Source organism: Balaenoptera ricei, chromosome 3, assembly GCF_028023285.1.
Source record: "Balaenoptera ricei isolate mBalRic1 chromosome 3, mBalRic1.hap2, whole genome shotgun sequence".
Classification (NCBI taxonomy): Eukaryota; Metazoa; Chordata; class Mammalia; order Artiodactyla; family Balaenopteridae; genus Balaenoptera; species Balaenoptera ricei.
In genome coordinates, this window is record NC_082641.1 from 107736968 (window position 1) to 107881146 (window position 144179).

Here is a 144179-nt window from a genome sequence, read left to right on the forward strand (position 1 = left end):
GGTTCATAGTTTCCGTTGTTTTTGGTGTCTATCCCCAGTGACTAAGGTTGGTTCAGTGAGTTGTTCAGGCTTCCTGGTGGAGGTGACTAGTGCCTGTGTTCTGGTTGATGAGGCTGGATCTTGTCTTTTTTGTGGGCAGGTCCATTTCTGGTGGTGTGTTTTGGGGTGTCTGTGGCCTTATTATGATTTTAGGCAGCCTCTGTGCTAATGGATGGGGTTGTGTTCCTGTCTTGCTAGTTGTTTGGCATAGGGTGTCCTGCACTGTAGCTTGCTGGTCGTTTAGTGGATCTGGGTCTTGGCGTTGAGATGGAGATCTCTGGGAGATTTTTGCTGTTTGATATTATGTGGAGCTGGGAGGTCTCTTGTGGACCAGTGTCCTGAACTTGGCTCTCCCACCTCAGTGGCACAGCCATGATGCCTGGCTGGAGCACCAAGATCCTGTCCTCCACACTAGCCCCATATATTGTTTTCTTCACTCCTAAAGGTTACAAATCCAGTAGCACAATATCTGGGGGTTTCAGAATAGGATTGGAGAGGTTGTTCCTGAAAAGGAAAGTAATAGGAGATAGTCCAATCTTGTAGTAAGCTTAAAATGGGGGAAAGGGACTTCCCTGGTGGCGCAGTGGTTAAGAATCCACCTGCCAATGCAGGGGACACAGGTTGGAGCCCTGGTCTGGGAAGAAGAGCCCACGTGCCATGGGGCAACTAAGCCCGTGCACCACAGCTACTGAGCCGGTGTGCCTAGAGCCCATGCTCTGCAACAAGAGAAGCCACAACAATGAGAAGCCCACGCACCACAACGAAGAGTAGCCCCTGCTCGCAGCAACTAGAGAAAACCCACGCGCAGCAACGAAGACACAATGCAGCTAAAATATAAATAAATAAATAAATAAATTTTTTAAAAAATTTGGGGAAAATCCTGCCTATGAAAGTAGATGCTGGCTTCAAAGCAATATTAATTATGGAAATTCTATTTTTGCCAAGTTTTAGCTCCAGAAAGGAAGTTATGAGAAATCACTTTAACTCTTCATAGCTTGATTTTAAAATTTAAGGAGATGACAGAATCGACAATTTAAAGTGGCCACAGAGCCCACATGTATTACCACAGTGGAGAAAGCACAAGGCCTCCCTGTCTGCTTCAATCACAGTGCTCATGCGTTGAAAACATTGCAGGTTTGCAATGCAAACTACTGCATTGCAGTAGAGTAATGGAGTGGAACCTGGGGCAGTTGCCATTTGCCGCCTTTGCTAAGCAAAGCCAAAAAGGGAAGACTGAAATCTGGCTAAAGTTGTGATAGTTTATAGCCCTTATTCTTTATTGTCTGCCAGAAGCCATTCCCTCCTTCCTCCTTAGTACCAAAATACCTACTTTTATTTCTACAGGTGGGTATGTGCCCCACTTCTGACCAATGGCATGCCAGCAGAAGTTTGCTCAGGGGTTTCTGGAAAAGATTTTTTCTTTCAGTAGTGGCAAGGGAATGACAGAAAACTGTCTCTCCCTTGAGTTGCGCTTGCTTCCAGGCACTGAATATAATTGTGTGATGCTTGGAACTGCAGCGCCTACCATGGGACCAGGAGGGGAAAGGTGAGAGAATTAGATGCCAACCTTAAACTAGACATCACTGCAGCCACAAGCCTCCTCTGGACTTCTAGTTACATGCAAAATGTAAACTCTTTGCCAGGAATTCTATTTCTTGCAAGTAAAAGTATTTCTAATGGATACAATACATATAAATAAATTTAGATTGTCAATAATTTAGGTTCAGAGACGTTGGAGCACACTATGATGTAACTATGTTACAACATCTTTGGGGAGAGAATGGGAAATGACTTTGAATTACTCAACCAGAGAATAGAAAAGAATGTTAAGGAGAATAGAAAAGAGTGTTAAGGAGAAAGACTAATCAGTTAAATTTAGTTATTCATTGGTTTGTTCGAGTATTTATTGAGTTGTATTTGACTGGTACTGTGCTACTGAGAATAATTTGTTGAAAGAGGTGAACAAAGTATCTGCCTTTGTGTAGTGTGTACACTTCATAAATAGACTTATGGAAAAGATGAATACTGGATGGCAAGTGCTTAAAAGAAAAACAAAGATAATAATATGATGAGCGAGGGGGTTCCACTGCCGGAATCTCCTCTAGATAGAATTGAAGGATGAGAAGGAGCCCAGCATGGGAAAATCTTGGGAAACAACCTTGCAAGCAGAGTAAGTGCAAAGCTTTGAAGCAGGAAAATTCCTAGAGAATTCAATGTGGCTGGGGCAGTGTGATATAAGCACAGACATGAGGTGAGCACAGAGAGGCAGCTCTGAAGTCAGACTTTGTGAGCCATAGCAGACCAAGGTGAGGAAGTGGATTTCATCTCACTTTAAATTGGAAGCTAATGAGGGTTTTTAAGGAGAGAAGTAAGATGTTCTCATTTATGTTTTCAACAGTTCACTTTGTCTGGAGCATGGGCTAGGGGGCAAGAGTCGAATCAGGGAAACCACTTGGCAGTAATCCAATAAGAGCTGATGTGCTTCAACTAGGAGTGTTGCAACCTGAGAGTCAATAGTTGGTAGAAGCAATGGACTTTGCTCGTGAAATGAATGTTGTCTTGCTGGAGGGGGATAAGTCAAGAAGGACTCACATGTTTCTAGCTTGATCAGTGTGAGGCAGTCTCACTTTCTGAGATAGTGCCACTTTCTAAGATGGGGAAGACTTTGAAAAAAACTATTTACAGAATGAAAATTAAAAGTTCTGCTTTGACCATGGTATTTTTGAGAAGTCCTGGAGACATGGGTGGAGAGGTCAAGCCAGCAGTTTGACACATGAGTCTGAAGGTCAAGGAGGAGTCAGCACTGGAGAAATAAATTTGGTTTTTGTAACATCTGGATGGCATGAAAATGATGGGAATAGATCATAATCATTTGAGGAAAGTGTGCAGAGAAGAAAAGAGGATCCAGGACTGAGGCCTGCTGTGTGCTGACATTTAAAAGTCAGATAATGAAAGAACAACATTAAAAAAAAAAAAAGCTGGTGAAAGCAGTCAGTAAGAAGGAAAAATAGGGGAATATAAAGTAATGGCAGCTACAACCTAAAAAGGTTTCAAAAAGCAGAGAGTGATCTGAGATGTGTTGAATATATTTGAAAAGTCTGGTAAGTTCAGGGCACAGATACGGTCCTTAGCCATAGGCATGGTCACAGGATTTGGCAAAAAGATCACTGGTGACCTTGACAAGAGCAGGGGACTGAGGAAGGCAGAAGCCATAGTGGGGTGAGTTAAGGAGTAAATGCAAAGAGAATCGGAATTACCTCTTCCAAGAAGTTTTTCTATGGAGAGCAGAGAAATGGGTTCATATTTATAGGAGAAGAGGAAAAGAGTTAATTCATTATCACCTCACTTCATGTCTAATGAGAGAGATCAGTAGAGAGGGAGAAATTTTTCATGTAGAACAGCAGTGGGGATAATTGCAGAACAGAAGTCTCTGAGAGATGGAAGATCCAGAGCCCAAGTGGAGCGCTTGGTAGGAGCAAGGGTGCTTCCTTCAGCTTGTGAGGAGGGAAGATGTGGATGGTAAACGCTGTGCTGACCTGAAAAGCTCTGCGTACTAAGCTGTCTTACATAAGGGACTTCAGCATCCACAGATTTTGGTATCTGAGGTGCGGGGTGTCTTGGAACTATTCCCCCATGGATACCAAGGGACAACTGTACTAACTTTTGTCAAAGAATGGCAAATCACAAAATTCCATTTGCCAAGCATGACACGGCCATCGGCAGCAGAGCAGTGAAGACAAGCAACAATGTGATTAAGGATTCCAAACCAGCCATAACCGAACTTGAGGAAATTAAAGCCATGCAAATTGTGATTAAAATTAATTGGGATTAGTGAGATATTGCTAAACTGTCTTAGGTTGATGATTTCAAGATCTTAAGATAAATTTTGGACACTATAGGAGTTCTGGATTTAGGAAAGAGTTTATAATTCTGCTTTTTCCTTTCTACTCTAGGAACCCCTTTATTGAAAAATGAGCCAGACTCAGCAATGCACAGAAACTTCCTGATGAGATATGTGGAAATTCTAAAATACAAAATAGAATAAATTATAAACACCTTTCTGTCTTCAAAATATGATCATGGTAAGGTGAATGTTTTAAAATAGAAATGTGACTCTGAAAGTATGTTCTTTGAAAAGAAAATAAGGAAAGACAGAGTTAGGAATACCTTATCAGGCCAAAATTATGACTGCCTTTAATATAGTAATATATATCTAAATTATACCAAGAAATAAGGATAATAGACATTTAAGACCTTGTTGTAAATAATACAAAAGAAAATATAATTAGGCAACTCCCTCATTTTCTTATTCTAAAATTATTAACCTGCTTGTATGTTTAACCAAATTTCATTCTCAATAGAACAACTGTCTCTGATCCTACAAGAAGCCCGAACTCCCTTCAATCTTATTCACTGATTGAATAAATTGATGAATTGATGAAAAATTCAAACAATTCAATTTTATATTAATGTGAGTTTGAATAAGATTATGAGTGACACTCACAGCTGGATGCACCAGCAATTAACTGTAAGATCTTTGGTGATGTTGTAATCAAATAATAATAATAAATCCTAGCAATAATGTTCTGCTAGATGTCTCTACTAAGTGATCTCTAAGGTCTCCTCTGGTCATAAAATTTATCCGGTAGCGCTTCAAATCATTTGACTGTACCATAATCTATTTATGTATAAAATGACATCTTGACACGCTTCCCATTCCTTTGCAAAAATTGTCAGAATTCTCCGGAGAGGAGAGTATAAAAGCTGTTTTGATACTTGACTTTCTTTGCTTTCCTTACCACAAACTTTCCAGAAAACACAAATGGAGTCAGATAAGCTTGTTTGGAGCCTGCTGAGAAATCCAGTAATCCAATAATAGTTGTCTCAGGATTCATTTACAATGCAGACAGAGCAGTCACCTAGAAACAAATCCCCTCTGACTAAATATACCTTGGATTTGAAGTATGGTAAGCTTGAAGACAAATTCAGTGTAACAACCCTTCACCAAATATTTGTAGAGAGCCTACTGTGTGCTGGGTTGTGATACAGCATGGAACAACACAAGCAAGTCTCTGCTCTCACAAATGCAAATGGTGATAAGTGTTAAGAAAGAGAAGAAAAAAATGAAGTAGGAAATGGGTATAGATTGTGATCACAGTAAGTGCTCTGTTTTATATAAGATAGCAAGGGTAGATGGCTTTGATTTGAGGTCCTTATTTGAACACAGATCTAAATTAAATGAGGGAGCAAAAACTCATATAGACTCATATAAAGCTCAGCGAGTGTGGCTGTCTGGGAGAATAGTTTTCAGGCAGAAAGAGCAGCAAGTACAAAGATTGAGACCGACAGGGGGTCAATGGGGCTGGAGAAGAGGGTGAGTGACAGAAATTAGGATCAGAGAAATAAGACATTGAATTGTACTTTTTATTTTTAATTATTTTAAGATAAAAATTCCTATACAGTAAAATGCACAGATCTTAAGTACACAGATAAAATACAGAATATTTCCATTATCCCAGAAAATACTGTCACCCCTTCCAATCATTCCACTTCTTCCCACAGGGAATCGTTGTTCTGACTTCTATCACCAGAGATTAATTTTATCTCTTTTTGAACTTCATTTGAATGGAATCACACAATACACACTTTTTGGTGTCTGGCTTCCTGGTTTTGTTTTTTGTTTTTGTTTTTAGATTCAACCACATTCTAAGGGTATCAGATATTCATTCTTTTTTATTTCTATGTAGTATTCCATTGTATAAATATATCACCATCTGTTTCTCAGATCTCACTGATATCTGGGTTATTTCCAGTTTGGGAAAATTGTGCATGGAGCTTCCATGAATGTTGATGTATAAGCCCTTTTGTGGATATATGTTGTCATGTCTCTTGCATAAATAGTGAGGATTGAGATTTTGTGGTTAAAGGCCAGGTACATATTTACCTGTGTAAAAAGCTTCCTTATCAATTTTTCCAAAATGGCTGTGCCATTTACATACCCACTACAGTGTATAAAAATTTTAGCTCTATATTGTTGTCATTGTCTTTTAAATTTTAGCTATTTTAGTGGGGTGAAGTAGTATTTTTTGTTGTTGTTGATTTAATGTTTACTTGCCTTACAACTTGTGACATTAAGCACTTTTTCATGTACTTTTTGGACATTTATCTTTCTTTTATGAAGCCTCTGTTCCAGTCTTTTTCTCCCATTTTAATTGGGCTGTCTTTTTATCATTGATTAATAGGAATCCTTTATATATTCTGGTTGTCTACCTGGTGGGATAGTATCTCTCTTCTAGCGGCTCCTCTTAGTGAGCATTACCATACAATATGAAAATTGTCATACTTGGTGCTTATTCCCATATGAACACATTCATGTGTCTATCCCAGATCTCTTTGTTCCTGATTTTCCAGTCTTTCTTCTTCCAGGTTCCTGACTAGCTTGCCGAGCCATTTGCACTGCCCATGATTCTCTGTTTCTTCTAAGCTCAGCTCAGGCAACTTCTCTGTCCATGCAAAGTAGATGACCAGCTTGCTGCTCAAAGTTTTGCCCACTGGGAGGACTTCCCCTCATTCCTGACTTCCAAGGCTTATACCAACATACTAAGCCAATCCATCTGTGAACCAACCTCAAACTTTTTATACCCCATCAGCTAGTGATAATGAATTCCCTATCTGACCTGAGGGACAGGCACTGGTGAAACAGTGGTGGATGACGTGGGTGTCTAGACTAGCTGCTCATGTAGTTCAGTTGTTCTGTCCATTCTTGCTTATTATTGATCCCATAAAAATCACTTCCAGCTTTCTATGGGTTTCCTCTTGGCTTCCTTAACCTTAGGTTTTGATGGATCTGACAGAAATCAGCTCAGGATGGGCGGTTCCATCTGCATGGTTACTTTATGTCCTATCAGAATATAAATTTCTGCTGCAGGTGGCATGGCTTTGTTCCAAAACTTATGGTGTCTGCATTGTGATTCTTGCACTGGGGTTTACCATAAATCTAACAGCATCCTTTTGTACCATTAGTATGTCCAGTAACATAGGATTTGTCAGGTTGTATGGTCTGAGAGGCAGGGCTGCTTGCACCACTGCTGGGACCTACTGCAAAGGCATTTCTACTACTCTCGGCCCCACTCAAAGCTGGCAGCATTTCATGTTGTGCAGCATGAGTCTTGGCTTCTGCTCAGTTGTGGAATATGCTGTCTCTATGATATACTAAAGAGGTCTCCTAGGCTGTGTGCTTCCTTCTTCACGGTGGGAATAGCAGGTGCAAGGAGCAGTAATTTGTCCTGTACTTTGATGGGGGTGTCTTAGAATGCCCTAGATACTGGACCCTAAAATTTTACGAATGTGATGGGTCCTTGAAACTTCTGAGAGTTTCTCTCTCCCCTCTGGAGCTCTTTGGTCTTACCAAACCCTTCCACGAATAATTACTTTTTCCTTATCTTCTCCAGTGAGCGTGATGTTATCAATATAGTGGATGAGTGTGATGTTCTGCAGGATGTCCAGCCACTTTATATCTCTTCAGAGGGAAAGACAGCTACCATGGTTTTGGACTGAGAAATGTAAATGTGTGGTCCACGTAGGAGCTGCCCTAGAAGCACTGTGTCTGGTCTATCTCCCAAAAGCTTTACGAGGGTGTTAAGTTCTGTATGCTGGAAGTTTCTGGATTGATAAACTTATGCTCCACCTCCTTGATCATGCACCCTCATACTCCAGGGCCATGCATGGTCTCAGCTTCTGCTGGTTAGATTCTGCAATTCCTTTGAGATACCATTCCTTTCCTTCCTTATCAGGCCCGGTGCATCTATGGCCTGGTTTTGCTGTTGCTTAAGCCTATATATGGGCCTAGGTACCAGGAGGGAAGGTGGAGGGAAAATCCTGGGAGAGTTCATGTCTTGCTGAGGAAAAGCTTCTGCACTGTCTTCAAAATATTGGGGAATGCTAGTCATTAAGGAATCTGAGAACTCATGATTTTTGGTGTTATCCATCCCATCCCGTGTGTCATGGTTCCATTTCCCAACCAGGGCCCTGACCTTGGCATAGAAAATATGTATTGTTTAAGAGTTTAATGTTCTTTGGAGCTCTGCTACTCTTGATATTAAGTCCTAGTCCTTGTCCTCAGCATTCTCTATCTTCTCACTGTAGGAACTGAGAGCCTCTTTCAATGCTACCAAAAAAGGCATTCTGGATTTCACACTTATCTTTTAATTGGCAATTATCTTTCTATCATCTTTTTCTAGAGCATCAATAAAGACTTGTAATTGTCACAAGTTTTCTTTATCTCTATAATTATTATTCCTTTATCTCTATAATTATTATTTCCCCCATATTTTTCAAATGGTTGATAAAGCTAAGGCATTTCTTTCCACTGGAATATGATCCAAGTTCACTCTTGGTGAAGTTTTAACAGTTGCCAAGAACTATCTGTGTTCCACTCTCTGGAAATGGTAAGGTATTCATTACTAGCTTGACAGCTTTCAAATCCCATTCACAGTGACTTCCTTGGATCATTCCTCGCACCAAATGTCACATGTGGGTTTCCTTGATACCAAACTCTGAGATAAATGTTAGCATGCTGAGGACTTAATAAGAAGTGCTATTCGGGGCCAATATTTCATCAGATATTCTTTCTGTCCCACTATGTCTTGATTCTCCTTCTTGGACTCCAATTACACATATATTAGACCACTTGATAGTGTCCTACAGATCTCTAAGGCTATCTTCATATTTTTAAAATCTCCTTGTGTTCTTCATCTTGGATAAATTCTATAAATCTTTTTTGCAATTTCACTAATCATTTCTTCTGTAACTTATAATCCGATGTTTAGACTATCCAGTGAATTTTTTTCCCAAATATTGTACTTTTCAGTGCTAAAACGTACATTTGTTTATTTTTTGTCATTTTCATTTCTCTGCTGATATGCAGCAATATCTGCTGATATTCTCTGTTCATTCTTATAAACATCCTTTACATTCTTAAATATAGTTATATAATAACTACCTTAAAGCTTTTCTCTTAATTCCAACATCTGGATTTTCTTGAGGTCTGTTTCCAAGTACTGGAGAATTTTGAACAGAGGAGTGATGTACTGTGAAATCACGATTTTAAAGTACTATTCTGATTGCCATGTGGTAAGTGGCCTTTTGGGGTATAAAAATCAACAAATAGGCACAGTTCAAGAGGATAGTGTTTTAGTCAGATGAGGGATGATGGTGGTTTGGCCTTGGGTGGTAGCACTGGTATGGATGAGAAGTTTTGGATTTTGATGATCAGGTCTTGTTGATAGATTAGAGGGAGAGAGAAAGAGGAATAAAGAATAAGCTCATGGTTATTGTACTTAGTGACTAAAATGAGGTTGACATTTGCTTACATGCTAACACAGGCAGGAGAATGTTTGGAGAGGGTGCAAAACCAAATTAGATGTGAGAAATCTGTTAGAGATCCAAGTGGGCATATTGAATAGGCACTTATGTATATGAGTCTGGCATTCAGGAATGAGGTCTTGCATGACATAAATTTGGCAGTCAAAGGTCTATGAGTGGTATTTAAAGCCATGGGTCTTAAAGAAGGGGTGTGAGGACTAAGCCCTGGTGTACTCAGATGTTTAGAGGTCTGGGAAATGAGGAGAACCTGGGGAAAAAACTTAAAAATGAAGTAGAAGGAGAAATAAAAGAGAATGGTATCCAGGAGATGAAGTAAAGAATATGATTCAAAATGGAAGGAGTAATCAGCTTGTCAAATGTTACTGCTAATTAGGGGGAGTAAGAAATAAGCCTTTGTTGTATTAAACCACTGAGATTTTGAAGTTTGTTTCTGCAGTGCATTAACATATTAATCAATACTGTATAAACTAACTTCTTGAATTGCTTGGAATTTAAATTCTGAAAGTAAGTGCTTAAATTCAACTAATAAATGTCCTTAGAGTCCTATATGAGATCATTTTGGGCATTTTACCTATAATGATTTTGTCAATTAGGATAGTTATTTTCTTCTTGTCATTAGAATATCTGTTTATGGATTCTTATTCATTGACTCTTACCGACAACATTTATAAAACTTAATACTCTAATAATTATATTCCTGAGAATAGTAAATTATCAGTGAAAGGTGCACTCATGGTGCTTTTCTAGCATAGTGATGCACTGCTTGACACAGTTGGTACTCAATAAATGTGAATATGTCCATCAAATACCTGTTTTATTAGTGTTACTTGATGTGTTATTACCACAGAGACTGCACTATTAAATGGCCAAAGGCCAATCTCAGGTAGTACAATGGATATGGAAATTAGGTTTCTGACTTTCAGTAAAGAAACCATTTAAAAAATCTGAGAGTGGAATAAGTATGTTGACTCGGGGCCATCAGAAGAGACCACGCAGATGCAGAGGTGCTTGTTGAGGGGGACTGAGGTCCAGACCAATTTCCAATCTCCAATCTGCTCTGTCCCAGAAGGCATTAGTGAGTAGAAGGAACACTTTTATAATTAGTCCGCCTAGAATAGGCACCTTTTTGTAATTAGTCTAGAGAAAGTACCTTTCTCTTAGCACAAATTTGCACATCTGCATACAGAAGACTTTCAGTGGAATGATATCTGCAAAAATATCATTTTGGTTTGATGGGTTCAGACAACAGTTTTAAATGGAATCTCAAAGTTTGATGAGAAGACAGAAAACAGACTATTTTCAGTAGGTTGGGTACAAGGGAGCAGTAAAGGCCAAAGGATGGTATTGGCATTATTTTAAAGCAGTGGTTCTCAAATGGGGGCAAATTTGCCCCCTGGGGGATATTTGGCAATGTCTGGAAATATTTTTGATTGTCAAAATTAGGGAGGTGCATGGTGATACTGGCATCTAGTGGGTAGAGGCCAGGGATACTGCTAAACATCCTACAAGTACACAAGATAGCCACTTCATTTAGAATGAAATAGTATCCATTCTAAATGTCAGCAATGCCAATTGAGAAACCCTGGCATTTCTTTCTTTCTAAAAGAAGAAACCCCTAATATCTAAAATCTAACTGTATGTTTAGAGTCATCAGCCTATCTTCCCAGGACCTTCTGTTTAAGGAAACTTTGTTCATAATGTATACTTTTCTAATTCCAGCTAATTATAGTGCCTTACAGTGTTCATTAAGTCAAAAGTTATTTGAGGGTGATTGCTTTTACTCGCTCAAAAACAGAATCCTCAGTTTGAATATAAAGTCCTGATTTTTACTCTTAAACCCCTTTATATTTTTTGCAATTCCCAATCCAAGTTCTCCTGGAAATTGGGTTGAGATAAAGGGAGGGCAAGACCTCAAATCCACGACTAGAGAGATACTGTGTTTCACGGGGTGGAAAAACATGAAATTCTGAGTCTCGGATGGCCCTCTTAAGGAAGCATCGACTCCCACCGCTCTTTTTAGGGCATCGATCAGCCTGCCCGATTGGTTTTTAAGATTACTGCCGCCGTCCTCAAGGACTGCCTGCCTCTGGACAAGACCGACAGGTAACGCGTCCCAGCAGTTTTAGCCGGGCAGCCCCGTGTTCCCAAGCACAGGCCCAAACTTCCGGAGCACACGGCTCGACGGTGGGCGGAGCGGGGTGGAAGGCGGGCCACAGATCTCCTCCGAGGACTAGAGCACCGGGCAGCCTAGGCAGGTCGAGGGTCTGCGAGGCGACCGGCCCCTCGCGGCCCGCCAGAGGGGCCGCGCGCCGCCGGAAGTTGGAGGGGGCGCTCGCCGGAGCGCCGGCCCCACAGCCCGGCCCTCCGCAGGGTCGGCCCTCCGCAGAGTCCGCCCTCCGCCGGGCAGGGAGGAGGGCGCGGGAGCCGCGGCCGCCAGGACCCGCCCCCTCGCCTTCCAGAGCAGGCGACAGGCGGCGCGGGGAGGCGGGGCCGCGGTTGCCGGCGGTGTCTGCGCCTCGCGGTTTCGGAACCAGCAGACGCTCGGGGAACATGGCGGCGGCGGAGCCCGCGGTCCCGGCGCTCCCCAGCGGCGGTGGCGCGGGGGCGCCGTCGGGCACGGTCCCCGTGCTCTTCTGCTTCTCGGTCTTCGCGCGGCCCGCAGCCGTGCCGCACGGTGCGGGCTACGAGCTGCTCATCCAGAAGTTCCTCAGTCTGTACGGCGACCAGATCGACATGCACCGCAAATTCGTGGTGCAGCTCTTCGCGGAGGAGTGGGGCCAGTATGTGGACCTGCCCAAGGGCTTCGCGGTGAGCGAGCGCTGCAAGGTGCGCCTCGTGCCGCTGCAGATCCAGGTGGGTCCCGCGGGAGGGCCGCGCGCCGAGCCGCAGCTCCCGGTCCCCGTGCGTCCCCGTCCCCGCGGCGCTCCTCAGGTGCCCCGCGGCGGCGGGCCGTGCGCGCCTCGCCCGCTGGGAAGGGCCGTGCCGCTGTCGAAAGCCTCCGGGATGGCCCAGCGAAGGCGCCTGTCCGAAGGTGACGGTCACCGCCTGTCCTCGGCCGAGGACGGGGCGTGGGCCTCCCGGCTATCGGCGGCGCGCGCGAACGCCCCCACGTGTGTGGTCCTCAGCCGCCGGCATCCGCTTTGTGTGCCGGGAGCGAGTCCCAGCCTCCTGCGTAACCGAAGGGCTGTGCAGAGTAGCTGTGTTTTTATTTGGGGTGATGCAGAACCGGGGAAAAGAGATTGTGGGGAGTATTGCCCTTAGGGTTTGTTCCCGGAGTTGTGTTTACCACTTGCGGAAACACAAACTTCAGGAGTCATACCCTTTCACCCATCCTCTTCCCCAGTTTTCAGCTCCTTTGATCTTAAGTCTTTCCTAACCTTAAGTGAAATAACCTTGTTTAGCCTCTTCCTAGTAACTGTCAACTGAATCTGTTGATTACATATATACGTTGCCTACCTTGAAAAAGTCGTTTGATTCAGCACTGCAGCACCTTCTTAAATACCCAACTTTAACTAGACCATTCTTTCCTGGTCGTGCTGGCTGAAAAAGTTGTCATACCTGAGGATTATTTTATGCCTTTTTAATATTTTTAAAAAGCCGTGCTCTAATACTACGCAGATCTGCCTCCTGTGTTCTTTTTATGCTCAGCTCAGAGGATTCACCGGAAGATTTATCCTGTTGAAAAGCAAGAACAAAAGGTGTATTTTAGGTACTACACCACCACCATTTTTTTAGGTTGAGAAACCGGTAAGCCATTTGTTTGGAAGACCAAACTGAAATGTGGGATTCAGGATTAGAAGGCATTTTAATATTCAAGTGTCATTTTCTGAGGACTATTCTGTAGTTTTTGGTGCTTTTGTTTGTTTGTTTGTTTGTTTTTCACTTGTAGTTGTCTGTGGAATTGGTCTTGTTTGCTATTACTCCAGCAAGTGATAGCAAAGGAAGGCCAGAAGCTTCCAAAGCAGATACTTTAACCAGAGGGCAAAGGCTATGAGATTCTGTGGTGAACCCTTGGAGAGCCAAAAGGGAGGCAGCTGGTGTCTGATACCCTAGAATTTGCCCTGCTCTTGGGAGAGTTGTGGTTGGTAGGTGTTTACTACCACCCATTTTTATGCCTTCAAGAGTTTTCACGGCTGACACCTCTCTGCAGCCTTCCTTGTCAGTCTGTTTAGATTACTGCTGCCAAAATATGGAAGAAGCTGGATGCACCTTTGACAAATCCATTAATAAAGGGGAGAATCCAAATACTAGCTGAAGAGATCTGGAGCTTTACTGAAGATGCAGACTTCTTTGTGATACATTTCCTGTAGTGGTTGGGAGGGAGAGTGAGCTGTTACCTAATAAGATGTTATGCCAAACTAGCACCCTCCCCAAGTCTTTAAGACTTCCCCCTCCCCCAACAATGGGATTTCTTATGTTGAAAAATTTAAAGCCTGGATCTGAGAACTCTTTTTAACTTATCAGTTTAGAAGTTAATAAAATATATGTATATATCTGAAATGTCTTGTACATTCTCAAAAGGCATTATATAATTCAGGTCACATGTGGCTTTTGAAGTCTTTTGCTTGGTATTGGAGATAAAATATAGTTAATTTTTTGTGGTGATGTTTAAAATAATAATTATAATAGCATTACTCTGTCCCATGCTTTTAAAAATGTTATTTTTTTTCCCACTAAATAGTCCAGTAATTCTTAAGCATCTGTTATAGGATACTTTATATATTTTAAAGTATTTAAAAATATTTTTATATTCTTTCATTTTAGTAATCACAATAGCTTGACTTCTTCAGCCAGGTGCCTCCCCCAGCTTAAAAATAGATAATGTGGAGGGATATACACACATACCATATATATCCATATACTTATTCTGATACCTATTTATATGAAGAGAGATATATATGTGTTTGTGTGTATGTGTATGGATATTCTCAGAAGAAAAAGGGAAGATACTTCTTTTCATGACCATTTTACTATATTTTTTTGGAACCTGGCTGTGTAATCCTAGAGACATGGACATTTTATGGCTGGATGAGAACTTAGAGTTCACTCCACATTTGAGTGGCAGCTGTAAGTGCCTGGCCCAGTGAATGTAAACATGGGTAAGACCCAATTCTTGTTCCGTTCCTAGTAATCTAACTCCATTTTACCAAAGAGCAGAACATGTAGGAAATGGCCTGAGGTTCCATGGCAAAGCGTGTGAAGGTCCTACAGCTGGCCATAGCATTTATGTTCTCTTTTCATGCTTAATGAAAATATCAAGCAGAATGGAAAACAAGCCGCAAACTTGAGCTTGTAACATCATTTGTTTTGATGCTATTCATTGTTTCCGTGGAACAGATGCCTGTCACTCAGCAAGACTCAAGGTGGCCTGTCAGTGAGGCCATGCTCTGGGGATGATAGGCCCCTTCTCCCAGAGGCAGAGATGAAGAGCATGTTTGGCCACATGTAATCCACAGCTTAAATAATGCCATTTATTATTTCTCCAAGAATAGGCCTTGTAGCCTCTGTGGCCCTGGCTAACATACAATATATTCTAGAATGTATTCTTAATTTACACAGGGGTCCGAGTTTGCTTTCACGCTTGTTCTGACTGACGTTGCTAGTGACCTTGTAAAACACAGTGGTTGCTTGTGCCACACTGCACTGGTGGTTGGTTCTGTGGGGATTGATCTTTAAGACCCCCACTGCCAGTGTTAGGCTGTGGTAACTTTTTAGTGTCTTCTTTTCTGAAATATTCTGTCCAAGTGACCGAGTGTCTGCTGACAGCTCAGGTAGCTGAAGACAGCTCATGTTTCAAGCACGGTTTATATGTCTTCAGCCTTGTCAAAATGCTTGAAGTCTAAGGAATTTTGAGACGCAGGGGAAGAAATGTAAATGAGAGGATTATACAGTGGGAATTTAGGTCATTTTTATGACTTATAAGTGTTAATTTTTCACAAGGTATATCCCAAGTTTTAACTAATGGAGAATTCAACCCTGGAAACTCATGTAAATTTGATATCTTACCACTACCAGTGTATTTTTCCAGCTTGTCACCAGGGGAGGGCAGAGCCCAAGTAGAAGAGAGGAAGAAAAGGACATAGTAAGAATGACACCAGCGAGACGGTATGTAGGAGGGAAGGCTCTGGCAGCTTTGGGCAGAAGATAAGGGCTTCCCTGGGAAGGTTATTTCGACTTTTTCCTGAGGTAGTTAATTGGGAAGGGATTCTGTTCCAGGTTTTACTTCTTGGAGGTTTATTAGTACTATGATTATTTTAAATAGAGGTGTAGACATTTTATAGCTAGAAGAGACCCCAGAGTACATGGTGGGAAGGGAGAGAAGGCAGGGTTTGGAAAGAAAGGGGAAAGGACTTGGGTCTCCCTTGGGCTTGCTAGTTGGAAGGTGGTGATTTTTGATTTCAGAACCTTTACTATGGAGCATGTAGGAGGAGCAGGTAGATAAGCTAATGCTCGGAACTCTTTGAGTTAGAGAAGCAGGCAGGAACTATCTTGGGAGGCACACAGTGTCAGGGGCACTGGAGAAAACAGCTGGATCCTGAGGGTATGATATTGTCTGCCTGCCCAGTTTTTAAAAATTTAACATTGCAGATTACTGCCCAAAGCATTGTACACATTTTGCCTCTTGTGGATACATTAGAGGCTACCTATAAATAAACTGTGTTTGAGTGGGAGCTAAACACAATTTCCAAACTGTGTTTGGAAATTTTTTCTTTCATTTAGTTTGCCAAGGGGAATCCAAAGTAGATTCAGATATCACTGTGTTCCTGGGATCTGGCCAGCTTCACCTTCACTCCAACCTCAGGTACAATCTAAAGAAATCCATCGTCCTTAACACTGAAATTGATGTAGTTGTCTGGCTTCCCTTAGGCAGTTAGAAAGCTCGCTGGAGTTGTAACCTCAGTGTAAGTGACATTAGTGTTTACAGCAGGTGAGTAGGTTGTAAAATAAGAGTGAAATAAATATTCTCTTGCAGTCTAAATTAAAAAGCCCCAAACCGTTTTGCCAGGAGCAGATCATGTAATTGTCAGTCTTTTGGTGACGTTTAGAAATCCACTTTATGAATCATTTCTTAATTCTGTAGACTATGTTAACATAAGTTAGGCAATATCAGTATTTCTTTCTCTATATTTATTGTTTTCATAAGGGATTTTAGTAGTAAGTGGTATTTTAATCTCATTCCAGAAGAACTATTTTTAACATGTGCTGACCTTCAGAGCATATGTTTCCTATAGGAGGGATACACAATAACCTAATACGTTTATTGATTGATTTACATGAAGCTGATTTAATCCTTGAAATAGCCCTATGAGGTAGATACTATTTTTATTACTTTGTTACAGATTAAGAAGCAGCTGTTTGGAGATGTTAATGATTTGCTGCATTTCATGTAATTGAAAATAGTGAAATTGACATTTGGAGTCAGATTCTAATGCCCCTGGAGTGTCCTGTGTAGGCACTCTTGTAACCTGGGAGAGTCATGTCACAGACCTCTGTTTTGAGTCAGTATTGGAACAAAGCCTTACTATACCTGTGGTAATCAGGTTTCCTTGGAAACACTTCTCAGTGAAATAATACCTCACGTCCCCTTCTAGACCCCTCTCCCAAGCACATCATGCCTATATTGTGACTATAATAGACTACCAAAATTTTGAAAACATCACATTTACAATTCCAAACTTTAATCATTCCTAAAGATATACAGTTTACTCACTGTAGTCGTTCGCTAGGTTGCTGCTGTAACAAAGTATAATACTACAGACTGAGTGTCTTATACAACAGAAATTTATTTTCTCATAATTCTGGAGGCTTTAGATCAGGTTTGGTTCCTTCTGAGGGCTGTGAAGAAGAAGCCGTTACATGCCTCCCTCCTGGCTTTTGGTGGTTTGTTGGGAGTCTTTGGCATTGCGTGGCTTGTAGACACGTCACCTTGATCTCTCCCTTCATGTTCACATGGCCTTCTCTGTGCCCAGATTTCCCCTTTTAATAAGGATGCCACTCATGTTAGATTAGGCACCCGCTCTACTCCAGTATGACCTCATCTTAACTAATTATGTTTTCAGTGACTATTTCCAAATAAGGCCACTTTCTGAGGTACAGTACTGGTGGTTAGGAATTCAACATATGAATTTTGGAGCACACGCTTCAACATACAACACTCACCGTGCATTACGTTTATGGAGAGAACAGAAGTGGGGCACCATGTATCACTAAGCAAGGCCAGCCACTGTGTATGTGCCTGTCCTGAGTAACCGAGCAAGGGAGGAGCAGATTCCTTGCAGATGTAGCAGCCATTGTTGGAAAATGGTCAGAGCACATGTGGAAGTGAAGGAGGGTAAATACTGTTATGATCGTGGTAATAATGAGACTTGGGGATGGAGTCTTTTGAATATGAAATCTAAGGTTGAATGCCAGCGAAGACAGTTAAGAAAGTGGACAAAAAATTTATACTTGAAATTTATCTCTTAAACTGTTGCTTGAGGAGGCCATTGGTTGTGATCAACTTTTTGTATTGAAATATGTATATTGAAATATGTATGTATTATGTATATGTATATGTGTAGGGATTTATGTATATAAATATATGAAGGTGTATGTATATACACATATTTATATGTGATTTCTTCTTACTTCTTGAATATGTGTTGATCTGTAATTGCTTCGCTTTTACTCGTGATGGCACTTGGTCAAGGTCACTTTTAATTTGCTATCTTGCAGTTGCAACATGTTTGACAATGAGCAGCACTTTTAGTTATGTACAAGGTTTTGGTTTAAGAGGAATTTCTGAGTCAAGTTACGAAGTCCCTGAATTATAGAGTCAGTGTGTAATTTAACAACAGTTACTGAAATTCATGTGGATTTGGGGTGGATAGGGGGTTTGGTTAGAGTTTTTCAGTAGTTTTTTATTTGTTTATTTTTTGTTTTGGTAGCCTCAAATCCTCCTTTTTTTGTCTTGTAAGATACGGAGTTTATTCATAAAGTAGCATCTTTACCCTCTACTACTATGGCATAGGGAGACCTTTTTTTTTTTTTCATAAACTTTTAATTTTAGAATAGAGTTGATTTACAACAAAGTTGCAAAGGATAGTACAGAGAGCTCCTGTATACCTGACCTAGTTTCCCTTCTTGCTAATATCTTACATTACTGTGGCATATTTGTCACAGCTAAGGAACCAACATTGGTACGTTACTATAAGCTGAGCGCCACTTTAGTCAGATTTCACTAGCTTTTCCCTAATGTCCTTTTTCTGTCCCAGGATCCAATCCAGGATACCGATTACGTTTAATTGTCATGTCTTCTTGGACTCCTCTGGGTTATGGCAGTTTCTCAGAGTTCCATTGTTTTTAATGACCTTGACAGTTTTAAGGAGTACTGATTAGATATTTTTGTAGAATGACCTCATTTTGGGTTTATCTGATGTTTTCCTCATGCTTCAACCAGGGTTGTGAGATTTTGAGAGGAAGATCATGAAGGTCATTCTCATCACATATCAAAGCTGAATACTGTCACCATGGATTACCTCAATCTTGATCACCTGGCTGAGGCCGTGTTCACCATTACCCTCCCTCTATACTCTGAAGAAGCAAATTACTAAGTGCAGCTCATATTCAAGAGGATGTCAACTCCTGGAGAGGAGAATACCTAAGGCATTTTTGTTTCATGAAATTATAACCAGTCATCTCTGCATAAAAATATGCCTCGCCCACTTATCTCTATGGTTTCTTTCTTTAACTGAAGGTTTATAGATGATGAATTTCTCTACTAGAAAGGATTTGCAGGGTGCTAAGGATTGCAGGGCTGCATTTTCTGACCTCCTTAATCTGTGTCTAATATGACGTACGTCTGATGTGGTCCCCTGCCTGGAACAGGTACCTCACAGCTGAAATGAGGTATAGGGAAGCACCAGGTAACAGGAACCCTAGGAGACCACAAGTCTGAATATTCTAGGATATCTGAGTAGGTAAGGTTTTATTCCTTTAAATATCCCAATTTTCAATATGTTGACCATTTATATGGTAGTCCTGAAATACTATGTAACTTATTTTCTTAATGAGTGTGATAAAATGATTTTGTCCCAATTTATAACTTACATACAGCTTGTTACTCCTTCATTGGAGTCTAGACTGAGAACTAGTTGAGTTTTGATCTGCTTTTATTGTATTTTGAATCTTTTCTTCCTCAGCTGTCATTTCTTGCTGCTATCAGTTTGCCTGTCGTCAGCAGTTTCCTTTCAGATTTGCAGTTTCCAATCCTGTGTTAATTTATAATCCAGACAACCAAACTTGTTAGGAATGTATACAGAGGTAGTCAGTACAGTCTGAGGTAAGATCTGAAAGCTGGAGATCCAAGCAAGTGTAGGCTGTGTGTTAGTGCATGGCCATCCAGCATACTTAGGCAAGTGCCTGGGAGTTTTATTTTGCCTGCTTGCTGGTATTCCCAGTGGTAGAATCGCAAGATTGCTAAATTGCATTACAGTTACTTGAAACAAGGCAGTTACAGCTAAACTGCTTTTCATAGTGTCCCCTCAACACATTATGGATGACTAGGGACCCCTGGTTCAAATTTCTAAAAGAATATATATATATGGATTTTAAGCCTTTTGAGCCAAGATTTAATGTTTACTGAGAATTTAAGATACATGGTCATAGTGACTGGTTTTCAACAAAGTACCCTAAGTACTTACATATACATCAGACTCATTGCTTTTGATAATGACCAAAATGGAAGCATGGTACTTGCATTAAAAATTTAAGTAAGGAAGCAGCCAAAGACGACATATATAATTTAAGATGCTTGAATATTTATTGAAACATACTTTATTGGCAGAGTAGGAAAACCCTCCACGTAGTGTTAGAATTAAAGATGGCACTCCCATTCTGACATGAACTTGGTGTTGGACTGCACATGGTTAATCAGTGCACACCTATAGAGTTAATACCAGAGGGAGATTAAGGTGCCGGAGTCCTTCAGACCAGGACACAGATAAATAAAAGTGCAAACTGACTAGAACAGTCATACTGTTAAGGATAAAAGATTCCTTTTGGGGCTTCCCTGGTGGCGCAGTGGTTGAGAATCTGCCTGCCAATGCAGGGGACACGGGTTCGAGCCCTGGTCTGGGAAGATCCCACATGCCGCGGAGCAACTAAGCCCGTGTGCCACAGCTACTGAGCCTGTGCATCTGGAGCCTGTGCTCCGCAACAAGAGAGGCCGCGATAGTGAGAGACCCACGCACCGCGATGAAGAGTGGCCCCCGCTTGCCACAACTAGAGAAAGCCCACGCACAGAAACGAAGACCCAACACAGCCAAAAATAAATAAATAAATAAATTTTTTTTTTAAGTGAAATTCTTTAAAAAAAAAAAAAAAGATTCCTTTTGATGATTCATTTAATTCTTGTAGTAATTGTTTCTTGGGAGTATGCCATGTGCACAGATACTAAGGCAGAGTGTAGGGCCAGGCTGGTGGTGAAGCCACCACCATGTAATCAGGACTCAGGTTCCTCTATAGAATTATGAGTAATTATTGTCTGTGGGTGGTTTAGGTTAATTAGAGGGGAGACTTACGGGGTGCCTAGTAAGAGTAGTGGCATGGGTTCATTCATGATCAGACTGCATCCTTTCCAGAGCTTTCTCTAATTTGAGAAGGTAGAAAGAAAAGTACCATGGACTTTTAAGAATTAAATTCTTGTATTCAGCAGTGATTTTTCACTTTTTGGTAGATCCGTATTGGGCCCAAGTTGTTATAATAGACCAACTACAGCGATTAATGTAAAGCATGGTAATCTAATACCCAGTTTTCATCTTAATTCATTGACTTTCCCGATTGTGATAAATATGTGTAAGAATTCAGATGTCAAATTTATGTCTTTCCATTTGACAGTGGTGATGTGCTTGGCATCATTTCATTGCATTTTTTTTGAAGTCTAAGAAGTTATTCTTGAGAATACCAACTTAATATTTCTGTGTTGATGATAGCAGTATATCTAGATTTGTTTCTTTTTTTTTAGGTTTTTGTTCCATAATCTTTGCTACAGATTATTTTAAATTTTATTCTTTGTTCTTGTAAGCAATGCCATCATCAGATTTAAGTTTTTTACTGTTTTTTTATTATAAAAGTAATACATATTTTTAAATAACATTTAGCAAATGTTTTAAAATAGCATTTGAAAAATAAAAGAAAGGTATTAAGAAAAAATGTTATCAACATCCCTAACTATATAACCACGTGTTCATATTTTCATATATTTGCTTCTACTTTTTATTCATATTTTTACATTATTGAAATACTATTGAACTGTGCTCTGTTTTTAAAATTAACATTAGATTATGGCATTTCTTCTTAGATGGTGCACATTTTTTGAAAACATACACATATGTTATTTTAATAGGCTAAAAAATGTTTGTCATGTGAATGTGTTAAAATTTGTGAAATCATTTTTGTATTGTTGGTTCTTGGTTTATTTCTAATTTTCACTATAAAAGCAATTCAGTGGACATCTTTGGGGATAATTTTTTTTTCCTGTTATTCATAACATTTCTCTTAGACAATAGTTGTAGAAATGGATTTAATGGGTCAAACAGTAGGAATGTTTTTCTCTCTTTACTGACCTCCAGCTGAAAATAAATGTCATTGTAGAACAAATGCTAAATCATTCTTTTTTTCTTTTTTCCTCAGCTCACTACCCTGGGAAATCTTACACCTTCAAGCACTGTGTTTTTCTGCTGTGATATGCAGGAAAGGTTCAGACCAGCCATCAAGTATTTTGGAGATATTATTAGTGTGGGACAGAGATTGGTATGCTTGCTTGTTCATTTTTTCCAATTTGCTAAAGCATGATTCATACACAAACCTATGTATATTGCTACTTATCTTTGTGTTTTTTTTTTTTCCTCCAGTTACAAGGGGCCCGGATTTTAGGAATTCCAGTTATTGTAACAGAACAGTACCCTAAAGGTCTTGGAAGCACTGTTCAAGAAATTGATTTAACGGGTGTAAAACTGGTACTTCCAAAGACCAAGTTTTCAATGGTATTACCAGAAGTAGAAGCAGCATTAGCAGAGATTCCTGGAGTCAGGAGTGTTGTGTTATTTGGAGTAGAAGTGAGTACCTCTTGTTCTGTTTTGGACACAATATCATTTGTAGAAAACTTGTTATTTCCAGAATGTAATTTTGTATATAGAATACCATGTAGGTAACTGATAGAAAATAGCTACCGTTTTTTAAGTGTTGACTACTTGCATGGCACTGATCTAAACACTTTATATATATTAATTTGTTGAACTCTCACAGCAATCCTCTGAGCTAAGTACTTTTGGTCTCATATTGTAGGTGAGAAAACTCAAACACAGGTGCTATGTGTCTTGCCCAAGGTCATAGAGTTAGTTAAAGTTAGATGAAGCTGCATTTGAATCTAGGTTGATTGATTCTTGGGCCTTTACTTTGAATCCCAACTTTTGGAACACATTTTCACCAAAGACAGTATGTTTATTTATGTGTTATAGGAGCTCACCTTGGTCATGTTTTTGTTCTCGAAAAACCTTAGAAGTCATGTAGTTCATTGTCCTTCACATTTGAATCATGTGTACCTATTTTTTTAAAGGAAAAAAAATACTCATGGATTCCTAATGCTGATTAAAATGATTTTTTGTTTGGTTTGTTTTTTTGTCATGTAGAAACAGAATATAAGTATTTATTCATCGCTTTTAAACACCTCTTGAACTGAAATTTTAAAATTATGAAAAGCATAAAAACAGTGAAATCCAAATAATATTAACTTAAGACATCCATGATGTTTTGATAGTAGGTTTCAGAGTAGTAGGTTTTAATAGTAGAAGATGTAGCCTCAGGTTTAGATATATATTAAATATTTCTGTATTTTGACTTAAAGAATGATAAAATAAAGGAAGCCTATTTGTATAAATATGTCACACCAAATGCTGACTTTTGCACTTTTCTTGCTTGTTCATGATTAGACCTCATGTCTAATCAAAATCATCTTTGAGCAGTCTTCCAGTGCTAATTTTAATGAGTTGTCAGTTGATAATTCTTCACAGCCCTCTTGTCATATGAAGATAAGGTTGGTTGGCATTATTAAAATTTGCTTTCATTGGTTATATAATCCACTTATCGTTGGAGCATGTTTTTACTCTTTATTCTCTGCTGATGAATTGTTAAAAGTTCATACTTACAAAGATGGAATCTGTATAATTCATTTTCTGGTGATGTATACTGGGTATTTTTTGCCTGTGCTACAAGTTATTTTTAACTTGGCCTACCTTTACTACTGGGTGCCTTATAACAACTCAGTTTTCCCACCATTATCTCAATTGGCAGTACTGCAAACGCGTTCTTTGTGTTAGGCACTTGGTGTGAATACAGAAATAAACCCAACTGCGAGTGGCATCAAAACTGAGTGGTAGTAGTCAGCCGTATGAAGGTCGTCCAGATGACATAGATGAAAGTCTTTTAAAAAAAGTGCTCACAGAGCTCTAAGAATATGTTCAAGGTTCCCAGTACAAAGAACATTGATGTAATGCAGTCCCTGACTTAACAAAGAGGCAGCCAAAGCCAGAAATGCTGTTAATGCTCAAGATCACTACTGAGTTGGAGGCAAAACTAGATGTGGACAAGGCCATTAGACCTGTAGTGCTCTTTCTGCTCTACCGTGTTGCTGCACATCTGTAAAATACTTGTAGTTTGCCACGTTATTACATATGGTTTTTACTTTCCTACTAGACCCACGTGTGCATCCAACAGACAGCTCTGGAGCTCGTTGGCAGAGGTATCGAGGTTCATATTGTCGCTGATGCCACGTCGTCGAGAAGCATGATGGACAGGATGTTTGCTCTTGAGGTAATTGTCCTGCTTTAAAATAAATCATTAGCCAAGGCTTCCAAGTAAATTTGGAGAGTATTAAATATGTAACAGCAGTGAAAGATCTACCTCTTAAATTTGAGCTTGGTCTGACAACAATCAGACTGATTTCCGGGGTCTACGCACGACAAACCTCTGAGGTCTCATCATCATATCCTGTTTTACATCTTCTGTCTTTATTTCTAGATGTCTAGTGATGCCAAACGCTCCTTTACATCTTCTGTCATAACTTTGCTAGTTTTGCACATGAACTAAGAGGTATTCCAGTAAGCTTACTCTGAACTACTGAAAGATTTGCAAATTAAAAACAGTTCACCTAGGCTTAACTCGGCCAGGGTCTAGCCAACACCTAGGGTATGGTGGGCCGAAGCTTGGTTCAGCCATGTGTTAGATTTCCTCAGACTTGAATTTCTGGGAATAGGAGGTGTGTCACTGACTGTGGGCACCACTCACACACAGTGTTTAATGGCTCTCTGCGTGGAGTGTCAAGATGTACTTCAGAGTCGGGAGTTGATGACTTTCATCAGTGTTGCATAACAGTAGCCTTACGTAAGCATTGCCTATTCCGAGACTGTTGAAAAACAAACTCCCACAATTAATCCTTTGAAGCCTTCACTCCGCATTGTCATCTCTCTCTCTTTCATGTTTAATTCTAATTCTATAATAGCTTTAAAGTAATGTCAATCTGGATTGAATTGCTGAGTTTTTAACTGATTATTTTTATTGAGAATGGGAGATGTAGATTTTTTTTTTGAAACCCTCCAGTGTTCCATGCATAAGCTGACCTGTGAGCCACTTTCTCTGTAGGATTGCTCAATCATCTCTCTAGCCTAAAATGTTCCCTAGGGTGGTGAGTTGGGCAAATAAGAAAGAGAGGAAAGAAAGGAGACTCAAGTCAGTGGGGAGGGCTGATGCAGAAGCAGGCAGGTAGCTGGCAGCAGCAGTGGTTTTAAGGCCCTGGTTGGCCATCCCTTCTCTTATTCCTGAGCAGTGAGTCCTATTTTGCGATTATAGGTGGAAATGGTTTTATTTATTTTATTCAACTATTTTCAAGTCCACTTGGACTACTGGGTTCTCTGGTTAGTTAGATACTAAGTGTTGCTTCTTCCCCTCTCAGCAGAGATCTTTAAGCTGTTCTTACAGTCATAGTTAGTTTCCACTTTTCAAATTTCCTTAGTAATCTGAGTTTAGACACTTCCACTGTCAGATCCGTACTACCTCGGCAGGCAGCTCTTTTCTTCTTTGAATACCTTTATGGTAACGCTGAGGTTCAGAACTTGAAGTGTGTCCAAGGAAGCGAAAAACTAAGAACATAAAAAACCAAAAATTTTCCTTGCTTGTAAAGAGATTTCAAGAACTTTTGTCCTACATTCAAGTTTTTTAGACGTCTTTATTATACCATTTATTACAGAAAATTTTGATTGTTGGCAGTTCTGTGTTCTACCAAGACTCAGAATAAGAACAGCCGTTTACCATCTGAGCCTCATTCTTTTAGAGGTGGTCTGTAATCTCACTGATTAGGAGGAGTCTAAACAGTGGGGGGATAATATGGGTTTGAATTCAGGTTCTGGCATTTTGTAAATTTGTGTCCTTGGACAAATTACCTAATATATTTGCCTCAGATTTCTCATTGGTGATGTGAAATAAAATTCATATTTTTATGGCAAGACAAGAAAAATTTAAACACGAAAAAATTTTCTTTGCCCTTTGGCCTCCTCTCTCCTCCCTACTGTGCATTGTGTATCTAAAGTATGCATCGACCAAACCTCCCATCAGCAGAAATACCTGCTCAACCATAAAGAGCAGACAACCCCTTAAAAGATAACATTCCTTCTTGATCTTCTAAGGGGTCACATGACCCACCACAGTGGCACTTAGATCTGGATTATGTAAACTGGCAATAATAGGTCATTTAATGTACAGCCCTCTGTCTCAACTTATGTAACTGTGCTTTGACTTCTGATGGGTGGACCAGTTCTCAGAGCTTTCTGAGGGGCTGTTCCCAGGTTATAATCCTCACTTTGGCTTGAATAAAATTTTCCATTTCTTCCTTTTTTTTTTATTGGAGTATAATTGCTTTACAATGTTGTGTTAGTTTCTGCTGTACAATGAAGTGAGTCAGCTATATGTATACCTATGTCCCCTCCCTCTTGGACCTCCCTCCCACCCATCTAGGTCGTCACAAAGCACCGAGCTGAGCTTCCTGTGCTTTATAGCATGTTCCTGCTAGCTGTCTATTTTATGCATGGTAGTGTATATATATCAATCCTAATCTCCCAATTCATCCCACCCTCACCTTCCCCCCGTGTCCACATGTCCGTTCTCTAAGTCTGTGTCTCTGTTCCTGCCTTGCAAATAGGTTCATCTGTTTCTTTCTTAGATTGACGGATTAATTTTTTGTCGACTGTGAAATAGAAATAACAGTCATTACATGGGAGGATTTTTGTGAAGATTAAATGAAGTAATGTATTGATAGCACTTAGTACAGTGTCTGATATGGCAAACACTCAAATGTTAGCTGTTGCTTTTATTTTTACTGTAGCTATTATTTGTTTTTGTTGTCTTCATGAGGTTCATCCAATCAGAAATGTATAAGCATATATCAGCTTCCAAGACCCAGAAGGGCCTAGTCCTGAGAAGTTCTGAGGAGGGAAGGAAGGAGTATGGTCTGGGGTGGATTTGGAAGAGCCTGGAGCAGCCAGCATTGCCTTGGCTTACAGTGAGGTTGAAAGGGAGAGAAGAAGCAGGTCAGGTGGTGATGGGGGAAGATGTGTGCCACATTTCAGATTTCTCCTCCTAGTCTTAATTTGCTATGGAGGTGTTTTAGTCCCTCAGTCCTTGGGAGAAATGTTAAGTTTCCTTTTTTCTTCTGTGACTATGAAAGTGAAATAGGGATCTGGTCCGCTCCCCTTCTTCTTTTTCCCTTGAGAACACAACTACTTAAGGTCATTCCTGAGACTCCCCATATTGCCTGTTAAGACCATTGAACTAATAAGATTTATAGTTACCGTTATTAAAACTTCTCTGCCAGGATCTGTGGTGTGTGCTTTATTCCACAAAATTTTTTGAGCACCTACCGTCTGTCAGGCATTTTTCTTTCAACTTACAATTGTAGAGTAAATGTGAGACAAAATAGAATAAAGCCATCTCTTGAACTTGATGTCCTTGTACTTCTGGGGAGTTGTTAGTGTTGCTTGGGAATTTAGTGGGTTTAGTCTTTTTTTTTCCCCACCCTCTCTGAGGCTGTCTTGGCTTTGTGTTATTGCATTTTTAGGTTTGTGGGTCAGAGCAACCTTTCCTTTCCTTCGGCCTAGTTGGACTGGTTTTGCAAGTGTAAGGGAAGAACTCAGGAAGCCTATTAAGCCATGTACCCATTTGCATTAAACAGCTGGAGTTTTAATTGCCGCTTCTAAAGCCAGGAGATAAAGTGAGTGTGGGACCAGTATTGTAGGTGTCCTCATAGCTCAAGGTGGTGGGCAGGAACCTGCCGGTGTCTGGAAAAAGTGCCGCTGTTCTCCTTCTGCTCAGGTACCCTTCTAGGTTGGGGCTGGGAAGGCACCGTGGGAAGATCTGTTAGTCTGATCTAAAGACTTTGCATTCGTAGCAAAGGCGTGAGCCATGCCTTCCCCTAACACAGGTTCTTGGCTTGATTACTTTCGAATGCAATCAATATTGGGCATATCTCAGTCTTGAAGTTAAATAATTTTATGTAAGTTTCTGTTTACTAAAGTGTTTTTTTGTGTGCCTCTAGTGTCCCAGCTTGCCCCTGCCACGGTGTACGGACTCGTAGCATCCCTGAGGGTTGTTGGCTTAGGGTGGATCCGGTGCTGCTCTAGTCTGGTCAGGAGAGCACTGTGGAAAAAAGCTGCCTTCTTCCTGGGTCATCACATTTCTTCCTCAGACCTGGAAACAGTTTTCTGTCCTTCCTGCCTCATGAAGGAACTAGAAAGATTACTGAGAACTGACCTTTGTTTGCACTTTGGAATATAGAAGGCACTTTCACAGACATTGAAAGTACGATTCAGATTCAGACTGATTGAAAGTCCCTTGATTCAACAGGGAGCAGTAAGGAAGGCAGGGAAGCCAGGGGGAGAGCTGCGTTTGGATGGCTGGACATTCACGGCACCGAGCTGCAGCTAGTCTTATTCCCCACCCTGCTGTCTGAAGCCAGCACACAGTCCTTTGAGATTTCTGAGGGTTTGATATGATAGTCAGGAGTTGACTGAAAAGCAAGCAGGAGGAAATTAGTCTCCAGAAGTCTTTAAAGAACTCAGTGATGACTCAGCCTCTGGGATTTGTCCCAACGTAAAGGACACTAGCAGCCTCACTTATTTCTTCCTCTTTCCTGTGTAACCCTCTGCTGTTTTTTCATTTCTCCAGAGCTGTGGTCAGCCTGCTCTGCACACTCCTGTGCTGGTGTTTGAGGTCCAAGCTTGCTATCTGATAAGTAGGCTATGGCTTACACTCCCTTCCGCATCCTTGGGGATAAAAAGGAAGAGTCTGCCAGTGGGAAGGTTGGGTCTGTGGATCTGCAGCCATTTGAAGGGTTTCCATTGGGATGTCCTGTTTATTCAGGTGACTCCCTTTATGACGAGACACTGATCCACGTCTTTTCCTCTAACTTGCATAGGAATCGTGTCTAACCACCTCATCTTCTAAGGCTCTTACAGTGAATGTTGCTTGGGGTAACAAACAGTTGGTCTGTTTTTTTCCCTAAGGTTTCTGATAAATACATCCAGAAAATGGATCTCTGCTCTAGAATTCTCCTCCCATTCCCCTCTCCCACCCTTTTCTCCACTTTCTCTTCTTTGCCCTCCTCCTTCCCTTTCCCTCCTCCCCCTCCTTGAGATTTCTGTCCTTAGATCTTTATTATGATTCCACTGGAACAGTTTGGCAAGGATCTTCTTTCACCTGTCAGTGAAACTCTATACAACCTTAAATTTTATACTCCTGTTTATGATTCTAAAAAGCTTACAATGGTGGCAATGGTAGTGGTTCTCTTGTCATCCAGGGGCACATTCTTAAACCTCACATGAGGCTCTTCTACCACCACCAGCATTTCTTACTTATGGGAAGGGCATGCAGTTTGATGTCAGATATTTGGAGAGAGGAAAAAAAGAAATTAAGAATCATTGTTTTACAGTCCTTAGCCTTGATTTCCCTCTGTCCCTGGTGCATATAAGTGAGAATATTGGCTGCCTATTCTCTTTTACTTGTTTCTAGTCCTTATTACTAATATTGAGAACCATCATAAAGGGTTTGTGGTGTGGCTAGTTTGAAATCTTTCCTCATCTCTGAATTTGATGGTATGGCTAAGGGCCATGGTTTTGATAGAGGACACTAATCATTGTGTCCCGGCGTGCTTTTTGCTGTTTTAACATAGTGTTCATTCTCATGCTTAATTTCTTGATTTGTCTTTTTTTTTTTTTAAAGCGTCTTGCTCGAACTGGGATCATAGTGACTACAAGTGAAGCTGTTCTGCTACAGCTGGTGGCTGATAAAGACCATCCAAAATTCAAGGAAATTCAGAATCTAATTAAGGCGAGTGCTCCAGAGTCCGGTCTGCTTTCCAAAGTATAAGACATGTGAAGAACTGGTATGCTACCCACCATCAGGTGGACAGGACTGTAAGCCCAGACAAGCTCATGTCTCTAGTAGAATTAAAATGTTAAGTCAAAAATTGGCTCCTTTTTTGCGCCTCTTAGTAAAACTTAACCAATTAGACCGTTTGGGTACCAGCATTTAGTTAGAAATGTCAAAGGCTTCAGGTGCTGCTTACCTTCTTTTTATGTTAATGTGCTTTTATTTATTAAAAAATTATAATGGAGGTTCCTGTTTTCTCTATACCATATACACTGATCATACTTTCAAAAGTGCACACTCTTGTGAAGTTTTCTTAAATTGTGCACAGTTAAAGACAAAGATGTACCAATAATAGTTTGACTTTTGTATTATTGTAAGATGTATGTTATAATGTTAATGTGGATTCAGTGCTTTTACTTTAAGGGTTGATTGAAATAGGATTATTAAACGAGAATTTAAAAACAGGATTCTGGATCGTGTTACCCCTTTCGCTCACAATGCAGTCAAGTTATTTATTATGTTGCACTGGTTTAACCAGACAAAGTTATGTTGAATAATTACATATCTTTCTTAATTATGCTAATTTTCTTATTCTGCTCACCATCACTAATTCTCTGTTAATGTTCTCTTTTTTAACTGAATCTTTTACCCAGAAAGACTCATTCGCTCATTGCTTGTTTTAATTTTGTAAACAGATGAGAGGATTTGCAACACCGTATCATTAGTGGAGGGCTGTTTTAAGATCTTTGAAATATTACTTTAGCTGAATAGCTTTATAACCATCTTGAATACATCTTCTAATACGCACAAGATTTAGCAAAAAGATAAAGGCTGGAAAAAATGTAGTTTTAAAACATCCATATTCTTGTTTGAAATTTTTTCCACCTACCTTCCAATTACTGTTAATGCAAAAGGCCTCAGTAATGATTTGGTAGTATTACTTTTGCAGTCATTACTACCATTCAATAAATTTATTTTCATTGAATACTTACTATAGGGTATTAAAACTTTTTAAAAAATATTATGTGAAATATGAAACATTGGTGTCTTTTATATTAAAGTAATTAGAGAAAACGTATTATGTGAACGAAGTGCTTTTGTTCGCCACAGCATGGCTCTTTGAGTACTCTTCCAGGGATTCGAATATTTATTTAAAGGTATAAAATTTTTGACATTTGTAATCTTTCAACTCATGGAAATTTTTGAAGAAGGAAAATGTTTTGTCCATGGGGGTAAATGGATTTTATTGAAGGGCCTTCTTGTTTAAGAGCAGTAGAAATTTTTTTTTTTTCTGGTCAGTGTAACGAACAGCAATGTAGCATTCTTCTTAGGGTTATGTTTAAATTTTTTTTCCAGCAAACTTGTGTGTCCAAAAAGAAGAATCAAAGATTTCTACACATTTTAAGATAGTTTTTAATAAATTTAACCTAGTGCTTCTCAAAGTCTAATATGAATACAAGTCATCCGGGGATCTTGTTAAAATGCTGACTGGTTCAATAGGTCTGGCTTCTGTGCCTGACATTTTGCATTTCCAAAAAAAAAAAAAAAAAAGCCAGTTTCTACCAGCCCTGCTCAGAAGAGACCAGCCATACTTTATGAGTAGCAAGGATTTAACTAACATCACCTGTTTTCCTCCACTGAGTCCTGGCCCTTCCTCTCATGAAACACCACCCCAATGAAGCCTTTTCACAGCTGAAACAATTCTGTGAACTTGAGTCAGTTTCCTGTGGCTACCATATTAAATTACCACAAACTTTAAGGTTTAAAACAATGCAAATTTATTATCTTCCAGTTCAGTAGGTTAGAAACCTGAAATGGGTTTCACTGGGCCAAAATCTGTCTTTCCCACTAGATTCTAAGCTCCTTGAAAGCAGGACCTGTGCATTTATTCTATACTCATTCTGGAAACTCATTTTGAGAACCTACTGAGTTCTAAACATGTGCTGAGGATAGAAAGATGCCCCGAGGTAGCTTAGGGTCTGGTACAAAATCAGATATATCATAACCTTTCAGTAAAAGTGAATTGAATTATGTCAAAGGTTCAGGAATGTCAGTACAACAAAGTTTAGAGTAATATACCTGTGAATTCTGCGTTCTCCCTTCTTTTTTGCAGATCATGCAAGCAAGGTGACAAGGCCTTATTATAGGAAACCTGAATTGATTTTAATACATTATTCTTTGAATTGGAAGTGTCTACAATTTTGTAGGGTAACAAAATTCTTTTAACTGATGTAAATAAAGACCTTGAGAACATAAGCAAAAGAATAGTCCAGTGTCTTGAATTGCAAGGGGGTTAGAAACAGGATCAAGACATATCATTTATTGAAATGCTAAAACATATGCAGAAACTTTATCTAAAATTAAAAGTAATAAAAGTGATAACTTATTCTAACCAGGAAACCAAATACCCTATAACATCCATTTAGTTACCACATTTATCTAATTAGGAAGAATATTTTCTCTTTTTAAAAGTTGATATTTGGGTAAATATGACTTTAGATCTGGGTGGAACTTTAAAGATCATGATCTCAGAGGTCCATTTCAGCTGTAAAATTCTAGAACAGTTTTATTTCACAAGTGTGGCTAGTGAGACCCAGAGATAGATGTTTCTAGTTGCAGAGGTGAGGAAAGGCTCAGCAAGATGACAACCACATTACTTAACACATTGCCCTGGACGTCCTTACATTAGTTGATAATGCTAGAGATTATCAGAAGGAAAGGGAGGAGAACAATAAAAAGGATCCATTTTTGAATCTATAAAACAGCACACTGTTTACATTCGCAAAGCTAAAGGGCTGCTTCCAGCGCCGAGAACTTTCCCTTTGCCCCATCTTCAGTCTAGCCTTACTTCTTTCCAGATGGTTTTGAACTAATTCGGGAGAATGGCTGATAATATGAAAATTACCGTTATTTTCATCCTCAGATAACTACAAAACAATATTCTAACATCACTAATGCTTCCTTGATCCTCCATGGAGCATTATTTAACCCATGATTAAAAAATTTAAAAATCACTAGGCTACCATAATGAGATACATCGATTACTTTGATATGGTTATGAAATAATTGCAACTGGCTTTTAGAATTCTTACTACCATGTTGCTTTTCTTTATCTTTTAAGCCTGAATAGCAGACATCTTATTGAAAATTTATTTTTAGAAGAGATTAAAGTCCAAAATGGTGGTCAAGTAAAATAACCTATTAATTCCGGTTAAAGAGATTGTAATCTTGATTTCCCCGTTGTAGGAAACAGAATTTTGAACTGGGCCCCAAGGTTCCCACTCAGGTGTACACACACTTTCCCCCTGACAGGCAAATACTAATCTCTGTTCAGCTGTAAAAGGTTTGCTCAAGTAATTAAGGCTTCAAATCAGTTCACCCTAAGATAGGGAGACTGCCTTTGTGTTCTTGATTGAATCATGTGAGCTCTTAAAAGGAACTGGGCTGTTCCTGGCAAAAGAGATTCAGTCTGTGGGAGGGATTCCATGGGAGGGAGATTGCCTGTTGCTGACTTAGAAGAGTCTCTGTTGCTTACAAGGCTGAGGATTTGGGAGGCCAGCAAGGGAACAGGCACCTAAGTTGTACAAGCACAAGGAACTCAATTTAGCAAAGAACCTCAGTGAGTTTGGAAGCAAGTTTTCCCCCAGAGCCCCCAGGTAAGAATGCGGGCGGGACCCCCAATGCCTTGATTTCTGCCTTGTGAGACCCTGAGCCGAGATGGCCCCCATGCTGTGCCGGGACTTCTGACCTGCAGAACTATGAGGTAGTAAAATTCTCTTAAGCTGCTAAATTAGTGATAATTCATTACACAGCAATAGAAAATTAATGTACTTGCTTTTTTTGTTTGTTGTGGTTTTTTTGATTTGCAATCATGTTTATATGAAGAAAAAGAGGAAGGAAATAAGTGGGATGCCATCAAGACAATAAATCTAGCTTCTATTAATTTGTTTCCAGAAAAGTGGGATGGGAGGGAAAGTGTATGTCCGTTGTGTTAATTATATAGCATTTTTCATTGTAAGGTTAGCTTTTTGTCATTTTCATTGCAGAAAATAGTCAGCTTAGAGCATACCTGTCATAGATGAGGCTTCATTTCTTGATCTAATTGTTAGTTGCACAGTATATTTCACTACTCAGCTGTAAAAGTCCCTTGGCTTCAGATTTGTTCATTGTTCTCACAGCTGTTTCCTTGCTGAATTGTTCCTCCCACTTGAGACAGTAAACGCAAGAAATGAAAGGGGATGTGTCTCAGAACCTATGGTTAATACACAAATACTCACTGTTAACGTATCTTGAATACATGCAGCTTTGAATTGGACTTCTGGAAAATGCATATTGTGCTTTCACAAAATAGCCTGTTTGGCAGCCCCAACTAAAAACGTGGAATGCTTTGTAAATGTTGGAAATGTGGGGATTTTTCCAAGAAATTAAGACCCTAGAAATAATACATGAAACATACAAAGAAGACAGGTGTAAATTGTTAGCCGTTACCCAAATGTTAGCATCTTTTTGGTTGTATTGTTTGTATGCCAATAAGTAAGTGCTTTTTTCTTTTGGAGAATTTGGCAAAGCTTAAATACTGTGTCCTATGATGTCCATATTGGATTTCAGCAATTTATTCCTGCAGGTAGACAGCATGGTGTAGATGTAACATTGTGTGTGTTTATCTATCACATACCTTTCTTTTCATATTAAAAAAAAAAATGGTTGGAGTTGTTGGTGGAGGGAATTGGCAGGAAAGAGAAGAATGGGGGATTGCCTTTAAATACTGGAGAAAGAGCCACTGGTTATGTGATGCATTGTGTAATGGAAAGCTTTGAAATGGTAGACCCGGCTTCATTCTTATTAGCTTTAACACCGGGGGCAAATGTCTCATTTGTACAATGAAGAGATTGGACTGAACTGCACCATGTGTAAGGTTCATTGCAGTTCTAAATTGTATACTTCAGATTTTTAAAGTGAATCAAATTTAACATTTGAGCATCTTATCATATTAAGTAACTCAATCCTCATAACAACCATATGATGTAACTGAAGAACTAAGTGAATAAGTAACTTGCCCAAGGTCATCCATCTGGTTGGAAGTGAGAAGGCTGAGATTTTAACTGCAGATTTTAACCTAGAATTTAGAAACTGCTGTAACTGCCATAACTACTATGCTGTACTCCCTCTTGCCATCACGAGAGCCAGTCATTGTGCGAGGGAAGCCTCTGTGAGCAAGTAGTGATGCGTGATGCATGGATGGCAAGTGGGGATTCTCTACTTCCAAGTTTTTTTTAAATTTCTATATAGACAACTTTCTCTATGCTCTGTTTGCTATAAATAGCTTTTTTTGAAGCCTAAACATTTAAAAATACTTATTTCTTTAGAGAGCTCATTGGGAAAGATGAGTTCCATTATATGCCAACCATCTTGCTCTCTTTAGTCTTCCTTTAAATATTAACTAAATTGATTTAGCTATGCATCCAAAAAAGTAATTAGTCAGAAATTTTGTCAACTTGCCCAACCTCTGTATTCAAATCTTCTAGAGATAAATAGAAGCTTAATTTGCCTATGGCGAGTATTGACTTTGACAAATTACTTTCTGCATATTTTAATTACAAAATAACTATACATAGCTAAGACTAAATCTGTCTCTTTTAAATACCTGAATATTTTAGTTAGCTTTGAGTAAAAAGTCTTCAGTGACATGATTAGAACCAAGATTAGCATAGAAGCTTTTTAGAATTAAGAGGAATGGGAACACACCTATACGGTCGCTTGTTTTCTTTCCATATTGACCAGTCTCATATGTTCTGAATAAATCTAGTTAAATCATTTGCTGTAATAACCTGTAGACATGAATTTTCAAGCTAAAATCAGTGTCAGGCTTGGCATTTGATTGTACACTTCTTACAAGATAATGACCATGCTACTGTTTCATGGATACTAGCAGAAGACATGACATTCCTGGATCAGAGACAAAGGACTTAATTATGCAAGCAGTGTGAGCAGTAGCATATGTGCATTGGTCCCCTCTGCACCGAAGTCCCACAGGGGCGATGCAGTATGTGCCAGACGGATGCCATATGCACTCAGTGGGTTTACACTGAACTTTTACAGCAAACAGTAAGCAAGCCGGATCTTTGTCCATAAAAAGCTGTTACCTCATTACTCAAGGTTACTGGCTGCATAAACAAGACTGAGAAGTGGCCTGGGTAGAAGTGTTCAGGGCCTTGAAGACATGGCACACCCAACAAGACCTGGAGGGGTACAGGAGCTCTAAGGGGACTTAGCTCCCAGCAGACAGGTGTGGTGAACTTTAGTGGAAAGGGTAGTGGGACAGGGCTCTGGTTCTTGTCCTAGCTCTCTGCAGCTGCCTTCAACAAGCCTTTCTGAGACATCTCTAGGTTCTCTTGTATAGGAAATGGAGTTGGATGAGATGACAAAAAATATCTACTCTTTCATCTAGATATTAGGGTTATACTTTTCTGAAAACCTTCATTTAAAATAAGTCTGGGGCTTCCCTGGTGGCGCAGTGGTTGAGAGTCTGCGTGCCGATGCACGGGACACGGGTTCGAGCCCTGGTCTGGGAGGATCCCACATGCCACGGAGCGGCTGGGCCCGTGAGCCACAATTACTGAGCCTGCGCGTCTGGAGCCTGTGCTCCGCAACAAGAGAGGCCGCGATAGTGAGAGGCCCGCGCACCGCGATGAAGAGTGGCCCCCGCTCTCCGCAACTGGAGAAAGCCCTCGCACAGAAACGAAGACCCAACACAGCCAAAAATAAATAAATAAAACAAAATAAGACTGTACAGGTTGCCTAAGGCTAAAAATCGAGCCTCAGAATTTTTACAAAATCAAGCAACACAAGCACAGAATGGCTGATTCCCCTCAAGTGTTAAATGGATTCTTAGGAGAGGAGATGAATCATTGTATTGGTTCAAACAAGGATGCCCTTTATAATTTTAAGAGACATACCTTAACGCAAACACAATTATAAAGGCATAACCAAGAAATGTTACCTCATTTTCTTTTTCTTTGATAAACATAAAAAAAAAATCCAATGATTATGTAAGGCATAAGGGCATTCATTAAAAAAATTATCATCTTTATGGAATGTCTGGACCAGCTTAGAGATTTTAGATTGAATGCATTGTTTGAGATTTTTTTTTTCAAGAACAAATGAATGAGAGCTCATTACTTAATCTTGTGAAACACATTTTATAGATTTTTTATTTTAGATTTTGGAATAAATTCTGTGAATTCACAAATTTTGCTGTAGAGTACTACATTAAGATCAGCTTTGTTGGTCGAAACTTCTCAAAAATAGGTTAAGCATCTACTTTTTACCCCTTGAAAAATTCTACTCAATTGAAAGAACTACTAAATTTATAAATGAAAGATACTTGGGAAGATGTTAAATGATTTGAGTCCACATTAACTTGCAAAATAGCAAAAATAGTTCTGGAAAATCCAATCATGCTATCACTGTTAAAATTTAGGTTGTACACAAAACTCTGTTTTGGCTACTTAGAATGTGGAAAGATGTTCCAGTGCATGGGGTTTATTTATATTAACATCATCCAGCAAACATGGTTCTGTCACTGATAGACGAGCAGCACAGGTTTTGAAGTATTTTAACACATAAGAAATAGACTGCAAGCAAACCTTGGCTACCAAGAGTTTTCTGGAGTGAGTATATATGGGTTTGTCTGTTCTTTCAGTACTGCTTTATTGAATACCTACCCAGTGAAAGCCTCCCTGCCGGGGAATGTCTCCAGAAGAGAGAGCTGTTGTTCTGAAGAAGTTCAGTCTAGTGAGAGACAAAACAGGTCACACAGGCTGGTTAGTACAAAGATGAGGTCCTGGACACAACTGGGGAATGCTGGAAAACAAATTCTCCCCAGATGGGTTAGGGCTTTTTAAATCCAGGGCCTGGAGCCTTTTCATTTTAATTCCTTCTGGCAGGATTTGTTTCTTTGGCTTTTGGCTGGTTAGTTTGGTTTAATAGATACAATTATCTTGTAATATATCATAATACATATTATGGTTTGTTTTAATATTTGTAACATTTCCTGCCTTAACAGGTTAGGACATTTTACTCCTTGAAGGAGCTTACAATCTAGTTGTCTAAAAAGAGCTGCACAACCTGCACGGGGCATGCGCAACACAAGTGAAGGGCTTCATACAAAATGGGCAGTAATAGGAGCTTGATACCACTTACTATGAGCCAGGTACTTAGATGCTGTGACTTCCCTAATACTCATAACCTTGTCAGGTTGTTTCTATTATCCTTACACGGAGAGGTTAAGAACCTGCAGCTAGGAGTTGGTATGAATGAACCCTGTTTTATGGGCTCTCCCACTAACTGCGTAGCCTTGAATATTCCTAAACATCAGCTATGGGGAAGGACAGCTCACGATACATACACCAGGGCAATGTCTAAAAAAATTCTGTTGAGTAGGCCAGTTATTCGTGGTATGTATTGATTAAAGACAGCTCTGCTGGGCTGTTGCTAGTCGTGCCGGGCTAGTCGAGGTAAGCAATACAAATAAATGAAATGGAACAGGTAGGCCTGATAGATGTGCAGCCAAGTTTGAGAACCAGTGCTCTGAGACTTTGCTACTCAACGAGCCCCTCAAATCATCACCATCATACCTGTGGGAAATAGAGAAATCTCAAGCCCCATTGCTAGTACTACCAGGACATAATCTGTGGTTTACCAAAATTCCCAGGTGATTCTATGCAGGCTAAAGTTGAAGAAGCATTGCCTAATAATCAAGTGACAGGTTGAACCTCACTCTAAAGCCTTAGAACAGTGGTTTTTAAATCACAGCTACACATAAAAATCAGCAGGGAGTTTCAAAAAGGTACTAATATTCACGTCTGTCATTGGAAATTCTGATTTAATTGATCTCTGGTTAAAATCCTGGAATCAGTATTTTTAAAAATTGCCCCAAAGTGAATCTAATATGCCAGGGTTAGAAAAAAAAAAAACACCTGTAATTCAGTTTTTTGGTTTTTTTTTTTTTCCACTTTGAAATTCTATGAAACTGTCTTCACCCAATACATCTTTCTTGTATGGAGTCATCTGATAATTACTTCATATTGAAAAAGGCACTGGGAGAATTTTGCCTGCTTCCAAAACTGTTAGCTGAATGTTAGCTGTTAGCTGAACTAGGTCTGAATGTTTTCTGATCATTGATATTAAGTAACTCTTCATCTGCCACTCTTGAAGATGGACTTAAGAATTAGTCTGCCTTCGTTGGTAAACAGGCAGCCCTTCACTTTGGTTTTCAGTCTATCTATACAGCAAAATCATCTGGGGCCCTTGCATCCACATTTAATGTACTTTCACAGAGCTCAGAATTCTGATGGGGTGAAGGGCACACACTTTTAGTCACCCAAACACAGGCCCACAGTAAGCTACTGGAATGGCTCAACCAACCAGGTTGTCTTATCTGTTAGGACTTAGAGATCACCTGGAATAAATCGAATTTTATCATCACTCCTGTGAACTCCAGATTTTTCAGCTGTTAAAAAAGAAGATCTTGTTACTTATGAGAACTTCATATAATGTTTATAAAGCACTTAACAAGTCTCAACTCTGAATACTTCTGAAAGTCTAATCTGACAGGGCAGGTCTTCTCCTGATGGAAGATATTCACCTCAAGTGGTGTATATCAAAGACCTTGGCTCCAATTTCTTTAACTTCTACCCAAATTAAGGCATTTTTCCCCCCTTAATGAACTAGTTGCATGCCTTCCAATCACAAAATAGAAAAATAGCTACCTTTTCTTATGCAGATGGCATGGCTTATCATAAAGAGCTAGAAGTACCCCAATAAGCCAAATGATCGTCTGAGAAAAATTAGGTGCCCACCCCCACCCCCACCCCCGGCCCAAGTAAGCAGTTGAATTGAGCGATTCAGTTTATTCAGCCTTGTGGGGCAGTCTGGCAAGCAAATTCAGGTGGGTGGGCCTGCAATCCCAATCACACGTACTTTAAGATCCATACTAAGGTTCTTCTGTCAGTGGCAACAGGTCACACCTGTTAACTCAAGTTTAACTGGCTAATTTATCTATCGTGCTACAGTGGTTTTCAATCTTTCTATCACAGTGCAAGTAAAAAAAACTAACATTTCTAGAGTACTTTAGGGTAAACTGATAAAGCTTGATCAGGAGAGGCAACATACTGAAATGCTTTGGCTGCTCGGCGGGCTGGAAACATCCATATCTCAGTACAAGCACGCTTGAATCCTAGTCCGGGAACGCCTGCACTAGAAGCTCTATGGCGCCCCTTTGGGGCATGATATGGGAATAGGGCTTTCAACACTGCTTCATCCAGAGCAGCTCATTTCTCATGTTTTATTATTTATCTTCCATGTAAATCTTCATTTACAGAAAAGTGAAGTCCCTGCCTTTGTGGGGTGTAACTTATGATGGTATCTCGGCTTTCATTTTATAAAGATGGATCATGTAATCTAGATATCATTTGAAGAAAGTGGTAATAGCTCAGTGAAAGGAGATCCAGTGTTTTCAAACATTCCTTTGGGAGTCTGTTTTGATAACAAGTTTCTAAGTATTTCCTCCCTGGCTTTCTGTTCTTTTCTTGTTTGTGGAAAGGCATGTATCTTGTATGTGATTTCTTATAAACCTAGATGGTGAAATACACTGAGAAATAGTGAATGCTTAATTAGAAATTAAGAATTTTTCAGTAAATGCAGCCTTAGAAATGAACTCATCCAATTTCCTTTACGGATGAGATACTGAAATGCAGACTCATCTCCTCCACCAGTGATTTGTTCAGTGGGTTTTCACGTCTTCCTAACCAGGCCACATCAAGGCTGTTCACATTTCCTCAGAGCTTTGAGGGGATATTGTTTATTTGCTAACCAAAGCTCAAAGACCTGGTGACTTCACATAAAGAAAAGCTGATCCAAGGTATGAAAAATGAGGACTCACTACTTACTGTTTAGTAAAATACAAATTTATAAATCAGAAAATCATTTTTTAGTCGGTGTGCCTACTGTCTTTAGCTATAAGAAGTATACAGTATTTGATACAAATTCCTGAGAGGATTTTAAACTACTTAGTTATGTTCTGTATAAATGCATACATTTGAATATTTGGATTTAGTGCTTCCCTCTGCACTGTGAAAGCAGTGAGGCCTGAATAAGGCAGTTGTGTAGGGGAGAGGACATGAGTGACTTGAGTAAAACTCCACAGCTTTGCTGAGAGTTTTGCAGACCTAATTGTTGGTATTTGGTGGTGCTTTCCAATCTGTTTACTTCCCTTAATTATAAATAGTCAAAAATCTGACTAAAACAAGTCTGGCAGAGCTAATTTTTCTTTCTCCTGGTTGCGTTCTGTCTCCAACCATCCTTCTCTCTGCAGATTTAATTTTTCAACAATGATTTGTATGTGTGTGTATGTTCTACATGTCAGATGAATTCTGAGGATACAAAGACATAATATGAAACTGCCCCATCTTAAGGCACTTATCTACTCGTGAGGGAATTTCTAATTCATCAAAGAATTCAAAAGTGAGATTTACCCATAATTCCTGCTAGTAATCAATTTTTAGGTTTAGGTGTTCAGAAATGTTGCTTTTTAAAAAAAATTGAGTTAGACACTGTGTCAGTTTAGGGAATGCTAGGAAACATAATAAATTTAATCAGATAAAAACTTTTGGCAAAGTCATAATACAACAGTGCATTTTTCCCCTGTGATTTCTAGTGATTTCTGTGATCTCAGATTATTAAAAACAAACTTTATATGAAATTTAGGAGTAATATTGAGAGAATTATTTAAAGTTTATAACAAATCATTAGTTTGTATGCATTATTTCACCTAAATATTAAAACCAAAGTGAATTTTCACTATCCTGAATTGGACCTACTTTCTAGGTCATTTTCAAAGCAACACAGAGATAATTCTTTTTGTACTTTAAAAATAAAATTTAACTGAATTCATTTGCATTCTCATAGCCTATTTTACTGTCAGTCCTAAAATGAGGACAGACAAGGGTAAGCTGGTAAGTTCAGGGAAATATAAGGTTATACCTATAGCCTCTAAATATACTGTTTGTATTCTCTCAAGGAAGCACACTCAGAAGCTAATTGACAGAGTAGCCTGGGCTTACATGGAAAGGTCATCCATAATGTCAGAAAGACAGAAGTCAGAGACTGAGAATATCCATTAACAAGGGAGATTCGAAAAGATGCCCACTAAGGCCAGAGTATCAATGCTCACTTTCTAAGATTACCTCATTCAATCTTAAGGAAGAGAGAATGATAATAAGCTTATTTAAGTACCACATTGTAAAAAGTATTCCAAATATGCATGCTTATAACTTGTATTTCTTTCATCAATTATCAACTCACTACACGACCAAATCTTCACAAATTTCTCATAATTTTGAAGTTGCAGCATACTTTACTCATTTATTCATAGTTTGATACCATAAGTCAGGTCCCATTTCCCAAAATAAAGACAGCTTCACCAAATTGAACTCTAAACTAATGATCCCCCATACATAATGAGCAGATAGGCACATTTGATTACTTTAAGCTTATCTCAGCATTGAAAAAAGTAATTACATACTAAGAAATGTAACCACAAAATAAGCAAAATCTTATAACTCTGTAATATTAAAAAGCAAACATCAACTTCGGAAAATTCTGTAACATATAATTAAAAAGAACTTACACTTTTTAACGTAAAGAATTGTTAGCAATTTTTTAAACTGGCAGCTCTTTTTTTTTTTTTTTTTAGCTCTTTTTTTCATATTAGAAATATGGGCAAATAGGAAATTGCCAGGTGTTTACCAAAAAAGAATGCAGATGACCACAGCATGAAAAATTATCATCAGAAATGTAAGTGAAAATAGGAAATTATTACTGTCCACAGTACTTGGAAAAGCAAGCAAACAAACAGAAAGACAATCTGGTACAGTTTTGTGTGTAATTAATAAAAACTTTCCAGGGCTTCCCTGGTGGCGCAGTGGTTGAGAATCTGCCTGCCAATGCAGGGCACACGGGTTCGCGCCCTGGTCTGGGAAGATCCCACATGCCGCGGAGCAACTAGGCCCGTGAGCCACAACTACTGAGCCTGCGCGTCTGGAGCCTGTGCTCCGCAACAAGAGAGGCCACGAGAGTGAGAGGCCCGCGCACCGCGATGAAGAGTGGTCCCCGCTTGCCGCAACTAGAGAAAGCCCTAGCACAGAAACGAAGACCCAACATAGCAATCAAGCAATCAATCAATCAATAAATTAAAAAAACTTAAAAAAAAAAAAAAGAAAGAAAAAAAACTTTCCAGAGGGAAGGTGGTAAATTTAAAAATATATGTATAGACATGTTCTTTAAATTCTAGTAAGTTCTAGGGAGTGAAACATTATGGGATACATAAATAGATGAATGTTTGCTTATGAGAGAAGGGACATGGATGGATATTTGTCAAACTATCAATAGTTATTCTCTTTTCAACCATATTAAATACTGAATAGTCAATTTGAGTGCCAGGACCTAGTCAAAGTACTGTATATACAGCAATGCCTGAAACAAAAATTTCTGCTTATAGAACTTATATTAAATATCAGCCTCAACTAGAATGTATTTTGATTTGGTTTTTTATGCTTTTCAGTGTTCTCCAAATTTCTCCAGTGAATGTACTTAATCAGAAATACATGTTACTTAATTCATTCTAGTTAAAAGATGAACATCTGTTCTTTTTAAATATCAGGTTCAAATATTTTGGCTAAACAATTTTATGCTGTCTTAAGTGTTTTGAGATGTTATATATTGAATTGGGCCACAGAGGCCTTAGCTGTATACAAGAATGTATGACTGTATATTAACTTTATTTACAACCGTCATTGTCAAGCTAATATTAGACTTTCTAAATATCATTTTTCCAAACTTCTTCTGACAATAAAGCATTTTGAGAATTTCAAGAATGAGAAAACTAATGAAGAAGCTACGGAGACATTTCTCTCATCACTGATGCCCCTGGATCATGACATAATCCTGAGTTGTATCTGACATTGTTGCCATTTTCAATATATTCTCTGTCTTAGCCATAGTGGGAAGGAAGAAATGGGATTATGCAGGGGTACGTGGTATTTCCTAAGTACCTTTTAAAACTGAGTGGTAGTTCTTAATCTCTTTGTGCATCCGAATGACTTGGGGAGCTTAATATAAATCAGGTTTTCAGTCCCCTGCCCAAGAAATTGTGATTCAGTAGGTCTGGGACTGGGCCAAGCATCTGTTTTTTTTATCAAGTTGTCTCAAGTGGTTCTGATGGCAGTAGCCACATACTGGAAAACACTGAGAGTAAGTGCCATAGGGCTTGAAGCATGTATCCCAGTAAGTTTTAGGATGTTTAATTATTGTCTCCAAAAAAGCTTTTCCCCTTAGCTTAACTCTCTGATATCCCATTACTGTAGTGGCTTTCTAAGTCCTCTGCACAATTTTATGCTGAGCATTTCTTGAAGGTCTACTTGCAGAGGGTTGTTTTTTTTTTGTTTTGTTTTGTTTTCCCTGAATCTATTTCAGACTGAATAGAAATGGCAAGGTCACCTTCAGCATCAACTGTTGTTCTTTGTAGGTCTCCCTATTTAGTCTTTGTCAAGTCAGACTTGAGCTCTCCATGCTCAAGGGGAAAAATCTTTCAGACTTAATAGGCTTCCAAATACCTCTGTTTGACAAATAACTAACCTGAGGAACTGTTACATTATTCTCTGAAAATGTCTTCCAATTGGAAGTATTATTGCAAAAGAGAATTTTTGGCTTTTCAATAGCAAAACAAATTTTCCTTCTATTTAGCATCAAAATGAATACATGAAAATTAAAAAATTCTCAGTGTTGAGGGACTCCTAAATATATATGCAAATGATCCTTCGTTGCCAATTTAAGATACGTGTTTAAAATCTCTTTAAATGATGATACTTAAAGCATGGTCATGACCTAACATTGGATTACATTGTGAAGTAGACTGAGGTGGTCCATCATCTCTGCTTCCTGATTGTTCTGTTTAGGGAAGTGTCTATTTCTCCTGTCCTCTGGTACCAGGGCCACCAAAGCTCTGCCATGTGCTCTCAAATTTGCCTTTCTTAGCTGCTGACATTAAGTTCTCAAACAGAAGTAGATGTTCTACTTCTTCCTGGGACTTTAGCAAAGAAGTTTTCATCCACTAAATGCAATTCAGGAAGGATGTTGAATATTAGCAGGAGTTCAGAAAACATTTGTCAGGGCCTAAGGGTTTTGCCCTGAAATAAAAATCCATGATAGTCTTCTTTCCCCCTGTGAAAGCACCTTGACCTTTGATATTCCTTCCTTAGTATTTTGTTAATAAGTTAGTCATAAAAATACCATAATAACCATAGACACTAAAATGTGTCTCTGAGTACATGTTTGTGCTATTTTTCCCTTAAGAGTTTCTTAAAGCAAATTAAACACATGAATATGAATTTATATAAATTCATGAGTAGATAATATGTATATATAAGCTTTCCCATATTTCCTATAAATTGCTATAAAAATAGAGATTACTTTCAAGTAATGGTTTTTTGCATGGACTATTTAAATTATTGTGCCAGAATTGTGTTTGTTGTCTTGTGTCATGGAGACATAGGACAGTGGAGACATACATATCATGTTGAAAAAATGTGCTGGGGTAAAAAAGCAAGAAAACAGCTGCATTCGCTAATGAAACACTAGAGACTGGTTTTGTAAACTCATCACATATTGGTGTACTTAAATGTACTTTGTGTTTTTTTATCCCTCGAAGAGTTTTGTTTGTTTTATTAAGTTTTATTGATGAAAGAGCAATGGAAGAGAAGGCCACTTTTAACAAGTTTTTAAATATGTTTTTAATTCAGGGCTTAGCATATTGCTTGGCATGTAATAGGCCCACTGGATTAAGTCCTGACTTTGGCAGGCTATGTAAGACTAAGACACTCATTTCACCCCGCCTCACACACTTATCAAATGACAAAGTTACCCACCTTTCAATTCTTCTGTCATAAAATTTCATAGTTGATAGAGAAATCACATCGTCTAATGTAGCTCCCTCTTTTACAGGTGAGCAATCTGAGGCCCAGATGGGTCGATGATTTGCTTTAAATAGGATCAAAACTATGTCCCGATTCTCATCCCATCTCTTAACTGTGTGCTTTAACTACAGCCCTTGCATTTATATAGAGTGTAACATGCGTCTAATAGTTCTAAGTTCACATTTTATCCTCTCAGTAACTATGCGTGGATGGAATTTAATAATACCTCCACTTGACAGATGTGAGAACTGAGGGTTAGAGAAGTTATGTGAGTCATTTTAGGATATAGGTTTTGGAGGAGTAGAAGCACTCTCCCTTTTGCTCTTGATGGTATTGCCTCTTGTTGAGTGGCAATGTTCCTGGGTCTCTAACCTGAGCTACTGTAAATGTTGCCTTTCTTGGAAATGTTAGGATTTCCCTTCTAATCCTTTAAAAATAAAGTGAACCTCCATCTCATTCTGAAACTTGAGAGTTGTTTAATTAAAGCCAGTCAACTAGACAAAAAAGTTTAGGTACGAACACATATATTTCCACTATTTAACAAGTAGTTAATAGGATTTCCTATTCTGGAATTTTTTTACCTGACATCTTAAATTTTGGAGTATAATCTCAAATTGTCAATCAGTATGATGTGTGGGTTTTTTTTGACAAAGAGCTGATCAGTTGATGTAATTTTTTAAAGTTAAAATAGATTGCTTGAAAGAATGAAAAGGAAAGTCTTCAAATTACAGGCCAAATTTGATAGCCCAAAGTGTTCAAAGGAAGTCGTTTCTTAAGTGAGGCTAATTCTCACCTTAATGTAATATTCTCTCCCTCCAAAAGATATACTGTTGGACTACAGACCTTAGTGGAAAAAACTCTAGAAGTAGCTAGATGTCTCGGGAAGGGGGCGATCCAGCCACCATGAGGTAGAACAGATACTATGGTAACAAAAGAATTTGTATTACATCAATAGTAGGGCTTAAGCTGATTATATGTACCAAAGAAGACACGTTCCACCCTTCATAATGAAAAAATTCCATGACATTTAAACTAAGAAAGGGAGAGTATTTAGGCAATACAAGTATTTTACTGTTGAGGAACAAATTTAGGGAGGTGAGGTGCCTTGTTTAAGCTTTCAAATACAGGTGCCAAGCCGGAGCCAAAACCCTGCTTTCCTTGCTCCCTTCCTGGACCTCTGTTACTAAAATAAACTATATTCATTGAAAAGGTAGTAAGTAGACAGTAAACACATCTGGAATAATTTCATGTGGGATATGTGCACGATGGACAAAGCTGCATTTCTGCCGAAGACCACGGATATACAATCAATCAGGTCACAGAAGCTATTTGTAGTTGTCAGAACAAGATGCGCTCTGATAGAAACCTGGAAAATAAAGATTGCTAACAAGCCAGCTTTATGAACAGCAAGTGTTTTGGAGGAGGTCACTGAGAGGATGTGATCACCAGTTGAGTTGACCGGAGAGCTGAACCTATGAAATCTTGAACCCACTGTTCCCATAGGCAAAGCTGTCACTAGGAGGTAACCATGAGAGAGTAAGGTGTGGAGACCATCCAGGCTAAACCCAGGTAAGGTCCATATAGAAACTTTTAAGGTCCTGGTGGGTGAGCGCTTGTACAAGCAAGCCTCCTAAGTAAGTTGCTTATTAGAACTGCCACCTACCAATCTGGAGTGGTCTCTCCTTGCCCTCCATGTAGGGGGGCCAATTCGTGAACCAACGATATGATTATTTTAGGGTGATTTTAACAGAATGCCTGCAAAAACACTCTTCCAGTTTTTAAACCAAATGGCAGAAATTTGAGGGACACACTTACATACAGGATAGTCTCTGTGGTCTATTTATCCAAGAAAGGAGAACCACTTCTAAACCACTGAAGGACAAAAGGAATTGCTATTCTTCTAAAGAGAAGAGGTATTTTGGCAACTTGCTCCACTGTTAGATCACACGAATATTGTGTGTTTTTTGAGAAACTTGGTTATCGATGGGAAGGCAGTATCATATAGATGAAATCATGTTATTATGGAAGTTATAAACTTCTCATCAACCATAATAAAAATTGAATGAGGGCTTCCCTGGTGGCGCAGTGGATTGGAATCTGCCTGACAATGCAGGGGACACATGTTCGATCCCTGGTCCGGGAAGATCCCACATGCCGCGGAGCAACTGAGCCCATGCACCACAACTGCTGAGCCTGCAATCTAGAGCCCACGAGCCACAACTACTGAAGCCTGCTTGCCTAAAGCCCATGCTCTGCAACAAGAGAAGCCACTGCAATGAGAAGCCTGTGCACTGCAATGAAGAGTAGCCCCTCCTCGCCGCAACTAGAGAAAGCCCCCGCGCAGCAAAGACCCAATGCAGCCAAAAATAAATTAAAAAAAAAAAATATATATATATATATAAACACATATAAAAATATATGTGTTTACTGGAATTTTTTAGATGGAAAATACCACATGAAATTTAGGCCTATTTGACGCATAGGTTCAGGGTACATCAGACTCATTCATCCTGCTAATCCTATGCTTTAGTGCCATTCCTAAGTCTCCCTTCATACCTTTTTTTCTATTTTGTGGGAAAATTTTGACTTAGGCTTGGAGTACTCTTTTGGTTTTACCCCAAAATTATGTTTCTGTATTGCTTTTAAGAAGACTGATGCTTATCTTCTGCAGAATCGACGAAAGCCAATTGTTTTCATGTAAAAATATAATTTCAGCACCTTGCCTAGGTATAAGATATCAAATAATATACAGCATTTAAATGTTTTAAAATTACAGGTCATTCTAAAAATGTATTGCTCACTAGTAGTACTCTAAAGGTACCCATCTCAAATATGTGCTCATAACTCATAACTTACATATAGACAGACTTTTTGTCTAATCAGTTGTTTAACTGAAGGCAAATTTAAAATAAAGCTTTTAGAAATTAAATTATGTATTCTTTCACTCTATATAAACAAAATTCCAGTCACTGGAATGAATTGCTTAGGTATGTAAGTGCATGTACTCTCTTAATAAGTTGGAATAGGTCTTCCTACTTTATTCAATGTCAGGATAATGTTTAAATGCCAATCCAAGGCTCCTAATTTTTCAGGGTTAATGAGAAATTAAGTTTTTTAAGGAAAACCCTTCTTAAAATAACTTTTAGAACCAGATTGATTTTTCTACTTCTGTCCTCGTATTGCCAGTTTCTGGTCCTGTCTTTTCATTAATCAGTGAAGAATTTAAATGGTTTTGGTAAAAGTAAACTACCAGGGAAACAAGTGATTTTATAAACTAGTTCAATAGAAAGGAAGTAGGGGCAACGTGAGGAAGCAGTGGTGGTAATCTGTCTTCAGAAATCAGTAAGATTCTACCCATAATGGCTCTTAAAAACTCAAAGTGGAGAATGGGAAAGCATTTGTTATAAATAACTGCCACAAAGATAACTTGAAAAAACCAGGCAGGCACATCTCCAGGTGAAGTAGCATAAAAAGGAGGGCCTCTTCAGAATTCATGTCAGATATGGTCTCATTTATTATTTAAGCTTGCAGATGACCAGAGTAAGCCTCTCTGGACATTGAAGTAAACCAAACTCTAAAGGCTTACAGGGACAAACATTGCAGGTAAGGTCATGTTAGTGCGTATAGTAACACATGGAGAGGGCAGGGACTCCAAATACAGAGCCATCAAGGGGTTCACGTCCATGGTTCTTAACACCTGAATCCAACGCAGGACATTTGTCATGGAAGTTAGAGACACACATGAAAGGAAAAGGGACAAGAATTGTCAGAGCACCTGGTCTGTGCCTTTTACAATGCTTAAGAATTATAAGGAATAATAGGATTCTAGACTTTTTACCTAAAAGTATTAACTACTGAAAAAATACAAAGTTTTAGATCTAGTGTGTGTGTGTGTGTGTGGGGGGGGGTGTGTGTGTGTGTGTATATATGTATATGTTGGTATCCTCATGGGAATTAAGGAAATCAGTATATTTTGGCTCTTTGACTAATTTTCTGAGACTAATAGCAAAGACAATAACCAAGCCCTCCTGCAATAGTCCTTTGGTGTCTCTGCCAGAGACAGAGGCCAGACCCAGATGGAAGTGATTCATTTAGTTAATCCAAATCCTGGAAACACATAAGGGGATGTTTAAAGGCTGGACTTCTTTGGTTAGTTGTCTGTAAAAGTTTAGAAAGTTAATATAAGTGTTGATGTTTGTGAAACAAGTCCTTTATTTCTCCCTATATATTTATTGTGTGTTTAAAAAAAAAATGTATTAAGAAGAAAAAATTTCCCCTTTGAGTCACCTTTCCTCTATGAACCAAATGAAGTGAAAACACATCCTGCCTGTTGAGAGCGCCCAGAGTATACATCCTGCTGTTTCATGGTTATTTAATTATGCAATGATTCATCAAGTTCTCATTTAGTCAGAGAGGTAGAAAAAGAGAAATCATAATGAAATCAACACTGAGGATAAGTTCTACCAAGGGGCAGGATTTAGAAAGTTATATTGCTGTTTTTCTTCCTTACTGGCCCTTAAGTCTAGCGTTCTGGATGTTGTTCAGGAATCACTCACCAGTGAGGATGAAGAATTTTCAAGATGTGTTGATGGAACATTGGAATGTATTCAGTTTACCTTTGCCTGCTGGCATTTTCCTGTGTCTGCTTATGGTTTTTATGACAGAGAAGGTTATTTTAAATTCAGAAGACTGTTTTAGAAATGCTATGGCAGTGAAAATGCATGAAATCATTCTCAGGTTTCTCTGAGAGGTAGACAACAGTAATAATCTTGATTGTGCCCTGGCTCAGGCACACACTGGAAGCAACTCTCCTGAAGCGATGCATCAGATAGTTACAGAGCCAAGTGTGAAACCAAGAATCTGACCCCGCAACTGCTACCATTAAGAAACCCCTGCGTATGAAAACACTGGCCATACGTGGGTCAACAGAAAAAGAACTATGGAAACATGAGGCTAACAAGCTAGCCTGAGATCAGCAGTGGGAAGTTATGATTTCAGAGGGAGCTCCTTGGTGCTCATTCAAAAATGTGCACATATGCCTGCCTCTCTCCTTCCTGAGACAATAAAGGAACACGAAAATGAATGAAATCTTAAAAGTGAAGAGAATTGTAGCCGATCATGGGGAAATTAGAGAGTAATGATTTTCTGAAAATCTGAAAGTACATACATGGAAGTCTGCTAATGACTAAGACCACGAGGAAACTGAAATGGAGGTGAAAGCCAAACTCCCCAACAGAACCGCAGAATGGCCCAAGCTCAGTATGTGCAAGCATAGAGCACAGAAGTGAAAAGAGCAAAACACAGAGCACTTACATGGATGCACACACACATTGTACTTTCCTCCCTCTTCCCATTATAAGACACATTTAAGCTCTCCTAAAAATCTGTGAAGAGCTGCCTAGAGAAAGCAATAGTACTGCGTGGGTGTGGATATCCCAGAAGTAGTCTTCATTCTGGCACCAGAGGATTTTTAGAGCTGTGAAAATACTCTGTATGGTATAATAATGATAGATATATGTAATTTAAGATACATGTAATTTACTTAGCAAACCCATACAGGAGGCAACACCAAGAGGGAAACTTAAGGTAAATTACAACTTTGTGCAATTATGATGTGTTAGTGTACATTTGTCCTTGGTTAAAAAAAAGTACCATTCTGATAAGTGATGATGATAATGGGGGAGGCTCTGCATGTGTGTGGGCAGGGGGTATATGGTAAGTCTCTGTACCTCCCTCTCAATTTTGACTCCTTGAGCTCAAGCTGAGTACACTTTAGTAGAAGAAACAGGAAGAACTAACCATGAAGTACAACAGAAGGACTCTACAGAGGTACAAATTTCCATGGAAATAGTGAGAGAGGTGCAGTTAAATCCATTTGCAGTGGTACCCAAAGCTACCAGGAGCCTGTATCTGAGCTAAATTTGTGCCCCTCTCTTAGCAGATATCTCTAGCTTAGGGAAGTAGGAAAGGAGAGTACCATATTTCTTACTGTCTTCACCCAACCAATTACTAGTCTTGTTTCTGTCCTAAGTTTCTTGTCCAATACAAGTCTAAAGAACTAATTTTGTACATCTGGAATTCCTTGCTAAACTGGACACAGGATGTAGAGGATACAGTGGTCTTAAACCTTCTGTACTTCATGCACAAGACAATGAATGCCTTTGCTGTTCAGCCAAGAGTACATCATATTTTTTTAAAGAAATTCTTGAAATAAACATAAGGATAGTTAAAACTCATGATTTTGGCAAAAAACACTCATATTTTTAACTTGAATTAACTTGAATTCCTTAAAAAATTAAAAATAGAACTACCATATGACCCAGCAATCCCACTACTGGGCATATTCCCAGAGAAAACCATAATTCAAAAAGACACATGCACCCCAATGTTCATTGCTGCACTATTTACAATAGCCAGGTCATGGAAGCAACCTAAATGCTCATTGACAGATGAATGGATAAAGAAGATGTGGTACATATATACAATGGAATATTACTCAGCCATAAAAAGGAACGAAGTTGTGTCATTTGTAGAGACGTGGATGGACCTAGAGACTGTCATACAGAGTGAAGTAAGTCAGAAAGAGAAAAACAAATATCACATATGAATGCATATATGTGGAATCTAGAAAAATGGTACAGATGAACCAGTTTGCAGGGCGGAAATAGAGACACAGATGTAGAGAACAAATGTATGGACACCAAGGGGGGAAAGCGGGGTGGGGGGGCTGTGGTGGTGGTGGGATGAATTGGGAGATTGGAATTGACATATATACACTAATATGTATAAAATAGATAACTAATAACCTGCTGTATAAAAAATAAAATAAAAATTAACATGAATTGACAAGTTAACCTCATATCCATTTACTGTGAAGTTAAAAGTGACATAAGTGTGGTGAACATGAGTGTGTTCCTGTGACTAAGTTCTCAAGAATGATAACATTTTGATCCTCACTCCAAAAGGTAGACCTTAAGTTTGGTAGGTACACAGAACTTTCTGCCCTGTTATAATTCATTGTCCTCTACTTTGATCACCTATTCACCCTAGTTACTCTCCTGTTTGATTATAATCTAGAGGTATAAAAGAAAGCAAAATTAAAACCAAAAAAGCATAAAGACCTGGAGTGGGGTAGAGTTAGAAGTTTGGGTGCAGCAAAGGGGGAGGGGGCCACATTTTCAGCTGGTTATTTTTGGCGATGCCAAGCCTCTAGCTTTAAGTTCTATGTGTCTTATCTAATATAATCATGACTTTTTTTGTTCTCCCAAATGTTTCTATTATTAAATATTAGAAACATTTTAATTTTATTAAGCTTACTTAGTCTTTATAACTTAGGCTTTAAAACTGAATGCAAGGGACTTCCCTGGTGGCACAGTTGTTAAGAATCTGCCTGCCAATACAGGGGACATGGGTTTGATCGCTGGTCCGGGAAGATCCCACATGCTGTGGAGCAACTACACCCACGAGCCACAACTGCTGAGCCCCCATGTCACAGCTACTGAAGCCCGTGCGCCTAAGAGCCTGTGCTCTGCAACAAGAGAAGCCACCGCAATGAGAAGCCTGAACACCACAACAAAGAGTAGCTCCGGCTCACTGCAACTAGAGAAAGCCCGTGTGTAGCAATGAAAACCCAACGCAGCCAAAACTAAATGAATAAATAAAAAAAAATATTTTTAAAATAAATAAAAAATTATAAAAATAAAACTGAATGCAAGAAGATACTTGCAAACGATATATCTGGTAAGGGGTTAATATCCAAAATATACAAAGAACTTGTACAGTTCAACATCAAAAAAAAATTCGATTAAAAAATGGGCATTGGACCTGAATAGACATTTTTCCAAAGAAGACATACAAAAAGCCAACAGGAACTTGAAAAGATGTTCAACATCATTAATTATCAGGGAGAATGCAAATCAAAGCCACAATGAAATACCACCTCACACCTGTTAGAATGGCTATTATCAAAAAGACAACAAGGATTTACAAGGATGTAGAGGAAAGGGAACCCTAGTATACTGTTGGTTTGAATGTAAATTGGTGCAACCACTATGGAGAACAGTTTGGAATTTCCTCAAAAAATTAAAAATAGAACTACCATATGATCCAGCAGTTTCACTCCTGTGTATTTATCCAAAGAAAACATTTATTCAAAAAGATAGAGGCACCTCAGTTTTCATAGCAGCATTATTTACAGTTGCTAAGATATGGAGGCAACCTAAGCATCTATCAATGGATGAATTGATAAAGAAAATATGGTTGCATATATATATATATATATATATATATATATATATATATATATATATATATATATGCAATGTTATATTACTCAGCCGTACAAAAGAATGGAATCTTGCCATTTGCAACAACGTGGATGGACCTAGAGGGTATATGCTAAATGAAATAAGTCAGAGAAAGACAAATACTGTATTATTTCACTAATATGTAGAACGTGAAAAACAAAACAAATGAACAAACATAACTAAACAGAAATTCTTAGATACAGAGTACAAACAAGTTGTTGTCAGAGGCGAGGAGTTGGGGGAGGAGAGAAATGGGTGAGGGAAATTAAAATGTATAAACTTTCACTTACAAAATATGTGAGTCATGGGTATGAAATGTATATTATGTGGAATATAGTCAATAATTATGTAATATCTTTGTATGATGACAGTTGGTAACTAGATTTACTGTGGTGATCATTTTGAAGTGTTTAGAAATATCAAATCGCTCTGTTGTGTACTAGGGACTAACATAGTGTTGTAGCTCAATTATAGTTCAAAAATAAACTCATAGAAACAGAGGTCAACTTGTGGTTACCAGAGGCAAGGGGTTGGGGAGGGATAATTGGATGAAGGTAGTCAAAAGGTACAAACCTCCAGTTATAAGATAAACAAGTAATAAAGATGTAATGTACAACATGATATATATGATGCTGCTGTATATCATATATGAAAGTTAAGAAAAGAAATACTAAGAATTCTCATCATAAGGAAAAATGTTCTACTAAATTTTGTATCTATATAAGAAAGTGGATGTTCACTAAACTTACTGTAGTCATTTTACGATGTATTTAAGTCAAATCATTATGCTGTACACCTTAAACTTATATAGTGCTATATGTCAATTACATCTCACCAAAGCAGGAAGAAAAGTTCTAAGTACTGTTAAAATTAAAGTAATAAACTTTTATATCTCTTGACATTCTGAATTTGCAAGAATTAAATAATGTGTCGTGAGATAAATCATAATTATAAATCAGAAAAATTATAAGTCATTATAAATCATAATCATAAGGTGTTATCTAGTGCAAGGTTAATAATCTTTTTCTTTTAACCTTGCACCAGATAATATCTTATGATTTTCTCATTTCTTTTTTTTTTTTTTTTGGATGTGGACCATTTTTAAAGTCTTTATTGAATTTGTTACAATATTGCTTCTGTTTTATGATTCTTATTTTTGGCTGTGAGGCATGTGGGAACTTAGCCCCCCGACCAAGGATTGAACCCACACCCCCTGCATTGGAAGGCGAAGTCTTAACCACTGGACCACCAGGGAAGTCCTGATGATTTTCTCATTTCTTGAGCAAAGAAATAAATGATGGTAAAATTTTAACTCAACTGTTTCACATGATAAAAGCTCACAGAAAACTAAAAATTATAGATGTTCAGTAATTTTTGAATTGAACTGTTTTTGTAACTACTTTACATGGTATACAAGATATGAAGAACTCAATGAAATTTAATTCAATTGGAATTCCAAGGGAATTTGCAATTTAAAGGAATGTTTATTCTGTAACAAATCTTGGGTTAGAGGCCACCTATGGATATTGCATTCTTAACATAGAATCTGTTTTGTACTAAAAATACTTTATTAAAATATTGGCATGATGGAAGAATACATATAGTTGATGGGTATGAGGATTTCATACATATAACCCTGTCACTCTTGATATCTCTTACTCTGTTTTTTTTCTTTTTCTCCAAGGCACTTATTAATTTCTATTATATCAGATAGTTTACTAATTTATCATGTTATTCACATCTTTCTCTCCATGCTAGCATATAAACTCCATGCAGGTAGTCATCTTTATCTGTATTTTTCACTGCTGAATCCTAAGCATCTACAACAGTGCCTAGAGCATTGTAGGTGTTCAATCAGCAGATATTTGTTGAATGAATACATTAATAATGATAATGCTTTTTGAGAAAAAAAAAATCCCATCATCATTCTTGACTGTTACATTTCTTTAAAATTTCTTAGGCATAGACTTAAAACACTATGGTAACTTGAGTTATTAAAATACTTATGTAAATTTATACTTTACTATTCTAGTATAAATATTTAAGTATTCTGTAATTTTTTGTGACAGAATATTGGCTCCTTTATATTTCATGCTAATAAGAAAAATGGATTTATAATACAGAATTGATAATTTATAGACTTCATTTTTCACTCAACAGTGATATTTTTATTGACCTCTGTCAAATACTTTGTTTCCTACTTTAAAGCCCCCAGAGTATTTCTATTAAAGGTACCAATTGTATTTTTCTGGAAATAAATGCTTACACTTGACAGGATCAAGAGAAATTTCACTAACTATAAGGTACACTGCTCTAGAGAAAAATAAGAAATTTAATAATATTCACAGAAAAATACAACGGAAACTTCCTAGCCAATATTGATATTTTTAATCTAAAATTCTTGACACAATCTGCTTTGAGGAAGGCTGCTTCAAGTGGTGCTCTTGAAATTACAATGATGGTTAAGAATGTACTGTTTTAAACTATAATATGTTTAATCTATAAAGAGATACTATGAATTGTTATGCTCTGGTTACATAAAAAAGGTGAATTTATTTTAGAACTATTGCCTTTTGCTACTATAAATCACAATATGTTTTAACGTGTCAGTTCCGATGACAACTGGCAATATGAAGAAGCTAAGGTTCACCTAACTGGAAACCAAGTGACATTAGGTCTGCGACTGTGTTCATTTTGGCTCCTAAAACAAAAATACTATAAACAGAGTGATTTATAACAAACATTTTCTCACAGTTCTGGAGGCTGGGAAGTCCAAGTTTATGGCAGCAGCAGGTTTGGTATCTAGTGAGGGCCTGCTTTGCTGTAACCTCATGTGGTGGAAGGGTCGAGGAAGCTTTCTCTGGCCTCTTTTATAAGGACACTAATTCCATTCATAAGGGGTCTCCCCTTGTGACCTAATCACCTCCCAAAGGCCTCATCTTCTAATACCGATCACATTGGGAATTAAGGTTGCATTATAGAAATTTTGGAGGGACAAAAACACTCAGACCGTAGCAGTAACATTGCTGATTATGAGATAAGATCATTGGGTATCAATTGCAGGCAGTATAACAAGCATGGCTAATATTTCTTATGTGCTAATTTTTCTTCTTTCACTTGATTATGTTTATTTATTAGGGAACATAGTGATCTACATCAGAGGAATCTAAATGAAATAAAAGATTGGAAAGAAAGATGTGGTTAGTCAATAAAGTAACTGCTCTTTCGGACTAATTGTTTAACTTTTCCTTTTTGGAAATGGATACCTACCCAAGGTGGCCTGGTACCATATGTGTATGTTTTTACTAATTTTCAGTAAAATTAGAAAAACTAAGAGTTCCTTATAAATAAACTTCATTGAGGAATTCTATTACACGTGTGTAGTTTGTTGAGTCTTGAAAAATATATGTATCCAATGTAACCATCATTCCAATCAAGGCAACATTTTCATTACCTCCAGAAAGTTTCCTCAATCTCCTTTGCAGTTAGTCTTTCTCCCTGCTGCCGCAAGCATCAAGCAACCACTAATATAATACTGTTAGTTTTAGAAATTCATATAACTGGAATCATATAGTACATGCTGTTTTATATCTGGCTTTGTTTGCCTAATATGCTTTTTAAATTTGTCTGTATTTTTGCATGGGTTATAGTTTAATGTTTTGGTTTTGTTACTGAGTAATACTCATACAAACTTTTCAATTCATCCATTCACATGCTCATGGACATATAGATTGTTTTCAGTTTGGAGACAGGAAATATCTATGACTTTTTGTGTATATAACTCCTGGTGTGGTCATGTGTTTTTATTTCCTTTAAGTAAATAGTTATTTGAATGGAATTTCTGGGTCATATGGTAAGTGTATGTTTAAAAGAAACTCTTGAATGAATTTCCAAAGTGGTTTTATCATTTTGTACTCTGACAAAGTATAAGATTCAGGTTGATTCAAAGAGATTTAAGGTTGTTCTACATTCCCTCCAAAACTTGGTATAATCAGTCTTAAGGTTTTTAGCCTTTCTGGTAATATCTTCTGGTGTCTCAATGTGGTTTTAATTTGTATTTCCTTGATGACTGTCAATGTTGAACATCTTTTATATGCATATATATTCATGAAGAGTCTATCTAAGAGTCCATTACCCATTTTTAAATAGTAGAGTGGTTGTCTTATTTTTGAGTTGTGGAGTATATCTTGTAAACATTTTCTTCTAGTCTACGGTTTTTCTAATGGTGTTTTTTTGAAGAGCTGAAGGTTTGGATCTTGATGAAGTCAAATTTTTAATTTTTATTTTATTGCTAATGTCTTTTTGTATCTTGTCTAAGAAATCTTTACCACTGTTCACTAATACTTTCTCTAATACATGATTCTAGAGATTAAGATTATTAATAATTATATCAATTAATTAATTAATCTTATTATTATATAATAATATAATATATATAATTATTATTATTATATATAATAATTATATAATATATAATAATTATTATACTTATTAATCTTAATTAATTAATAATTAAGATTATTTAGTGTAGACTTAGGTCAATGAAGCCCCATTGGATATCCAATGCCTCATTGGCTATTTAAACTCTGGCTATTGAGATCATAAATTATCCTTAGCCCTGTGTGTATTGTAGAAATTGTTTGACCTATTGCTTTTCATACTTTTCTGATCTTGGATAGTTTGTCTCATACATGAGAAAATCAGTATTCAGCCAAATATTTGAGGGGACCCCTCTCTCTATGCGTCTCTGGAGTGTGTGCTCTCTTTCTCTGTAATTTCCCTTTCTCCACTACTCTATCTCACACAGTCTAGTTGTTTTGCCTCCCTGAACTCTCATTTTTGTCTCTATACTCAGTGAAAATAAGACTTTGACAGGGTTGCCCCTCTCTGAGGTGTGACACAGAAATGCCTCCAAGCAGCAAACTCTGGCAATTATATGCCTAACTTTGTTTCCTTTCTCTAAGGGAATAAGAATCATTTTCTGTCTTTTGTATAATGTTTAAATCATTTGTTCCATGTATTTTGTGGGGTTTTCTACTATGTAGGAAGTGAAATTCCTGTCATATTTAATCATTCATGGATAGAAACAGAATTTCCTGGTTAGTATTTATAATTTTCATTTTTCAGCTCATATGTCCTATCTCTTCATATATTGACTGTATTTTCCTTTTGTGTTTTGAACATATTTATAATACCTGTATTCAATTTTTGTCTGCTGAATTCACCAGCTTAGCCATTTTAAGGTTGGTGTCTATTGACTGCTTTTTTCCTTAACTATGTATAACAATATTTCTGGCTTTGTATGTGTAATTTTCATGTGTACTGTACATTATTGATAAAGCATTGTAGAAATTTTGAATTTTTTTTCTTTTAACATGCAGGTAAATTACTAACTGATCACATTGGACTTGTATAGGTTTGACTTTATGCATTGTTAGAATCTCTGGAAAGCCCAGGGTGTTTCTTAAGCTCCTCTTACTTGTGGCATCGATCTTCAAAATATTTCTTTCTTGCTGATCTTTCAAGACTTGGATTTAATTTGTTTTAGGGTAGATTTAAAGTAGGCCTTAACTTAGGGCTTGTTCCTTATTTCCAAAGTTGGATTTTGGTCTGTACTGAATGCACATGGTATTAATGAGGTGTTAAGAAGGTGTTAATAAGATCTCTCTATTGCTCTCTACTGCTGTCTTCTTGGCAGTATTAAAAACAATAAAGCAAAGTGATGTAACCTAAGTATTTTCAACTCATTCTCTTAGATAGTGAGTAGTTTCAGATAACAAGAACTTGATGGTACCTTCTGGAATAAGAGCCTATATAGGATGGCTTTGCTTTAGCTTGTTGAGAGTTTAGTCATCCTCTGAAAAGGAGCTTCTCTTATTTCTAGAATGTCTTGTAAATTAGACTATGAAATTTACATTATTTTAAAATATTTTGTAATAATATTTTAGTCATATTTGTTTACAACTGAGAACTGAGACTCTGGGTATCTAAAATTAATATCCTTGCCTGTGTTGCCCTTATAGACAACAGAAAAAGTTTCAACCTTGTGTTCCACATTATTCTGCTGTGTTTAATCCAAATAAATCTTTGAGTTGGTTGGCATCCAGTTTCACCTGGATTCTCTTGCCTACACTTTCACTTGGAAAGACTAAGTCCTCTAGGATCACATTTGCACAGTTGTCAGAGTATGGTTTCTAGGATGCTTTTGCTTATTTTTTTGTACAGCCTTTTTGCATTGGCTTAGGCAGAATTCTCCTCTGGGCTTTAAAGATGATGTATTTCTCACTGAACATTTTCTCCAATTCAAGTACTTACCAGACTTGGTTTTTCTCAAAAGATTTCAGTTGAGGAACAGGAACAATGATCATAATAGCTTTCTGACCACTATCAACTTACTTTCCCTGGCTGCTGTTATATTCAGCTCTCTTATCTGGGACTTAAGGTCTGATTCATTTTCAGCTCAAGGAGACCCTGAGAGATGCTGGACTAAAACTCATCCCACTTTTCACCATTGGGCTTCACTATCTTCACACTCTAACTAAACATGTTCTCCTTATTGAGCACTGACCTAGGAAGAGAATACTTTATTTTTACAATTTCCTCAGCAATGTGTGAGATATAATCAGATACTAAGTTATTAAAAAGGCAGCTAATGAGGTTACATTTCAGTTTATAATCCATTTAATCAACCCTGTCTCTTTAATATCACTCAAGTGTACCCATCCTCTCTACCTTCACTACCACAATCTCTGTGCAGCCTCCTGTAATTACGTGTCTGGTTTACTGGTCTCCTAGCATCTACTCTGGAAACCCAATAATTCGTTTTCCACATAGAAGTTATAGAGAGTATAACAGGATTTTAAAAAGGTAAATGTCACCACTTGGAGTGTGAAATCTTCCTCTGCATTTAGTAGTGGAATTTTCTTATAGATGAGAGGATTGAGAGGGGGATGAGGAAGAAATATCCTTGAAAGAGAACAAAACATAACATTATGAACAGTTGGGTTTTTTACTCTTTGAACCATGCATTTATTGCTAAGGTTGCAGACTTCTCCTCACAAGCTACAGTTGATCCTTGAACGGTGAGGAATTTAGGGTTACTGACCCTCTGCCTACTTTACAGTTAGCCCTCTCTATCCATGATTCTGCACCTGCAAATTCAAACTCAACCAACTATGGATTGTATAGTACTGTAGTACATATTTAGTGGGGAAAAAAATCTGATATGAGTGGACTCACACAGTTTAAACCTGTGTTGTATATTCTATGACTCAGTGAATTTTTCAATATCTCTGCCCCACTTCAAACCATCTTGCTCCCATCTGATTTACTCAGCGTCTTCCCCATTCATGGATACCTGAATCTCCTGTATTCACTGCCACTTTCAGCTTAACAACTTCCCTGACAGGTTACCTGGCTTTGAATTTATCGTCTGAGATACTGCCTCCCAGATTGCCTCCTCTTCCCTAACTGCATGCAAGTGACTACCTGAAGACATCCTTCTACTACATTCAGCCTAGGTTTCTAGAATTAGTTTTCCTGAGAGTTAAAAAAAAAAAAAAAAAATCATAGTTTTTCTGCATAGTTCTGCATAGGGAAAAAAAAAACAACTAAGCTATCAGGTATATTTTTTGTCAACATTTATTTACTAAATATTGTACACTTAGTATGTGCTAACTTTTGGTGTTGGATATACAACAACTAACATATTAAGCTAGTTTTCTATTTCTAGAGTGCTTACAGTGTTCTGGAGGATATAGTCTATTACAATAGTGAGAGAAGTTCTACGGTAAGGAAGTATAGAGTGTCATTACAATACCTAGTTGAAATACATATCTCAGTTTATAAGGAAAAGTTTATTGGGAGAAAAAATGAGTAGGAGTTAGCAAGGAAGAAGTTGGGGTGGTGTGGAAAAGAGTATTCAGGAAGAGTAAACCGACATTTGAAAATCTAGATGCAAGAGACCACATAGCATCTTTATAGGTTGGATGGATGGGGATTGTCAAGAGAAGTGTCAGGAAAGCTAATTTGTGGGTAGTTCATCAAAAGCTTTGTGAGCCATGAGTTTGGATTTTATCCTAAAGTAGTGGTTCTTAAACTTTAACGTGCATTTAAACCATACAGAAATTTTACAGTACAGAAATTTTACAGTGTAGAGAGCCTTATTCACTAGGTTTGTAATGGAGCTTGCTACTCTGCATTTCTCCTAAGCTCTTAGGTATTGCTGATGCTGCAGGCTCATGGACCACACTTTAAATAGCAAGCTCCTAAGGGAAATAGTAAAGGTTTGAGGGAGTTCAAGCAGAACATAAAATACGATCGATATCTGTTCGTCTTCTAGAAAGATCACTTTGACTACAGAATAGAGGATTAACTACAGAAGGGCAAGTTTAGATGCAGGAAGATTTTGTAGGCTATTTTATTCATCATAGTCTACCATAACAGCACCTTAGGCTAGTTGATATCATGGATATGGAGAAAACTGAGCAGATTCAAAAATATTTGGGAGCAAAAAATGAGAATCTTGGAAATAGATTGCACTTTGGAATTGAAAGAGAAAATAGAATAAAGAAAGATTCCTAGGTTTCTGATCCAGTCAAATTTATTGCTATTCAATGTGATATAGGGCACCTGTGGAAGGTGTATAGAATAAAAGATCAAGAGATTTTTTTTTCCTGTGGTTCCACTAGAAACTATTTTTCTTGAATTTTAATGCATTTGGTGTGATGCACCCAAGGAACAAATCCCATCCAGACAGGGCAGATAGTTTGATGTTCTAGCTGTAACATAGCTAGTTTTCAATGTAGACTACACTCTGTTGCCACTTCGGATAGAGCAAATCAGTGGAGTTTCAGTAAGCAGGAAAAATTATTGGATTATTTGCTATGTGAGACTACCAGTTCTGGTTTGTTACTCACAGCTCACATTCTTTCATAGGTAAAACGTGATTAGACTGAAGGGCAGCTTTGCAGTCTTATAACAGCAGCTAGAAATATCCAACATAAGGGAGGATTGAAGAAGAGGATTTTTTTAAATGACCAGATGAAGACATACCTATGAATCAAAAAACCTCAAACATGAGCTGGCAAAAGCCCTAACTACCTACCTCAGTCCTAAGCAGCCCATTCCTGGACAATCTGCCTGTTTACCACTTGGAAGATTTAGCTCTCCCTGTAACGCTAAGTGCTGGTGAGTCTGAGGATAAAGGTGTGGGGAGCAAAATTCTCAGAGCTTCTGTATTGTCCTTCCATTTAATGAGTCACAGATGTTTTCACTTGCAAGGATTTTGTGTTTTGCCAATGCAGTCCATCCTTCTGTCTTGATCTGTATCTCACAATTTTCAATCCATGGTTGTTTGAATCCAAGGATGCAGAACCCATGGATATGGAGGGCTGACTGAATTGGTTTTACAAGTTAATGATGAGATAAAGAATATGTAAGTCACCTAATGGCTTCACAAACTTTTCCCAAGTCAGTCTGTCCTACACCGGCCTCTACTTCCTTCCAACATTGTTCATTTAAACGTCCAACATTTTCCTGGTAAGGCTAATTTTTCACTGATTTTTCTCCTAATAGTTGTGAGGCATCTGATTTTCAGCATCTGGAGGCTGTTAACTAATGCAATTACAGCCAAGAATCTCTTGAGTTTCTCCTGGTTATTATCTTTCTGCTCTGACATTGTTCAGTTACACTCTGTGAGCAGATAAAGGATTATGACAAAACATCTAGCAGTTGGAAAACACTTTTTTTAAAAAAAATTAATTAATTTATTTATTTTTGGCTGTGCTGGGTCTTCATTTCTGTGCGAGGGCTTTCTCCAGTTGCGGCAAGCGGGGGCCACTCTTCATCGCAGTGCACGGGCCTCTCACTATCGCGGCCTCTCTTTTTTGCGGAGCACAGGCTCCAGACGCGCAGGCTCAGTAGTTGTGGCTCACGGGCCCAGTTGCTCCGCGGCATGTGGGATCTTCCCAGACCAGGGCTCGAACCCGTGTCCCCTGCATTGGCAGGCAGATTCTCAACCACTGCGCCACCAGGGAAGCCCCTGGAAAAAGCTTTTAATTCTTACTTTCCCAAACCTACTGATGTTGACAGTCTTTTTTTCTTTTCTCCAATTATTTTCTAAGGCTAACATATTTATTTTGCAACTCTTCATGGTCTAGTGGGATAATTAATTGTAAGTTCAATATTGCTGACTAAATAAAACAAATTATCCAATATGTGAAAATTCAGTTATCACATGGGTGTGCCTTCCGTAGATCAATTTTATGGCTATCCAGAATATTTTATTTTGCAAAGATTTTGTCTACAAAGGAAGGTTCTTAGAGAATATCTAGTGGTTGGAACTTACTACAGTCCGCATATTTCCCTTATGAAGACCTGAGTTTTAGAAGGGTTATTTGACCTTATTAGACTCTCTGAGCCAATTATGGTAGAGCCCAGGATGAATTGTTTGCTTAAGTCAGAGCTTTGCAACTTTCCTCATCATGACAATCACTTGGGGTGCTCATTAAATACAGTTTTTCCTGATTCTAATCCAGAAATGAATTAGAATGTTCAGGAGATAAACCTAGTGTTAGGGTTCTCCAGAGAAACAGAACCAATAGGATAGGTATATATGTGGGTGTGTATTTGTATATACATGGTGATTTATTATGAGAAATTGGCTCACATGATTATGGAGGCTGAGAAGTACCACGATATGCCATCTGCAAGATGGAGGACCAGGGAAGCTGGTAGTGTGATTGAGTCCAAGTCTGAAAGCCTAAGAACAAGAGGAGATGATGTGAATTCAGACTGATGCTGGAGAAGATGAGATGAGCCGTCCCAGCTCCACTTGTGAGGCAGGAAACAAAGAGGCAAATTTCTCCTTCCTCCACATTTTGTTTCAGTCAGCCCTCAGCAGATTGGATGATGCCCTACCATATCTTACAGGGCCTTCTACTTCATTGGGTTCACTGATTCAGGTGCTAATCTCAACCAGAAATCTACTCAAAACACTCCCCCCAGTAAGATATAATCTAGGCACCCATGCCTCACTCATGTTGACACATAAAATTACCCAACCCAACTACACCTTTTGTTAACTTGGCACCCATACTCATCTCCTTAAACCATACTTAAGTTGCAATTCATGAAAATAAGATCATAATTTTGCCTATTGTGCTACAACTCTCCTGTGTACAATTGAAAATGCACTGACTGCTTTTCCAGTAAAGGAGGTAGAGTTCTTGAGTGATGGTTAGTCTTCTCTTTGATAGTCTATAACTCATACTATGATGTTAAATTAACAGTACTTAAATATATGTTGTAAAGTCAATATATTTTACCTTACATGATAAGGAAATAAGAGAGGAAAGAGAACAAGCATGCCTATGTGTGTGTATGTCTGAATGATATAGAAACAGGCCTAATTTCTGCAACTGGTCACATGGTTTTAGCTAGTAATTATAACTACCATTTTCCACTATCCATTCTCTATCCCCTTTTCTTCACCAAGCACCTCAGTTGGTCATGGTTCTTTAACCGGTGGGGTGACCCAAACCTTCATTCCTGAAGGGTCTGGACCACTAGTAGTCCTGCCTGGATTTGGTTAGTGTAGTTTTCTATTGACTTTAATCACACGATATGGTAATATTAAGTAACACCCTAAGAAATTGCCTATATTCAAGACTTACTCTTCCTTGCTGCCATTGTAAAGTAGTAGTCCAATTTCCTCTTGGTATGAGATCAGTTACCCGAGCTTACACTGAAACTCCCTTCTTTGGTGATTTGGAAGCATGAGGAGCCCAAAGTGGCCAGTGGGGTGTTGGCATTATTAACTTCAAGGTCAGTGGAATCATCTCCTGGTGCAAGCATTCCTTCCTCTGGAACTAAAATCTCCAGTCCAGCAGAGTATATAGCCTCAAGAACACAAAGCAAAAATTTTGCTAGAGGTACCAGGGGTAATATTGAGTGGATCCATTGCCATTCCTACTCCTTGACTCCTGGACCTGTGAATCCTGGCTCCGGGAGAAAGAGCACCATATACAGGATGTTGATTTAGAGCATGTACAGCCTTTTGCAGAACCTTGCTACAGCCCTGTGAGGTATCACCACCTTAGTGGCACTATAACTAAGTCTTCAAAAGACCATTACACCATTCAATCAAGCCAGCTGCTTCAGTGTGGTGAGAAATATGGTAAGACCAATAAATTCCATGAGCACTGGCCCATTGTTGCCCTTCTTTTGCTGTGAAGTGATTTTCTTGATCTGAAACAATGCTGTGTGGAATACCATGATGATGGATAAACCATTCTTTAAGTCTATGGATGGTAGTTTTGGAAGAAACATTGAGTGCAGGGAAGGCAAATTTGTACCCAGAGTAAGTGTCTATTCCCATAAGCATAAAACACTGCCCCTTGCATAATGGAAGTGGTCCAGTGTAATCAACCTACTACTAGGGAGTTGGTGCCATATTAGGGACTCAGAATTGGTCTCTGTTGCTAGCAGATGAGGCACTCAGTGGTGGTCATAGCCAGATTGCCTCAGTGTGTGGAAGGCCATATTGCTGAGCCCATGCATAAACTCTATCCCTGTCATCATGGCCACTTTGTTCATGAGCCCATTTGGCAATGGCAAGGGTGGCTGGGGAAAGAGGCTGCCTGGTATCCACAAAACAATTCATCTTATCCACTTGAATATTAAAATTCTCCTCTGCTGAGGTCACCCTTTGCTGAACAATTACATGGGATACAAATATCTTCATGTTTTGGCCCAATCAGAAGGGTCAACCCCTGTACTTCTTCCCCAGATTTCCTCCTCATAAATTTTCCAAACATGTTTCTTCCAAATCCCTGACTATCTAGCCAAACCGTTGACCACAACCCATGAGCCAGTTTATAATCATACATCTGGCCATTTCTCCTTCCAAGCAAAGTGAAAAACCATGTGCCTGCTTGAGGCCAATCAAGTATATAGCACTTTCATTTGATTATGGAGTGTTTCTATGCATGCCCAGCTTTATAGCGTGGTGGATCAGATAATGCCTAGGCTAAACTAGTTATTTCTTGCTCACTAGTTCCAATCAGCTTAATGTCATTGATGTAATGGACCAGTATGATATCTTATAGAAGGAAAAGTGATCAACATCTCTGAGCTAAGTTATTATATAGGCCTAGAGAGTTGTGATATACTCTTGAGATATGACAGTCAAGGTATAATGCCAGCCTTGCCAGCTGAAAAAAAAAATCTGCTCCTGGTGGACCTTATGGAGAAAAGGGTATTTGCCAGGTCAATAGCTGAATACTTGATACCAAGGAATGTGTTAATTTGCTCAAGCAATGAAACCACATCTGGTACAGCAGCTGCAATTGGATTCACTATCACAGTCAAGCTTACGATAATCCACTGTCATTCTCCAAAATCCATCTTTCTTTTGCACAGGCCAAAATAGGACTGTTGAGTGGGAATGTGGTGGGAATCACCACTCCTGCATCTTTCAAGTCCTCAATAATGGCACTGATCTCTGCAATCCCTCCAGGAATGTGGTATTATTTTTTGGCTTACTATTTTTTTATGTAGGGAGACAGGCTTTTGCTACCATAATAGCCCTCACTCCTCACCAGATGATGATTTTATGCACACAAATTTGGGTATTACTGACTTACATTATTGGTAGGCACCAAGTTTGTTATCATATTGTATAAAAGTTTATTAAAATGTTCTCCCAAATATGCATATTCTAAGAAGTAGACAAAATTAATGTAATTACAAGATCTTGAGAAAAGAAATGTTTGGACATTTAAGGTTGGAAGATTCATTGGCTACCTGTAAAGGAGCGCCTAAGTAGATATGATAGCACAGTTAGGAAGTACAGTTAGAATGTGGCAGGTAAATGGAGTTGTAATTGTAAACTATTGCTATATTGGTTATCCTTTTATTTATTTCCTGTTTTAGGTTTGCTATACTGTGAATTATTGGAAAACTTACCAGCAGGTGGTAGCACTGTTTAACAAATATACCCCTGATCACAAAGCAAGCAATTGTGACTGAATTATAGGCTGCGAATGCAGCAAAATTCAAATATGTCAGAATAGTGGATTGTGATCCAGAAAATCTGAGTCCTGGTCCCAGTGGTATTACTTATTGGCCTCATCACTTTGCAAAAATAAATCTCATAGTGTTTAAATAACACTATAAATAAAATTAGTATAATAACAACTGCCTTGGCTTCTGCTGTTTTAAGGGTAGGAATAGAAAATGATCGTAAAAATCATTAAGGAAAGGGTAGGATGCTGTGTAAATGCAAATATCATTTCTCATTTTTTTGTTTTTTTCTTTATTTGTTTTCCAGGCATTAATTTTAAGATGTGTTCTTACTAGTAACAAAGGTAGTCCGAAAAATGTCCAACATGAATGTAAAATGATTTCCCATTGGTCATATGTTCAACTATTTTTTGACCATTTTTCCATTCATTTCCATGTGGTATAAGATGTCAAAACCCATTTTGTTGGGTCTGAGGAAGAGTAGCTCTAGCCTCTGAATCCTTCTTTGCACACCCACTGCTTTCCTAACCTTTGTACACGCATGAACTAAAGAGGAAAAGTCCAAGAGAACACAAATAACTTCAAGGAAATATGTGTTAACATATTTAAAGTATAAGGAGCAAAGTGAGCCAGCATTTACCTTTACTGTGTGCAGAGAAGTGTACTAACCACTGAAAGGATTCAAGGATACAGAATCCAGAGACTTCCAAAAATGAAGAACTTTTTTTTTTTTTGACAGATGCTTACTGATCTCCATCAGTAGACAAGGAAATTTACTAGATCCAGGCTGTATAAGACATACATAATTCTCAAAGTTGAAATTTCTATAGTTGAGTTGAAGATCACCTATCAGCAAGAGTAAACAGATATAGTACAAGGCAGGAGACGAGCCATGAAAGGAAATGCACGACTGGGTGGTGGTTTAGATTAAAGCCAACCTGGGCAAGATTGAAGGAGAGAGGAGAGTCTAGGTGGACATAAATGATACTTACAGAGACAGGTATTTGATGTGAAGGTGATAGAGTATAATAGTTAAGACTATAGTCTTTGGGTCAGAATGATCTGACATAAAGTAATAATTCTACCACTTACAAACTGAGTGACCTTTGGCAAGGTACTCTGATTTTTTGATTCTTCATCTGTAAAATGTAGGTGATAATAGTGCATCTGTTTTATAGAGTTATTGTGAGAATCTATGTGGAATTTAGTGTACAGTAAACTCTAAATGGGGAAGCAAACAGATTTCTTTGTGATGTGTAAAATATATAGAAGAGCAGTTGATATAAGGCACTGAATGCTAGACACTTAAGTTTGTATTTATTATAGTGGACAAAGGGAAGTGTAGATTCTTGTATAGAAAGAGATGTCCATGAAAAGATACTTAAAAGATGTTATAGGAGTTTGTATAGGTGTTTTAGAACAGAGAAGGGGTGGAGGCAACAGAAGGAAGGTCATCTGAAGAGTGTGGATATGAGGTCATATGAGGTTACATTTGAGTAAAGCATTTGGAAAGACTTGGTGAGATCAAGGGAGAGAGAGTATTAAAAAGTTATTCCAATAACTTGAGCCTAGGGAACTAGGGGGATGGTTGTATCTTTGGCAAAAATAAGAGACAGTTTCTTTATGTGTGAGGAAAGCAAATATATTTATTCTCATGGGAAAGAGACTGTAAGAAGACACACAACAACAAGCAGAACGGTCCAAGATCAAGACTGGACATTTCAGTTGGGAATCATCTGCTGACTTTGAAAGTGTTCATTGAAACCAGCTGCTATAGGGTGATTGAAGGTAGTAGAAAAAAAAGGAAAATGAAAAATCACATAAGTATATGCTAAGAAAGACTATCCTTGGATCTGATACAACATTTGAGAAAGTGATAAACTTACAAGCATCACAGCAAGCCAAATTCTGTTTACATGAACCTGGAAGAGCAATTTCCCCTTCCTGTGCAGGACTTTTGCCCAGACCCATAAAGTCCCATCCTCCTTTAACAATGACATGAGTTGACTAATAATTCGGATACTAACACATTATAACTAATTTAGTATCTGGCTGAGGCATGTACAGTAATGTCAAATAGCAGGTACCTCATTTTCTGTTAAATTATTGTGTTCTTTAGAAAAACTTAGTTTCCCCAGGTTTTCCTTGTAAAGAGAATGGAATGTCTCTCTGGAACAAGTTGACCACCCATAAAACATGCAAAAAGATGAAACAGTAAAATTCCTTTCAGAGGCTCTGGGAAGACTTCTCTAAGATCCTATCCCCATAGCTGTTTTGGGCAATTATCCTCGATATCAGAGTTATATGCCACACTTACTTTTACCAGCATGCTTACAACACTGTGTTGGTATTATCATTTTAGAGGTGGCTGTGACCCTGAGTAAAACTAAAGACCTTAAAGACAATAAAAAGGCTATTGAAAATAGCACTATTAAGATCTAATTTATTAAAAGTCACCAATTTTGCAAAATGTATGCATTCTAGTAACCGCTATGGTAGTGGTTCCTGTGTAGAACATTTCCATGACTCTAAAAATTCCTTAGTGTCCTTTTGCAGTCAATCCTCTCCTCACTTCTGGCCACTGGCAACCAATAGTGTGCTTTCTGTCTCTGTAGCTATAACTTTTCTAGGATTTCATATAAACAGAATGATGCAGGATATATTCTTCTGTATCTGATTTCTTTCTCTTAGCATCTTACTTTTACACTTCAGTTTATTGTTGCTTCTATCAGTAATTTGTTCCTTGTTTTTCGTTATTGACTGAACTTCATACTTTATTTGAAATTCATTAGTTTTTCCGTAATATATGTTTCTAGGATCCAATCCAGAATATCACATTACATTTAGTTGTTATGTCTCTTTAGACTCTTTTGGGCTATAACTGTTCCTCAAACTTTTCTTGTTTATGATAACCTTGACTTTTTTGAGGAGTAATAGTTGGATATTTTAAACAGTATCTTGTTTTGGTTTGTCTGGTGGTTTTCTCATGGTTAGACTAGGGTTAAGGGTTTTTCAGAGTATAACCAAGAAGTGAAGTAGTTTTAAATTTATAACATCAAAATGATTTATCACTGATGGTAACAATTCTGATCATCTGGCTAGTTTTTCTGCCCTGAAAAGTCACTTTTCCCCTCTTTCCACTCTGTACTCTAGAAGCAAGTCACCAAGTATAGCCTGTACTTATGTGTGGGGTTATGCTTCACCTTCTTTAAGGGGAGAGTGTCTATATAAATTACTTGGAAATCTCCTGTAAAGGAGATTTGTCTCTTGTCCCCTATTTATTTATTTATTTATATAAGCCTTTATTACATCAGGATAGACTCATGTTTTTATTTTATAATTTGGGTTATCATTGTAATACTACATTATGTATTTGATTGCTCACATTTTCCCAGCTTTGGCAGCTGGGAACTCTTTCACTTATGAGAATACATTCACTCTTTCATCATTAATTACAATGCTGGATATAGATGTTTTATAGATGTGCTTTATCACTTTGTAAAAGTTTGCCACTATTTCTAATTTTCTGAGACTTAAAAAATTTAGAATAGATGTTGGAGTTGGGAAAATAGTTTTTGTGCATCGATTGAGGTGATCATATGATTTTTTCTTTTTAATTAACAAATACTATGAGTTGCATTCATTGATTTTTTTCTCTTTTTTGGAATGTTAAATCAACCTGATGTTCCTGAGAAAAGCTTCACTTGATCATGATTCTTAACCTTTTTCATATAGCTTGATTTGTTGAAAATTTTAGAACCTTTGCATATATGTTCATGAGGGATATTAGTCTTCTTTTTCTTGCAGTGTCTTTTTCTGATGTTAGTATCAGGGCCTCACAGAATAAGTTGGAAAGCATTCTCTCCTCTTCAATTTTTTGAAATATTCTTGTGTAGAATTGGAATTAATTATTTCCTAAGTGTTTTGTAGAATTCACCTTTGAAGCAAACTGGATGTGGAATTATCAGTGTAGGAAGGTTTTTGATTACAAGTTACATTTCTTCAATATATATAAGGCTATTCAAGTTATCTATTTCATCTTTAGTGAGCTTTGTTTGCCTATATATTTCAAGGAAATTGTCCATTTCATCTAAGTTTTTGAGTTTATTTCCATGAAGTTTTTCATAAAATTTTCCTTTGCTTTTAATATCTGTAAATCTATATTGATGCCATATCTCATTTCTGATATTGGTAAATGCCTTTCTTGCTCAGTCTGGTCAAATGTTTATAAATTTTATTGAACTTTTCAAAAAACCAACTTTTGGTTTAGTTGATTTTTCTCTATTTTTTCTTTGTTTTCTATTTCATTGATTTTTTTTCCCTCTGATAATCTTTTATCTTCCTAATTTGGGTTTAATTGACTTTTTCTAGTCTTTAGTTGGAAGCTTAAGTCATTGATATTTAAGACCTTTTTCTTTTCTAACATAAGCATTTACTGCTATAAAGTCTTCATGAAAAACAGCTTTAGCAGTATGTCACCAATTTTGGTATGTTGTCTTTTCATTTTCATTCAGAGAAAAATACTTTGTAATTGCCCTTTTGATTTCTTCTCTGACCTATCAACTATTTAGAAGTGTTATTTACTATATGGGCTTACATACCATAAAATGGTCCCATTTAAACCTTAGAATTCAATGGTTTGTTTTGTACTTTTATATAGGTATGCAAGCATAGCCACAATCTAGTTTGACACTTCCATCACCTAAAAAGGTTCCTGATGTCTACTTGCAGTAAATACTGGTTTTCATTCCCAGCTCCTGACAATCACTAATCTACATTCTATCTTTATAAAGTTGCCTTTTCTGTGTATTTTGTATCAACAGAAACATAATGGGTCATTTAGAGGTATGTTGTTTAATTCCTAATATTTGTGAATTTCCTGTATTTCTTTCTGTTATTGATTTGTAATCATGTACTTTGCATGATTTTAATTCTTTTAAATTTACTGAAGCATGTTTTATGGCCTGGTGTATAGTTTATTCTGGAGAATGTTGTATCTACACCTGAGAAGAGTGTGTGTTTTTTGTGGTAGGTGGAGTATTCTAGAGATGTCAGTTATGTCAGGTTGGTTGATAGTGTTATTCAAATCTTTTATATCCTTGCTGATTTTCTGTCTAGTTCCTCTTTTCATTATTGAGAATGTAGTATTGAAATGTCCGATTTTTATTATTGAGATCTGTATTTCTCCCTTCAATTTTGTCATTTTTTTTACTAGATGTATTTTGGGGATATGATGTCCGGTACTCATGTTTTGATATTCCTTATTTTTCTGTTGAATTGACCATTTTATCATTCTTTGGTCTGAATGTATATTTTCTTCTGATACTGATATGGTCATTTGAACTCTCTTATGATTACTGTTTGCCTGGTACAGCTTTCCCCATTCTTTCACTTTAAGTCACTTTGTGCCATTCAATCTAAAGTTTACCTCTTGTGGATAGAGTACAGTTGTATTACATATCTATTTGGTCTCAATTTACCAATCTCTGCCTTTTGATTGGAGTGTTTAATAGATTTACATTTAGTGTAATTATTGATATAGTTGGATTAATGTCAGTCACTTTGCTATTTACTTTTCCTCCTTTACTACCTTATTTGGCTTTAAGTAGATCTTTGCTGGAGTATCAAATTTTTTTTTTTTTTTTGAGTTAGTTTCTCAATGGCTTTTTCCCTAGGGATTATAGCATCTTAATTAAAAATAATCTGCTTCAGATTATTCCTAACTTAATTGCAATAAAATGAATTTTGCTCTAGTATAGTTCCCTTCCCTCATTTATCCTTTGTGATGTTATTGTCATATATATTTACCCTTAAATATTATATGATAGAAGTTATAAAATATAGTTTTATAATAATCTTTTATACTTACATTAGTCAAAAGAAGAAAAAAATATTCTTACTTTCTCTTATATTTATCTAAGTAATTACCTTTCCTAGTATTCTTTATTTCTCCATGGATTTAACTTACTGTCTGATGACACTTCCTTTATGCCTCAAAGATTACCTTTAGTATTTTGTGTAAAGCAGGTTTGCTAGCAATGAATTATTTGGAAATGTCTTCATTTACCTTTTTTGGAAGAATGGTTTGAATAAAGAATTCTTGATTGCCTTCTTTTTTATATCATCTAGGCCTTAGTGTTGTTAGGAGGATCTGGTCTGGTTCTCACAAGTAGTCCATGATATTCTCCTATTGAATGTAACAATTTCACAGAGCACCAGCATCACGAAGTCACTCTGTCACTGTATGGATCAAGATCAAAACAAAATTATTCAATAGTCATGTCTGGACAGAGATGAAAAAGAAAACATTGCCAAAACCACAAAAATGCTCAGACATATCCCTCCCATTGTTAATATGAGTAACTATTGCTGCTTCACCAATTATAAGTTACTCTTGTTTCATTCTTCCTATTTTGCAGATAAGAAAAATTTTAAGATATAATCATAAAATTTCCTCCACTTCATGACATCATCTAATCCTTAACCAAGCCACACTTCCTTGATCCCTCTTCCAAATCACCTAACACAAACCCAAATCCTGTAACACCCTTTTACTGAGACACTCCATGGTTCCCCATGATGTGTGGCCTCCTCCATTACAACACATTATAAAACTAACTTTGTTCAACTATACATGAATTCCTAGTCTCTTTGGCCAAAGGGCATTGACACCTGAATTAGAAAGGATGAAAGTTAGGATGGGCAAAAACATATCAGTTAAATGCAACCAAAACTAAAGTATGGATCATAATATTAATATCAGAAAAGTTTTAATTCAAAGTTAATATAGGTGAACAATAAAGGATAAGATTTATAGTAAAGACTTAAGTCAAAAATTTGTCATTCCTCAAAAATCTGTCATTCCTCAAAAATGGCATAAAAATAAAAAAAGATATTCCTGGATTATTCTAGTTCTAGATTAGCAGTCAGCAAGATTTTTTTGTAAAGGACAAAATCAGTAAACATTTTTAATTTTGCAGATCAGATATCTACAAGTATCAACTTTGCCATTTTAGTATGAAAGCTGCCATAGTCAATACACACACAAATGGGCATGATTGTGTTTCAAGAAATGTTAGCTTATGGACACTAAAATTGGAATTTTATATAATTTCATGTGGCACAAAAAATTCTTTTGATTTTTTTTCTTCAATAATTAAAAGACATGAAAATCATTCTTGGCTTATGGGATATACAAAAGTAGGTGATGGGCCAGGTTTGGCCTGTGTGCCTTGCTTGCTACCCCTTCTCTAGATCATTGTATGGCTCACTGCCTCACATCTTTACTGTAATGTTACCTTCTCAGTAGGGGTCTTCCCTACTTACCTTCTAATAACAGCACTCTCTTCTACCCCCTTCTCTACTTTTTGTTCCCCTATTGGACTTAAAATAATTAAATAAACTGTATATTTTATTCATTTGTTTGACTGACCGCTCCCCCCACTAGACTGTGCATTCCCTGAAAATTAGAATTTTCAGTTTTGTTTACCATTTCAGCCCCAGGGTCTACAAAAGTGTCTGGTGTGTTGTATTCACTTAATGAATATCTGTACAATGAATACATCAGAACCTGTAGGAAGAATCACACAGCAGCAGATGACAGTAGTCACCTGGGCCTAGGGTTGGTCAAATTTCAATGTCTCCAGTTTGAGAATATACATGAGAGATACCTTTAGCTCCCAGTTTTGAGGACACTCAGAAAATATCTTGGGGAAGCCAAGGGCATGGGCATGAGGGCTAAAAGAATGAGCTTTTAATTCAGTGGTCTGAGATACCAGAAGAGATTTTTCAAATCAGGGAATTTAGTGTAAAAATCTAGTTTGGATTAAATTTTTATTTCTTGATACCTAGCTGGTAAAGTTTTACAGATAATATTATATCAAATATAGATAGAAACTATAATTTTATTGTCTGAGTTCTTATATCAGTAATTTATTCATTCTTATTTTAATTAAAAAAAACTTCGAGAAGGGTAGAAAGAGTATGTTAGCAGTGGTTGCCTTACAGGAGGAGGACTGGGGATTTAACTCAGGAGAACTTACTTTTCATTTGGATTGTTTAAATAGCATTTAAAGGGAGGCTCTAGAATTTTCATATGCTGGAGTCTTAGAATGCTAATCTGATTTGAAGATGGGTAGGTAGAAAGCTGTTTTGGATAGGTTTGTACAGCAAACACAATTTCATTGCTTAGAGGAATGGTTTGGGAAGTGTGATGGACATCATGGGGGTCTAAAGCCCCTTGAAACCCCTTTTGGGGGTTTGATATATCGTTTGTATATTTTCTTTATTTTTTTAAAGTAGAGATGAAAATAGAAAGTAGGTCACAGTATACAAATCAGAATGTCAAATATCCAGGAAAAATATTTTTCAATGATCTGTGCCCTTATTTCTAGAACAACCAAGAGTAAAGTGTGTTAGTTTCTAATGTGTGTTCCTCATTTGCTTAGAAGCCTAAGCAAAGCTGTTAGGATGTTTTCCTGCAGATCTATTGTAAAGGAGTGTAAGACGTTCCAAATAGATAACTACTGGTTTATGAAGTGACCTACGACGATGGGACTTCTGAACAAGATGATTGTTCGAGCTACAGTTTGAGCTACAGTTATGTTCTTTCACGTGATTGTAGAGCTATGGTGCAGTACAAAGTTTATAGTATTTGGGAATATGTTTCCCATTCCATTACTAGAGTGTCATTGCTAAGGAAGAACAGAAAAAAAATGGGGTGGGATGTGGACTTGAGTACATTTGTGTTTCTGGAGTCTTGAGTTAAGATTCTGAATATCTAGATAAAGAGATAGGCACAGGCATAGATATAGATTATAGGTAAATTCACTTCTTATTCCTGTGATCATCTTCCTTGGCAATGGCAATCTATTAGGATGGGGAAGATATTTCAGACACTGTAAACTTCATATCCCAGTATACCTCTGTAACTAGGTGAAATTAAAAAAAAATAGGTTGATAGATATTTCTTCAGAGTTTAAAGTGGTAGGTAGCTGTTAACTAAAATAGTACAATTGAAACCATGGTTTCAGAACAATATAGGTTAAATAGACTTTTGAAAATTTGAAAGGGGAATGAATCTCATTTACAGCATGGTTTTTGTGAGAATAAATTCCAAATACTAAACTATTTATATTCCAAGGAACATTTAAAATATACCCCTTTCATAAGCTTGAGGCTGCCTGCCTGTGGTCTCTTCTCCCAGAGAACAAGATTTGGCTACAAGGAACATTTTCACCATTCTTGGAGCTTAGTGTAGCTGTTGAGCTAAGTTACTTAGAAAGGAAAGAAAAAAAAAAGTGATGTGGGGTGGCATATCGAATGCTACCTGGGCACCTTAGAAACACAGGACTGCACTGAATTTGAAAAGACTGACATTGTTATTTCCTTTTTTCCTGACCCCCTGATAAGAAGAAACTTCCCTGGTCCTTTTAGGGGATGCTTGATCAGGCTCAGCAAAGAATGACCCCACACAGACCTAACAGGGACCCTTGGGCAGTAGATGGAATTTCACAGGCAATTCATCGTCCCCTTCCCTGTACTTCTGATGCATGATCTTCCTCCCTAACTGCCAGTTTCTGGAGGCTGAGAAAAGTTTTCAGTATATGTCTATAGTCCCTAGAAATGCGTCCATCTTGGATAACACATTTCCCTAATTCTAACTTGTACATAGTTGCTCTGTTTAATAATAAAGATGTGGCTGTAAAGATACATTTCCATTTACTTTATGGGTGTTTCTCACCTCAATAAGTCAAGACCATAAATTTTTTATATCATTTTAAAATCTTCTTAATATGTTTCTTCCTAATACTAAAGTGTTAAATAGACAGTCATCTTTTAGAAAAAAGCATGAGGAAAGCACTGTATCAAAATAGTAAAATAATCAAAATGCATACTATTCTTCTTTATTGCAGCCTGCAGGCTCAGATAACACACAAATGAGCAAGTCGTTTAAGAAGATAGAAGTATCGCTCACCTTCAGGCTTGGAACTATCTTTATGGTTTCTAACTTTAAAATGTTACTCTAGTTTGTTGCAGTATTTCAGATTCTGTCCTTCCACAGTCCCGGCCTAAAGTGGACGTAGATCCTATTATTACCAGCCAGCTTAATCACACTCCCCTGTGCAAGCTCTTTCAGCCAGCAAAACAAAGTTCAGTTTCAGACTTTCAAGCTTCTCCCAGTTTCCCACGTTTACATTAGAGATCATGCTCTTAAAAGAAACTTTTAAACTAATGCAGTTCCTTTTCACCTTATATCCACTCCAAAGCTGCCTCTCCTTTGAGACCATGTTTTCCAGTCCCTCAGTGGGGAATTTTCAAAATTTTAATCTCAAAAGGCTTTGCTCAGTATGTTTAGAAGCTGGGTTCATCAGCTCCATACATATCTATTGCCTGTCTAAACTAACCTTGACCTGTCTGCCTAGCTCATGTCTCCATCTTAAAATGTCTCCCTCCTCCCAAGAAGGCTCATTTCAAAATCATGCTTTATCAGACTTCCCTGGTGGTGCGGTGGTTAAGAATCCGCCTGCCAATGCAGGGGACATGAGTTCGAGCCCTGGTCCAGGAAGATCCCACATGCTGCAGAGCATCTAAGCCCATGTGCCACAACTACTGAGCCTGCGCTCTAGAGCCCACGAGCCACAACTACTGAAGCCCTTGTGCTTAGACCCTATGCTCTGCAGCAAGAGAAGCCACTGCAATGAGAAGCCTGTGCACCACAATGAAGAGTAGCCCCGTTCGCCGCAACTAGAGAAAGCCCGTGCAGAGCAAAGAAGACCCAACGTAGCCAAAAGTAAATAAATAAATAATAATTAAAAAAAGAACCTGGCAATAATAGCCTAGTTTAAAAAAAAAAAAAAAAGCTTTATCTCAAGTGCACACAAAACAACTTCCCCTTGAATATTCGAATTGGAAGCCTCACTCATATAGGGCTATAGAAAGAATTATTCTAGGTAACACTCTGCACTTCAGTTCAAAGGACAGTTCTTAGGGTATACTGAAACATCCCTTTGTCTCTCCTCCTCTTTCTTTAAAAACAATTGCACAAGCAAAATCCTTACTTTGAAATTTACCTGACAACACAAGCAGAAAAATGAACATGAATGAAAGGTGTGGTAGGCAGAATCATGGCCCCTCCAAAGATGTCCATGTCCTAATTTGTGGCACCTGTAAATATGTTACCTTACATGGCAAAATGGATTTTGCACATATGATTAAATTAAGGACCTCGAGATGGGGAGATGATCCTGAATTATCCAGGTGGACCCAGTATAATCGCAGTGGTCCTCCTGAGTGGAATAGGGAGGCAGGAGGTTGGGTGTCAGAGTCAGAGCTTTGAAGATGTTGCTGCCTTTGAAGATGCTGTGAGGAAGGGGCCACAAGCTAAGGAATGTATGTGTCCTCTAGAAATTAAAGAAAACAAGGCAAGGTTCTCCCCTAGAGCCTCCAGAAAGGAACGTGGCCTTGTTGACACCTTGATTTTAGCTCAATGAGACTTGTGTCAGACTTCTCACCTCCAGAAATGTAAAATAATAGATTTGTGTTGCTTTAAGCCACTAAGTTTATTGAAATTAAATTTGAAATCGAGTAAAACTAAAATCTAATACAATGGGGTAAGAGGACTTTAGATTTCTTTAGTAAGGTGTATGAATATTCGAATTCTTCAAGTAGACAGCCGAGAAGCTGTCTGCCATGTAACATTATGTGTATATGTGCATATCTGTATGTACATATTTTATATATTGGCATACACATATATGTATACATATGAGTTGAGATATATAAATATATATGCCATAAATTAAAGTATTCTGAAAATAATTTAAGTCAAAAAGCAATACTTCATGATGTGCTGCAATGATAATTACCTTCTTAGTTTCATAATCCTTTCTGCCCAGCAAAATTAAACATAAAGCATATTTATATACACTGTAACTTAGAGCCCTGTCACCTGTGTCTAAAGGAGAGGCCTCCTGTTCAGTTCTGCAGAAAGCCCGCTGTTACGGTTTACCAACCATTATATAAACACTGGGAGTTTGGATAAGATTCGAAAGTAATAGTTCATGGGTTTTCATAGTCTGAAAATTACCTGAAAACTTACTCTCTGTAGATAAACTAATAACATAAAAATTCAGAAGCTCTGTAATGGTAAAAGTTTGTTTTTCAATTTTTTTTTTTAAATCAAAGAATTAATTCTAATCATTGAATTAATATTTAATTAGGATTTATGTACTTGGTTATAAAAGTGGCTGTTTTTAGTGAACCCAAGATAATCATTTATGTTCCTAATTTCTTTTGTTTTTCTTAGCTTTCTTTCCAAGTCATTTATTAATAAAATATTATAAATGTTCATTTTAAGTAATACTGAGTAATAATAACTTTGTAAGTCCTGGTAGCTGTCAAGTGCTCAAGGAAATGTATTAATTCTGGTGGAATAACTTTGTTTATAATACTGTTATGTTATTGGTAGCATAATAATGAGAAGGCTAAATGGTTTAATTGTGATGCAGACATAATTTAGGAGTTAAAGTTTTTATAAAAATGGCACATGCCCATTATAAACTTCAAATAAAATGAAAGAGTACAAAAAAAGAGCAAAACAAGTTATTTCAAATATTGATGTATTACATATATTTGGGTAGAAAAATAAATAGATAAAAACATAACAATGTAATTATATTGCACGTGATATTTCCAGTAAAAATTTTAGATTTTATTTCACTAAAATGTAATAGTTAACTACACATTTGAAATTGAAGGAAATGCTGATGTCTGATAACTGTTTCTTTACCACAGAAGCTATTAATTTTTTAAGACGTGTTTTAAGGTCATGAAAAATGATTAGAAGAATGTTCAGGTTGGAGTTATTAGTTAGACAGTATGAACATTCATTATGGTAAAAGATGAGAAAATGGTGTTCTTATACTTCGGTTTTCGCTCCCTTGACTGTGGCAGACAGATTGTAGGGTGGCTCCCACTTCTCCCCACCTCCCCCTGCTCTTGCCCTTGTGTGATCCCCTCCACCTCTGATTTACATCTAACCAGCAGAACACAGCAAAGGTTAAAGGATGTTACCACCTTGATTATGCTGCATAAGCTTTTAATGTCCGTCTTGCTAGGTGTCAGATCCTTGAAGACTGTTGCAGCAAGAGCCTCAGTTTCTTGCTGGCTATTGCCCCGTGCTGCCCTCGCTTTCCTCCTTATGAGTCTTTTTAGAAGACAGCTCACAAAATAGTTTCTTGATTCATCAAAGCCAGCAAGGAAGAGAGTTTTAGTAAAACAAATTATTTCACTTGCAGGTGATTTTATTTCTGACAAGTGAATGAAACTGACTTCTAAGTCTCATTCTATCCTTCAAATTCTCCCTATTGCTCACCCTAGGGATTGGAGGTAGTAAAAGAGTCTGGGTAGTGAGGGCTCAGAGGTTGTAAGACTTCACATACAGCTTGGCAGGCAAGCTTCTTACAACCAGGAATCTTGTTATTTTGATATTTGCTCATCTCTTAAAAAGCCATCAGTCATTTGAACCAATCTCATGGCTGTCTGATAATTTACTTGTGTTTAGAAGAAACTGCAGTAAAATTCTCTGAGTTTGTTCTTAATTCCAGTGGTCATAGTTACTTAATTTCAAAAACATTTATCTGCTTAATCATGGAACTTAATTTGTATAGTTAACATTTGAAATTTTTTTTTTTTTTTAAATTTGTGGCTGCGTTGGGTCTTCGTCGCTGTGTGCGGGCTTCCTCTGGTTGCAGCTAGCTGGGGCTACTCTTCGTTGCCGTGAACAGGCTTCTCATTGCGGTGGCTTCTCTTGTTGCAGAGCACGGGCTCTAGGCGTGCGGGCTTCAGTAGTTGTGGCGCACGGGCTTAGTCGCTCTGCAGCATATGGGATCTTCCTGGACCAGGGCTCAAACCCATGTGCCCTGCATTTGCAGGCAGATTCTTAACCACTGCGCCACAAGGGAAGTCCCAGCCTCTGAAATTTTTGCCTGACCTACATCCTTTTTCCCTTTGTGGTTTAGTTTCTGTAATTCTACTAGATTGCTGTTGGGCTGTCAATCATGTGGTCCCACTTCCGCTGCCACAGGGGTGTGAACATGAGTCAGCACGATTATGCCACGACAGTGGACTGGGGAGTATTGGTGTGCTCAGAAAAAACCACAGTCATTTTGGGAATTGCCGTAAATATTGGCGAAGTTATTGGAGTTTTTATTTAAACAAATTTGAGTCAAGTTTCTGTCACTTGCAACTGAAATAATTGTGACAAATATAATTTGTTTTGCATTTGGAAATCTTAATAAACACCTTTGTTTTTGGCTTCTTCATTAAAGTAGATATATTTGATGTGATTCCCTGAGAATTCTACCCTAATTTAATTAATTAAATCGGTTACTGAAGTAAGGAAGTATGAGTAGATCTCTTATTCTGTGTTCTAGACTGCCTGAGAAATACCCAGTGAAAGTGTTATTAGTTCTCCTTCTCCTCAAAGATATATAGAAATTATGTTTAATGTAGCCAAACATCTTTGTAATTTTTAGGGCATGAATGATGCTCACATTCAAAGGCTAATTTGTTTTTAATAGTCTAAAACACATTGTTGTAATCACACATACATTTTTGACTTGCACAAAAGAGTGAGATTAAGTAGAAAGTGAACATTTTTAGTATTGAAGGTGGACTTTATGAGATGAAATGGTCAGAAATATTTGTCAAATATAATACCGTGAAAATAGTGATTTTACATTTTCCAGGATATTTTGATCTAATTGTGTCAGCATAACCATGTAGTTTCCTTGCTTTGTAAATATTCTGCTTTTAAACATTGTGAAATGTTACTTCACTTCGTAAGTGCTGAGAAGATAGTTCTTTGTGATCAGAAGAGGGATGTTAAAGGCTTGTTTAAGTAAAATTGTAAATCTGTCCTTTTCGTGTTGCTGTTTTACCTTCAGATGCTACCCACCCTTTATTCTAACTGCTTCATTCACTGATTTTCATTCCTCTATTCACTTATTAAACTCATATTTATTAAGGACTTATTTTATGCTACATATTAGAAATAAAGTAGTTTAATAGATATGAACCTTTACCTCATGCGGTAACGGTCTCATAGGGGAACACAACACAAGCACACATAAAATTCCAGCTCAACAAGCGTCGTGGAGACTCTACGAGCTCTGTAAGTATCAGAAATGTGGGAGAACAGGCAGGGAAGGTGTCTATGAGGATGTAACCCTTGGGCTGCAAACTGAAGAAAGCATGGGAGGAATTGGGGGGAAGAGAGACTGGAGGAGTGTTTGAGGTAGAGAGAAGAGCTTGTTCAAAGACCCTGGGAAGTGTACACTCACACATTAGGGACTCAAAGAATACAAGGGTGGCTGGATGGATGGCCGGTGGCGGGTGCTTCACGGTGCCAGGTGAACCTGGGAAAGACTGTGAAGTGTTTTACTCCATGTTGAGCAGTGTTTTGGTTTATTTTGAAAAAAAGGAGATCGCTGAAGTTTTTAGGGTGACATGTTGCTTTGCATATTGAAAAGATGACTCTGTGGTGAGGGGAAACAAAAACAAAAACAAACCAACGCAACGGGCATTGTCTCCAGAACTAGAGACAGTGAACGCTTGCACAAGTTCAGGAAAAAAGTGGATGGTGCCTTGGATTGGGGGTAGGGAGGGGGATGATGGTAGCCATGGTAGAGATGGACTAGATGGGGAAGAAGATAGATTTGCAAAAGATTTATAAGATAAAATCCACCATATTTGGTGGTGGGCTGAATGGCAATGAAGGATGGGAGAAAGAGCTTTCAAAAATAATTGTTAGTGGTATTCCTTTCAATGGATGATGCTTTATTTAATCTATTAGATATTTAAGCTTCTGATTTTTTGTTATTACAATAAAACTGGACATTAAATTAAAAAAAAATAATTGTTAGGATTCTACCTTTGTGCAAATAAATGGACACTGATGTCTTTAACTGAAGTAAAGAGACATTCTCCTCTCAAGTCTCACAACATTTAGAATCACTTTTCCTGTGAACGGTCTTCCCTTCCCTCACTTGATCAAAACTTCCATGTTCTCCTAGATACTGTAACCTGAGGGTGAATTACCCAGACCAAATTAATATAAGTTACCATGTGGATGACTGATTCACCAGATGGTGCAACAAAGGGAAATGAAACATTTTGGGTACTATAGGGCAGAGATTTCAGGGCATGAGAAATTTCAGTGCTTCTCTTTTCCTATTATTCAGGTTCATCTAGAAAACATGACAGAAGCCCCTAGATATCACGTGAATAAGTATATTGAGGTAGGATGTTATTCCAATATATTCCTCTTTCAGTATCTTACATTATTAATATGTAGTAGTTGAAAAATACCAGCTGTTTATCATTCCAAACAAATGATGTATGTCTGAGTGTAAACAGAGTGTAAGTAGAAAGCCATATTAAGTCTCATAGCACTCTAACTTGTTTGATTGATAAGAATTTGAGAATCCATTTTTCATTTTCTCCCAGACTTACAAAAACCAACTTTAACTCTTTGTAACTTATTTTTACTTTTTGCACTGTTTAAATTCAAGATGAGTTTAAATCATTAAAACTCTCAGCGTCATGAGACACTTATTTTAAAGCTGATGTTTCTTATTATCAAATAATACCTGCTCATGTTAGAAAACAGAAAAAAGGATTTGTGGTTGTGGAATACAGGAACTTACTACTTTGTTAGAGGAGGTGTAGACAGAACAGGCAGCCATTCTGACCGAAATCTGGGACCACTTTGTCAGCAAATCTCTTCTAGGCATATGTCCCAAAGACACTGTCTCCTGGGCTCCTAAGAGAACATGAGTGAGGATGTTTAATGTGGTGCCACCTGTTGGGGTGGGGGACTGGAGACCCACTGGGGGCATGGGTAGCTGAAATGGGTGGATGTAAATAATGGAGAGTTGTGCAACAGTTAGAAGCAATAGAATATATATACGCACACACGGCTGTATGGGTGCACCGTAAAGCATGATGCTCAAGGGAAAAAGGAAGAAGAGTATGAAATACATAACCTGATAACATTGATTAAATTAAACAATACAGTTTTTAGAGCACACCAAAACTAAGACACACCATAAACACATTAGAATAGCTGTCTATGAAGAAGGACAGGGGAATGGGAGCAGGGAATGAGGATAAAATGGAGTCAGTAGTTAAATAAACAAGAGGAAGAACTGAGCAGATCAGCGGTGATAATATCCAGTGCACTGAGGTTTCTGATTGATTCTTTTCTCCTCACCTGAAGTTCCCGCATCATGAAAGATAAAAATGCTTGTGTTAGAAATTACATAAAGGTGCAAAGAAGGAAATAAGATATTCCTACCATCCTACTGTTTAGGAATTCCTGTTTATATGTTGCTTTCTTTCTTTCAAATCGAATTTAATGCATTTTTACAGTTAAGAACATAATAACTACACAATTTTATATCTCCCCCCCCCCCCCCCCCCCACTTAACAGTACAGAGTAACAGGTAGTGAAGTCTGGTATAGAGTTTTGTAGTTCTGATATTTAGTAGCTTTGTTATCTTGGGCAAGTTGAGTAACCCTTCTAGTGACGGTTGCTTTATCTATAATAGCAGGTAATGATTTCTACCTCCCAAGGTGGAAGTCTGAAGATTAAATGAGATCATGCCTGAATGGTGCCTAATTCGCTGCTGGCACAGAGTTGGGGCAATTTCTGTTTCCAGGAACATTTCCTCAAGCTGGTTTTAAAAATAAATACATTGTAGTATTTCTCTTACACTAAACACACAAATCTCTTATTCCTGGATATTTAGATTGCTTTAAATATTCTATTATTTAAAAAAATTTTAAGACCACCTATACACTTAAAATTTTATCATATCTTACTTCCTTAGGAGATTTGTAATTGTTGACCAAAAACTGTTGACATGTTTAAGGCTTTTGATAATATAATGCTCCATTTTCTCCAATAAGCTAATACCACTATAATCCTCAAATTCACTTTTCTAAACCACAAATTTAAAATTTTCTTTCTCAGATTTTCTGTCATCATATCTTTGTCCTTTCTTTCTAAAAGATTTGGCTCCAGTAAGATACCATTTTTATATACCTCCCTCTCTTTTTCCTCCCACTGTTTCCTTAAGTTCCAGATATTCTTATTAGTTTGGGGCTATGATTCCATGTTTGATAGGGGCTATATTCTGTCTTTTTATTGAAAAAAAAAGCATGTAATTGGGAATATTTTTCCTAAGTCATTTTTGATCCTAAAAACTGGATTTTCAGGACTTATTTTCTTTAGGCTTTTGGAGAAAGTCTTGAATACTACCATCACCTTTTCTATACCTAAATTTTACACAAGGCAGAGACAGACTGTAATTTTCTTTGTTCTAATAGCCATTATTTTAGCATTTTGAGTAAGTATGCTTTAAACATTTTGTATACAATTGGACATTCATTCATAGTTTTCATATATAATATTTAGGGTAACAAAGCAGTGTTTAAGATCACTTCTTAGTCTATTGGGAGACATTGTCTATAATACTTGTAATTCAACCCCAGTGTCAAAACATCCAGGAAAAGTTGCTTAGATATCTTTCCTTCATCTGCAAACAGACAAAATCAGGGAGTGTTTATCCCATGATAAGTGCATGGGATAAATTTATACACAGGAATTAATCAGCCTTCACTTACTGAGCGTAGAGTATGGGCAGCAAATTATATGAGATACAGTAGAAGAATGGAAGGGAATAAAAGGCCTGTGCCTTTCCTTCCAAGAACTTTTAATCTGGTTGGGGTAGATAGGACAACATAGAGAAAAAGAGAACTAATGTTATAATGTACCATGTGTAGTGTCTGGGAGTGGAAGAGATCGTGCTATAGGGCTTTCGTGGAGAAAATGTACAGACTGGAGGAGTCCGAGAAAGTGTTAGGCCAGCTGAGGTCTGAGGAACAGCTAGAATTTAGATGGATGAAAAGAAGGATGATGTGTGCAGTGGATGAGAGTGGTGGGGGCTTGGAGGAGGGAGGAAGGTCATAGTAGGTCACAGTGTTCCAGGAATCCTAGCAGTGTGACCAAACTGGACAGCAGTAGACAAAGCTCTTACTGACCCTGTAAGGTGGAATGGGGTTGGGCTCTAGGGGCCAAAATTCCCCCTTGAAACACGGAGCTCTCTGCCACACATGTGAGGGAGCATTCTCTAAACAATTTAAGCTTGCAAGTTTATCAGTGAATCAATTTAGTCACTGGCCAGTGTACAAATGAAAACCAGAACATTTTCTATACTTGGTATTTGATGAGGGTTTTCACTTGTTCAGTAATAATTTCTTCTATTCACAGTTGCTATCTGTTCCAAGTAATATTTCAATGAGCAAGTGAGGGAGGGTAGGCAGGAAGGAGAGGGAATGAAGAACTAAGAGTGGTAGGAAAAGACCTAATAAACCATGCCAAGAGCAGCTGTGCTTTGGACTCAGTAGGGGCGCGTGTTCCAAGAAAAGTACTTTAAGAAAATGAGATTAAAACCAGGGAGATTATGCAGATAGAAATCAAAGTGGAACTTGGAATTTCCAAAAGATTGACAACCAAATGACAGTGGCAAGAAGAAAAACCCACTCCCTACAAAAAAAAAAAAAAAAAAAAAAAAAAATCACTAGAAGCCAAGTTCAGCCAGGAAAATCGAAGCGACAGAGTGCTGCTTCAGCATTTTTATTCATTCTTAACAAAATGGGAATCTTACCAGTAAGTTTCAAGGCATGATTGATGAGAATGGGGATAAGCATTTGCCATAAATTACTCAAGTTCTATTGTAGAGAAACAGTATGTGTGGTCAGCTTCTGTGCTTTATTGTTGCAGTGTCGAAACTGTAATACTGCTTGCCTCATGTCTTAGGTTACATTACAGAACTTTTGCTGGGAATGTAGAAGGTTGAAACCTTGAAACCTACTTAATAGACTTTTTAATCTAAGGTTACATAGTTTGCTTGTGGCAATCCTAAAAAAGAAAGTTGTGTTCTGGAGCTTTCGTTGAGTATGCTTTAGAAATTTTACATAAAATTGGCCATTTATTTATAGTTTTCACATACAGTATTTAGGATAGCAAAGCAGTGTTTCGGATAACTTCTTAGTCTGTTGGAAGACATCATCTACAACATTCGTAATTACAGATTTTAGAGAAGAATTCACTTAATATTTGTGTCACTTAATATTTGGGTCACCTTTAGAAAGATGACTGTTCATTTACACAGATTCAAAATGTTACAAGTAAAAGAAAATAAGAATTATGAACATTTTAAATCTAGGCTTTCTCTGAGTGAATTCAGGTTTATTCAGCAGTGCCTAATTTCTGCTTCTGTTGGTTTGACTATTTGTGATGTAAACTTGAACAAGGTTATCTAAGGCATCCCTCACAGTGTTTGTTAGAGATCAGCAATGTTTTTCCATAAAAAAAGAGCTAGTAAATATTTTAGGCTGTCTGGATGGAGTAGGTGGTCTCTGTCAGAACTACACATCTCTGCTGTTGTAGCCCAAGAGCAGCCATAGACAAGGGAATAAATGAATGTGATAATAAACTTGACAAAAACAGATGGTGGGCCAGATTTTCCCAGCAGACTGTAGTTTGCCCACCCTGATCTATGTTTTAAAACCTTAAATAGAGACTTAAGTGAAAGAAACAGAGAATTGGGTAGTTAGTTCAGTGTTTTAGGCATATTTCGCGTTACATGCTTTTCTATTCTTGATGCTAAATTAGTGTGACTTCTAAAAATCTATATGAATTATTTATATTACTTAGGAACAAAAATCTCCATTGGAAGGAATACTTGCAAGAAGATAGAACTCTTAATTTTAATATTGCCTATTTCTTAGAAAAAAATGTGATTTTCTAGAATATGTATTTTATATATATATATATATATATATATATATATATATATATATATATATATATATATATAAAAGCTTTTGCAATTTGTGCAAATTCTAACAGTATCTTAATTTCCTTACTTTAGTTTGTTAAAATTGTAGGCCAAGCTTTCACTTCAAGTTTGGTATACTGTGTGCCTGCATTCTCAGTGGAAATTGGGGTGAGGAAACCTAGAAAAAGCATCAGGAAAAGAAGGGAAGGAATCACTGACATAGCTTAATGCCTTTGTTGTTTTTGAAAACGGTGGTTAAAACTTGTGAACACAGTGAGTGAATTGTGTGTAAGTGGTAAAAGGTGGGTATGTAAAGTGAGGCTATTTTATGGTTTCCCTTATGACAAGGGAGAAGGGAAGAAACTAAGAAACCTTGAGTGCATATATGTCATAGGCATTGTGCTAGAGTTTTTTTGAACTGTAAAAGCAACTGTGCAAGGTGGATATTTTTATCTTCATATTTGCAGTTGAGAAAACTTAAGCTCGGGAAAGTTAATATCACAGTTGGTTAATACCTGAGCCAGTATTGAAACATGACCCCATAAAATGAAAAAGCCCAAGCTCCTTCCATTGTAGTTCATTGTGCAGATTTGATTCATCTAGGCGGTGGAATGTCTGTTTGAGAAATCAGCATCTATGAAAACTTTGGTGATGGCTTTTCTCTGCAGCCTGGGTTGACATGAAGAGAATGATGTTGTTCAGGAGTAGCTGAGGCTAGGTGGTGGCATAAAACTGTCTGAGGCAAAGTGGACCTAATTGAATGGTGAGAGAGAAACGACTAATTTGGATGTGACTTGGCTTGTATGACACTTTCTTCCCCTAGATGAAATCTTAGCAAGCAGAAGGCTGATGTCAACTACTGCAACAGAAAAATCACAGTTCTTCACTCAGTTTCCAAAGCAAAGCCATTCACTGACCCAGACCCCGCTGATTGAATATTCTCCTGGAAGGACCTTGCAAAGCCACAACAAGTACATATGATAAACATTCTTCTGATCCATTCCCAAAGGAATGTACAACCATTTACCAGGTTAACTGTGCACTGGAATAAGGGGAATATTCAGCTTGTTAAAGGTTTCTCAACTATGACTTCTGAGCTAACACTGCTACCAGAAGATCTGAAACACCAAACACCACCATGGTTCTCCAATTAGAAAGGAAGCTCTGGAGGTGTTGGAGTTTTGGGACAAGTTCATCTTAAAGTGGTTCTAGTGAGCACCTGTGTGTAGGAAAAATAGGGATACACATACTGACTTAGTAGCTGGCAGAAGCCTTACATTTTTTCACTGACTTAAGAAGTAATAGCCAATAAAAGCCAAGTAAGAATGGCCAAATGGAGAACTTTCCATACTTTCAAAGAATTGTCTGAAGCAATATCACATTTCACCCAGGATTTCAAGAGATTATCCTAATCTCCAAAGACTTAAAGGATATAAGAGTAGTGGTTGCCAATATGTGCCCTTTTAATTCACCTAACTGCCCCCATACTAGATGAATCCTAGTAGATGATGGTGGCTGCCTATAAATTGATCCAAGTAGGGCTAGTCCCAATCCCAGAGGCTACACTGGACCTGATATTTTTACTGAAACAGACTTGCAAATGCTCTGGCATTTGGAATGTGCTATTCATCTGTGAAATATATTCTTCTCAATTCCCATAAGATGGATCAAGAATAATTTACATTTACATGAGAAGAGAAGCGAGAGACACAAGTTCTCTTGCTTTTGGCTGTTAATTCTCCCTGATTTATGTCTTAACAAAGCTTGCAGGGACCTTTATCATCTTGATACTCTATAGAACATCGTGCTGGTAAACTATGTTGATGGCATTGTGCTAATTAGACCAGGTAGCAGGAGGTGGCAAGTAATCTAGAAGTATTCTAGAAGTATTAGGAAGTTGCATGCCTTTGAAAGGCTGGGTAATAAACCCATGAGGATTCAAGGACCAGTCATAACAATGAAGTCTGCAGCTTGGAAGATCATCCCTACTACTTTCCACTAATAAAGTGACAGGATATACTGCACTTGGCAATAATGCTCATTCCTGCTTATTCAGTGACTTTAGAAGATTGCCAAGTTAGAGTGGGGCCCGGAGTAAGGAGAAGAACAGGTTTTGTACCCTAGAATATCTATGGTATTAGGAATTTCCATGATAGGAAGGAAAGCTTGTGGTATCTATAGCTATCCCCCAAAGAGAGATGCATCATGGTCTTTTAGAAATCTAGACCAAGGTCTTTTCTCCTGCAGGAGAGAACTACTCACCATTTTGAAAATAGCTTCTGGCATACCACTGGGCCTTGGTAAAGACTGAGTGCCTGACCATGGAAGACCAAATGACCATACAACTGCAGTTTCTTATCATGACTTGAGTTTTATTATATCCACTATTATTAATAGTTACTTTGGGATACCTGGCCTATACTAGAAATATTGCAGGCAAACTGGGGTTTAAGGATATCCTATTTCTGGATGACAACCTATGATGAATTGAAAGAATGGGAAACAATTGAGTTTAGTTCTCAGATCCTAAACTGAACACTGTGTTGGTATTAGCCATAAGTGAACTCTGGCACAACTCAGCCCACTGGAGAAGGGAAATTCTCCTAGGAGGCAAAGCTGAGACCTGTATACTTAGAGGTCCACTTTGTATAGATTGAGAAGTGGCATGAGGTATGGGTATATGTGGGCAACTAAGACGTGACCAGTGGCTCAGATGGTTAGTCAGGAGCCTTGAAGGAGTAAAATTGGAAGGTTAGAATCAAGGGTATACAGGAAATTAGATTTTGAATGGTCTTATGGGAGTGATTGCAAGATGGGTTTTTGTGCCTCATGTTAATATCCAACAAAAAGCCCCAACTGTTAAGTCACCAATAAGTGGAAAGGTAGAATGACTTGTTCTGTGAGATCAGATTTGGCCACTCCATTGCTGGAGCAATGTTCTGCTCATGACTTGAGAGCCTGTGCTGGCCAACAGCAGGGACTTCCCCTTAACAAAGTTAAATTAGCAACTGCCACTTGAGTGTCCAATGTGCCAGTATCAGAGACCAGTACTGATCCCTCAATAAAGCACTATCCTTCGAGGACATAGCCCAGCCACTTAGTGGTAGACTGAGTTTTTTGATCTTCCATCCTTGAGAGGGCAGCAGTTTATCCTGGGAAAGATAGCTCTTTTTCTTGCCTGCCCACAATGCCTCTGCAAGCTCAATTTTCCAGGACTTAGAGTGCCTAATCCATTGTCATGGGTACTCTGTACAATGTAGTCTCAGATAAACACATTTTATTTAAGAAGTGGGATAATTGGCCCATGACCAGGGACTCCACTTGTCTTTCTGTATACATTATGACCCCAGATGTAGATTTATGGAATGGCCTGTTATAGGTAAGAAACTATCTTGAGGTCAGAACTCTGAGAGTTTGAATTGCTGTCCTACAGGCTGTGGTACATGCCCTGAACCAATTAACTAGAATGTATTGCTTTGGGAACTAAAGGGGTAGAAGCAAGATTGGCTCCTCCCCATCACCTGGAGGTGACCCACTTGTAGAATTGTCATTTCTCAATTTCTCAGAAGAATGCTTCTATCAGAGGACACAGTGAGGGTTCTCCTGAACTTGAAAGTGTCCAGGTGGTAGTCATACCTGCAAGTCCTCATGCCAATAGACCATCAGGCCAAGAAAGGAGTTAGCATATTGGCAACTCTGGTTGCCATGGGAAGCCATGTTTGATGCTATACAATGAGTACAGAGAAGCATGTGTCTAAAAGCCAGGAGAGTCACTGGAGCATCTCTTGATGCATCTGTGCCCCGTGATAATGGTGATCAGACAATTGCAGCATCCATGGCCTGACAAGGACACAGTCTTATAATTTTCTAGTATTAGTATATTATTTACTTACATTCAATGTTTATTTTCTTGTCTACTCCTTTTCGAATGTAAACACAATGCCAGGGATATTTATTTTGTTCATTTTGTGTATAAGTGGCTAGAGCATATTAGAGGTTCAATAAATATTTTTTAAATATATGAATAAATAATAATGTAATGTTGAGAGGAGAAGGAACAGAAGAATTGGAAGGTAGCATAAGTGTACAAAATTCATCATCTTTCACCTATGGGAATCAATATATTTCCTGCTCTCTTTGCTGTTCTTCCAGATATAATATACACACCAAATCAATTTCCAATAACTTAAATTTATAACTTTGGAAACCAAGGAGTGAGAATTGGATTAGATGTTTTGTAGGTCTATGCATTTCTTTTTTCTTGGTTTACTCCCTCACATGATTTAAATATATTTCCTGGTAATACTTAAGAGAGCATAGGAGATAATATTTTTGAATCCTTGCTTGACTGAGAAATATTTTCATTCTGTCTTCGCTCATGAATGATAATGTGACTGTATATAGAATTATGGGCTTTGGACTGTGTATTGATTTCTAGCACTCATTGTTTGGTTGAGTAGCCAAAAGCCTTTCTGATTCCCATTCTCTTTATAGATTTTCCTCTTCTCTCTCTCTCCCTGCCCTGGAGATTTAGGGATCTTTATCATTCAGTAAGTAACATTACATAATTTTCTCTTCCATTCATTATGCTTGGTGATCAGTTACAGTTTTGAGGTCCTTGTCCTTCAGTTCTGATAAAGTGGCCTTCAGACTTCCCTTATAACTTGAGAAGTCTTTTACTTTCCTTTTTATGTGTTGTTGTTTTGCTATCTTCATGCATTACTTCTGTAATTCAGGCATAAACTCAGAGATTCTGGTGGCATATCTCTGATGATATGGAAGAAACTAACAGATGGTAGGAGAGCATAAAGCCTATGTGCGAAAGAAACAAAGATTAGAAACGGGAAAATCCTGTACCTCCTGAGTTCCCAATTATTCCATTGGTTCCTGGATCTGCTTTTTCTTCCATTTTACGGAGATTCCACATATTGATTAGCTAGTTTGACTTGCGTTCCTGTCACAACTCTGAAGTGAGCCCTGAATATTACAGAGTGTTTTACTGAAATGTGATTTATGCTACTTGTTTTCCAGAGGTATGCAATTTGATTAAAATTCCCTTGACTCTCCAATTTCCAGCCATGACTGGGAAGCTGTTCTTCACCCAAGTGATCAACATCTAAGAAGAGATGCTTGGCTTAAAGAATCTTGCTTGGTATTAATTTTATGACTCTGAGGATTTTAAATTTTAGAAAAGTATATCAAGGAAACAAATTGGCATTCTCAGTGTCTTTAAAGTTAAGATAATGTAAGATAATTTAGAGATAATTTAGTCATATTCCTGCCCAAAGGCTGAAAGCTACATTTAATCAATTTTTAAAATGTTGTCCAGGGAAAGAAGTGGAAGATCTCAATGATATAAGGTCCATGTACATACTTGAAAGAAAATATTGTCATGATAAACATACTAAGTTGTGCTTTCACCATATCAAGACTAATGAAATATGCAAAAAACTGTTTAAATCACTAAATGTAACTAAACAGAAACGTGTTAAATTCTATTTTTATAATTCCATAAACCTTTGATAGTTTACAGCAAACAATAGGTCTTTAGTATGTATATGATGTCAAAATATGAACATCAAAATTATATACGTTATGGGATGGTTGCTTATATTCAAACAATTATTTGGTTCATCAAATATATGCCACAAAAATTTAAATGGTTTAGTTAAAATATTGCAATTTTTTCATCAATGTTTGCTGTGTAAAGGGCATAAAACTCCATAGACTGCTATTGATGGAATTAAACTTATATGCTCATGCTGAATGCATTTTTAATAACTTCTTTTTTAAAATTATAACCATAGAAAACAAAAAAAAATAAACAAAACTTTAAAATATTTACAGGTTTATGTCACCACTAGCAGAGATGTCATTTAAAGATTATCTGCCACCCAAACATCAATCAGCAAGTTTCTTTGTTTTATAATTGACACATGATATGGACTCTGGCAGATCATGTGTTTTTATAGGAGAGGATCAGCCTGTTTAAAAAAAAAAAATGGGAGTTGAGAGGAGAAAAATTATTTTTATCAACATTCTAAATCTTTTTCAGTATATTCACTATTGGATCCAAAATAAACATTTCAACTTTCATTTTTCATCTTCAGACTTCAGCAGCACAACATTGATCATTTTATGTCACAGTATTTCTGCAACATCAGTTAAAGAGGGATATAGTTCAGGAATGTGCTGTGCTAACAGAGCTGGTAGGAGTAATGAATGGAGCGAAACATACCCACACTGTATACTTTCCATCTGTAGAACTTTTATGAAAAGGAGGGTGAGTGGTTATTGGGACCAAGCAGCCACAAGATGCTTTAGTCATTGTGTGAATAGGGAAAATCTTTAAATCAGAGAATGGATTCTGCTAGAATGTCGCTGGCATTTTTCAGGAGAAAAAGATAATCTATTTTGCAACATTGAACCATGGCCAATTTGGTAAGAACATAAATCCTACTTCCCTTTCACTAGGTTTTCATACATTGTGATATGTTTTTAGGTTCATCCAGATTTAAAATTTAGAATTGATATCTTCCTGGGGAATAGAATCTCTTTTACCGTGAAGTGATCATCTTTATCTGCTTTTTTCCTTGAGGTTTACTTTGTCTGATATTAATATGATGACTATCTTTTGGTGACCATGTGGTAAAACGTACTCTATCATGTTACTTTCACACTTATGTTTAGATGTGTCTTCTTACAAGTACACTAAAATTAATTTTTGAAAAATTGAGTCTGACAATCTTAGATTTATTTCATACTGTTTGTCCTGCATGTTGTAGGTTTATCTTTGCTTTGGGGATGATTAAATGTTTTTATCAATTTTTTTAATACTGCTAATTTGGAAATTAGAAACTCTGCTTCTAAAATATGAGGTTACTCTTCTATCTTAAACTATATCAAAACCTAAAGTCAGTTTTTATTTAAAAAAATTTTTTTAATTAATTATTTTTGGCTGCATTGGGTCTTCGTTGCTGCACGTGGGTTTTCTCTAGTTACAGAGAGCGGGGCCTTCTCATTGCAGTGGCTTCTCTTGTTGCGGAGCACAGGCTCTAGGCGTGCGGGCTTCAGTAGTTGTGGCACACAGGCTTAGTTGCTCCACAGCATGTGGAATCTTCCCAGACCAGGGATCGAACCCGTGTCCCCCGCATTGGTAGGCGGACTCTTAACCACTGTGCCACCAGCAAAGTCCTAAAGTCAGGTTTTAAAATTTCCTTGTAGACGATACAAGAATCTTAGAAAAGGTTGACTTCATTCATTTCTTTACCTATTTAAGAACTCAGGTTGCTGTACATTTTTTGCTTGTGCATTTCTTGCTGTGTTTTAATAACTCAGCAAGATTTATATAATTGTTGCTTTAAATTGTCAATGTTTATTTACATTTAAAAATTTTTTTCTGAGGTATAATTTGTATACAACTATTTGCATTGAAATATTTTCTTCTAGTCTGTGTTTTATCATTTCATTTTCTTTTCTTTCTTTTTTTTTTTTTTTTTTTTAAGGTCATATAGCCTAGGGACTGGGCATGTACACATGTGGCGGTTTTTGTTTTTGTTTTAATTAATTAATTTATTTATTTTTGGCTGTGTTAGGTCTTCGTTTCTGTGCGAGGGCTTTCTCTAGCTGTGGCAAGCGGGGGCCACTCTTCATCACGGTGCGCAGGCCTCTCACTATCGCGGCCTCTCTTGTTGGGAGCACAGGCTCCAGACGCGCAGGCTCAGTAATTGTGGCTCACGGGCCTAGTTGCTCCGTGGCATGTGGGATCCTCCCAGACCAGGGCTCGAACCCGTGTCCCCTGCATTGGCAGGCAGATTCTCAACCACTGCGCCACCAGGGAAGCCTATCATTTCATTTTCTTACAGTAACTTTAGAAGAGCAAAATTGTCTTTCATGACTCATGCTTTTGGTTTCCCATCTAAACAAACTTTACCTATTCCAAGTTTGTGAAGACTTTTTCCTATATGTTCCTTGAGGAGTTTTATAGTTTTAGCTTTTATGATAAATCTATAATACATTAAAAGTTAATTTTCATGTATGTTTTGGGGTAAGAGAAAGTTTTACTATTTTTTCTACATAAAAGTATGTGGTTGTTCCAGTATCGTTTGCTGGGAATATTTTCCTTAATACATTGATGTATCTTGAAAACATAATGGAAAATCAATTGACCATATGTATGTGGGTACATGTCCGAACTTCCTATTTTGTTCAATTGATCTGTGTAACTATCCTCATGCAGTCTTGATTACTATAGCATTATTTTAAGTTTTGAAATTAGATATTATAATTCCCAAAACTTTATTCTTCCTTTAAAAATCTGTGTAGACTATTTTAAATCTTTTGCATTTCCTTATAAATTTAAGAATCAGCTTTTTATGTGAATAAGTATGCTGGCAGTTGCAAATTTTGTCAAATTTATAGACCAAATTGAATAGAAATGATGTCTTAATAGTAGTAAGTGTTCCAAACTGTGAATATGATATAGCTCTCCAATTACTTAGATCATCTTTAATATCTGTACAATATTTGTAGCTTAATTTGTACAGTTCTTGCATATTATTTTAAGTCTACTCTCTTACACATATGTTTTGATGTTATGATAAATGGCATTTTACAATTTCAATCAATTTAACTTAGGTTTTATGTTTAGGTCCTTTTCCTATATAGTGTGAGGTAAGATTCAGGTCCTCTTTTTTCGTGGATTTGTTTCTGGGCACTCCATTCTGTTCGTTTGCTCTATGTGTTTATCCTCTATCAATAGCATGCTGTCATGATTACTAAAGTTTTATATTAAGTGTTAAAATGAAGTAATGTGAGTCCTCCAATTTTTCAGCATTGTTTTAGATATTCTAGTTCTTTTGACTTTTCAGATAGATTTTAGAATAAGTATGTCAATGTTTTTAAAAAATTCTTGCTGGGATTTTGATTGGGATGTATTGAATCTGCAGATTAATTTAAGGAGAGTTGACATCTTAAATGGTGAGTTTTCTAATTCATAAACATGGTATAGCTCTCCATTTATTTAATTCCTTTTTCTTATATGTTTTCAATTTGTACCTAAAGATTTTATGTGTCTTGGTGTAACTGGGGACGGTACTATTTTCTCTTTTTTTAAATTTCAGTTTTAAGTATTCTATGACTAGTATATAGTAATACATTTATTCATTTGTTTATTCATTCATTTATTTAGATACATTGGTGTTATATTTCAAAACCTTGATAAACTCAATTATAATATTATTTCTATACATCCTTTGAGGTTTTCTACATAAAGAATCATAATCAGTGAATAAAAATGGTTTCATCCCATATTGCACAAACTGAATGCTTTTAATTTCTTTTTCTTGCCTCATTGCACTGGCTAGGATATTGAACAGAAGTAATGAAAGAGGATATCTTTAACTTATTTATGATACTACGGAGAAAGTATTCAGTCTTTCATCATGAAATAGCATGTTAAATATAGGGGTTTGGCAGATGTTCTTTAGCAGATTAAGCAAGTTTCCTTCTGTTCTTAATTTGCTGAGTTTTTATAATGAATGGATGTTGAATTTTAGCAATGCTTTTTTTTTTTTTTATCTGTTGAGCTGAACATGTAGTTTTTCTTTAGAATGATGATGTAATGAATTCTTTTGGCTGAACGCTGAATGTTAAACCAGTCTAATAGTCCCAGGATAAAATCCACTAGATTAGGAGACATCATCCTTTTTATATTTTGATGGATTAAATTTGCTAATATTATGTTAAGGATTTTCTTTTGCATTTATGTTCATAAAGTATCTTAAATTTCATTCTTCTTTTACTGGTTTTGTTTCATAAAATGCATTTTAAAGTGTTTCTAATTTCTTAAAGAGTTGGTATAAAATTGGTATTATTCTTTAATGGTTTGGTAGAATTCATCAGTGGAACAATCTAAGTTTTGAGATTGCTGGAAATTTAATTCCTTTGGTTGATATAAGACTATATAGATGACTTATTTCGTCTTGAATAAGCTTTGGTATAGGTTGTCTCTGTCAAGGGATTTATATATTTCATTAAGTTGTTGAATTTATGAACAAAAATTGATGATAATACTGTCTTAATATCCTTTTAATATCTTTCATAGTCAAAAAACTCTTCCTTTTATTCCTCATATTGGTATTTTGTGTCTTCTTTCTCTCATGTGACTTTTTCTTGATCAGTGTGTCAAGTTTATCAATTTTATTAATCTCTACAAAGATTCAACTTCTGGTTTCCTTGATTTTTTTTCTCTTTTTTGGATTTACAATTTCATTGATTATTCTTCTTTATTTTCTTTTCTGCTTGCTTAGAGTTTAATTTGCTCTTCTTTTTTTAGATCCTTAAGGTCCAAACTTAATTTATTTGAGACATTTTTCTTTTTCAAATATAAGCACTTAACACTATAAATTTTATTTTATTTTTTAATTAATTATTTTTATTTTTGGCTGTGTTGAGTCTTCGTTTCTGTGCGAGGGCTTTAGTTGCGGCAAGCGGGGGCCACTCTTCATCGCTGCGCGCGGGCCTCTCACTATCGCGGCCTCTCCTGTTGCAGAGCACAGGCTCCAGACGCGCAGGCTCAGTAATTGTGGCTCACGGGCCCAGTTGCTCCGCGGCATGTGGGATCTTCCCAGACCAGGGCTCGAACCCGTGTCCCCTGCATTAGCAGGCAGATTCTCAACCACTGCGCCACCAGGGAAGCCCAACACTATAAATTTTAAGCACTGTTTTAGCTGCATCTTATCACGTTCAATGCTCCGTGTTTTAATTTTCTTTCAATTGAAAATGTTTTCCAATTTCACTTGACTTCCTCTTTAACCTGTGGCTTAATGGTTTGTTAATGGTCTCTAGTTTAATTGCATTATAATCATAGAACACAAATTCTATAAGTTCAATTCTTTGAAAAACCTCATAGCTTCTTGTAATGGGGAAACAATTTTCCCTATATTTCTTTTCTTTTTTTTAAATTTTATTTTTGGCTGCATTGGGTCTTTGTTGCTGTGTGCAGGCCTTCTCTAGTTGCAGCAAGCGGGGGCTACTCTTCATTGCAGTGCACAGGCTTCTCATTGCAGTGGATTCTCTTGTTGCCAAGCACAGGCTCTAGGTGTGCTGGCTTCAGTAGTTGCAGCATGGGGCCTCAGTAGTTGCAGTATGCGGGCCCTAGAGCACACGGGCTTCAGTATTTGGGGCACATGGGCTCAGTAGTTATGGCTTGTGGGCTCTAGAGTGCAGTCTCAGTAGTTGTGGTGCATGGGCTTAGTTGCTCCATGGCATGTGGGATCTTCCTGGACCAGGGATCAAACCCGTGTCCCCTGCATTGGCAGGTGGACTCTTAACCACTGTGCCACCAGGGAAGGTCCTTTATTTCTTACATTCCTACAAAGTTCAAGCCTCTGAGTAAAGGGCATTTTTTAATAAGAAACATGCCATGGAAACTAAAGATAGTGTCTCCCTAAAGAAGAGAACTCTGGAGATATCTCAGGATTAATATAGCTTTGTTCTTACCCTCCCTAGAGACATGTGTACATAAAAATAATGTGTGTTCTATTATTTGGTGAATTGTTTTACAAATGTCACTTACATGAAATTGGCTGGGATTATTCTGCATGCCTTATATATCCTTAGTCACTTGCTCTCATTTTGTCAGTTACTGAGAGGAGTATTGAAATCTCTAGCTACAATCGTGAATTTCTCTATATGCCTTTTCAATTCTTTAAGTTTTTGTTTCATGTATTTTTAAAAATTTTTTATTGGAGTATAGTTGTTTCATCTATTTTGAAACTCTTTTGTTAGAACTCTTTTTTTAGGATTGCTATGAATTTTTGGTGAATGAATCCTTTTGTCACTATGTAATGTACCTCTTTATCCTTGGTAATATTCCTTGTTCTAAAATCTACGTTCTTTGATATAAATATAACCAATCCAGTTGCCTTTTGATTAGTGTTTGCACAATATTTATTTTCCACTGTCTTCTACTGTATTTTTGTATACTTCATGGGCATTTCTTACAGAAAGCATGTATATATTTGAGTCATTTAAAAATCTAATCCAGGGATCTCTGTCTTCTAATTGATGTAGTTGAACCATTTACATTTAATGTAATTTTTATATGGTTAAAAGCTACCATGTTTATAAATAATTTATACTTGTTTCATCATTTCTTCTATCTTCTTTTTCTCTGCCTGTGTTTTATTAGTTGAACTCTTTTGCTTCCACTTTACCTCCTCTCTTGGCTTATAATTTATACCTCTTTCTCATTAAAAAAAAAGTGGGTTCCCAAGGGTTTGCCATATACATCTTTAAATAACTATTCTACCTTCAAATAATATTATTATACTTCCATGTAGTGTGATAACTTTGCAACAATATATTTCAAATTTCTCCCTCCACTTTTTGTGTTATCTTGCTACTACACATTACTCTTTTCCACACACATCAAACCACAGTACATTGCTACCATTTTTTGCTTAAGATAATACATTACCTTATAGAGCAATTAAACATCAGAAGAAAAGTATTTTACATTTATCTTCATTTTAACCATTTTCAGAGATCAAGCTTCTTTCTGGTATCATGTTCATTTTGCTTGAACTTGTTTTGACATTTCCTATGATGCAGTTTTACTGGTAATGGATTTTTTTTTCTATTTCTCCCTTAGTTTTTTTTTTTTAAAGATTTTTTTGATGTGGACCATTTTTAAAGTCTTTATTAAATTTGTTACAATACTGCTTCTGTTTTATGTTTTAGTTTTTTGGCTGCGAGGTATGTGGGATCTTAGCTCCCTCACCCCCTGCATTGGAAGGTGAAGTCTTAACCACTAGACCACCAGGGAAGTCCCACTCCCTCAGTTTTTGAAAAGACATTTTTGCTGTGTCTAGATCACTGAGTTAAGTTTTTAGGCATGCCTAGTTTCCGATGAGAAGCCTGCTATAGTTCTTACCTTTATTCCTTTATGAGAACTTTTCTTTTTTTCTCCCTTTGACTACTTGCAAGGTTTTGTTTTTATGTCTGGATTTTAGCAGATTGAATATGATTTTTAAAATATTTTATGCTCAAAGATTTATGGACCTGTGGTTGACAACTTTTTAAATAAAATCCTCAGTCTTTTCCTGTCAAATGTTTCTTCTGTTCTCCCTCTGGGCCTTCAACTACATGTGTATTAAATGATTTGATACTTTACCACAAATCTTAGATGCTATGGCTCTGTATTTTTCCCCTACGTACTCTTTTCTTACAGTTTCAGTTTGGATAATTTGTATTAATTTATCAAATTCACTAATATTTCCTCAGGTGTACCCAGTCTACTGATGTCCCTGGTAAAGTCATTCTTGATCTCTGTTAACATGTGTTTTATTTCCATCCGTATGCCTTTTTTATTTTTTTTTTTACTATTTTCTATTTCTCTGCTAAAATTCTCCGCCTGTTCATGTATGTTGTCCACCTTTGCTTCTGAAGTTTTTAGTATATTAATTATAGTTATTTTACATTTTGAATATCTGGGCCATGTTTATTCTTGTTCTGTTGATTACTGTATCTTTTTCATGGTGCTCTTGAGAGTTTAGTCATTTTTAGTGTGATGCTTATTTTCCTTAGAATTTTATTTTTGAACAATCTTTGTGAACTTGGAAGGAAAAGTCTTCTCCAGAGAGAATTTTCATTTGCTCTTCCCAATGCCCAGTGACAGCAATGGTTCAGAATCACTCTGAATGAAATTCTTACTGAAGTTCTCCCAATGAGAATTATTTCAATTTAGGCTTTAAAACAGATTTTTCTTGCAAATTATTAATGGTGATATTTCCCTATTTGAACTTTTTACCCAGGTTTGAAGAATCAAATTTCTTTGCAATTCCTGAGGCAGTAATAAAATTTCCAGATGACCCCTATAGTATGATATAATCCTTGGTGCTCAAATTCATTGGGGGAAGAGCATACTATTATATTCTTTTTCAAAATCAGATACCCTAAGGATGACATTCCCTACTTACATCCCTAGAGTCTTCCCTCTATCCATCTCTTCCTTCCTTCCTTCCTTCCTTCCATCCTTTCTTCTTTTTCCTGGAGAATTTGTTACTCTCATGATAACTCCTTGATGCAGCAAGGAATATACTTTAAAAATTATATTAAGGAATATTTACTGTTTTTGATTCAGGCAACTAGCCCATTATATAATCAGAAATAAAATTCATCCTAGGTCTTAAGTTTTATGGTGATAATTTTTTTATTTGACTTTAAAATTCATGTTAGAGTTTTGAAGGTTAAGCTAGGAGGCTGATTTTGTATTCTAGCTGGGTGATCTGTCCGTTGATGTAAGTGGGGTGTTAAAACTCCCCTACTATTATTGTGTTATTGTCATTTTCTCCCTTTATGTCTTTTAGTATTTGCTTTATACAGTTAGATGCTCCGGTATTGGGTGCATATATGTTTAGGAGTGTAACATCCTCTTCTTGTATTGATCCCTTTATCATTATATAATGTTTTCTTTGATTTTTGTTATAGCCTTTGTTTTAAAGTCTGTTTTGTCTGATATGAGTATTGCTACCCTTGCTTTCTTGTCATTTGTTTGCATGAAATATCTTTTTCCATTCCTTCACTTTTGGCCTGTGTGTGTGTTTAGCTGTGAAGTGAGTCTCTTGTAGGCAGCATATACAAGGGTCTTGCTTTTTTTTTTTTTTTTTTTTTTTACCAGTCAGCCACCCTATATCTTTTGATTGAAGCATTTATTCCATTGACATTTAAAGTAATTATTAATAGGTATGTATTTATTGCCATTTAATTACTTGTTTTCTGGTTGTTTTTGTAGTTCTTCTCTGTTCATTTCTTCTTTTTGTTTCTTCCCTGTGGTTTGATGGTTTTCTTTAGTAGTATGCTTATGTCCCTTTCTTTTTAGTTTTTGTGTATCTATTGTAGGTTTTTGATTTGTGGTTACCATGGGATTCATATATGTTGACTTATAACTATGTTTACTTGCTTTAAACTTGTAGTCATTTAAGTTCAAACACCTTCTAAAAGATCAACATTTTTTACTCCCCTCTCCCACATTTTGTGTGTTTGATGTCATATTTTACATCTTCATGCTTATCCCTTTCCTGTTTATTGTAGTTACAGTGCTTTAAAATTTTGGTCTTTTAATTTTCATACTGGCTTATTTAAGTGGTTGATCCTCAGTCCCTATTAAATATTGGCATTTCCTAGTGGGATTTTCTCTTTCCTTAGATTCTTAATTTCTTTTGCACTCAGAGAAGACCCTTTAATATGTCTTTCAAAATTTGCTTTTTTTTTTTTTTGCTTGAATAATTTCCATTATTCTATCTTCTAGATAACTTAGGCATTCTTCTGTATCACTTAATCTGCTATTCATTCCTTCTAGTCTCTTTTTTTTTTCCAGTTATTAAATTCTTCATTTCTAATTGGGTCTTTTAAAAATATTTTCTAGTTGCTTGTTAAAATTATCACTATGTACCTCTACTCTTTTCCCTAATTTAGTTAACATCTTTTTATATATCAGATGACTTTATTTCACTCTTATTTTTTTAATTTATCTTTTATTGAAGTATAGTTGAATTGCAACATTGTGTTAATTACTGCTATACAGTAAAGTGATTTGTTTATACATATATATACATTCTTTTTCATATTCCTTTCCATTATGGTTTGTCACAGGATTCTGAATATAGTTCCCTGTGCTATATAGTAGGACCTTGTTGTTTATCCATTCTATATATACCAGATTGCACCTGCTAATTCCAAACTCCCAATCCTTCCCTCCCCTACTCCCCCGCCCCACCAACAACCATCAGTCTGTTCTCTGTGTTCCTGATTGTTTCTGTTTCATAGATAGGTTCATTTGTGTCATACTTTAGATTCCACAGGTAAGTGATATCATATGGTATTTGTTTTTCTCTTTTTTAGTTAACATTTTTATTATCAATGCTTTGAACCCTTTATCTGGTAACTTGATTATTTCATTATTTATTTTTTCAGGGTTTTTCTCTTGCTATTTCAATTAAGAGCAGCTCCTTTTCCTCTTCATTGTGCTTAAACTTCTCTGCCTCTATGAATTTAGGTGAAACATTTACATATCAGTCTTGAAGGGGTGTTCTTAGGCGGGGGCATTCCTATACAGACTGCATGTGCCCAACACCTTTGATAGGAGAGCTGGATTGACATGGACACAAGTCATGTCTTTCCTGAGAGTGTACTGTCAACTCTCACCTTGGTACTTGGTGGGGCTGAAGATGGAGGGGCTACAGCTGGAGCTTGTTGTGAGGCGGGAGTTCCCCTCTGCTCAGTGGCTGTCCCTCCCCTGTCGGCATGGGGTCTGATCCCAAGTTGCCAGAGCAGAAGCCCTGAGCCCAAACTGGCTCTGTTCCTTTTAAAAGTGTATTTTCCTCTTTCTCTGCACTGGGACCCTTCCCCCAGAGCAGAGGATTGACGAAGCAAGTGGGGCTCATGCAGGCTCTTGGCTCCTGACAGCCACAGACAGAGGTCTGAGCTGTCTCTGAAGAGCTGCCTCTGCAAGAGCTCCTATTTGTTTCCCTCACTCTACTCAGATGCAACTTTGGGTGCAATTCCCTTTGTCCCTACTAGCCAATCACTGTGCCCAGCCTCCAACACTATGTTATGGAGCCACCCTGCAGAGCTAGTAGGACATGTGTGGACTCTTGTTATGTATCGGGAGGTGAGCTGTGGCGGAGTGGCCACCATTAGCAATCTGGGCTGCTTCTAATGTGGTACTTGTGTAAGTACCAGCAATGCCTGCTACTTCCACACCACAGGCTCTACCCCGGGACTGGTTTGCCTCTGCACCCCAGAGTCAAGTCTTCTCTTTGCTTGTGGCCATTCCAGATCCAGTGCTGTGCTATGATGTGGAGTAAGCAGGGCCAGAGTGTTCACTCAGCTTGGGCTGGGTGAGGGCAACCTGGCAACTGCTAGAGCCAGACCTCTCTCTGCCCTGCATGGAGGGCTAGTCAGAGTGCGCACTCCTCGTGAGTGGACTCCAGCCTTATCACAGCCCTTCTGTTAGGCCCAGCAGTCCTTCGACCACCCAAGGGGGCTCATCTTCCCTGTGTAGGACCCCAGGACTAGAGCACCCAATCTGTGGCTCTCACCGCTCACTCCCCAGGGCAGGTCTCTGCCCGTGTATTCTCCCTTTTCCTCTGAGTCTCCTCCCAGAGCATGTCCAAACATCATCACTTTTCTTCCTTTCCTACCAGATTACCTGTGTATCTTTCTTACAGCCTTGGCTGCACAGGAGTCCTTCTGTCAGTTTCCAGTTAGTTTTCGTGAGAATTGTTCCACATGTAGATGTATTTTTGATGTGTTCATGGGAAGTGATGTGTTCCACATCGTCTTACTCCACCATCTTGATGGATCTCCTACCAATGTTGAATTAACATTTAGTTTGGGGGGGTTGTCATCATAAACTCAAGGGTTTTTAATATATTCAGTGTGCATTCAGTTGCATTCATTATTCATTAGATACTCAAATTTTTCCTTGCTTAACAGAAGCCCTCATGAGTTCATTTCTATGTCATTTTAAAATCACTGATTAGTCTTTGATATCTTTCTTGCTTTCCAATATTTCCTATTTCTTGTTTTACCCATTTGACTTATCTATATTTATTTACTCTTCACTACGAGAAATTAAGATATTAGTAAGATTATACTCTCCATATGTGAACAGGAAGTAATGCCTTTCATTGGGGATATTCTACTCCCCCACAATACTGGTGACTTCAATCCAAACCCCAAGAATTGCTCGGCTTGTGTTTTACCTATATTTGGTTTTGGGTGACGGTTAATTACAGTCGTGCCAGTTTTGGAAACTTTTATGAAGCCCACAGGGGAGGTTTCCAGCCCCAGACACTGATGGTTCTTTTTAGAGTAAATGATGCTTAGGGCCTGTGTTTTCACCTGTGACCAAGTTGTCAACTCTGGGGCAATAGAAATCCCATCTAACTTCCTGTCACAATGTTTGCAAAACTTCTAGGCTTGTGGGCTGAGTTTTCAGTCCCTGTACTACAGATAACATGACACCTGGTGATAAACACTTTTATGAAGGTGGATCAGTTCCAGCCACATTTCCCACACTGGCATGAGGCCCAATTTCCTTTAAGTTCACAGTTGATATCCCAGTATTCCTATGAACAATGTTGTGTTAGTTCCAATTACCTTTTTGACTTTGAATTACCTCTTTATTTCTGGCACCTAGATATTTTCTTGGTTTCAAGCTTGGTGTGGCATTAAATTTCATTTTTAACGATAAACTGTAATCTATGTGTCTTTGTACAGCATTCCATTCAGTCAGCCATAATGACAGGAAGTTATGACACCTTAACAAGAGATGAAAATTAAACATTTAAAAGCCTTCTAAGTTTTTTTTCTGGTAGAGGAAGGTGAAAAAGTTGATAAAAGCTTTTTTTTCCCCCACTGAATATTTCAAAAATTTGTGAATTCCATCAAGAAAAAGGAATCAGACTTATAAATTATTTTAGTAGACACATAATGAAATACTTCCAGTTGAACATGGTAAAGTTAAGGTGTTTCTAGTTTACTCCATTTCTAACACTAATTAAAATGATGCAAAAAACAAAAGTCTGCATCTTCAATGACACTAGTAGACAGCCAACACCCAATCTACTAATTGTAAACGGTAGTAGCCTAGCAGTGTAAAATTTTGACCAAATGAAGTAACATGCTGAGAACCCTGTATATTTTGATGTATCTTGGACATAATGATGTTGAGAATTTGAAAGACCTAGTCAAGAGACCCTTACGTGGAACATGGAAATCTGGGGACATGAATAGGCCATGAAATTGTTCCATAGTGGATATTGTCATACATTGTATGTAATTTTATACCTTGATTAGAGATGGATACTTCCATAATTTGGTAGAAATTGCATCTCTGATCAAATTCCAATATCATGCTCAAGGCTGAACTATTTGAAACTTTTCCATCAAAGTGCCTTTTACTTTTAGTATTTTGTAATATTATTGTGGACATATCAGTAAATGTTATTCAAAAATTTTACAAAGAGTTTTTAAGACTGTAAAGTTGAGGGGAAAATATTTTCATAGAAAATGTGATTGTACTCTTGGAAAACTCAGTAATAAACTGAAAATAGTATTGGAACTAAGAAGAAAATTTGTAGTAATCAGCCTGGTTACAAAATCAATCGCTTCCTTATTATTTATAGCTAGTTAGAAACTATATTAGATAAAGCCTCCTGTTCACAACAGCAATAAAAAAGTAAAATACTGAGAGAGAAATTTAGCAATATAAGTTAACAGGGCTTACTTAATTGAAAAATTTAAAACATGGAATGAGATTTGAATAAATAGAATGAGTTCATTACTCTTAGTAAATTGGTGTTCTAGAGACTGCAATGCTCTAATTCATGTAAACTTTGATACTGTGACAATAAAAATAAGACTGTTTGTTTGTAACTTAAACTGATTAGAAAACTCAGAGAAATAAGCACTTAAGTAAAAATGAAGAAAACTTTAGGAGTATTGAAAATCTAGTAGCCTTGCAAGATTTATAATATTTCATAGTTTCACTATATGACAATTTTGTTGCACTTTATGAGAATATAGGTAGATCAATGTATAAAACAGACTATAAAGTAAACCAACACAGATATGGAAACAATGTATAAAACAGACAAACTATAAAGTAAACCAACACAGATATGGAAATTTAGTATATGGTGATGGTGGGAAACCTGGGTAGTTATTTGGGAAAAGAAAGCTAGAATTCTATTCAGTACAACAATTCTATTGTGCTGAACTCACAATACACACACACACCATCTCCTATTAGATCACAAACTGAACAGTTAAAAAAACAAAACAAAACTGTGTCTTGGAAGATATGGGCAACTTTTTCTATAATATTAGTGTAGGGAAGGTCCAAACACAAAGTTCATACTCCATAAAGAAAAAAAAAAGATACATTTGACCACATGAAAATATAAATGTTCTCACTGATCAAAATAGTAGTCAAAGTGCCCAGCTGAGAAAATGTATTTACAACTCCTACTGCAAAGTCTTGTATTATTACTGAGGACTTTGTTAACTGTAATCCACATCTTCCTGATGTTTCAGTATCTCTAGAGTGGTGATGTTGGGAAGCTTCCTAAAATGGCATCACTGTAAAAAACAGATGGCTGTGAGAGGGAGGGGAGGGGGGGTATCAGACTAGTTAGCAGCATTCCTGCAGTTGGAGTCTAGAGCAGGCTAGCTTTACTTAATTGCAGTGTCAGTTTCAGAGCCCAAGCCTGGTGGCTTTTAGATTTTGTAGGGACTGCTTTTAAGAAATGCTTCAATACCAGTTCTCTTGACTGCACAGAAGACACTCTTGTGAAGAAAACCATGGACATGGAGGACTCAGGGTTGCAAATTGATTCTGAAGAGTCAGACATTGAATTGGAGAAATATATTTTGCTTTATTTCCTGTCTATATTTGCTAGAGTGAAACATGACCAAAACATCTGTCTACTTAAGTGTAAAAGGATTATTTTAATATGTTTAAATTAAAAATTATAAGTGATAAGAAAGCACTTTTTCTTAGTGTAATGAGCAGAGATTTTTTTCCCTTGTTACAAGTAATGATGTCTTAGATTTGATGAAATATGGAATATAATGGTGTCGACTTAAAAAAAAAACAAAACACAACCTGAGAGTTGCGAGTTGAGTTTTATTTGGGGCAAAATGAGGACTGCAGCCCGTGAGACAGCATTTCAGATAGCTCTGAGAAACTGCTCCAAAGAGGTAGGAGGGAAGGTCAGTATATATGTGATTTTGGTGAAGGGGGAGTACATACAATCAAGCACATATTTTTTGCAGAAAGTTTCTGCTAGTCACGAGGAGTAGTCTTCACCGTGAAAGATTTTAGTGCTTTTCTAGATATGAGGAGATTGGCTCCTGAAAATATCTAACTATCTGAAGACCTGTTCTGCTAGTTTTCCCAGGGCACAGAGTGCCTCATTTCTGCTCTCCACCCTGAAGTCCTTTCAGGGGGTGTTGAAAATCAGCAGCTGCAGCAGCACATGATTTGATCCTTGCAGAGGTAGCTGACAAGTGCCAATGGCAAGTGCCAATTTGTTGTTGACAATGGGTTTCAACGAATCAATGAAAGATAAAACTTCAAATTCACATTTAAAGAAATACAAATGGCTGTTAAAAAATATAAATGGATGTTAATATTATTCATAGTTTTGAAAATAAAAATTAAAAAATGAAATGCCATGTTACTATCAGATTCACCAAAGATCAAATATAGTGTGGATGACAGAATAAACAAAACATCCTTATACAGTTTTGGTAGCGGATTAAACTCTTTTCAAAGGGCAAAATGATGTATTTGTAAAGAATGAAATATTTCAGTGTTAATGGCAAGTTGAATAAATGAAGGGACATCCAATCAACATATTATCTTGTCCCTTAAAAGTGAAGCAGATGTTTATGCGTTACCAAAGAAATATCTCAAATATAGTTTAACCAAAAAGAGACCAGGTTCAGAATAGAACCTATGTATATATAAAGTATGCTTTCATTTGTGGAGAAAACAAAAAATGAGACAAAACAAATATAGACATACACATGCAAATACAAAATTTTATAAGTATAAATTTTATATATACCAGTAAGTATATATTACTTAGAAGTATAACATGCTATACATATATCTATATATCTATACCTGTCTATGTATCTATATCTATCTATATAAAAAACATGTTATATTTCAGTCAGAACACTTGTTTAAAAAAAGAGTAGACAAAGGTCATTCCTGAGACTTTTTGCACTTTTGGGTAAGTAGCCTCAGGCAGCTTTTGGTATGTGTACACACTGAGTCATACCTGTAAGATTAAGCTGACATCCATCTATTTACCTTGAACCTGTTTAACATCTTTTGTTTCCTTGGTGCTTCCATCAGGGGAAGAGCAGACCTGTCTCACCCCCCTGCCCTTGCAATTCCTTTCTCTAGTTCAGCCAAAGGTGACTGCCATGCTCAGTGCTCATGTATTTTATAGGTATCTCAGGGATCTCTCTGTTGAAAGACACAGTTCTGGTGTTGTGGTTTTGGTTTGTTTTTCTCTATGCATGAGCTGTTCTTTTTGATTATTCTTTGGGAATATGTCAGAGTTCCTCCCCTTAAGATGGATATTTCTATTCTTTGTCCTGCCTATGCTCCCAAACATGCTGCTGTTAGAGATTAGAGGGAAAAACAATGTTGTCACTGTGGCTGGAATGTGTTCTTTCTTTCTGGTGATTGTTAGGACAAGCACTATTAGTTTTGCTGTTGCCTGAGTTGAATGATTTATGAGTGAACTATTTAATTTTTGGAGCACTTGACATTTTTGACCTCTAATCCATCAACCCTTTGGAATTACTTTGCCTGGTAGATTGAAATACTGCTTCATTCCTCTGTGGATATTTTCAATTTTCCTTGTCATAGGGATTACTGCCCTGGGTTTACCCAAGGGAGTGATCTGAGAGGTAAGCAGATGGCTTTCAGAGGCAGCAGTGTCAGGACACTGCAGAGAAGATCTGTGAAGAACAGTGTCCCTGTTTAAGTGCTTTACTGGCGTTAAGTTCTTACAGAGTAACTTCTTTTTCTTATACATTTCACTTTTGTTATGATAATAAAACTAGCCAAAAATATTAGCATTATCTTCCTTACAAAATAATCAAGTTGTATTAAAAATAAATTTCCCTGTTGTCATAAATGTCCATTAATACAGGTAGCTTTGTGAGACACTAATAGAAATTCTTGCTTTTATTTCAGCTATTTAGCTAAAAGCATTTCAAAATTTCTCAGTGGAAAAAAATTTGTTTTTTATTCTAACTCTCTAGAATAGATTACTCCTTCCTTCACAGCATTGATGGTGAAGGCAAGATGGTTAAACCTTGGCAACTTCTGTAACTTTCTAAGAGCAAAAGTGGTAAAAGAATCAGATATTGTCAATACTTAAGGATAATAAAAAATCTTGGTTATCCAGCATGTAATGAATGAGACAATGCCTTTCGTGTCTATGTTTGTTCTATTTAACTCTAAAGTTAGGGGCTAATTAGACTGTCTGTGATTTGGCACCTGGACACGTTTATTGTTTTTCTCATAATATTGTCAGGATTGTATCTCTGGCCTTGACGCTTAACTCGGAAAGAGGATATGACACACTGCAAGAGGTCATCATTACGAGTAGATGCTGGAGTGAAAACAGCTGTCCTCTTTATACTGACAGAGCAAGAGGTCTGGCTTTGTGATTGGGCCTGTTCTGAGATTTGCTCCCTGGTGTCCAGAAATAGGTGCTGAATTAATCATCTTGTCCTAAGGAAAAACTCTTGGGATAACATTCAAAGAACAAAATTGAAAGCTTATTATTGTTCAAGAGTTTTCTAAAATGAGGAGATGGAACTGATACCCTGCCACCAGGAAAAGATGATTATTTTCCTGTTATGTAATTTATAATTGTCCCTAATATAAGACATACTCAGGAATTAACATAGTGTTCTCTTCACCTCTTTGTATCCTTCTTAATGGCAAAAATCCCTTCCATATTAGGATACTTAAGAAAACTCACATCTCTAAAGTTTGAGGCAGTAGCGCCCTAGAAGTTATTCCTGTCCCCAGTCCTACTCTTTGAAGGATACACATGAATTGCCCTAAGAATCTTGAGGACATACGTTTATTCATTCACCAAATATCTGTTGTGTCCCTACTTTGTGCTAGGCACTAAATGAGACAAAGTCTCTGTTTTCAGGAAGCTCATACTATAGAATTAATTATAGTCTTTTATATGCTCAGTAACTGAGACCCTTTACCTACTTGAGGTTTCTGAAATAAATGATAGTATATCATTTAAAAATAAGTTCTCAAAGGGACTTCCCTGGTGGCGCAGTGGTTAAGAATCAGCCCGCCAATGCAGGGGACACGGGTTTGAGCCCTGGTCCGGGAAGATCCCACATGCCGTGGAGCAACTAAACCCGTGCACCACAACTACTGAGCCTGCACTCTAGAGTCTGCGAGCCACAACTACTGAGCCCACGTGCCACAGCTACTGAAGCCCACGCACCCTGAGACCGTGCTCCGCAACAAGAGAAGCCACCGCAATAAGTCCGCGCACCGCAATGAAGAGTAGCCCCCGCCCCCGCTCACCACGACCAAACTAGAGAAAGCCCGCGTGCAGCAACGAAGACCCAAAGCAACAAAAAATAAATAAATAAATAAATTTATTAAAAAAAAAAAAATTCTCAAAAACACACTCTTACACATTCATATATTACTTTATGATCTCTTGATACTTATTTTTGGGAAAAAAAAATCTCCCTAAGTCCAAACAACTTTCATTTATTCTTAAGAAGTGGAGAATTTGTTGTTTCATGACCTCTATAAAAATGATTATTTAGCTGGAAAACTTATTAAAATATAGATTAGATTCAGTGTATCTGGGGTGAGGCCCAAGAGGATTCTCCATTCTCCAGGCTTCCAGGTAATGCTAATGCTCCTGGTGCATAGACCACTCTGAGTAGCAAGGCTCTACACTACAGCATTATGGACTAAATGTATGTATTTCATCCTACTCCTCAATTATACAATTCTTTATACTTTATTTTATTCTTCATAATAAAAATTGGCAAACATGACTCTCCAAGTCGAGTAGTGGTTATTTATAATGTTCCCATCACAAAGCAGAGACTATAAAAATATTTATGGTAAAGATTATGATCATTCAATCTATCATTCAATATGTACATTTATGGTATAGCAAATAGGGGATTATATAACACAGTGGTTAAGAGTTTGGGATTTAGGATCAGAAAATCCCTACTAACTATGTAACATCAAGCAAGTTACTTAATCTCCTAAACCTGTTTCTTCACCTGTAAAGTGGGGATGACTAATACTACTTGCCACATAGGGATAGTATAAGATTAAATGAGAAAATGCATATAAAAACCTCACATAATTTCTGGCACATATTGTGTGGTCAATAAATGCTAGTTGTCCCATTATTATATGCAAGGGCTGTAGAGGGTAAAAAGTAAGGAAGGTTATTACCCTGTCCTCAGAGAAGACACACTTTGGCATGGAGGTATAATGTATATGTTAATAACTAATTGGACTTGGAAAGATTGGTAAAGAAGAGCAAAAAGTGCAACTGGAGTCTGAAGAAGCAGTGATGAATTCCACTTGGGGAACATGCCAGCTGACCCTTATTGAGGACTCAACTCTGCATCACTCAGTCAGCATTCAAGTGCTCTTTATTAATTTGCTTGATCCTCACAATAACCCTGTGGTAGGTTAAAGCTTTAATCTGCATTTAGTAGAGAAGGGAATTGCAGTGGAGGAAGGCTGACTTGCCCACAACTAGGAGGTATTTGATCTAGGTGCCAAACTGAGTGTGACATTTGGGTCTACCGATTAACCACTGTACTATTCTCATCTAAGAAGAAACAAAGCTGAGGGTAATCTCTGAGCTCACTTTTAGCAATCAGGCAATCTCAATTCCCAGGGTGGGAAAAGATGATTGAGGACAGGGATTACAGGAACTGAGAATGGCATGGACAAAGGCAGACTGGAAAATGGAAGCAAGTAGGGAAAAATGGGAGTATTTGGAATTACTGGGGCATATATTAACAGGAGAACTGAATGAATGGGCCAAATAACTTGTATTCTCTGAGATTTTACTGACACGACATTAATCTCCAGGGAATAGAGATTGTCTTGGGACTTGGATTCCCGTGCATGGTGTGCTTTTGAAAAGACAACCTCAACGGAAAAGACCACCTCAACGGAAAAGACCACAATAGCCTAGCTGCTGACATCTATTTAGGAGAAACGTTTTCCCTATGGATATGAAAAACCAGCATCTTTCTTTGTTAGATTTGGGTGAAATGTGTGCTGTTTTCCTTTCCAGGTCTTAAGAATGGTTTATTCATCCATATATACTTTCATACCATCTATGGCTGTTTTAAGAGGAATAAATATTATTTGCCAAACTTTAGCAGCTATTTTCTTTCTTTTACCATAGGGATTACTTTGTTCCCTCATCCAGTAGCTAAAAATGTGCTTGAATAGGCTCTGTCCAACTGATCTAGTTTATTATCTTGTAACTTCAGCTATGATTCATATATACAGTCTCTGGCCTATTGCTTCCCTGCTTTCCCACTCCTAAAACTAACTCTCTCTCCCTCATTTTCCTCTGTAATTCCCTCCCTCTCACACAATGGCCACACAGACATGATTCAAGAGATTTAGATGTGTTTCTACCGCCACCATTCAATATCTAAACAATATTGGATGAATATATTCTCTGGGGTCTATTGCAATGCAGGGATGCTGACTTTAAACCAAACCAAGATATTTGAGGGTAACATTTGAGAAGTACTTTCCATTTCTCAGGAGAACATTTTTTTCTGGTCTCGGGTGTTATTTCTAATACTCATGATCTTTTTTATTCCTTTATAGATGTTATGTCCGAGGAAAAACAGCAGATAAATACCCTAAGTTAACACTAGTTTTATAGAGGAAATTCAAGCCTCTAAGCATTTATCATTGAAACATTTTGTCTTAGAAGACTTGAATCTGGAGAAGGTTTATGTCCCACCTGTGCTGTTTTTGCAATTGTATCTAGTGATATATATAGCAATCTTAGTTAGAAGTAAATATGAGGTCTATCTTGGAACTCAAAAGCGGAAGAGTGAATTAAGTTTTATCTACCCCTCCTTTTCCCATCTTCCATTTTAGCTATTTTCTACTTTGGAAAAAAATCACAAATGTTGAGAGATCAGCTAAAATACCAGCTGCTTTTTCATATGTCATTGTGGTAGGCTGAATAATGGCCCCCAAATATGTCTATGTCATAATCCTCATTCAAAGTTCTTGATACTAAGCTGCTTTCTAATAAGATATAACCCATAAATAGCATGACTGTGGATCTTGGTTTTCCTAAGTCAGGCCTGTTAACACCTGTTGTCCCACCATAATTATTAGTAGTTACCTCTTTCAGTCTCTCAAATTTGGATGAAAAATTATCTAGTCCCCTTACCCATAAGCAATCCGGACAACTTGAATAAAACTGGAATTTGGTTCTAGAATTCAATACTTCAAAAAAATGTAATTACTTTGTGTAGAAAATATATCTTCACTTGTGTAGAACTTTAATAAGAGAATAACTTGTCAGAGATCATCTCTTTTCCCTTGGCTAGGTTCATGAATTATTTTTCCAAATGAACTTCTTTTTTAATTTCTTAAGACTCCATACACACCACACCAACTGTCCCCTCAACCCAAGATTGGCACTCATATTTGTATTACATTGTATTTTTATCTTAATTTGGAAAGAATTGGCTTCCTTATGGTCTTCTCATTTTGGAATCTTCATTTGCTTACATAGGCTTTGTTTTACGTCCTATAGTAAAGCTTTATACATTTTTTAAATGGATCTAGTTTATTTCATGTTGACTTTATTCCTAGGAAGTTTACAATTTTTGCTGTACTGTGAATGGAATTCCTCCCCCCGCCACCCTGTACATTTTCTAAGGGGTTATTGCTAGTACAAAGAAAAGCGATTGATTTTTTTGTCATTGAGTACATAGTTTGTCACTGACCATCTTTTGGAACTCAAATAATTTCCCAGTGGGAGTCTTCAGATTTTCAAGCTTTATAGTCAAATGATCGGCAAATAATGATAATTTTGTTTCTTTTCTTCTAATTGTTGTTGTTGCTTTTTCTTTCTTCACTGTAGTGATTAGGACCTCCAAATAATCTTTAATGACGGTGATGAATTTTGGATATTTCTATCATTTGCTTAATCCTTTAAATATGTCAAGAGACTCTTCAACCCAGGAAAATTCCTTTTTTTTCTTTGACTTATTTCTCCTCTAGTCTTTCCTTTCTCTCTTTATGGAACTCTTATTCATACACTACATCTCCTAGCCTTCCATCTTCCTCTATTTTCTTTATATTTCTTTACTTCCTTCTTATGTTTTAGGTTTGATTCCCTGGAAGTAGAGCTTGAGACAGGGACTCTTGTACAGGCACTTCCTGAGGTAGTGTTCTCAAGGGAAATCTGTTGAAAGAGTGAGCAAAGCTGAATAAGACAGGGGAAGAAGCTGGGCAAAGATAGGGGTTCAGCTGAAGCCTGGCCTTGGCCTAAGACCGTGGGGAGCTCTGACGTATAAATGGTACCACTGGGTTAACCTCTCTGAAAACCAGGCCCAGCTTATGTACTTCCTTGTCAGGTGGTTCCTCACTGGGAACCCTAACTGAGGCTGAGGGTGTGATCGCTCAAGTCATAGGGGAAGAGTGCAGCTGTGAAATGTTAGCAGCCAACAGTTAATAGCAGTTGGAGAACGGGTGCATCAGCCCAACACATCTGCATGAGTCACCAAAAGCATCTACTAAATATTCTACATTTATATGCAATATATATTTATAAAATATGTAAATATTCTACATTAAGAAATCCTCAACAACAAAAAATAAGCATAATAACAGCAACCACCACAACAAAATTTTCAGCTTCCAAGCAATGTTACAAACAAATAGTATTTGAAAAAAGTTTCTATATTTTTTTGAAAAACATAAGCCTTCAAGCTCTTCTGTGCAGAATTTCCTTTGGTTTCTTCGAGTGTGTAAAGAACACGAGAAGAGACCTTAAGAAAGAGATTCATTTCTTTCACATTTATGTTCTCTAGTTGTGCTCCACTTTCATCATAAGAGTATTTTTCTATTCTTAAAGATTTTTTCTTAATAAATTTGTTGTAGTTCTGAACCACAAAAGTAGGAGCTTTATTTTGTCATCCTGAGCTTCAGTCATAGCGGAAGGCTGCTGATCGTAAAATGGTCTGAACCTCGTAAGCCTCTGAGCAATGTCCACAAGGCTAGTCACTTTTAATCATAGAATTTCTAGGGACCAAACTGCTTAATGAGGTCCATTTAGTCTCCTTATATTAGGGGGACAGTTGTTTTAGAACTCCCCTGTGCCTATTATAAAACTACTGCTTATTAGAAAACTATTGCTCAATAAAGCTTCTTTGCTAATAGTAAAAATATGAAATGAATGTGAAAACAACAAAAATATTGTATCCTAGGTATGAACATATACATATACATGTAAAATGTAATGTTTTGCTTAGGATGGTAAAACCAGCTAAAGGGTTATTTCATCCAAATACTCAAAGTTAAGCCTACCATCTCCCAATTTTCACTGGGGTCCAGCAGTAACCTTCCAAAAAGAGAAAGGGTCTCATCTTTTCAGTGTTCAAGGAGATGGAGACATTTTAGTACTGAGCAACCTGGGTGAGAAAGGCTCTGTGTAGTAGAAGATGAAATGAGTTTCAAAGCTTTCCTCTCCTTCAGAAGAAGCTGCTTTCCTCCACTGATGCGGTTAATAGGTGATTGTGTTGTTCAGTGGAGTGGTTAAAATAACTTTTTAAAAGTCCATCAATATATCTAGATTACAAAATGCCATTGGAATTAGATAAATATCTTCCTGTATCACATTTCTTTTGGGGGAAGATATATTTCTATGATCCATACATACTTGTCTTTAGAAAGAATTTGGTTACACTGGTGAGATCTTCAGATAACATTTGACTAGGTCATTTTCTTTATGTGAGAGTTATTTATATCTTGTGGAATGTTAAACATATGTTATTGAACATGATATATGAATGTATACATATAATTATGTGACTAATATACATAAATGTGAATTAAAGGATTAGATTACCTTTAACAGTGAAGTTTTGAAGTTTCAAAGCCTTGTAGATAAAATAAGTGAGCTCAACTTTAAATGTAAGGACATTGGAAACCTGAATAAGCCACAAACTTGTTTTACATACTGAGGTAACTCTATTCTAGTATTAGATGTTTGAAGAGAAGAAAGGAAAATAGTCTCATAAAAATTGGAAAATTTATAGGTCTCACAATATTGATTTGTTAAGATTTAATAAGAGCAATATTTGTTTCCTATTGCTGCTATAACAAACTACCACAAAGTTTGTGACTTAAAATAACACAAATTTATTATCTTAAACTTTTTTAGGTCAGAAGTCTGTGAGTCTCACTGGGCTAAAATCAAAGTGTAGGCAGAGCTGTGCTCCTTTTGGAGGCTCTAGGAAAGGTTCCGTTTTCTTGTCTTTCCAACTTCTAGAGGCGCCTACATTGCTTGGCTTATGGTCTCCTCCTCCTCTTCAAAGACAGCAATATTACATTTCTCTTACCCTTATTCCATCTTCCTCTTCCTCTCTCTGACCATAGCCAAGAAAGGGTCTCAGATTTTAAGAACTCATGTAATTAAACTGAGCCCACAGAGATAATTCAGGATAATCTCCCTATTTCAAATTCTTGATTTTAATCACATCTGCAAAATCCTTTTTGCCATGTAAGGTAACATATTCAGAGATCCCAAGAATTAGAATGTTGACATCCTGGGTGGGGGAAGCATTGTTCTGCCTACCATACAGCAGATCATTTCTAGGTGGAGTTAAGAGAGATGAGCCTTTACCACAAAAGTGTCTATTTCTCCTAATACAGTCAACCTTCATAGCATATTTCTAACAATCACATCACTGTAGTATCTCACATAAAGTTTATAATCAACTGAAATTGCAAGATAGTTTTCTATCATTATTCAGGGCTAACTCCTGCGTAGACAATATTTATTTCAATAAGTTTTTTTTAAAGAAACTATTTTTCAATCAATGGAATGAAAATGAAAATTATGATTGATTATTCAGTGTAGCTGATATTCAATGAGGCTTCAAGGTTAGTACTCACAATCAAAGGAGGAATAACTTCTCAGTCTTGAAACAAACACTTACGTCGGGTTCTTAGAAGTGAATTTTAGTGGAACACAATTTACTTTTATTTAAGGAAGTTTGCCAGGCTCTTAAAAACCAAGGCATTCTCATGGCTTACAATAAAGGTAAATAAAATCATGCTGCTTTCAGTGTTTACCAAATCCAGCTGGTTAGAGACATTTGCAAATCCAATGTCTATTTTTTCAGTTCTGCAAACGGTTCTTTGATTTCCTCATTTGCACCTCCACCCTCTGTTTTTTCTTTAGTCTGGAGCCATCAGTTCTTGCAGACTTCGAGCCATGCTTTGCTGTCAGGCTGAAGCTGTGGGGAGACAGCTCACCACTCCCGCAGCACCACACATCTTTTGCTGGGCTTCCCTCCAGGCAGAAGGAAGCGGATGTAGGTCCAAGACCCAGGCAGGCAAACTGATGTTCTTCGAAGCAGGGTTTGGTAGATTTCAGCAATGACAACAACCTCTGTTAATGGAAACGGTAAAATTTAGGCTTCACTGACCTTTTAAAGTTTAATGAAGAACAGTGACCTAGAGAAAAATCTGCAGTGAAGCCAGACTGGAGAATAGGACTAGACATTAATATGCACCACTATATGAGTAAAACCTGCAGTTAACAATGGCAGACAGGAAAACTGACTCACTCCATGACATTTTTAGGCAGCTTTCTTAAATAACAAGTAAACCAGAAGAGACAGGAAAATATACAGCAAATGTGTATATATCAGTTATGGATCGTACTCCCGTAGAGAAAAGAAGGATAAATCTGCTGAAAATCCTCTCTTTTGTTCAAAGATTTTTGTGCATTTTTTTAGCTACAGTGTTTCTTGCATGCAGCCAGATTGGGTTGAGTGAAGACCACAATCAGGTAACCCAAATCCCCTCTAGGCATTTAAATTTCATCTGCCCAGACTATTTTTCTTTAATAAACTCTCCATCCCCATTTAGGCAGGGCTATAATCACATGACCCCATCTTGTAGTGTGACCAACAGTCCCACTTTTACACTGGGCTTTCAGTTTTAAAACTGAGACTGTCTTGGACATACCATTTTGATTTGAATGGGTTCCCGAGATGCAGGACTTTTCATGCTAAAACCAGGAAATTCCTGAGCCAGTTGGGACAAGTTGTTTACCCTATCAAGTCTCTTGCCTTTGAGTACACTTTAGGACTACTGTTGAAGCTTTGGGAAAGAGCTGCCCTTTGCTTACTACAAGGGTCAGTAAAAGTCTTGCCACCTGGGAAAGACCATGTCTGCAGAATGAGGCAACATGGTGAAAGACTCCACTGAGAGGGCATATTCAAGGGAGAAGGTGAATTTAATACTGGTTGCATCCCTAATTCTGGATATAGGCCCTGGATTTTCAATTTCTGTTAGACAGTACATTCCTTTTTTTTTTGTTTTTTTCACTTAAATGGTTTGATTGGGCATGATTATAGGCCACGTACATTTTATATTTTCTCACATAGTGCCAAATTACATTTCAAAGAGGCTACTAGATCAATTATTTTTTTACCATCAGGTAGATGACTATTTTAATCGATATTTGATGTTGTCAGGCTTTATCTTTTGCCATTGGTGTTAAATGGCGATTGGTTGTTGATATAGTTTGAATTTCCTTGAATAATAGTGATGTTAAACATTATTTCAACTTCTTTTTTTTTTTTTTCAGAGATCCTAAATTGAGACTAGTGTTCTAAATCCTTTGACCAATTTGGTGTTGGTTGTTTGCCTTTTCCTAAGTGATTAGTTGGGTTTGATTTTATATATTTATAGTTTGTTACCTGTCTTTTAACATTGATTATGATATCTTTAGACATATATAAGTGTTGTATATTGATATAGTGAAATTTACTGATCTCTTTTTATAGATTTTGTGTGTGTGTGTTGTTTGAAAAACCTACCCTATTCCTAGTCAGAGATATTTTTTATATTTTTTCCTAAAATTTTTGTTGTTTCTCATATGTAGGTCTTAATTACATCGGAATTTTGTTTGTGAGCTTGATATCTAAATTTATCCATATGGAAAGTCAACATCATTTATTCCATCCCCAAATGGTATAAAATAACATCTCTTTATTTAACTGAATACACAGTGTATGCTTAGGTCTATTTTTGAGACCTTTAGTCTGTTCCACAGGAAGAAGTTTAAGTTCATTGTATAAAATCTTTTTGATATTTTGGTCAGAACTGCAACTGTTTGTGGATTTATTTAGAGAAAATTGGCACCTTTAGGATAGTGCTTCAGGTCTTCTTTTATGTCTTTATATAGTTTTATAATTTTCTGCATTAAGACCTTTTCTAACTTTTGTTATATTATTTCTAGGTGAATCCCCAAATGTCCTAACACTTCAGCTCTATTTTCTTATTTCTGGTAGATTGGAAGAATATTTCTTTATGTATTAGTTTTAGGTTCTGTGTCTAACATCGACTCCAAGTTTTTTTCATGCAGCCTATTGAAGTTTTTTGTGATCATATCATTTGTAAGTAAAGTCAGTGATCTTTATTTTGTGTGTGTATATGCGTATAGATACATAACATTTTATTTATCGGCAAAGATCATCAAAATAGTATTGAATAATAGTGATTATAGTGAGCATTCTAACCTTATTCTATTCACTACTGTGTTTGATGTTAATGAAGATTTTTGATCCATGAAGATAAAATATATTTCCATTTACTTAGATCTTTTATTTCTTCCAAAAATGTTTCATAGGTTTCAGTGTAAAAGTCTTACTCTTCTTTTAATAAATTTATTATTAAATATTTTATTTTTATGGTAATGTGATTGGCATGCATCCTTAGTCAAATTTCTTGGACTTAATCCATAAATAGTACTCCCATCCCATTTACCTGTCTACATACTGCATAAGAAATTCACAAATAACATAAATCAAACGTGTGTCTCTCTGAAGACAGTAAGAAGATAGGACTCCAAATTTTAGTCTTTTATCTTTTCATATTTAGTCTTCCTTTCTGGATTCTCTTCCAGTTAATCTTCCGGCTTAAATTTTGGTGGTTTTCAGAGTTTTCTCCTTGGTCCTAGTCTAATCCAGATCTGTAAACCTTCTCTTGGTGATTGGCCCAATGTCTGGGACTTCTCTCATGACAGGAATTCTCAAATGTAACTCTGGCTCTGAATGCTCTTGTAATCCTGACCCATATTCCCCATATCCTATCTGAAATTTTCATTTCACTATACATCAGACCCTCAACCACACACATTCAAAGCTGAACTCCTTATCCTCTACTCAAAATGCTTGTTTTGTTGTCTTGGTTAATACCGTCACTCACTTTGCAGATTGTTTTTAATGGGCTAAACTTAGTGGTTTGCAAAAATCCTATTTGCAAAAATTTTAATTCTCATCTTCATGGTCCAGGAGAATTAAATACTCTAGTGACAAAGAACAAGAAAAAGAAAGAAGAGTTTAAAAATCAAGGCCTATTTATTGGGAATTTTGGAAATATAATTATTTTGGGATCCATACGCCCAAATGACAGTAGGATTCTGGTACCCAAAGAACAAAAAGCATCAGCCATCTCTTTTTCCATAACCTCTTCAGACTTCTCCTTCTTATTCCTGGAAAATATCTTGGCTGTAGGATTAACTAGTACTTCAGCAACCCCAGGCTGTGATCAGGGCTTAGATTTTTAAAATGTTCTCTCACCAAGTTCTTGTCATCACACATGAACTGGCTGCTCGTTTATTGCTTCCCTTAAAGTATTTTATTAGTCTTTGGGAAGGAGTCAGGTTTTTATCTCTCATTAACGAATTTCCTCCCAAGAATCAGCTAGTGAAGCGAACTACTATCAATCGCTATGTCTTCTTTAGAGAGGAAATATTAATAAATTAGAACATAATCCTGTCTGGGTCATGTTGACTAGGAAAATATTATTGTTTATTCATCTGCATTTGGGGACAGATATTTCTATTACCTAAACTTTAAATATTATTATGGTCCTTGCTTTCATTTTCTGAAGGAGAAAAAATTAAAACTCCCTAACTCTCCTTCTCTTCTTTTTGGATCTAATCCCAAACTTAGATAATTGCTAAATGAACTTTAAAAAATGACCACTAGATTAACCTTCATTCCTCAAAGTGGAATCTTTGTTGTCATTCTCAGCTTCCACTTTTCCTTCCTCTCTATATCCAGTTGTTTTTTAAAACCTGTTGAATCAAAAACAAAAATACTCTTGCATCTGGTTGGTGTGATACACTCCATAACTTGGCATATTAGGTCTTTCAGAAGATCCGTCTCCTAATTCTTCTCCCTATGTTCTACATTGGTACCTCACTGTTCTCCAGACAGGACTTTCTCATTGACTACTGATTGTATCTACTGATTACTCATCCTGAAAAGCCATCTTCACCATCTCTGCCTTACCTTCAAAAACTCACTCTACAGGACTGAGCTTAAATGGGGCAGGTAAAGAGGAAAAATATACCATTGGTCACTATATGATAATTTTTCATAAAACTTCCAAAGGAGTAGGAATCATGTCTGTATCATCTTTGATTCTCTTTCATCTTTCATATTTAAAAGAATAAATGGCCAGCAGTAAACAAGTATAATTTGAAATTCAAAACACTATACCATTTACATTAGGACCCCCCAAATTAAATAGCTAGGTATAAATCTAACACAATATGTACATGATCTATATGAGGAAAATTATAAAACTCTGATGAACAAAATCAAAGAAATTAAAAAAATAAATGGAGAGAGAGTCCATTTTTATGGATAAGGCTCAGTATTGTTAAGATGTCAGTTCTTCCCAGCTTGATATATGGATTCAATATAATCCCAATCAAAATCCCAGCAAGTTATATTGTGGTTATCAACAAAGTGGCTCTAAAGTTTATATGCAGAGGCAAAAGACCCATAAAAACCAACATAATGTTGATGAAGAAGAACAAACTTGAAGGACTGACACTACCCAACTCCAAAAACATACTGTAAAGCTACAGTGATCAAGACAGTGAGGTATTGGTGAAAGAGTAGTCCATTGGGAACAGACTGAAGAGCCCAGAAATAGACCCATGTAAATATAGTCAATGGATCTTGGACAAAGTAATGGCAATACAATGGAGCACAGATAGTCTTTTCAACAAATAATGCTGCAACAACTAGACAGCCACATGCAAAGAAAAGAACCCAGATACAGACCTTATACCTTTCGCAAAACTTAAAATGGATCATGGACCTAAATGTAAAAGAAACTATAAAATTCCTTGGAGATAACACAGGAGAAAACATAGATGACCTTGGGTATGGCGAAAACTTTTTAGATAAAATACCAAAGGCATGATCCATGAAAGGAAATAATTGGTAAAATGGACTTGACTGAAACTAAGACCTTCTGTTCTGCCAAAGATAATGTCAAGAGAATGATAAGACAAGTCACAGACTGGAAGAAAATATTTGCAAAAGACACTTATAAAGGGCTGTTATCTAAAGTATACAAAGAATCCTCAAAACTCAACAATGAGAGGATGAGTAACCTGATTTACAAATGAGGCAAAGACCTTAACAGATACCTCTGTTAAGATACACAGATAGCAAATATACATAGGAAAAGAAGTTTGACATATATCATTAAGGAATTATAAATTTAAAAAGCAAGAAGATATCCCTACATACCTATTAGAATGCCCCAAATCCAGAACACTGACAATATCAAATATTGGTGAGAATGTGGAGCAACAGGGACTCTCATTGCTAGCGGGAATGCAAAATGGTGCAGTCCCTTTGGAAGGTAGTTTGGAAGTTTGTAACAAAAATAAAAATACTCTTATCATATGATGTAATGATCACACTCCTTGGTATTTGTCAAAAGAGGTTGAAAGATTATTTCTACCCTAAAACCTGCACACAGATGTTTATAGCAGCTTTATTCATAATTGCTGAAGCTTGGAAGCATCCAAGGTGTCTTTCAGTAGGTGAATGTATAAACAAACTATGGTACATCCTGACAGTGGAACATTATTTAGCGCTAAAAAGAAATGAGCTATCAAGCTGTGAGAAAACATAGAGAAAACTTACATGCATATTACTAAATGAGAGAAGCCAACCTGAAAAGACTACAGACTGTACAATTTCAGTTTCGTGACATTCTCAAAAAGGCAAAACTATAGAGACAGTGAAAAACATCAGTGTTTGCCAGGGGTTTGGGGGAGGGAGGGATGAATAGGCAAAGCACAGAGGATTTGCAGGGCAGTGAAGCTATGGATACATACCATTATAAATTGTCAAAACACATAGAATGTACAATACTTAGAGTGACGCCTAATGTAAACTACAGTTTAGGGGTAATGATGGTGTGTCAAAGTAGGTTCATTGGTTGTAAAAAATTGTACCACTGTCCATGTGAGGAGACAGGGATTATATGAGAATTTTCCATACTTCCCACTCAGTTTTGCTGTGAATCTAAATCTGCCCTAAAAAATAAAGTTTATTAATTTAAAAAATTAAGCTTTAGCCCAGGGATTAGGAAAGGAAACCATAACTTAAAGTATCACTGAATTTGTGATAAATTTCTAAATTTTAATTTTAAACTTTTTATTACTTCTAATCTTTCTTGGCTTGGACTCAAACGCAGGCGGAAATCAGGAACTGCGTACTGGGTGTGGACAGAAAAAGCTCCAGGAGAACTCCTCCGTTTCTGATCTGAGTAGGCTTCTATGGGTGAGAGAGAGTGAGTTAAATCTTCTGTTTCTGCTTTATTTCATTCTCTCCTATGGCAGTGATCATAGAAGTGGTCATACAGACAACTAAACTCAGAGGAACGGAAAACCTTCTCTCTGACCAGAGGAATATGTTCTCAAGAGCATGTGAGAAAAATCTCCATTGCTTTTTTATTTCTCTATATCTTCATGTTGGTAGGTCCCAGAGGCAGATGCAGTCAGGGAAATCTGTGACAGAGAGGAAAATTAAAGCCTTGGCTCTCTAGTCAAAGATGAGGAAAGGAGTCCCTGGGATATGGAAAGTGTCAAGGAAAAAGCAGAAAGGAAGGATTTTAAGAAAGTGATTCCATAAAGTTGTGTGTGTATTTCTGAGCTACAGATGTATGGATCTGACCTAACCAGCATACCACAGGCTTTGACAATTGAACTACTTGGGTAGATCACTGTGCATGTCCTAGAATGGCAACTGTGTGGCACACATGCAGGACAGATCTGAGTAGCACTGCAAAAGCTTTGATAAATGGACTGAAGGTGGAGCCACAGCCCAGGAGGACAAATAGGAACTTATGGTCCTAACCAAATCAGGCCAGTTGCCTGTTAAAATAACAGGAACAACAGCAAATGAACATTCTGCACAAAATTTAAATTAGACCAATAGTCTCCTAATTTTCAAAATGCCCAGTATATAATCAAAATTACTAAACATATGAAGGACCAGAAAAATAGCAACAATTCACAAGGGAGAAGAAAATCAACAGACTCCAAACCTTTGATGTTGTAATTATCATATAAAGACTTTAAAACAACTATTATAACTGAGCTCTATGAAGTATGGGTGGCCATTCGAGAAATGAACTGATGCATAGAAAATCACAGCAGAGAAATAGAAGCTACAATAAAAACCCAATGGATATTTCATTATTAAAAATACGATAACTAAAATAAAAACATTCACTGGATGAGCTCAACAGTAGAATGGAGATGACAGAAGAGTCAGTACACTTGAACACAGGTCAATAGGAATAACATACTCTTATGTTACGCCTTAACAAAATTTAAAACAAAAAAGAGTACAGGACACATTTCTTTGCAAACAACAATGTAAAAAATAAGAACTCAGTAGCGAAGTAGAAACCCAATGCCAATGTGCCCTATATATAAAATTTCTTTTTATAAATCATCTTTGTTTGAAAAAGAAATCAGTGCTGAAATTGAAGAATATCAAGAAAATAATGAACCATAGATAGGCTACAGATAAAACTTACATATATGGCTGAATATATTTATGGTAAAATTTATTTCTTTGATTCCTTATATCTCTAAAAGTGAAGGAAGTAATTTAAATGCAATTAGCACTCACCTCACAATTGCATAAGGAATCACAAATTGCAGTGTAAAATTAGCAGTAAGTAAATATTTAAAGACAGAAATTAATGAAACATAACTGAAAATGCAGTTGGTAAAGGGAGAATACTTACTTGGAAAACTATAAATTAGATAACACGTTATGTATCCTAATGTTAGAAAAAGAGTTATAATTTCATAACATTTGAAATGAAGACGAAAAGTAAAACACAGGTATACAATCAAAAGAAGCATTAGAGAATAATATGTTAAACAAAATGCAAATAAATATAAATTTTCAAATTTGATTTGAGAAAGATGTTAAATCTATACTGGTTAGTACAGATGGAATAAAATTTAAAGATTATCCAAAATTCCACTTCAAAATCAAATCTATGTGGGAATTTGTGATTTTGCTATTATGTTACCTTAATATCTTAATATTATGTTATCTTAATTTCTTAATTTTGCTATTATGTTATCTTAATATGTAGAATTAGGAGATAAATCTTTAAAGAACAGAAAAATCATAAAAACATTAGCTCTTCTCTGCTCCATAGCCCCAACCAAATAGATAAGTAAATACACAAAGAGTACCAGGTTAAGCACATCCAACAACTTCAAAGATGCTGTATTTCAGGAACAAAAATTCCAGTGTTAGACAAGGTATTTGAGTTTATAAATGTAAAGCTCCTTTGTTTTTTATATTCATTCCAACATAAATAGCAAAATTTAACCAAAAGATCACCAAAAGAAAACTATAAACAGATTGCATTTATGAATTTTAATAAGAAACAATCTTAAATAACATGTAATAATAAGCATAATTTTGAAATCAATTTAAAATAATATGACATGACCAAATGGGGCTTATTTGTAGAAATACCAGATGTTAAAATATAAGGAAATTAATTAATATACTTCATGTTTTTTAAAGTGAAGGGTAAAAAAATTATGCAGTCACTTCATTGACAGCTGAAGATGAATTTTATTAAATCATTTACCAATTTAACATAAAACTTATTAAAATAGAAATAGATACTTATTTCCTTGATTTTTATAACTATTTATCAAAGCCAAAAGTACACAGAGTAAGTATTGAAAAACAAGAATGATTCTTATTATAATTAGGAATAAGACAAAAATACCCACTAATACTATCGTTATTTAAATTTACTCTGGAGATATATATTGTGGTTAGGAAAAAGGCAAAAGGGCATAAAATTGAAAAGGAACAGACATTTTCATTATTAACAGGTGATTGCATAGTTGGTAAATTTAAGAGAATAACCTGAGCACTGTTAGGAATACAGAAACAGTAAGAAAGTTCATTAAGATGTCTTATTCAAAATTAGTATTCAAAACTTAACATTTCTTTCATACAAGAAGTTTTAAAGTAAAACACATGAGAAGATATTAATTACAAGTTAACATAAACATATAAAATGCAAATAGCCTGACATGAAGTGTGTCGAATCTATATAAAGAAAATTATAAAATTCTAGTAAGAGCTATAAATATAGTCTCCAGTTACTGAAAAGACATCCCTTGTTTCCGAATAGAAAGACCTGATATTTTACAGCTGTCAATTACACCAAACCTAATCTGTAAATTTAATGTGATACTAATACATATACCTGCAGAAATTTTTGAAAGTAGTCAAGCTGATTCTAAAGTAAACACATAAGAATAGGCAGCAAAATTATGTAAATTTATGTGATGAGTGAGTACTTTTATCATGTATAAGAGAGATTATAAAGCTACACTGGTTCAAAACATTTAGCCCTGGCTCATTAAGAAACAAGCAAATCAATGGAACTCAATGGAGAATAAAGAAGATAAAGTAAATACATACAGAAACTTAGTATAAGATTGTAGAATTTTTAAGCATTAGTGAAAAAATAATTATGTAATAAATGCTGTTGTGACAACTGACTATTTAGAAAAGAATAAAACTGGATTCCTACTTCTTGAAACAAAATACATTACAGATTAACTAAAATATTATAATATTTTGAGATATTAACTCTAGCAAATATTTATTTCATTCTGGCTCCCCAACTTTTCCCATCATGGAAGGGACAGCTATTATTCCACACTAAAATAAACACATTCTAAATTTGAATTTATATATCTTCCTCATCATGCTTCGACAGAACCATTATCCATGAACATATAAAACTGTTTCTGAGCAATTAACTCAATTTACATGTATCGTGCAGCAATGCGCTGACGTTCATAGAATTTACTGATTTTTCTATGTACTCTAACACCAAAGTACAGCTACCACAATAATCATTTGGACATTTGAAATGACAAATTGAAGACGGTTTTGTAAACTTGGTATCAGACCTCATCTTGACAGATCGAGACCTCTCAAGGGGATATATTAAATATATACTCTAAGCCGTTGACCAGCACATGACCACAATACATAAAGAACTGCAACTGAAAGTGAGAAAATGCAGTGGCACCACTCACAATTGTGTCTACTGACCCACTTGCAAAATTTGTCCTGTGACTTGGGCTCTACTCGTTTAGAGGTCTTATTGCCTAAAGAAAAGAATGCTTCCACCAGGGGAGCCCAAGCTATGTCCCCTGGATTAGAAGCTGATATTGCCATTTGCCCATTTCAGGCTCTATGACACCAGAGGAATAGATAAAAGGGGATATCTATTGTTGACTGAGGTGAGTAACCCTGACAATTCAAGAGCAATTGTGTTCTGGTTGCAAGGGAAAGTGTAGATGAAACAAAGGGCTAATCTGAGGTCTCTAGGTCCAGTGGTAAATGTTAATGGAGACCATGGCGACCACAGGCAGAACCGACAAGTGCTCAGATCTCTCAGGCTGCACGGTACCAGACATAGAACACCAGTCAACCGAGGGAGCCACTGAAGTAAAAGATCATACAATAAGTGGTAGAGGAGGGAAATCAAACACACAAACAGGTCTCTATAACAGTTGAAGATACTTGCATTTTCTTCCTTGCTATATAATTATATATATATGTATTTTTTTCTTTTAGATTATGATGGCGGTGGTGAACTTATATCACTTGCTCTCTATATTAAAGAATACTCATACGGAAATGTGATGCCACCATAGGAGGAATGTGTGTCTCCCAAGAGATCCTGGATTTAGATCTGGAGGCAATAGCTGATGATATTTGAATTTATGCCTTTTAGAGAGTGGTTACTTGCATTTGTTGTTGTCGTTGTACGAGGACTACTTGAGCTTGACAGGATTGAGTTTGTTTTGCTTAGAAGCACAAATAAGCATACTTACTTTGGACAGCCAAAGGTGAGGGAATGTAGTGTACATCTATCATTTTGTGGGGTACCAATCATATAAATCTCCATCCTGCATTTGGCAATCCCTCACTTTATATGTCATAGATGACTGTACCCTGTAAAAGCTGAAAATGCCAAACACTTTCCTTGGCAGTTTCCTTTCCATTGATGGCCTGTGACTTCGATCACCAAAAAAATAGGTTTTTATTCAATTACTTGTGACATAAAGAGGCAAGTCAACCAATAGATTTTCATTATGGTCAACTACATGGTAGTAGTTGTGGTAGTGATTTCTATTTTTCAACAATAGTGATGACACAGAAGGTGTAGTGGTGATGTTCAGTGGCCAGTGATATGGCAGGTAAGCTGTGGAATCAGGACTTGGTGGAGGCAGTGGTGATATTTATGGTGCTCTAGTACCTTGGCTTGATTTTAGACACTGTTTTTGTTTGTTTTTGGTTTTTTAATAAATTTCTTCCTTCCTTCCTTGCTTCCTTGCTGCCTTTCTTGACTGTGTTGGGTTTTCGTTGCTGTGCGCAGGCTTTCTCTAGTTGGGGCACCTGGGAGCTACTCTTCATTGCGGTGCGCAGGCTTCTCCTTGTGGTCGTTTCTCTTGTTGTGGAGCACGGGCTCTAGGTGCACGGGCTTCAGTAGCTGTGGCGTGCAGACTCAGTAGTTGTGGCGCATGAGCTTAGTTGCTCTGCAGCATGTGGGATCTTCCCGGACCAAGGCTCAAACCCGTGTTCCCTGCATTGGCAAGCAGATTCTTAACCACTGCGCCACCAGGGAAGCCCCAATTTTAGACACTGCTGAATTTCCCTTCTAGGTCCTCTAGCTTTCCTGAAGATTGGGAGTTACCTAATATCCTTTTAATGAATTATCTTTCTGCTTAATGTAGCTAGAGTTAATTTCTATTGCTTTACATCTAAATATTCATCTCTGTTTTCCTTTTTTCTACTTGTGTTTCCTCCTTTCCTACTGCCCCATTTAAGTATTTAGTCAGTCTTCCTGCTCATTGCATAAGGGATGGAACTGGGTCAAGCAGAAATTCTGGCTTTGTTTGTGAAAAACTTAAGCTTTGGAATGGGATTGATAAAATGTCTGGGACAGAATCAGGGGTTAGTGGAGGTCATCACAAACTAGAAAGAAATTCTAGAGGACTGAGAGAAGGAGAGCCATGGAAAGAGACATGGGACAGATGGCTGTGCAGGCTTTCCTAACATGCCCTGAGCCAGGCAGCAGGACCCCAGGGAGGAAATGCCTGGGAAGTGCATCTAGGTACATGAGGTCATGGGTAGTTTTCGAACAAAAGATTTCTGTGTCTTAAGCAGGGCATTTTTTAAGCTGTGAGTTCTGAATTGCTGTGTTGATGGGAGGAACCTTGTTTGGCCAAATGAATCGATGATATGGGGTGTTTTCCCAAATTTGGCATTGTGAGAGTCCCTAGAACCTTTGACAATCTCAAGGAGACTAAAGAGAAACAAAAAGACTGACATGAGGCTTCCTACCAACCAAGCGGGATAGGGATTCAAATTAAAAACTGAGTCAAGAAAAAGTAAAATTATATTTTTGACGTTCCTGAATTTGCAAACTGAAATTTCCATCTATTATGAAATTTTTAAAAATGCAAGAGTATTAACATTCCAGAATAAAATAAGGGCTTTTTAAAAATAGTGATCTTGGGCATTCCCTGGCAGTCCAGTGGTTAGGACTTGGCACTTTCACTGCTGTGGTCTGGGTTCAATCCCTGGTCAGGGAACTAAGATCTCACAAGCTGCACAGCAGCAGCCAAAAATAAATAAATAAATAAATAAATAAAAAGAAATAAACAAAAATAGTAATCTTAAATTAATGAAGCCATTCTAAGAATGACATCAAATCCAGAAATGTAGCAATCAAAATACTAGTACATTTAAAGATTTTAAATATTTAAATTTCTACATGGTAAATGATGTCATATAAAGGATAACTTTTTAAATGTATAGAGTGCTTTTACAGAGTATTCAGAGAAGACCACTAGGCAGTAGAAAGATGAACTAAGGTATAAAGCAGTTGCTTGCAGCAAAAGAAATTCAAATGTTTTTAAACTTATAAACTTATATTCAGTATTGGTAAAATTATTAAAGTAGAAATTAAAACATTGAGAAATTATTTTTTCGTTTGTTCAAGTAATAGCAATGATAGCAATATAGTAGAAGTAGTAGTAATAATAGTAAATAACAATAATAAAGTTTACTGAGCATTTACTCTGTGTCAGACGCTGTTCTAAGTTCTTTACATGAATAAGTTTATTTAACCTTCCACAAACCCTAAGGAGTAGTTATTTATTATTCCCCTCTAGAGTTTAACCTTCAGGGACACAGGTATATTTGTCTATTTTGTTCACTGTTGGATCCTTAGTACATAGAACAGTGCCCAGCTCACAATATGTCCTCTATAAATGTTTATTGATTGAATAAACTTTTGTTTCACAAAAGAAGAAACTGAGGCACAGAGAAGTTAAGTATCTTGCCCAAAGATACATAGCTGATAAGTGGCTGAATTCATTTTGTACCCAATCAGTCACCAGATTTTGTACTCTAAATAACTATACTAAACTACTTCATACAGAAAAACATTTGGGAATATACGACATCTGGAAGATATATGGAAAGACATTATCAAAACTGCTCTGACTTCTTTGCAGAGCAATATATACCAAAGTGAAAAATATACCCTTTAACTCAACAATTCTGCTACAGACACACTCACTCATGTACACAAAGATGTACTTAGAATTCATTTTAGTGATGCATTATCCATGATGACAAGAGTTTGAAGAACCTAAGTGTTCATCAATAGGGTTGGATAAATTGATACCACTCTGCTATGCGGTAGTTAAAAATAATGTCATTTTCTCTATGCTGATTTGGAAAGATTGTCATTAAGGAAAAAATGCAAGGTCCAAAACAATTAATATAATATATTCTGCTCCTCATTGCCTAAATTAACCCAGTATACTCTCTCTTCCTATCACTATGTTGGTATCTGCACACATCTCTTATACATAACACATATATCCATGTAGAGTTTCACATGTATAAGCTTACAGTTTTTCTTGGAGAGGGACTTGGAGTCTGTTTATGGAAAGAGGCCTATGTTTGTATATGCTTTTGTAGTCTTTGAATTTTGCCATGTGTAAGCATTACTTTTCAATAAAAAAGCTAAAGCATAAACTAAATATTTGTATATATCCAAATGTATTTATGTAAATCTATGAAAATTTTCTCCCTGGAAAAATGAGAACAGTAGGAGGGCAGTAGATTGGAGGCAAGGATGCAGGGAGAGGAAGCTTTCTCTTTATTATGTTGTTTCATTTTTTATTATGGAAATATGTAGTTTAAATTCCATTTTAGAATAAACTTACGGCTTTTCCTTTTAATCTGGAAATGCACACTAACATGTATGATAAGTTAAATTCTAAAAATTAAAATTTTAAAGTACTAGGTTGAGACTGGAAAAGTTGACTTGTTTTTAAGGATATAGATAAGATTTTTCAAATGTGGAAAATATTTACTCTACTAGCCATTCATTTAAATCTGGATGATATTAAGAAATTTATGGAAACTATGATTATTGTATACTCAAATTCTAGGTAAGGTTGGTGGTGTTTACTTAAGATATAACGGTTTATTAGGTTGGGATCTAGTATTACTGTATGGTGATTAACAGTGTGAGACCTAGGATAATATCATGGAAAAGTTTAAACTTAACACAGATTTTGTTGATGCTTTTTTTTTTTCCTGTAGGACTTTTTAAATTGTGATTTTTCCATAAAGTCAAAGAAAAAAAGGTAAATAAGTGTTCAAATTTTACCTATTTCTTCCACTCTGTGGAACTTTATTTCTTATGCAGTAGTAAAGAAAAGAAACAAATACAAAAATTTTTTTTAAAAATCTAAATGGCGTCAACTCCTTCCTGTACTTTAGAGGAAAGGATCCAAGTGAATTACTTAATTCTTTATGACAGACTGAAAGGTAAAATGCAGATATACAAGCAAATGCCTCCAATTAATATTGATCACTTATTTAATCATGCATTCATCCATTCACGCATAGAGCCATCAGGCCACCAGTATACTCAAGAAGGATTTTCAGAGGCTGACAACCTGATACAACTCATTTAAGCAGGAATAAAGAGGATAGCAGAGTATGTACCCCCACTCCCATAAGCTTAAATTCAAATTTAGGAGATAATATAAAGATAACAGATGTGAAAGTGTAAAATTGGAGTAATAAGGTAGTCTTATAATTTTTAAATTATAAGAGTAAAGAGAAAATATGAAATAGAGGGTAATTATGATTAGAATTGTCAGGGAAGACTCACCTGTTTGTAGAAAATTTAAGTAGTCAGAGGCAGAATTTATAATTCAACTCAATCAAGATCTAAGGTGTTTGTTGTTGTTTTGTTTGTTTTGTTTATTTATTTATTTATTTTTGGCTGTGTTGGGTTTCGTTTCTGTGCGAGGGCTTTCTCCAGTTGCGGCAAGCGGGGGCCACTCTTCATCGCGGTGCGCGGGCCTCTCACTATCGCGGCCTCTCTTGTTGCGGAGCACAGGCTCCAGACGCGCAGGCTCAGTAGTTGTGGCTCACGGGCCCAGTTGCTCCGCGGCATGTGGGATCCTCCCAGACCAGGGCTCGAACCCGTGTCCCCTGCATTGGCAAGCAGATTCTTAACCACTGCGCCACCCTAAGGGAAGCCACCTAAGGTGTTTTATAGCAAAATATATATTCCTAAGTACTGGGGATATAAATGTGAGAATATCTTTCATTTCTCAAAATAACTTTAATCTTAGGATTAAAAATGCTGTAATTGGAAGGTGCTTTAGAGATTGAAATAGTTGACTTTATAGATACAGTAAAAGAGTGTGGCCATTCATGGGGATGAAAACATTCCAAGCGAACAGAGAAGCTGGAGAAATCAAGTGGTGAGATGATGAGGGGCTGACTTCACAGATGACGAGCTGTACTGAGTCAGTTTAGAAATGAGATTGGGTGGTTACAGGGCAACCTGGAGTGCTGGACTAGTTCTTTAAAATTTGATCCAAAAGACAATAGTGACTCATTATTGCTCTGGAGCAGAATAGAATTATGAAAGGGGCATTTGAGGAAGATAAATTAATGTGGCTAGAAAGACTAAGTTATAGTCAATTAGGATTGTTTTACAATACACAAAAAAGCGAATGTTAAAAGCTAGAACATTATGCTGGCTCTAAACTTAGAAAATTCAAAGTTCAGGTGCATTTTGGAGAAGGAATTGGGCAAATCTCCAATCACAGACACACTGTCTATTATATAATTTGCTTACTTTTATGGTAAATCTCTTCAAACTGCCTATCTTCTTTGGTACTTATCAAAAAATGGATGAGGGAAGAGGAGATAATACAAGAGATGTGAAGAAAAGTATAAGAGAGAGATGGGGAGGCAAAAGAGAGAGGGAGAGATACACAGAGAAAAATAAGAAGACAGAAGTAAAGAAATAGGTGTAGAGAGACAGAGGCAAAAAGGCAAAGAAGCGGGTGGAGAGGAGAAGAGATTTTCTGACCTTTCCTTCTCCCCTCCACCCCACCCCACCTTTTCAAATCCCAAGGTTCTCCGTACAACTCCTGGTTCCTTTTGTAACTCCATTTGTATCTGGTACATACAGATCATATATACCATTCTAGCAAATACTGGTACAACATGAGATGGAAGGAAAATTTCTGAGATGGCCATCACACTCCGGATCTTCCTCATTTCCAGAGATGGTCTTTGAGATATTATTTACTCTTGGAGGATGTTCTTGTCTTACTAACATCTGGCACCAGGGAGAAAACTTCAAGGTTTTCCCTATAAACTCAGAAAATTGTGTCTTCTGATGATAGATGTAGAAATTTGAGCCACTGTATCCCTCAAGGGCTGAGGCAGCGATAAGACCAGTTTAATCTGGATATACCAGCCCCTGGTGTTGTTTACCAGGCTTTAAAGATTCCAGAGGGCTTTCAAATATATCTGTGGGTTCAGTTGACATAATCTTCCGCATGGTAGCCAGTTAGGGGCTTTATAAATCTACCTCATCCCACTGAGGAAACTGTAGCATAAACATATTAAATACTTTGCTCCAAAGACGGAAAAAACTATATAGACAGTGAGGTGTGGAGTTAGAACTAGAATTCTGCCAATCTGATTTGAGTCAAGAGTGCCTTAAGTAGGATGTGCATGAGTATGATTATACATTGGGTAAAGAAGTAACAATGAAATGAAGCAAAACGATCATCTTGCCATAATCATATGAACTATTTAGAGGTCTTGTAAGAATTTGTTTTCAAATTAGAAGTAAAAAAAATTGTCTAAGTGAAAAGGTAGCATTTTCCTTGTTAAGTGTCTTATCTTCATTGTTTATTGGGAGTCAATATAAATCACTTAAAAATGTTACTTTTTTACATTGTTACTCAGTGTTCATTATGAACCAATCTGTAAACTAAATTTCTTTTAGAAATTTGTTCTCTTTTGAGAAACATTTCCTTAAGATTTTATTTCATTTTTGTATGAAGCTATCATGAGATATACACTAAATACCATGTTCTCTTTGGTAAAAATAACTAATATCTATTAAGCACTTACAATATGCCATGAAGGCATAGCACTGTGCTAAATGTTAAATAGGTAGGTGTGTGAATGTATTTGTGTGTGGTGTATACATATGCATATATTAGCCTCATTTAGTTATCATTATGATTTAACAAAGTAAGCGCTATATGCTACTTATTTTACATATGAGTAAAATGAGGCACAGAGGTGTTATGAACCCAGGTCACAAAGATAGTAAGTCATAGAGCTACGATTAAAACCTAACCAGTCTGACTCCAGAGGCAATGATATTAGTTAATACTGATTTTCTAGATAAAATTTTGTCTTTTCTCTTTTTTTTAAATGTTGGTAGAATAGCTGGCATTGTGATTTCTGGAACAAAAGAAAAGTCAGTCCGGCTAAGATTCTATTTCTAAGTAACTGGATAATATCTGAAATTCCACATATGAGAGCTTGATTTGCTTTATCTAGGATTTCTTTAAAGTACCAGTGACATTGTGGAGCACTTCAAATTTTTTCACTCATTTCTTAACTAATACAGATGAATTTTGGGAACTTTTATGACAGCTCCTTTTTATGGGAAAGAAAGAGGGAAAGCATTGTGAGCATGCTGAGTGTTTACAGTATCTCATGGGTAGGAGGAAAGGGAGAATGGGAACAGTTTTTCTTATATCGGGCCCTAACCTTCTGTCTTGGGCTCTCTTAAAAACTCATTGTAATACTTTGTATTTAGGCCACCAATATGCTTAGGTTGACTCATTAGTTTAGATTCTCAGTGGCCTAACATATTTGCCTTCTCAAAGCTTTCCAAGTGTTCCATAAGATCATTATATTGCGGAATTCCAGGAGTCATCAAAAAATGTTTAAAAATTACTATGTGTTAAGAATAATTTGGTTTTTAACTGGGTTTTAGTGGTTAACTTAAAAAATACTTTGCTAAAGCTGAAAGGTAAAATTTAGATACATAGAAATTGAATGCAGCAAAGAAAGAGTAAAACAAAACATCTTATTACAACCTGAACTCAATCTTCAAATATCAGAAAAAGTAAGAAACAAAGAAGAAATTAAAAAATATAAACACAGAAGTAAAAATAAATCAAACATATCAGTTATCAGAAAATAATTTAATGAATGAAATATCTTCATTAGTGAAAGAGACCTTTGGGTTTCATCTTTAAAAGGCCATCTATATGCTGCTTCTAAGAGAAACGTTCAAAACAAAAATGAGCACTAGTAGTTATACACATATAAAGCAAGGAATGGCAAACATAAAATAGCAAAAGTGGAAATTTTACTGCAAAAACATTCATTGAGACAAGGCAAAACTACCAAAAAGGTATGTGTCATGAATACTTTTACACCTAAAATAGCTTTGAAATTTATAAACCAACCAGAAGTAGAGAAATCAACAATCATTGTTGGAATGTTAACATCTTTCTTTTAGAAAAAAACATGTAGACAATAAATAACTGAGGATTCAGAGGTTTTGAAAAACATAGTTAAGAAGTTTAATACAAAGACAAAACCAAAAATTGGAAAAAGTGCTGATCAGCAAAAGATACCATCTGTCAGATTTAGAAAATGCACTTGAAGAAACTACTTGCAGTATGAATAATAAAGGGTTAATAGCTGTGATATTTAAGATCTAGAAATCAACAACGTATCAGTGAAATATAGAACAAAATTAAACAGCACTAAGATAAAATTATTATCTGATTAAAATGATTAAAACTGTTTATAAAATCTGGTATTATTAAGATTGTGGAGAACCAGATACTTATAGACATGCTAGTACAAACGTAAAATTGTAAAGTACTTACATATCTCATTTTATTGCACTTTGCTTTATTATGCTTTGCAGATATTGCATTTTTTTTTACAAACTGAAGGGTTGTGACAAACCTGAGTTGTCAGATGATTATCATTTTTTTAGCAATAAAGCATTCCTAGGATACGTACATTGTTTTTTACATGCTATTTATTCAGCAATGCTATCACACACTTAATAAACTGCAGTATAGTGTAAACATAATGTGTATATACACCGAGAAACCCAAAAATTTGTGACTCATTTTTTTTCTCAAGCAGACAGCATTTTGGGGGGTCAAAGAATTGCATTTCAGGGCACACAGACTCAGGTAGCAACCCAAATATTGTCCCACTAGGGAGTATAAGTCAGGGACATTCATTCATTCATTTATTCATTCATTCATTTATAATGATGATTAACATTTTTATTAGTGTCATTTTATTATTTTTACTTATTTATTGAGGTATAGTTGATTTACAATATTATATTAGCTTCACGTATAAAACAATGATCCAAAATTTTTATAGATTATACTTAATTTATAGTTTTTATAAAGTATTGGCTATATTCCCTATGCTGTACAATATATCCTTGTAGCTTATTTATTTTATACATACTAGTTTGTACCTCTTAATTCCATACACTGTCTTGCCCCTCTCCCTTCTATCTCCCCAGTGGCAACCACTAGTTTGTTCTCTATATCTGAGTAGGTTTCTGTTTTGTTGTATTCATTTATTCATTTTATTATTTAGATTCCACATGTAAGTGATAACATAGAGTATTTGTCTTTCTCTGTCTGACTTATTTCACAAAATACAATACTGTCTAGATCCATCCACATTGTAGGAAATGGCAAAATTTTATTCTTTTTTATGGCTGAGTAGTATTCCTTTGTATATATACGCCATATCTTCTTTATTCATTCACCTGTTGATGGACACTTAGGTTGCTTCCATATCTTGGCTGTTGTAAATAATGCACTATGAATATTGGGGTGCATGTATTTTTTTAAATTAGTGTTTTCAGTTTTTTCAGATATATACCAGGAGTGGAAATGCTGGATCATATGATAGTTCTATCTTAAGCTTTTTAAGGAAACTCAGTACTGTTTTCCTTAGTGGATGCACCAATTTACATTCCTACCAATCATTTATAAGGATTCCCTTTTCTCCACATCCTTGCCAATATTTGTTATTTGTTATGTTTTTGATGATAGCCATTCCTACAAGCATGGGGTGATATCTCATTGTGGTTTTGATTTGCATTTTTCTGATGATTAATGATGTTGAGCATCTTTTCATGTGCCTGTTAGCCATCTGTATGTCTTCTTTGGAAAAATGTCTGTTCAGGTCTTCTGCCCATTTTTTAATTGGGTTGTTTGTTTGTTTTGATAATGAGCTGTATGAGCTGTTTATATATTTTGGCTATTAACCCCTTATCAGTCATATCATCTGCAAATAATTTATCCCATTCAGTAGATTGTCTTTTCATTTTGGTGATGGTTTCCTTTGCTGTACAAAAGCTTTTAAGTTTAATTAGGTCCCATTTGTTTATTTTCACTTTTGTTTTCTTTACCTTAGGAGACAGATCTCTCGAAATAGTGCTATGATTTATGTCAAAGAATGTTCTGCCTATGTTTTTCTTCTAGGAGTTTTATGGTTTCTGGTCTTACATTTAGGTCTTTAATCCATTTTGAGTTTATTTTTGTATATTGTATTAGAGAATATTCTAATTTCATTCTTTTACATGTAGCTGTCCAGGTTTCTGAGCACCACTTATTGAAGAGACTGTCTTTTCCCCATTGTATATTCTTGCCTCCTTTACCATAGAGTATTGACCATAGGTGTATGGGTTTGTTTCTGAGCTCTCTATTCTGCTCCCTTGATCAGTGTCTATTTTTGTGCCAGTACCATACTGTTTTGATTACTGTAGCTTTATAGTATATTCTGAAGTCTGGGTGTGTGATACCTCCAGCCCTGTCCTTCTTAAGAGTGTTTTGACTATTTGGGGTCCTTTGTGTTTCCATACAAAATTTTAAATGATTTGTTTAAGTTTTGTGAAACCTGCTCTGTATTTTGACAGGGATTGCATTGAATCTATAGATTGCTTGGGTAATGTGGTCATTTTAATAATATTAATTCTTCCAATCCATGAACACAGTATATCTTTCTATTGGTTTGTATCATCTTCAATTCCTTTCACCACTGCCTTATAGTTTTTGAACTACATGTCTTTTACCTCCTTAACTAGGGTTATTCCTAGGTATTTTATTCTTTTTGATGTGATTGTAAATGGGATTATTGCCTTACTTTCTTTTTCTGTTAGTTCATTGTTAATGTGTAGAAATGAAACAGATTTCTGTATGTTAATTTTGTATCCTGCAACTTTACAGGATTCATTGATGAGCTCTAGTAGTTTTTTGGTGGCAGCATTAGGATTTTCTGTGTATGATATCATGTCATCTGCAAACAATGACAGTTTTACTTCTTCCTTTCCAATTTGAATTCCTTTTATTTCTTTTTCTTATCTGATTGCAGTGTCTAGGACTTCTAATACTATGCTGAATAAAAGTGGCAAGAGTAGGCATCCTTTTCTTTTTCTAATATTAGAAGGAAATGTTTCAGCTTTTCACCACTGAGTATGATGTTATCTGTGGGCTTATCATATATGGCCTTTATTATGTTAAGGTATATTCCCTCTATACCCACTTTGTGGAGAGTTTTTATTATAAATGGATGTTGAATTTTGTCAGAAGCTTGCTCTGCATCTGTTGAGATAATCATATGATTTTTATTCTTCAATCTGTTAGTGTTGTGTATCACACCGATTGATTTGCAGCTATTGAACTATCCTTGCATCTCTGGGATAAATCCAACTTGATCATGGTGTACAATTCTTTTAATGTGTTGTTGGATTTGGTTCACTAATATTTTGTTAATGATTTTTGCATCTGTGTTTGTCAGTGCTATTGGCCTGTAGTGTGTGAGTGTGTGTGTGTGTGTGTGTGTGTGTGTGTGTGTGTGTTTGAGATAGCTTTGTCTGGTTTTGGTATCAGGGTGATGCTGTCTTATAGAATGAATTCCTTTCTCTGCAATTTTTTGTAATAGTTTGAGAGGATAGATGTTAACTCTTCTTTAAATATTTGGGAGAATTCACCTGTGAATCCATCTGGTCCTGCACTTTGTTTGTTGGGATTTTTTAAAATTACTGATACAATTTCACTATTGGTAATTGGTCTGTTCAAATTTTCTATTTCTACCTGATTCAGTCTTGGGAGATTGCACACTTCTAGGAATTTGTCCACTTTTCCAGGGTGTCCATTTTATTAACAGATAGTTGTTTGTAGTAATCTCTTATGATCCTTTGTATTTCTGTGGTGTCGCTTGTAACTTCTTTTTCATTTCTGATTTTATCAGTTTGGGCCCTCTCTTTTTTTCTTGATGAATCTGGCTAAAGGTTTATCAAGTTGTTTATCTTTTCTAAGAACCAGCTCTTAATTTCATTGATCTTTTCTATTTTATTTTATTTTTTTGTCTCTGTTCTATTTGTTTCTGCTCTGCTCTTTGAATTCTTTCCTTCTACTAACTTTGGGTTTTGTTTGTTCTGTTTCTAGTTCCTTTAGGTGTAAGGTGAGGTTATTTATTTGAGATTTTTCTTGTTTCCTGTGGTGCATTTGTATTGTTGTAATCTTTCCTCTTAGAACTGCTTTTCCTGCTTCCTATAGATTTTGGATCATTGTGTTTTCATTTTCCTTTGTTTCCAGGTATTTTTAAAATTTCTTCTTTGATTTCTTCAGTGAAGCATTGGTTGCTTAGTAGCATGTGTTTGTGTTTTTTGCAGTTTTTTTCTTGTAGTTGATTTCTAGTATCATAGTGTTGTAGTCAGAAAAGATGCTTGATTTGATTTCAATTTTCTTAAATATACCAAGCTTGTTTTGTGGCCTAGTATGTGATCTATCCTGGAGAATGTTCCATGTGCACTTGAAAAGAATGTGCATTCTGCTGCTTTCAGATGGAAAGTTCTACATATATTTATTAAGTTCATCTGTTCTAATGTGTCATTTAGGGCCAGTGTTCCTTATTGTTTTTCTCTCTGGATGATCTGTCCATTAATGTAAGTAGGGTCTTAAAGTCCCCTAGTGTTATTGTGTTACAGTAAATTTCTTCCTTTATGTCTGTTAATACTTTCTTTACATTTAGGTTCTCCTATATTGGGTGCACATATGTTTGCAATTATTATATCTTCTTCTTGGGTTGATCCCTTTATCATTACATAGTGTTGCTGTCTCTTGTAACACTCTTTGTTTTAAAGTTTATTTTGTCTGATAGAAGTATTGTTACCCCGGCTTTCTTTTGATTTCCATTTACATGGAATCCCTTTTCCATACTCTCACTTTCATTCTGTGTGTCTCTTTATATCTGAAGTGAATCTCTTGTAGGGAGCATATATATAGGGTTTGTTTTTGTAT

At 36.8% G+C, this 144179-nt stretch overlaps 1 protein-coding gene and 1 pseudogene across 1 annotated transcript; one reads left to right on the forward strand and one right to left on the reverse strand.

The window, feature by feature from the left end:
* The first annotated feature begins 11833 nt into the window (after nucleotides 1-11833).
* On the forward strand, nucleotides 11834-31436 carry ISOC1 (isochorismatase domain containing 1). The gene is made up of 5 exons (XM_059919449.1): nucleotides 11834-12276; nucleotides 22096-22215; nucleotides 22317-22520; nucleotides 24157-24273; nucleotides 29728-31436. Exons 1-5 carry the CDS (start codon nucleotides 11974-11976, stop codon nucleotides 29872-29874), a joined length of 891 nt encoding a protein of 296 aa, XP_059775432.1. The 5' UTR covers nucleotides 11834-11973; the 3' UTR covers nucleotides 29875-31436.
* A 28722-nt stretch (nucleotides 31437-60158) lies between these two features.
* Nucleotides 60159-60760, reverse strand: LOC132363383 (small ribosomal subunit protein eS7-like; annotated as a pseudogene).
* Nucleotides 60761-144179: the final 83419 nt, after the last annotated feature.

Bases quoted from the DNA above. Each gene is read 5' to 3' on its own strand.
- ISOC1 (XM_059919449.1), top strand. From the start codon at position 11,974: ATGGCGGCGGCGGAGCCCGCGGTCCCGGCGCTCCCCAGCGGCGGTGGC. The intron at 12,277-22,095 runs GTGGGTCCCGCG...TTTTTTCCTCAG, and splicing joins TCGTGCCGCTGCAGATCCAG to CTCACTACCCTGGGAAATCT. The intron at 24,274-29,727 runs GTAATTGTCCTG...TTTTTTTTAAAG, and splicing joins ACAGGATGTTTGCTCTTGAG to CGTCTTGCTCGAACTGGGAT.